This window comes from Balaenoptera acutorostrata, chromosome 11 (genome assembly GCF_949987535.1).
Source record: "Balaenoptera acutorostrata chromosome 11, mBalAcu1.1, whole genome shotgun sequence".
Classification (NCBI taxonomy): domain Eukaryota; kingdom Metazoa; phylum Chordata; class Mammalia; order Artiodactyla; family Balaenopteridae; genus Balaenoptera; species Balaenoptera acutorostrata.
In genome coordinates, this window is record NC_080074.1 from 30,944,054 (window position 1) to 31,088,232 (window position 144,179).

The window sequence follows — 144,179 nt, forward strand, 5'->3', positions numbered from 1 at the left end:
TTGTAATTACTGTTTACCTATATGTCATTGGCCTCCATAATTCTGCAACTAAGTAAGAACAGGGACAATGTCTATCTAATGTACCCATGTAGACTGAACCTTGCACATAGCAGGGGCTCAGTTCATATTTGTCAAATGAGTTAATAAATAAGTGAATGAATAAATGAGGAAATATAACTCACAAATGATCACATCATACCAAGACACAATGTCAAGTCATTCTACTAAAAACAGTCCATATTTTGTCTCATTTAATTCTCACAAAACTCCTACAAGGAAGATATTATTTTACAGATAAGGAAATTGGAGCTCAGAGAGCCTAAGGGACAGACCCAAGATGACATGGTTAGGAAATGGTGGAGTTAGGAATTCAACCTCGACCTATCAGATTCCAGAACTCTGTCTTGCTACCATCCCAGCCTCCTGCCTCTGAGCATTACACCGTCTGCCTAAGAGTGAAGAAAAATGTAAGCTTGTGGGAAGATCCTCCCTTTATAAACTGGAGATGGTGACCTCAGAGTCACATACCAGAGCAAGGGCACTACCCACCTCGAGCAGAGCAACTGTCTCTCAGCCATCACTAGTCTAACTTTAAGGAAAAAGTTAAAATGTGCTCACGTTCACACACATTTTCCATTGTGTGGCTTTGGGCTGTGTTCTTTATTTCATTCTAAACAGATCTTTTTCTCTTTTTAGTCACATTTCTGAAATAACAGAATGTTGTGTTCTGTATATCACAGCTGCACATAAAAAAGTACACCTCAAAGTTTCTTATTTAAAAAGATATGGAAATACAATATTCCAGTGAGTCTAAATATTTCTTTATTATGTCCTCAGGTTGGGAGAAACAATTTATTCATCTCTTTCTTTTCCTAGGGCTGTTAAACATGGTAACTCTGTTCATTCTTACCTTCATGGCTTTTCTGGAGTTTCAAATTGTACATGGAGTCAGCCTCAGGATTGCCAGTTCTTCATAGGATACATACAGTTAGGTTCAATTTGATTCTTTTTCAGGGGCAGAAAAGAAAGTATAGGTATTTCTCATGCACTTAGCAGAAGTGAGCTTTTATTTTCAAGGGGTTTAAAAAAAAGGAAAGAAATGATGATAGTCCTTTATTAGTGAGTATTTTTAAACCACTTGCTTTTTACTAATTATTAATGTTTCCCAGATATTTTTAACCAAGAAATATTTTTTGGACTATGAAGGCAGATACGGTATCATGATACCCAGAGTTTATCATTCTCATCAACCAGTAAATTAGTTGATGTCTACACACACACATGAAAAACCAAACAAGTGCCCTGAAGGAAGCAAAAATAATCCTCTATTCAAAGATTAGAAATTAGTTAAAAATCAAATACCCATTTGCTCTCAAGTAAATGAGTTTCACTAAAATTTTAAATTGGAAAATGTCTATTCATAGATAGAGGTCAATGCCACCAAAATGTTATTTTGTATCAGGTAGAGGTATATTTTCAAAAGTTTATTTACAGTCCAGGTGGAGGTTTGTTCCTGATTGGGGAATGAGGAAGCGGTTTCTGTATATAACAGACATAGATACTATTCTTTTTCTAATTCTTTTAATCAAAGAGCTGCATAATGAACTATATATTGACTATCAAATACATTTTTGAGATCGATTCTAAAGCAATTAGACAGTTAAATGATCATACAGAAATACTAGTATGTTACCAAAAATGTTCCTCTCATCTTCTCCTCAACAAACTATCATCACCAACCTGGTAACCAGATTATTTACTCATTATTCAATTTGTACAGTTATCAAAGAACCCCTTTTGTCATTTGTACGCTCTATCATCATTCCTCTTTCTTTTATAATCTTCTTTAAAACTCTAGCCCTCCATGAAGCATTTTATCAGAGAATATGAAAATCACTGCCCTGCACAAAATAATTATTTTTAATATAGCAAAAAATTAATGATCTTTATTTGCTCTGTCAGCTTCTTTAGACTAGTACTATATTTTTGTCTCTGTTTTGCACAGTACTTTGCCAGGCACACAGGGGAGTTGAAGAGATAATAGTTGATGGTAATTATGATGCATCCTGTGCTTGTTCACAAGGGACATTTGCTAAAGATTAAAAATAAATTCACAACTAATTGACTGCCAGCCATAAGCTATCCTGCTGGGACTTCCAAACTACCAACTGGAAAAAAATGACTGAGCATATCTTGCCAACGACCAACCCAAAGATTAAAAACAATTTTCCTACTTAACTTGCCTACAACACAACTAGTCAGATGAATGGCAACTTCAGTATTTCTGTAATTTTTCAAAGGGCCCAGTTCAGGAAATTAACCTTTAGTTTAAATATTGTCATTTGCCTCCCTAAGTTGTCCCTTTCAAACCATCAATGAACAAATATTTATTGAGCACTAACTATGTGCCTTGTGTTTGTAGACTGTGGGAATGAAACCATAAATAAGACACCCATAATTCTTTCCTTTGTGGTGTTTACCCCAGCAGGGAAGGAAAATAGTAAGAAACTTTAAATAGTGACAGAGAAAGATGAGGAAGAGAATAATAATGTATTTCAGTGTCAGAGACAGCTCTGTTTCTTATTTTCTATTTGTCACACCTCCCTTAAGTTGAAGGCAAACATCTTTATACTTCTATGCCTTGTGCATGAGAGATAATCCAGGAAACCTTAGTGGTTATCTTTCCCAATGAAACATGATCTGTAATGGTATAAGAACAATCAACTTGGGCTTCCCTGGTGGCGCAGTGGTTAAGAATCTGCCTGCCAATGCAGGGGACATGGGTTCGAGCCCTGGTCAGGGAAGATCCCACATGCCGCAGAGCAACTAAGCCCATGAGCCACAACTACTGAGCCCACCTGCCACAACTACTGAGGCCTGTGCTCCTTAGAGCCCATGCTCCACAACAAGAGAAGCCATCGCGATGAGAAGCTCACACACTGCAGTGAAGAGCAGCCCCCGCTCGCCGCAACTAGAGAAAGCCCGTGCACAGCAACAAAGACCCAACACAGCCAAAAATAAAAATAAATTAAATAAATTAAAAATGTACATTAAAAAAAAAACATTCAACTTGCTAATGAGTCATGTGGATGAGCAATAGAGAGGTATTGAGAAGGTAAGACCTTGGGTTTTTTTGAGGGCTTAAATTCTACTTCAGAACAGGAACTGACCTTGCCAGAATAGCCCTACAGCTGAGATTTTTCTCTCTCTTCTTTACCATCCATCCATCTTTTTTTTTTTCTGGACATTCTCTTTCCTTTGACCTCTTATCTGCCATCTTCTTCCCTTCTTTCACAAAGCCTGAGGCCATAGCGTGTGGTTGTGTGATGGGAGTTATTAATGTTCACCAATGTCAAATTCTTCTCTATTTTTGGTTAGTCATTTCCATGCTCCCCTGAAGATAAGTGTGGCCATGTGATAGTTCCGGCCAAAGGAATGTGAATTACACTCTGAATTAGGCTTTGTATGGCTTGTGTTTGACTCACCAGCTCTTTCTCATCTCCTACTGTGGTAACCCCTGAAGCTTGGTGATTAAATGACAGTGTCATAGACGGTGGAGTTTACTTTAGCTTTAGTCCCTATGTGACATGATAAGCAAAGCTCTCCCTGACACTGTGAATGAGAAATCACTTGAAATTTGAGGGTTGTTATCACAGCATAACTTGGATTATTCTGACAGATATAGATAGAAGAGAAAAGCGATTATAACCAGCACACATAGTCATAAGAATGTTGGCAACATAATTCACTCATTTAACAAGTATTTATTGAGTTGCTGCTATGTAAGTGCCAGAATCTATGCTGGGAATATAGAGAAAAGACAATAAAGTCACTGCCTTCAAAATGCTTGTTGTCTAATGAAAAAAAAATAGTTGACAGGTATCCAATTATGATAGAAGTTGACTAGAAAACATCTTTTTGTTTTTTTTTTTTAATCATTCAAATATGGTGAGGAAAAGTTTGGAGAAATCTTTGTCTGAAGAGTATGCAACTGGAAGTTAAGAGTGAAGCCCTCTCATGTGTTTGTAATTCATTACTGTTACTATTATTATCATCAACCTATTTATTACTATGGAACATGTGGCAAGATACTGTCTTAAAATGGAGAAAAGGTAGTATTCCCTCCTTTTAGATTACTGAAATGTGATTAATACTTAATAGTAGAGAACATCTATGTACTCTTCTGGCAAGTTCTAAGTTCTTAGGGCAAGAAGAACATCCCAGGCAGAGTACTTAGTGGAAAGGCCTCTGGCTGTGGTTTCAGTAGTTGTGTACAATTGAGCCACTTCCCTAAGCCTTGGTCTTCTCATGTCAGTCATGCCATGGGTGTCCACTGAGCATTCACTGTGTGCCAGGTATCACACTAGGCCCTAGGGAACCTAGAGCCAGGGAACAAGGCATGGTCCCTGTCCCCCTCTACAAGCCAGTGGGGCATGAACTTTAAACTTTAAGTATCATGATCATTAATTGCATAATTACAAACGTATTAAGAGCTATAAAAAGGGGATTTTATTGGATCATGTGGTTGAGGGACCTAAGTGGAGAGAGAGTCATCTGGGATAGCTGATAATTACTGAGTTTGAAAGAATCTGTAAAACCAGCATGACAATATTTACCTTGAAGGTGGTTATAGGAATTTTTTTAATGTAAAATTCCTGGAAAATAGTTGGTTCTCAACAGATGCTAGTTATTGGACAGTGTCATAGAAACCAGTGTTTACATGTTCAAAAGCAAAGTACTAACGGGGAAAAAAAGGTTGCAGCCTCTACCGCATACTAATACATATTTTATTACTATCATTGTCACTATCAATATTAAAACATTGCACTGAGCAGTTTCATAATCTTATTTTTGTGTTTCCCCTGACATCTTTCAATTCAACCACTGGGGAAGCCCCTGTCTTCCTGTCTGCCTTGTTTTGGTTTTGTTTCATGTACCTTTCCTGGCAACGGGGTCCATTTAGTTGACTGGTTACCATAGGAGCCTGCTTACTCTGAAGGGCAGTAAGTGTTCTAGGGAAATCAGCAAACTACAGGAAAGGAAAGACTGAAAATCTCTTGCCCAGATTATGAGTCAACAGGTAAATTTGATTCACTTTATTCCAGATTACTTCTAGGTGGGGTCTGGGGTGCAGATGGCAGCTGAAAGGTTTTATTGCTTCAATATAGGTGTTCTATCAAATTATTTTAATCTTTATTTGCATGGCTGTAAACGGTTTAAATAAATGTCTCTTGATTTTACCACTTTATTTTATTTGAAGACTGACATTCTTTTATTGCTTCATAAATGTACTTCTTGAAGTTTTTAGCTTAGTTCTCATTGCATGGGGAGTGAAAAGGAATTTTGAAAGTGTGTTTGATGATGATAATTGTAAATGACATACAGAATGGGACTAAAAACATAGACCTGCTTGATAGTGGGCATGTACAGGGAGAAAGATATTGAACATCTGTATCCATGAGACTTTCATAAATGCACAATCAGGGGCTAAACTTAAGCCAACATGGATTTCAACTGAAATCCATTATTTTTCATTTATAGAGATGGGAAACTAATATATACTATGTCAAGCACATATTATTTAAAACTCTCAATAACCCTTTGAAGTCATATTATTGTTATTTCCATTTTTTGAATGAAGAAATCGTAGGTCACAGAGACAGTAACTGCTTATTACAAGAATCCTAAATCCCTCAAGAACAGAAAAACAGTAATTTTATTATTTCAGTTGAGTTTATGAAGTAAATTAAAATTTAGATAGTTTTTAGCAAACTAGAAAAAGTGTGACTTTTAAAGACACAATGAAGAGGACAACAGTGTCATCCATTGTTCCATAAAAGCAAATTACATAGGGACAAGAGTATAAAAAACTGGGGCTTTTGTTCTCTCATTTGTTGCAAAGGAAGCACGGTTACATTGGCAAAAACAGCCCTGCACTTTCATTCATTGGAAAGAAATCAGAAAGTTCTCTGGAACAGGTTTGTGCTTAGTGGAAAATCATGTCCTGGTACAAAAGTAATAGCCATTGTAGATAAATAACCATTTATAGCTTTTTATCTTAGTTAAACTGTTATCTCCCAGTCTGTAAAAGATAATTTAGGTTTGCTGTAGAGCTTTTTTTAAGAAAACACTCTGCCTCTTATGAAATCCATCTCCCCAAGCTTTGCTTGGGAGTTTGCAGGCATTCTGCCAATGTCTTGGGTAGAACATCTCTGAAAAGCAGACTGTTAGCCCTGAGTAACATCTCCCTCAGTTGAATTGTATTTTCCTCGCCTAAACAGCAGGTAGGGTTTGAAAGCAAGAGGATGTCCCTGCAGAGAATTTCTGGGCTTTCCATCACTGAAATCTAAAGATATGCTTTAGGAAAAGGCAGAACTGAGGCATCCACATCAATTTAACACTTAATGGGAAAATTGCAGAACCACTGTAACAAAACAGCCGAAAAAGCACTAGATTACAAACTTTCTGCACAGTGAAATGGCCTCAAGACGGATGAGCTGAAAGCTACATATTAAAATCCTTCACTGAGATTCCTAAAATTAAAGTTTACTCCATTACTATTTTATCCTCAAGAGAAGAGTTTTAAGGGTTTACCATCTCTTGGGTTTTGCTATTACAAAGTTGAAATAAAAAATTAAATATAGGGGAACTGCATATGATAATATTTCTTTTTTATTGTGTTAAAATACACATAACATGAAACTATCAGTCATTTTTAAGTATACAGTTCAGTTGTATTATGTATATTCATATTGTTGTACAACCATTTCTACCATCCATCTCCAGAATACTTTTCATTTAGCAAAACTGAAACTCAGTACCCATTAAACAATAATTCCCCATGACCCCCTCTCCCCAGCCTCTAGCAACTGCCATTCTACTTTCTTTCTTTCTTTTTTGTTTCTCTCTCCTTTTCCCTCATGTCCCAGCCCTTGGTACCCACAATTCTAGTCTCTGTTACCATGAGTTTGTTTGTTTGTTTGTTTTTAACATATACCACTTTTAAGTGGGAACATGGAATATTTGTCTTTCTGTGTCTTGTTTATTTCACTTAGCATAATACCCTCTAGATTCATCCGTGTTGTCGCATTTGGCAGGATTTCCTTCTTTTTTAAGGCTGAATGACATTCTATTGTTTAAATACATATATAATTCTACAATACGCATATATACCTCATTATCTTTATCCATTCATCATCTATAATATTTCATACTACAAAATGCTTTTCATTTTTAGAATTTGCATTATGATATCAGCTATCACTATTCATATTAGCAATGAGTATGAATGACTGCAGATTCCCCTAGCAAAATATTTACCAGCCGTTCTCTATATACAATAGGATTCCACCCACACTAATAAATGGAGATTTCACAAATCATAAGGTGCACAGCCTAGCAGAATATGGCTGTGGAGCTCTTAAGATCAAGTACAATTATTAAACAGGCAGAACCGAAAGGCTCCGTGCATATACATAAGTGGTAAACGGCCATGATATAAACAGTCGGCCCCAGAATTCTGTTGTTTCCCTGTGTCTTGCATACTCTTTGCAGTTTGCTCTGAATCACTGTTTCAAAAAAAAAAAAAATCCCAGTGATTCATTCTCCTCTAATCTTAGTAGAAAACATTTCCACACCAAAGTGCACTTTATTTTTCCTTCCACTCTCAGGCAGCATGGAGTAAGAGACAAGGTGAGGAACCTCCTTGCTAATCCCTCCTCTGCCTCAAATTACCTCCAAGACCTTGAGTAAGTCAGTTCTCATCTAAGCCTTCCTTCCTTCATCTGTAGTGCGGGGGCTGAGCAGGAAGATTTCTAACGTCCCTTCGAACTTGAAGATTCTGTGACAATATACAACTGTTCCCAGGTGCCTGGCAAAACTCCTAGTGTCTGTCTCTGTTGTTTCCCAATGTACATTTAAATTATGGGTCCCTCGAGTAAATTTCAATAAAAAGACTCCTTAACCAGGGTTATTTGCAAGTTTTAAAAGGGGGAAGGGGAGAACCCACACAAAGAATTGTTGACAGCCCAGAAACTGCTACCAGGATTAGAATCACCACTTTTGTCTTGGCCAAAATTCCTCTTGAAGTCACACAGGCCAATCCTTTTAATAAAAGAGGCAGGTTCAGCTGGAATTGTCATACCCAGACTAACAATGGTGGAAGTTTGAAGGCACTGTTAAGTTGCTATCACATGAAATTGAAGTTTTCTATCTTTCATCTAGTATTACCAGCATCTCTTGCTAGGAGGCAAAACCAGAAACAATAAACTTTTAAGCAGGAAAAAAAAGTGTTTATTTAAACCCAAGAAGCATCTATTGCCTACCCTCAATATTCTCCAGGCTCAGGGTCACACTAAGGGATCCCCTTACTCTGGACATCATGTCCTACATCATATCAGACACATTAATATGCATTGACATCTCATCCTGAATACATCATCTTTCTTTAAAGTGCAAGAGGATGTTTATCATCTTCTTTTTGAAATTGTCTTATTTTGAGGTTTCTTTCTCTTATTTTGTCACCTATAATTTCTATTTTCAGATCTTAACATTTCACCAGCTTTTTAAATATTTCACACCTCTGGTGTCCAGTGAATTAATATCTCCATGATTCACCCCATATTCAGCATTCTTCTGAAAATACACCAGGTCATCAGAACCGGGCCACAAAGTAATGGCACAATCGTGATGCCTCCTCCAGATACCTCACAGGCCAGCTACATCTCCTGTACCTGACTTACTCTGGAGTTACCAAAGCCATCAGGCTGGGTTGCAATTTGAGGCCAGGGCCTCTAACCTCCTGGATAATCAAATTCAGGAGAAGAAACAGAAGTAAATGAAAGTTTCCCTTCAGAATATCAGTTTGAGAACCATTCAAATATGACCTTAGGACTTTATACCTTCCTAGATGTTGGTTCTTCCTGTGTCACTATAGTCTGACCTTTGCAATGGAGCTTTGCCCATACACTGTGGCTGTATTGAAATGGTGTTTGCTTCAGGTTCTAAGGATGGGAGCTTTCAGGGAAAGCAGTCTGGCACCTGGGAAGGCAGGGATTGTAAACCCGAAACTTTGGACTGTACTTGGCATTGGAAAAAAAATCAGTCTGCCAGAACAGAGATCTTCTGTACTCCGACACCTGGTATCTAATCTAGAAAACATTCTAATTGTTCTCATTTTTTTTCCATGACAAAATACAAGCTGTTGCCTCGAGAGAGGGAAAAAAATCCCAGATAATCTTGATTACAGGGTAAAGGATTCATTTAGGACAGCAGCTCTTATTCAGTGTTGCTTTAGACATCAAGAATGTATTTCACTAAAGCTCCCCTTGAGCATTTCAAAACAAAATCACCTTGAGCCTTCATGAAATGAACCAAGTCAACAGAGTCCATTGATAACTGAAAAGCAAATCGGTTCAGGAATATGCAGTTTAGAATCATATATATGAGAAATTTCTCCTTAAAGTGTCCTAGACCTCTGGTAAATGCTACACTCTTCCCAAATCTTCCCTGGCCAAGGCTTGTTAGCACCCAGAGAAGCCCTAGGTGCTTAGAGACGTTCCGAGGTAAATGGATCTTCTTTCCCTAACTGACAACCAGAAGGCATGCCTGACAGTGGAATAAAATATGTAAAATCCATACTTTCCTGAAATATCTCAAACATATGATCTCCATCCCAGAGAGGGTGGCTCTAGGAAATGATTTTGGGGGGATAGAGGATAAAATGACCTCCATAGTTATATTCATTTTCCACTGATAAATCTGCCTTCTTCCTTTATCCAGGATAGAGGGAAATGGCAGAGAAGGGATGAGGGTATTGGGAAGGGACTTTGCCAGCCCGCAAAGCTCTTCTCTTCTTTTAGGAGTACTCACTGCAAAGAAAGGTTATTTGTGAAAGAAACTAAACAAATTTCAGTTATTTCTATTTCTTCTGCCTACTCTGGGATGAAGGTCCTAGTACACATATCCATTTCTATGTTTCAGAAGTGTGCTGCCTGGACTTTTCCAGAGTTATGTATTAGACCATAGGAGAAACTAATAGAAATTTCTTCTATATTTTTCTTTCACTGTCTTACTGACCTTATTGTCAGTGTGTCAGTATGGTCAGTATGGTCTTGCTGACTTTATTGGACCTGGGACCTGTCTGACTAATGTGATTCCTAGGTGTCTCCATCCCATGTATCCCCGGTGGGCCAAGGAACAGTATCTGAGATCCTGGGAGATATGGCTTTAGGGAAACTAGCAACTCTGTTCAGGAGAGGAATGCCCAGAGATGTCCCCCAGAAGTCCCCACCTGTGGCGCAACCTATCCCTGCAGGGCCCAGACCCCGGATACTGACCCAGGGAGCCTGGGGGCCAAAGCAGTATGATAAACGCATGCGCAGTTTGCGCCCCCCAACCCAACCCTGCACCTGCACTCAGACATCCAGGAACTCCAGGCCTGTGCGGACCGGTGTCAGCTCAGTGCATCAGGCCATCTTTCTAGGGCCAGCGGTTACCCCCACTGCACTCCTGATGCAGAGTGGGGAAGGTCATTTGAGCCAGTCCCTCTTATGACCCTCTACCAGGAAGATACACAGGGCCTTTGTGGGAGTCAGGTCTCCCAAGTGTCTCTCATCAGCAGACTTCCTGGCATTGCTAAGAAATTTCTAGAATTTAGAGGTGACTTGTCCAACTTCCCTTTCTCATGGGGGTGGGTTTTTTTTCTTTTTCACTTGGAAACAAGTATCAGATAAAATAGTACTTCTCATCCCTGATTTAATAGCAAACAGATAGCAGTCTACATATCTAGTGAGTTGTTTTTTAAATCTTTCTAATTTACAGTCTTGTGTGGGTGTTGCTGATTGTGTGATATATTAACTGCGCCACCTCTTTTCTACCGATTGTAAGTTGAATTGGGCAAAATTCCTGGTAACAAAATGTTGTGGCCCAGGGTATTGCAGTTTTCAAGTGGGATGTGACAAAAAAACAGGTAAGAATATTCTCTAAGAAGAGGCCTATATTGGAAGAAAATTGAGTTAGTAGGCTTATTAGGATTTTTATTGAATTTTAAGAACTTTCTGATTTGTTTTGCTCTTAGGAAGGGCCCATCCACTGTCCTTTGAAAGCATGTTATATAGTCTGTAACCATATCCTCCATGATTAACATTTTTGAGAGAGTTTAATTTTCAAATGGACTGGGGAGCTTACCACTGGGCCTCTTTTTTAAAGAGTTAGGTGTTTCATGACCTGACTATTACAAAAATTTTAGCTATTGTTCTGGCTTCTGATTAGAACTGTGTATAGAACCCCCTCATTCTGATGAATATTTTCTCTTACTCATTAAGAAATTGAGGCTCAAAGTTATGAAATGACTAGCTACACTGCTACTTAGCAACAAGAGATAATTTCAAGAGTTCTTTCCATCACATGGTGATATTTAGATATATTTTAGTAATTTGTATTAATTTGATTAGCTCTTTGGAGGAAAGCTAAAGGTCTTTTAGTGAAGCTATTACTTTTATCCTCTAATGAGATATTTGACAACCTTGAAATTAATTGCCCATTTATTCATTCAACTGATACTATTCCACCAAGAGATTCTAAGTAGCTAAGGAGGAGGGGAGTACAGTACATAAGCTGTGGTCTCACCTTCAAGAAGGTTGTAGCGTGGCAGGGAGATAATATACCTCAGGGCTGACTTACACACTGGACATAGTAGGTGCTGTCTAGAGCCCGTGATAATTTTAGGGGTCATGAAATGTTTTAATTTCAACATCTTTTCAAATCAGAAGAAAAAATGGATACATCCAGTGTGGATTACGTTTGTCTTTATACCACATAGTCATAAAATATCATTTTTACCATTTTTTAATGGAGAAAGAGTCCAGCAAAGACAAAAGTGCCCAACACCCATGAGAGTCATAGTATGGTTCTGGAAATACTACCCCAAACACAGAAAGCTGAATGCTTCATTTGCCCCAGTTATCACCTCAGAAGCCTTCTATATCTACCTTTTGTCTCCATTTCTGTATAGCACTTTTGGGAATTTTGCTTCAGGCTAAAATGCCCTTTGCAGAGATCCAGCCCCAAAGATAGCTCTGGTGATTGACTAGTAGAGGGTGGTTTTCTGACCTCTGGAACCAAGTAGGCTTTCTGTACATGTATTCTAGAATTAAAACACCATGACCTTACATTTATGCCATTTTATGACCTTGACAAAGCCTCTAAAACAGACTAATTTAAGATTTTCCAAACTGTATGATGATCATAGATGTTCCTGGAAAATAAAGGGGTCTATTACCAAATAATTTGGGGGACTGCTATATATAACATACCCTCATCTTGTTGAGCATCAATGAGCATATTAAATGTTACCAGATTCCCAACTGTAAAGAAACCTGGTTAACTTTGTTTAATCCAGCATTTTCCAAATTTATTTTAACACAGAGCCCTTTTTCAAGAATGTTTATTAACATTTCATGGGAAACTAATGTGCCTTGGAACATAATTTGAGAAATACTGGTCTATACCAGGCATTGGCAACCCTTTTATGTAAAGGGCCATATCATAAATATTTTAGGTTTTATGGGCCAGATAGTCTCTGTCAAAAGTACTTAACTGTTCAGGAAAGTAGCTATAGACATTACATAAACAAATGGGTGGCTGTGTATTCCAACACAACTTACAAAATAAACAGAGGAATGGATTTGGCCCAAGGGCCCTAGTTTGCCAACCCGTGGTCTATACCTTCCACTAAAACCTTTCAGAATAGCTATAGCTCCACCTAGAAAAGTTCCAAAGCCATCTCAACACATGCAATAGTCAAAAACAACCAATCCACCCTAAACTTTTATTTAGAAAGTATCTTTTTTGGCCTAAAACTAAAATCAACCTAAATAAATATCTACTCTTTTCATCAAAGGTCTTAAAAGTGTTTGCCAAAAGACATGGAGGATAGTCATTAAAAAATAAACAGTGGAGGGCTTCCCTGGTGGCGCAGTGGTTGAGAATCTGCCTGCTAATGCAGGGGACACGGGTTCGAGCCCTGGCCTGGGAAGATCCCCCATGCCGCGGAGCGGCTGGGCCCGTGAGCCACAACTGCTGAGCCTGCGCGTCTGGAGCCTGTGCTCCGCAACGAGAGAGGCCCGCGCATCGCGATGAAGAGAGGCCCCCGCTTGCCACAACTGGAGAAAGCCCTCGCACAGAAACGAAGACCCAACACAGCCAAAATCAATCAATCAATCAATCAATCAATCAAACATACGCATCTGATTCAAGATCCTCATTAAAAAAAATAATAATAAATAAATAAATAAACAGTGGATATCACAGGATGCAGGACTACAAGGGATTTTTGTTTTCTTAATTGTACTTTTCTGTAACATTTTTGTAATCAGAACAAAAACAACAAAAAGATATTTTTAAATAGTTCAATATTTTTCAAAGTCCTTCTTTTGTCTTAACAATCGTGTCACCTCATATTTGATGGCACTTGATGGTTCCCAATGCCTTATGAGGTCTTTATCTCATATCCCCCTCCCAGTTCCCCTTTTAACTAAAACGGGACAAATATAGGTTCTGCTGTCAGCTTTCCTCAGTCTGTTCTCCATGTTCTCACTTTCTCTTATGATTTAAATTTTCACCTCTTTATGGCTATTTTCTAAATATATATTCCTACATCTGATCCAGGTCCCCTTATCAGAATCACCTTGGAATTTATTAAGTATGTAGATCTCTAGCTCCACCTGAAACCGAATTAATCAAAACACTCGAGGATAGAGCCTGAGTGTATTCTTAAAAGTCCACAGGAATTTAGATGGAACTCCTGTTTAAAAGGAAACAAAACAAAACAAAAACAAAAAATGCTTCTTTTGAAAGACTTAATTGTATGGTATAACATTTTTTTCTTGGCTTGTTTTTTGCACCAGATTCTTAAAGGCTTATTTAAGAATATGACTTATTTATCTTTTCATACTCTTTATAAGTAGTTACCAACTCTAATGCCCATTGACATGCAAGATGGATCCCACTTTAATCAGCAAGACAAATAAATATCCAGTAAACTTAAAAATGTATTTGCATTTGCTCATTCTGTTTTCTTACCTTCCTTATACTTTGCAATCCATTACATTTAGGTTTCTTTCTTCTGCCACACCACTGACATTGTTTTTTCAAAGGTCATCAACAGCCCTTTGGTTTTTAAATCCAAGAGACACATAAGTACTCATTTTTTGTGTTCTCTCTCTAACTTTTCACATTGATAACCATTTCCTCTTCTTGAAATGCTGCTAATTGCTATCCTCCTAAATACCCACAGATACTGCTTGTTCATACCCCAAACTGAGCCCAACCTCATGGCCACAAATGTACACTTCCTGCTTTGTCCCCTCTCTATCTGAATGATACCACCATCCACCTTGTTCCCAAGTATTTACCTTAATTCACCCTTTTGCTTATTCCATCCACTTTATACAATTAATCACCAATTACCTGCATTTCAAAACAAAAGACTCTAAAAACGCAGATTTTTCCATAATTTACTTGGCAGCAAGACCTGCTCTGACTTGATGGAGAGTTATTAACAGTCTTAATTCATCTCATTTACTGTGAATATTTGTATGCTTTACTGTGGAGATATTGATCTCTTGATCAGTGCCCAGACCTCCCTGAGTGTACTATGTAGTATATTTTATATACATCATATTACCTTTAAAGAAATATCCAAAAACTTCTTAAATCCAAAAAAAATTTTTGGTCTCAGCAAATCCCGGGGATTATGAATTTGTACTTCCCAAATAGCTCTAATCTCCTCTCATTCATCTCCATCTCCATCCCCCTTGGATAAAGCAACTATCATCTGTTGCTGGATTGCAGGAACAGTTCCCCAACTATTACCCCTGTTCTCACTCTTGCCTCCTCAAATCCGTTTTCCACCTGCAGCCAAAATAATCATTATTTTTTTAAAAAAATGCAAATCTTCTCCCTTACTAAAGCCCTTTCATGTCATGTTTTGCTTCTAGCATGAAGTCTAAATTTAGAACATGACCTGGAATTCCCCAGATGATCCGGCCCCTGTCTAAATCCTCAGCCTTATTTCTCATCATCTTCTGCCCCCAACTCAGCAACAAAAGCCTTCTAGTTCCTCCATGTCCTGCTGTCTTTCATGTTTAGTCTTGAAGTTGGACTCAGTAAATATTTGTTGAATGAATAAACAAAATCTAACTTACTAACTTTCTGTACTATTAAGAGAGACCTGATAGGTGTCTTCTCTGAGCAGATTCCCGTTATTTCTTATCATTCTCCTTTTGAGAATAATTATGATGGATGGGAGGGAGAGGTAGCAATGACTATAACTAATAGTATTAGTTAATGAAAATAATGGTATGGACAGGAGCAAACTACATGTTATGACCAAACACAAATGTTCCATTACCCTAATGACATTTCAAAAATATTTCCTGGCGTTTGAGCCATTTTCTACGAGTTGCTTCTTTAGCTAGCATTTAACATTCACGGTAGTTGTACCTCTAGTTAACATCGTTAAACATCTGCCATGCACATAACACTTTCTATACACTGTGTAAATTATTTATAATCCTTGAAATAAACATAAGGTGGGTACTGTTATCTCAGTCTTAAAGATGAGGAAACAGGCTTATAGAGTTTGATGGATTTTCCCCAAGGTCACAGATTCAACAAGTGGCAGAAATAGGATTTGAACCCAGTCCTCTTCATCTTCAAAACCTTCTTCTCTACTTGGGACTTCCCTGGCAGACCAGTGGTTAAGACTCTGCACTTCCAATGCAGGGGGCTCAGGTTTGATCTGGTCAAGATCCCACATGCCGTGGGGCATGGCCCAAAAAAAAAATCTTCTCTACTACTCCACACTGTCTTTCAGCTCAGTGAAAACTGGCCATACTGCTGGGCAAGCCTGAAGTGATGAGTCATGGGGAACAGGGAGGGAAACTAGTGAGAGAAACACGTGGGAAAGACAGAGTAAACAGGAAAGGAGAAGGAAAAAGCATAGAACTCATAAACTCCTTAATTATAAAGATATCTGACTACATTGTAAATTCTGTCAAGGAAGGGTCCAGTTATTTTACTTCTTTATCTCTCACGCTGCGTAGGACAGGGCAAGGAACGAATGGAAACTTAATGAAGACTTATGAATTGATATGAATTGACTACTTGTTAATAAGATGTTGACTAAGTATCATAACATTAATCACTCCCTACTTTTCCCCACCCTTCAGATAGAGTGTAGTTGAGGTCAGAGGGAAGGTGTGGTAGGTGCAGTGAGGCTTATCAGTAGAAGGCATTTTAATGCCTGTAAAGATCTCCTCATTAAACTCTCTGACCTAAGATAATGTTTGAAAAAGTGCTGATTGCCAATAAGCCAAAGTCCTATGTTTGACTTTCAAGGAACAAGTTGGATTTCTATCAATGAACTGTTTAGATACTGGATCTTATATTCACAAATATTTATTAAGCACTTACTATAAGCAAGGCAATGAGTAGGCACTATGCATGGAAACATCCAAACATCCAGATGTATACAACTGAAATGACTATGCCTTAAAATGTCATTTCGTTTGCCTAAAAATTCCAAAGACCTTCTACGGAGAGAAAAAAAGCCATCTTGGTTACTGCAACTATCATGTCATTCTTGACTAAACACTTCCAAGAAAGCATTGTAAAAAACTCATTTTCCTGCATAGATAATAGTGTGTCTGAATTCTGGTTCTTGGTGGGAAAACTGCTATGTACGGTCCATCTCTGGAAGGAAAAGCCTCCTGCTCCTTCAGAAAGTCTCAATGAGGGCAAAAAGCTTCTGTCTGGAGTGTGTGTGTGTGCATTTGTGTGTATTGATTTTTAAATATTGGAGAACAAGATGAGTCCCAGGAAAATTCAAAACTAAAGAAGTCATATGAAAAAATTGTGATATTTGGAGAAGTTAGAAGGGAGCTAAGGCTATGTTAATCTGGTGCCTATGATGTGCTTAAACCAGGATTTTTACAGGGCTGTGGAGCCAGAAGGAGCTCGCCATTTTCCCGGTGGTCACTGGAAATTAGAGTACTTTATACCTTAGCCAGGGAACAGAAGCAGGATCCAAAGAGAGGACATTATAAATGCTTAGAGATGGAGGATATGGTATAGGCAACTGGTCCAGTGGTTCCTAAATCCTGTTGCCATCAAAAACACCTGACCGAATGTACAGCACAGGGAACTCTACTCAATGCTCTGTGGTGACCTAAATAGGAAGGAAATCCAAGGAAGAAGGGATATATGTACATGTATGGCTGATTCATTTTGCTGTACAGCAGAAACCAACAAAACATTGTAAAGCAACTATACTGCAATAAAATATATATATATATATATATATATATATATATAAATTATATTTTAAAAACCTGAAACAATTATTTTGGGTTTTTTTGTTTGTTTTTAATTTTTTTCTATTCTTTTTCAAATTATTTTCCCATTTAGGTTATTACAGAATATTGAGCAGATTTCCCTGTGCTCTACAGTAGGTCCTTGTTGGTTATCTATTTTAAATATAGCAATGTATACATGTGGGCTTCAGTAGTTGTGGCATGCGGGCTCTAGAGTGCAGGCTCAGCAGTTGTGGTGCACGGGCCTAGTTGCTCTGCTGCATGTGGGATCTTCCCGGACCAGGGCTTGAACCCGTGTCCCCTGCATTGGCAGGCGGATTCTTAACCACTGTGCCACCAGGGAAGTCCCTATCATTTTTTTTTTTTTTAGATTCCACATATAAGTGATATCATATGATATTTGTCTCTCTCTGCCTGATTTACTTACCATGATAATCCCCAGGTCCATCCATGTTGCTGCAAATGGCATTGTTTCATTCTTTTTTATGGCTGAGTAATATTCCATTGTATATATGGGAAAAAATAAAATAATTATTTGAAAAAAATAAATAAAAAATAAATTCAAACTCATTAAATTCTTGATCATGTTAAAAAAAATAAAATACTTTCTCCTGTGGTAAAAACAAACACACACAGAAAAACAGCTGAGAAGCTTCCTAAAAATCAAAGACTTGGGTTCCAAACAAATGCCTAGATTTTCCAATGGGTAGGAAGGAGCTGGGAATCTGCTCCATCAAGCCCCCTAGGTGATTATGAAGATAAAAGATGACAGACAATGACAGATGTCAAATTGTGAGTATTTATTTTACCATAAAGTAGGGCTTTTCAGAAAGAAAGAACTCCATGACAGGTTGAAGAAGTCAACTCAGAGGAGAAGGGTATAACAGAGATTTTAGCCTCAGAAATATATTCCTATTACAGGGTCAGAAGGAACCATGTGTAGGCCCAAACCACCAGATGAGAAGTCCAGAGACCTGCATTCTTCTCTCTCCTAGGTATATGAACTCAGGGAAGTCACATGGCTACTAGCTAACTCCTTAAATAAACTAAATAGAAACACCATGTCTAAACATAGGCATAACCTACATATTTAAAGTTGTCTGAGTCTTAGTTTTCTCATCTATAAAATGGGAGCACTCATATGAATCCCCTAAAGACTAATTTTCTCATTGCAAAAGTAGAATTGAAAGAAGTTCTTTTTCCTCTTAATGAGCAAGTCTTTACGTAAAAACACCGCTTTATAGAAAATGTAATTAAAAAAGAAAAGATAAAAACAAGCAACTTTGCCTTGCTCCTGTCTTCCAGAGATGCTATGGGGAAGAAAGTGGAGGCTCTCTATTTAGAGAGAGGATTTGTGTTACATTTTCTCACCATTCTGGCTCAACTCATTGTACATTAAAGTGGGAAAAGAGTGAATGTTGTAGGTTGGATTGTGTTCCCCCAAAAGATATGTTGAAGTCCTAACTTCCAGTACCTGTGAATGTGACCTAATTTGAAAATGGGGCATTTGATTTAATCAAGTTAGGATGAGGTCAGTCGTGTGGGCCATAACCCAATATGACTGGTGTCCTTATAAGAAGAGAGAAATTTGGACACAGACATGCCCAGAGAGGAGAATGTCCTATCAAGACATTGACATGGAAGGAGAAAACCATGTGATGACAGAAGCAGAGATTGGAATGTTGCAGCTGCAAGCCTGGGAACACCAAGGATTGACAGCCACGACCAGACACTAGGAAGAAGCAAGGACTGAATTCTACCCAGACTCTCGAGCGAGCATGGCCCTGATGACACCTTGATATCAGTCTTTTAGCTATTTCTGTTGTTTTGAGCCTCGCAGCACTTTGTATTGGCACCCCTAGGAAACTAATGCAGCGAGCGAAGTGCCCTATATCCTCAACACCGCCATGTCTCTTCTCAACCTATCAGAGAAGAAAGAGAACTTCCATCCATATTGGCAGACACAATAGCAGTGATACAGTTTGGGGGGCATGTCCTGATGCTGAGAGGGATGCCCATCAACCCTTCCCTGAGTATAGTCCCAACACCTGGAGTGGTATCACAATGAGGGTAACCAGGCAAGCCAAAGATGGGCTGGCAGTGACGGCATAGCTCTCCGATCTATTAAAAGCAAAACTAATGAAACACAGTGTTAAAACCTGTAGCACCCGTTCATTTCAAATTTGGTATTAGTACCTAAAAGGCACTCAGCTTTGTATTTAAGGCCCATAAGCTTCACATACTTTATGGGACAGTTTGGTGACTAAAAGTTCATGACAAAGTAGCATTTGCTTGGGAAAACCAGGGCCTCATGAAGGAATTTGTGCCAGAACACCTTCCCGAAATATTGCCCTGTGGTGTTGTCGTGAAGATGAACTATTAAAATAGTGGGTTTGTAAACCAAAATCATTACCTCAACATAGGTATTGCTGATGGTTTCTTATCAACATAGTCTTGCATAATAAAAAGAAGGTTTTTTATTCCCATTAGTTCACTGGTGGAAATTACATAATAGGGCCAAGAAAAGCAATATATATTGTCACTGTCAGAGGTGCAAATAGAGCATATGAAGAACTATCTCCATTAACTTGCTGTCTGCCCAGAGAACCAGGCATTTCGTCTGACATCCATCCCCTACAGGTTAATTGGGGAGGCTGCTTGTTTAAAGAGCCTAGCAATTATTCTGAGGAACTGACTAGCCAAATCTATTCCAGTTGATTGTGAGTGAAAATACAGAGCTTAACTCTTCTCTGAAAACAAAAAAAGCATGTTTTGAAGGTGGGAGGAAGGAAATCTGAATTCTGCCCAACGCTTGATGCTGACATTTAATACTGTGAAGAATATTAAATTGTCTCATTCAAACTGCTTTTTTAAGCCATATATTACAAATAGGTGAGCTAGGCACTCAATACAATGCAGTTTCTGTACTAGCCAGGGAATTCAATGATTCTGAAACATTCTAGGCTCGTGGTCTATTTCACTGTCCCTGTAGAATCTCCTGATTAAGTGAGGAAGCCCAGGAATACAGGCATGAAAAGAAGATTTCATTTTTAGTTGTTGCCTTTGGCAAAAATTCTCTGCCTAGATGGAGGGAATTTATTCTAAAAAATTGGAGTTTTCTTTTCTGCCACATAAAGAAATAAAAATAGCAATTGCCTCGTAAATTATCATTCCTCAGTGTCGGGATGTCTAGTTGTGGAGCCGATTGTTAGGTGAGGGCTGTTACAAAGTCACTCTGCAGGCAAGAGTCCCCTGCCTATTTCCTAACACTAAAATGACAACTGGGAACAGATGAAGAGGCCTTTGGGCAAAAACATTTCTCCATGAACAGGTACAAGTTTCAGAGAAGGTCAGAGATGACATAGACTTTTTCATCATTATCATACACCTCCCTTCCACCAGCAAAATTCTCAGTGTCAAGAGTACTCACACGCCTCTTGTACCATTCCTAAAGGATGTCAGACTCTTATGAGCTCCACATGTGTAAATGCTGGGGCCGCTTTCTCCCTACTCCCCGAAGCCACCTTGCTGGTGAGTCTGCTGAAAGAGGCTCAGAATGGGTCAGGATTGGTGATTTGGTGTGGTCACAGCCACCCTATCTCCACATTTTGCTCTAATTGACCTAAATTGAGAGAAATTCAAGAGTTCAACACACTGGATCTTGGCATCCCCACTGTTGCCTTTTTTTTTTTTTTTTTTTTATAAAGGGTAGGGTGATGTATATGTTCACTATTTGATTGTGGCAATGGTTTCATGGGTGTATAGATATGTTAAAACTTATCCATCAAATCGTACACTTAAATCTGTGCAGTATCTTTCTTTTTTTTTTTTTTTTTAACTTTTGGTTTATTTATTTATTTATGGCTGTGTTGTGTCTTCGTTTCTGTGCAAGGGCTTTCTCCAGTTGGGGCAAGTGGGGGCCACTCTTCATCGCGGTGCACGGGTCTCCCATCATCGCGGCCTCTCTTGTTGCGGAGCACAGGCTCCAGACGCGTAGGCTCAGCAGTTGTGGCTCACGGGCCTAGCCGCTCCGCGGCATGTGGGATCCCCCCAGACCAGGGCTCGAACCCGTGTCCCCTGCACCGGCAGGCAGACTCTCAACCACTGCACCACCAGGGAAGCCCCCCATTGTTGCCTTTATTCTGATCTTAATGGTTCCCTTGCATGCTGGGCTGAATTCTAATATGGCCCCCCAGGATTTCCTTCTCTGTTCCCCAGGACTGTGAATATGATGGGATATCATGTCCATGCTTATGTTACTTTACATGGAAAAAAAACGGGGAGACTTCGCAGTGCAATTAAGTTTAGGGAAGTTACCTTGAAATAGGGAGATTGTTCCAATGGTCTTATTCCAATCACGTGGGCCCTTTCAAAGCAGAGAGTTGTATCCAGTTGGTAGCAGAAGAAGCAAGAGAGATTCAAAGGGTGAGAGGGATTTAATATGAGGGAAGTTCTCCATTGCTGAGTGGAGGGGATCACAGGCCAGGCACCTGTAAAAGGCACAGGGATATAGTGGTGAGCCCAACAGGTAAGATCTCACAGTTTATGTACTAGTGTGATCCTTCCTTACACGCTAGAGTCATTCCATAAGTTATGTTGATTTATTGCAACTTTGAAGTTATCTCAAGTCTTTGAGTCATAATAACATTACCCCCAAAATGTATGGAAATGTAATCAACATTATTCTTGCATCAAAGAACAGCAAGCACTGCCTTTTACATCTGATAGCTAAGATTTAATATTTCTTTTGCAAGAGAAAAGAACAAAAGTAGTAACTTATATGTGGCAGTGAAGTGCTCATATTATACCTCAGTGAGTTAATGAAAAAAATCCCTTCTTTTAAGAGATTTGGGTAATTAATTCACAAAGAGAAAGCAAGGCTGTGGCTGAGGCTGGGAGTACTATGGAAGTACATGAACAATGTGCTGTTTAGATCTCAGACTAGCTATGCCTCCTGATTAAACAGGAAAAAAAAAAAAATCCCTTAACCTTCCATTGGAAGCGAGCCCTGACTCTCCCTGGAGACCATTTTGTAACTCAAATGAACTCATTCAAGAGAACCACTGAATTTATCTCAGTGGCAGTTTATCATAGAGGGTGTCAAGGCTGAACAGCCTAATTGCATGAAATGTCTGTATTGGACCGATCCAAATCCATGAGTTTTGTAAGGGAGAGCCCTTCACTGAGGCCTTGGCCTGATATCATCAATATCACTGTTTACAGCTTGTGCTGCAAAGAGGTAAATAAAAAGTGAAGCTAAAAAGGAAACAGAGTCTTCATTGAGTTTCCTCCTATTTACCAGTAATCCCACTGAGTTTTTTGGATTGGCAAAACTGAGCTCTACATATTTATATTGGTAACATTTTCCAGTAGGTTGTACCAAAAGGTATCTGAGCACCTTGTGTTGTGAAATTCAGGGAAATGGAAAACATTAAAACAAATAAGCCTTGTCTCCCAGTACAGCCTCTGGAAAAGAAATTCTACCTTTCCAAGGGCATCAGCCTAAATGAGGCCTCAGTTCTTAAATTCTTTAATCAGTTGCCGTAGAAACCAGGAGAATGTGGTAAGTGCCTCCAGTTAGCAAGGTAATACAGTGATAGCTTTAATCACCTGTTACTGTCCAAATACACACTTGAGTGAAGGTGGAATTGGTATTATTCATTGTGACTGATGTCCTGCATTTTCAGATCTTTGGCACTTAAATAAAATAAAAAGCCTTATCTCCTACAAGAGGAGGAAAAAGGAAGGAATGCTGGGTACACTGGGATTAGGAGTTCTTGTTTATTAGCCACTGGTGATTTATCTCAGTTGTAAAGCACTCAGAAAAAGTGGAATATAATCCTGTTCAGCAAATTATTATTGAATTCCTACTAAGTGCAAGGCATTCGTGAAAACCAGTAACAGATTATATTTACTCTTATTTCTGGAGAGCACCAGGAAGTTTCCAAAATAAAATGATACACACCATGATCTAAATATGAAAATGGTGAGAGAAAAATGTTCTTTCATTTATTTAATTTTACCAGAGGAAGACAGATATTGAGCGTATAGGTAAACAAAGGAATCACCACATTGTAAAATTAAATCTTTGAGACCTCCAAAACATTTTATCATCCACTCAAAGTTACACATAAAACTGAAAGTAAAGATCATAGTTGTGGGTTCTGAAATCAGTCCCTAATTCCATCTGCATGGAGATTTCACTCTTAACTAGCATCTCTAAATGAAGGCTCTGTTAGTTTTCAAAATTCTCGCCTGTGTGTCCCTCTCTAGACTTAGTCCAACCCTATTTGTGCCAAGATAATGATCCACTCTTCTATCAGGGCATTTAATTCTGAGCTGTTAGAGTTGTTCACTTGTTGTTTGGGGTTTTTTTTTCCTCCCTCTCTTTTCTTATGTTCTTGCTCAAAGTCGATTCTTTATATACTATATTGCATCTTTTTTTTTTCCCTCTTTCTTCCCCCACTTTCCTTCTCCCTCTCTCCACCTCCCACCTAGATAGCCAGTGTTAAACATCTCCTTTCACCTTTCTCCATGTTCATATCTTGGACACATACAGGGGAGAGGTGAATCACTCTTTGTTTTACCAAAATGGTATTATATTGTATGCAAGAATTACATCTTCCTTTTCTTGCTTAACAGTGCATAATATCCATTTGAATTAGGTGATATAGGTCTACCTTACTCTTTTAGTAGATTTATAATACTCTATGTTTTGAATATACCACAGTTGATTTACTCATTCCTCTATTAATAGTTATTCACTTTGTTTTTCAGTATTGTGCCTCTCCAAACAGAGCTTCAATAGTCATCCTTAGAGACTAGGACTTTTACTTCTATGGCGCAGAATCACAGGAATGAAATTGCTGAGTCTAACGGTATGTGTATTTTTTACTTAAAAAGTATTGCCAGAGCGCTTTCGGAAAAGTGCATTCTACCAATCATACATGAGAATATCCTCTTCCCCAAATTCCCACCTACTGTAGGTGTAATCTTCCTTTAAAACTTTTCAAACTGATGTGTAAAATGTTGTTTCTTTTAAATTTTACTAGCATTTTCCTGACTAGTAAAAAAAAAAATTAAATATCTTTTTGTTTATTGCCCATCTGGACTTGTTCCTCTATGAACTATCCATTCAAATCCTTTGTCCATTTTCCTTGGGTGTGTTTTGTCTTATGGTTATCAATGTACAAACTCTTGTTTTATATTTCAGATAATAGCACTTTAACTGTCATCTGTGTTGCAAATATTTTTTCAACTATTGATTTTTACATATCACCACATACATTTTCTTGTTCTATTTTTTACATGTTGTGATTTAATTTATCTAGAATTTATATGATAAAAAATGAGGGTCAAATTTTATTTTCTGTCAGGTGGAGAGTCAGTTTTACCAACACCATTTATGAACTAAACTATTTCTTTTCCCATTGAATTAAAATACAATGTCTTTTTTTCCTGCCCCGATCAGTTTGTAATTTCTATGCTAGTAACTGCTTATTAGATTATGGTAGCTTTATAGAATGCTTTATCATCTCTTCTGCTTAATCCCCCCCTACTATTCTTGTTTTCTTAGCTATTCTAAATATTTATTATTTAATATGAATTTTAAATCATCTTGTCAAATTCTCCCCCCAAAATACCCTTATTGGCATTGTACTGAATTTACATATTAATTTTGGGAGCATGGGCGTTTTTACCATTTTAACTCTTCTCATCCAAAAATATGGCATATTGATCCATTTGTTCAGAGAATTTTATCTCTTTACACAACAGTTTATGGTTTTTTCTACCATATAGGTCCTATATCTTTTTTGATGAATTCATTCCTAAGTATTTCATAGATTGTCACTATAGTAAAGGTGATATTTTTAAAATTTTCATTTCTAGGTAAGTGAAATTCTGAAACTATTGCTTTTTTCATATCTGTCTTATCTCATCAATTCTGAAACACACATTTTAACATCTCTGAAAATGAGATGTATCCTATAATAATATCTTAATTATAAGTGGCAACTTTTTTCCTTCTTGGGAGTATATAAAGTAATGGGATATCTTAAAATCCATGGCATTTTAGATTTTTTGAAATATGATATACCAATCAATTTACCACATTTTCTTCTTACTTCTATTTGATATTACTGGAATTTCTTAAGTTTTCTAAATATATAATAATATCTCCAAGAAGATATAATTTTCTCTTTTTTTACAAATTTATACCAATTATTTCATTTTTTTGGTGAGGGTAAATATTGCTGTTTTGTTTTTATGTTTTGGAATGGTTAGCATGAACAATTTTAATTTCTTGCTGTTGGCTTTTTAGAGGTTTTAATTATAGGTAAGTAATTTCTTTTCCTATTTCACATAGAGTTTTTAATGGGTATGTCTGACAAATATTAACAACTGCCTTCTAATAAAATTTACCTTTATTAGTAAAAATCACATGATTTTTCTCCTTCAGCATATAAAATTACACTACTAATTTTCATGATTTTGAACCATTCTTGCATTTTTGGGATTAATTCTACTCAGTAATAGTGTATTATCGTTTGTATTTTTTTGTTACAATGCTATGTTCAGTTTGATTATATTTTCATTTGAGTTTTTTTGCTATTGTATTTATAAGATGGTTGGATTGCAATTGTTTTATCTGTACTGTCTTTAGCAGGTGTTAAGATTAAGCTGGTTTTGTGAACTGTGGGAAGATTTACATCTTTTCCTATGATCTAGAATAGTTTAAATACTTGGATGGATGATTTCTAAGGATTTGATTAAACTTAACCACAAAGGCATCTAGTCCTATTAACTTCTTTAATGGCTTCTTTTTATTCATCTTTCCAGTATTTTCTAAAGCATTTAGTATACTAAAGTTTGTCTACTTTCAGATCAATTTTAGTGATTTACTTTTGTAATAACATCAATTTCCTCTGAGTTATCAAATGTGTTACCACACATTTTCTTAGGTCTTTTAGTCTCTTCCACAGCTGTAGTTATGACTCCTTTCTCCTTTCTAATCTTTCATATTTTGCTCCTTCTCTTTTTTCTTTAATCAGGCTTACAAGAGATTTATCTGTTTTATTAATCTGTTTAAATAGCCGCGGTCCATGTTTATTTATTTAGCCTTTCTAGCTTTTTTGTTTATTTTCTATTTCATAAATTTTAGATTTTATATTTATTAATATATTCTGGTTTATTTCGTGTATATTTTAATTTCTTAGGATAACTACAAGGTACCTTCGTTTTTAATCATCGGTTAATAATGATGCCACTTAAAGCTATAAATTTCATCTGAGTATAACTTCTTCTATGTTCCATAAATTTTGAGTTCTGTGTCCCATTTTTACTGCCTTGGGGATAGTTCGTAATTTCTGTTCTTATTTTTTTTTTGATCCAAGAGTTATTAAGAAATGTTTCTTAATGTCCAAATTTATTGTATAGCTATCAGGGAACATGAATTGTAAAGTCTGCACCTTGGGTTTTAAGCTTTCTTTTTGGCCAGCCACATGATCAATTTCTGTAAATATTCCAGGGACATTTAAAAAAATTATACAGTATTTAAAGGATGTAAGATTCTGTATTGGACTATTAATAGGTCTTGTTACTTATATTACTCATTTCTTCTACATTATTGCTTTTGTTTACTTGATTTAGTTTTGAATATGTATGTTAAAACCTCCCACGCTTTTACTTGATAGTTTTTGCTTTATTTAGTAGCTATGCTGTTTGGTGCCTTCAAGTAAAAAAAAAAAAAATGCAACTGAATAAAAATATTTTTTCTGGTTTTGGAGATTTCAAAAGAGGTTCTGGTCACTGTTTGACCAACATCCAGGGCTTATATTCACCCACAGAAAATATTCTACTAAGCATTGCTAGCAAGTTCAGCCATATACACCCTTCTATTAGAGCAATATAAGAAGTTGGACAAGAATGTCCTTATCTGTCAGATTATTTTACAGTTACCTATGCTCTGGTGAATCAGTGTGTTTAATGGTTAAGACTGTGGGCTCTTAAGTCAGACTGCCTAGTTTCTAAAATCTGGTCCTGTCACATAAATTACTTAACCTTGTTCAGCTCCATTTTCATGCCTGATAAATGGGAGATAATGCAGTGCACCTCATAGCATTCTTGTAACAATCCAGTGAAGGAATCCATAGGAAACTTGGAGTCAGGCATGTAGTATACACTCAGTAAATGTATACACGCAATAAAAATTACCTGTTATATTATACTAAATTCTTAAAGCTCTCCTAAGACCATGTGTGTAAATATTCTTTGAAAAGACCATGAAATTACATACAAATGTAAATCAGCAATGGTATTATTAAAACAAACAAGAGCAATGCAAGTGCTTCCAAAATATAATTATGTTATGTTAATATAATATAATTATGTTATATATAATTATAGAGAATAAAATTATATGAAATTATATACAATAAAACAATACCAAAAATTAAGTTCAAGTCCTTCGAGGACAGGGCTGTGCTCCATCCCACAGCAATAGATCCATAGTTCAAAGAGCTGGGAACACTGTAGAATAAAGCAAAATATTTTTTTTAAATTTTCTATGATTAAGTACTGTTCTCAATAAAGTCTTGCTGAACTAAACAGAATCAAGATTCTAATTTATTATCTCATATCTCTCTCTGCTACAAAAGGATGCCTCTAAAATGTCTTATAAAAACACTTTTAAAAATATCACTGGAGTAGTATAAGTCAAGATTTATCATCCACAAGCTAAAACACACACACACACACACACAAAACAGTAAATCAAAAACCATGAAACCTGACACACTTTGGAAGACATTTAAAACCCTCTGCCTCCATTTCCTAATATAAAGAAGAGGGTTTTTTTTTTTTAAATATGAGAATGTCTCCATTTCCTTGGCGCTTTGAATCCCTATGAGTCAATAACTTTTGCAGCATTATGCAAAGTGGTCTAAAAAGAGAAAAAAGTTGGGGGGGAGTTACATCTCCTGCCTTGTATGAGTTTAAATCCTAGCTTCAGACTCCTGGCACACACTTAAAAACTTTTGTAAACCAACATGTAATGAGTACAATCTAACATAATGCAAATTGAGTACCTGAACACTGAGGGGAAGAAAATTGAAGAAGCTATTAGCATGAGAGAAAAGTCGCCACTGATCATCTGAGCTCCCTAACACGAGTAGTTTTAAGACTCTGGAATGCTTACAAATCACCAGCAGAACTTGTTAAAATGAGGATTTCAAGCTCCAGCTCCAGAGATTCTGATTCAATAGGTCTGTGAGGGGACCTAAGTATCAGAAGTTTTATTAGACTCATAATCAGAGGAAGGACATAATGTCTCTTTTTTTTTTTCCTCTGGAAAATGAAACAACATAATGTTTAACATGTAAAGATATGGCATGGTCTTACTTCACCTTGATCTCCTCACCAGACAAATGGGGAGGAGGAGGAGAGATAGTTCCTGAAGACTCTTCTAGCTCTGTGATGCATGTTTGTAAAAATCCAGGCCACGTGCATTACACAGACATTTCTTAATTGTACCAAAGATCTGCACTACCTAGATTTTCCACCTAGATTTTTACCATGGATAAGTTCTCATTTTATGGTATGGTAACCCATCATTACTAACACCATTAAAAATTGTGTCATCATCACAAATAGATTAAAAATCTACCAGCCAACCAGGAACTATTTGCAAACAATAAGACATTGAAAGTCAATATAATTAATATAGAGAAATTATTTCAGAAAAGCATTAACACTAATAAAAAAAGAAGGGAAAAGAACATAAGACAATTTGTAGTACAAGAAAAACAACTGGCTCAAAACGCCTATGGAAAAATTCAAATTCTCTAATATTTAAAGAAAAGCAAGTTAAAACAACAAGGATTTCAATTAGCAAATTTTTTTTTTAATGATAATAACTCTACTTAAGGATATTATGAAAAATGGACACTCTTATACAGTCCTGGTGTTGATTTTTGAATTTTTCTGAAAAATAGTTTGTAATACATATCTAGAACCTTTAAAAATTTAGACTGTTTTAGTAATTCTTGTCTAGGAGAAAATGCTAAGGAAATAGTAAGCAATTCAAAGTATGGCTAAAAAATGCTCATTGTAGAATGATTATAAGAACAGTAAGTTAGAAACAATCTACACATAAAAATGAGGTTATTGCATAAATTATGGTTTTTCATATTGTTGAAATAGTATATAGCCATTAAATTATGTTTGTTTTTGAAGAACATTAAATAGGAGAAAATGTTCAATATAAAATATTAAGCGGGAAGAGAAGGATTAAAATTACGTATTTGGCAAAAATCCTAAATATTTATTTTTGCATAGTCTGTGTGCAAACACAACTGGAAAAATTGCATCTAAGTCTTGAGTGTTGTTTCTGTATAGTAGGATTATGGGTAATTTCAATCTTTCTCCTTATAATTTTCTATACTTTCTGAATATCCTACAATGCATCTGTGTTCCTTTCATATTGAGAACTGAAAAAATTAATACCATAGCATATCAAAGGTTCACAGGGCAGAATCTATTCCCCAAATAAACACTTTTATTTCCAACCAATTGCAGTTGAAAAGCAATTTTTCATACGTATATATAGCTGGAACAAGGACTAAATCAAGTAAAGTTCCTATATCATTAATAGAAATGATGTAGTCAGTGTGAAGACTTCCATGTACTGTCAATACTTACATATTCAGGAAAATCTCAAGCCATAATTCTTTAAAGCTAATTCATCTCTCTTAAGAACTGAGGAAAAATTGATATATGAAAAAGTTGGAGGGCACCCAGAGAGAATGCAATGCCAGCTTGATTCACAAAGTTTTCTCCTGTGGCCCAGATTGTCCTAAACAACCCCTAGAAGAGGTCAACCAGGCCTCTCAGCCTCTCTCAGAGGTGAGGAGAATAAACACACCCATAATACTTAAAGCCTAGTTGGAAAATCAAGAATTGGATGGACTTGGAGTCTGCAAGCGGGAAAGACTATACTGGTTCCTAAACCCAACTATACATAGAATGACCTGTGGAACTTGTTAACTCTTGACCCTACCCCCAGAAATTCAGAAGTCTGAGGCTACGTTCAGGAATGTGTATTTTGAACATATATCTCAGGTGATTCTAACGAAGTCTAAGTTCCGGGACCAGAACTTGAGAGTCACTGACCTAATACCAATGAGGCAATTTAGGCCCAAAGAGGTAAAGTTCAGTTACTTAACTAGTAACAGAGCATCTGGATGTCTTGCTGTATATGACCTAAGTAATAACAGAAAGGAAGGGTTGCAAAGAGGAATGTTCTTTCCTGAACATAACCTGTAATTAGTTTGAGAGGATGCAAAGGAGGGGCAAGGGGCTATGGAGGAAGAAAACTTTCTGTTGAGTATGCTCAGTGTGGGCAGGTATCTACCTATAAATTGACCAGGGATTTGTGCAGCTCTTACAAAAGTCCTGAATGTCAGAATGTTTCTTATGATAACTTAGATAACTCAGAACCCAGCTTGGAAACTAAATAGCCATATATGGTGAGACTTTTTGGCAGTTCGTATTTTTTCATTATCTTTTTTTAAAGATCAGCTCACCAAAAATCACTAAAAGTGTATTTGCTGTGTGATGTTACAGCTATTCAAATAAAACAAACACTGACTTTCTACCTAGCTCTTTTATCCTTGGTTGGTTTTACTAGTTGACCTTCTAAAATGGGGAGTTATTAAGAGAAGAAATCACACAACAGTATTGTATGAACTTTCATATATCCAAGCAAAGGAATACTTTCTTTTTTTACTAAGCACCTACTATGTGTCAAGCACATTTAGTTAGTTGGAATAAGTCTTGTTAAGTAGTCATTATTATTCCTCATTTTATAGATTAAGAAATAACAAGAATGAAAATAAGATTAAATATTTCAATTAAGGCCACAAAACCAGAAAGTGGCCAAGTGGGAATTTGAATCCAGGACTAACTTGTAAGCTCAGGTTCTTTCTACTTTCCCATAGTGCCTCCTTCATAATGAAAAATATTTTTGTCAATAGAGAATATTTGAATAAAAAAGCCAAAACACAAATGTTACTCTATATGGTAAGTTTTTATCTGTACCTTATTAACAACTGTAATTCTTGATTCACTATATTCTTGCTCTAGAGAAGTAAAAAATATATTCTGCATCAGATTTTTACAAATTATTATTATATAATTTATGGGGAAACATTACAGATCTAAAATCACCTTCTTGGTATTTTAGTCCTTGAGTGGCAATCTAAATTGTGCGCTTGTTCTTTTTAAATAGCCACTGATTACAGGATTGAAAAGGCTTGTTATATCAGAGTGGTCTAATTTTTTGAAATTTCCCTGTGGGTCACTGTATTCTCACATATGGTAAAACCTTTCTCAGAGGGTTGTGTTGAAATTACAGTGGAAGTTGCAACAGGAGTCTGATCAGTTGTCAGTTTCTCTTTGGGTCCAAGAGCTACGTGGGAAATTTCTCTCTTGAAAATCAATCTGGTTTGGAAAAAGAACAGAAGAAAGCCAATGCCATAGTGGTTGTAACCAAAAAAATGTGAAATGAAGACAGGTTAGATACATGTTGTCTTATCACACTATTGCCTCTATCCAATTTAAAGAAGTAGCATGTTCTAATTAAAATTCAGGGGAATAACATGGGAACAATTGTATCATCAGGGAGATACATTTTTATTTATTTATTTATTTATTTATTTATTTATTTATTTATTTATTTATTTATTTTTGGCTGTGTTGAGTCTTCATTGCTGCATGCGGGCTTTCTCTAGTTGCGGCGAGCGGGGCCTATTCTTCGTTGCGGTGCGTGAGCTTCTCACTGCGGTGGCTTCTCTTGCAGTGGAGCACGGGCTCTAGGTGTGCGGGCTTCAGTAATTGTGACTTGCGGGCTCTAGAGCGCAGGCTCAGTAGTTGTGGTGCACAGGCTTAGTTGCTCTGCAGCATGTGGGATCTTCCTGCACCAGGGATCGAACCTGTGTTCCCTGAATTGGCAGGCAGATTCTTAACCACTATGCCACCAGGGAAGTCCCGGAGATACATTTTTAACACAGAAATATTATTTATAATTATTAGCTTTATTATCATTACCATATTCATTAAACATCTGAGTTCTAGAGAGGTTTTCAAAAGCATATTCCTTTGCAACATTGAGTCACGTTGTATTAACACCAGATTCCATAGACTTTGAACTTATCCCCAATAGTCTATTTTTACTGGAACTAAAGACAATAAACTGAGTATACTGTGAAATATCCATAGATATGCATCCCCTGGGCGCTCCCGAGTTTTTCTCCTTAATCCTTACTAGGTCCCTGTGAAGCAGAAGCAGGGGCACTATCTTCAGTCATCAGATTAAAAAAACAAAAAGCAAAAAACAAAAGTTGGCGAGTATGTGCACTGAAGTCACGTATTAACCCAATATAGAGGGACCTCAGTTCTTAATATACGACTACAATGAGAATTCATTCCAGATCCAATAGTTTAGAGAACAGAGTATGACGATGACGTGGGAGAAGGAGTAAATACAGATGTCCCCTACCCTTCTCCCCTCTGCCATTCCTAGTCCATATTCCCCAAAAGAGGAATGAGGGACTTCTAAAGAGCCGAAGCAGAACGAGGGAACTGTGGAGAAGGAGGTTATATTTCCTGGCTTGATGTAGTGTTAAACTAACAAAACAGGCTATGTCTTTTGCTAAATTAGCATATAACCTCCAATGACCATTCAGATGTAATGATATCTCTAAGCAGAACTTAAGTGGGCGGTTAATAGGCTTCAGTTTTCCGTCTTCAGCTATTTTCTCTATGTATTCCCATTGTTAGGAATGTATCCAGTTCTAGCCGAAGCTTAAATTCTCATGTTTATCCTAATGAACACAAATTTTATATCTCCAACACTAATTTTTCAGTCAAGCTTTAGTTTCATATTTATTTCCAGGAAATAAAATGCCAACAGGACATTTCTGCCAGAACATTCTGCTTTAACCCCAAGTGTCTAAAAATCAATTAAGGCACACTCCCACCTTAATAAGCTTTCTTTATGCGCAGCTCCATTCTCCACCCCACCCCCCATACACACACACGTTTTCCAAAGTACTCAAAAGCTTAAACCTTAGACTCATCTTCTAATCTTTTCTATACCCCACCCCTAATAGTCAGTTACCAAGTTCTGGCATCTTTTTCTTTTATGGTCTCTAGCGTTTATCCCTACCTTGTCATTTCTTCAAATCTAGGCCTTTATCTTCATACAAAATTGCAGTCTCCAACAAATTTTTAGTAATAAACTTTCTGATATACTAAACCCTACAATAAACCCTCTGATATACCAAAGCTAAGTTAATCTTTATAAAACCTCTAATATCATGCCATTTACTTGCTTAAAAATCTATACTCCATCATTGTGGCATTTCTAATCAAGTCGAAACTCCTCAGCCCAGCATTTGAGATTTTCCATTATCTGACCTCACCTTGCCTATCCAACTATATAAAACCCAATTTGAACATGATTCCTGAGTCTATACCTTCTGCTTTGTTCAGAGATCCCCTTAATGCTTCCTTCTCTCCTCAAAGCACACCAAGTATGCTCATTCTAAGCTTAGCACTTATCCATGAACTTCTACTTGGAATGCGTGACCTTTCATTACCTAAGTGCTACAACTTTCAAGACCCAATTCCAATGTCAACTTTTTAGTAAAGCTTTTCCTGATAACTTCTCTACAGAATAGTTATGTGCTTCTCTAAATGTCTACAACGTGGACCATGTGAATCTGATTATAGGCCACCATGTGTTGTTTTTTTAGCTGCCTTATTTTATAAACTTGCCTCCTCCTGGATTGCAAGCAGTTGAAGGACCTTGACAAGAAGTGGTTTTGTTTGTTTAGTTGTTTCTCTAGTAAAAGTCAGAGAACAAAACAGTTACAGGACTATACATTAGGTTTGATGTAGTCTTAATTACCATAATTTAAAATCTCTTTTTTTAAATGTTAAGGGTCTTAAGAAGTCTTTAACCTCATTTCTGAGCGTGAAATTTCATTGCCCCACATAAGGCTTAAGATCATTTGGTTAGAGAAGCACATGGAGACAGAGTCACAAATTCTCCCTCACACAGGTCAGTTTTGTTCAGTTCTCTGTTTACTTTACCCCTGTTCCTGGCTCAGTATTTAGTTAATGTGTGAGAGAGAATGCTGATGCACATTTGCAATTTTATCACCGCTTCTCTAAAAACAAAGGAAAGCGGTGCTAGGTCAGTAGCATTTTTCTCCCATTTGAAAGTGAGTACATAAACTACATGAAGACATTTAGCAGAGAGCCTAGGAAAGATTACTGAAAGAAAAAGTGCTTAATACTCATGATTGACAAAGCAGAAAGATTGGTTTGATGTATCTGATTGTCTTAGGCTGGGTTCTCAACAACAGTGCCTGAGACAAGGATTTACACACAAATGACATATTAAGGAAGGGCTCCAGCAGAAACTTACAGGGAGTAGAGCAAGCAAGTCCTGGAATGGGTAAATAGGGTGTTATTTTAGGCAAAGTCTCAACCTCAGTCTGATCCCAGAAGGAGCTCTGGAGGTAAATTATTCATTCACCAGTCAGTCCTTGGCTACACCCTGATCTAGTGGGTCATCAACTCCCAACTTCCATCCCTGTGTGCCACAAAGCCCCTCCAGTAGCCCAAGGGCAGCATCCAGCAAACACACAGGGCAAGAGGATGGCCAGAACTGGCAAACAGGCTCCAAAGGGATCTGGGTGGAGCACAGGCAGTATGTTTACTAGGGTGTTCCTAGTTCTGTACCAGAAATAATATAAATGCTTATTTCAAATGCTTGTATGTACTTAGAAAAAAAATGTTAACAGATAAAAGTCCAATTATTAACTGTGGGCTGTGAGGTTGAAGAAAGGAAACTTTCACATTTTACTTTCCACACTTCTATATTATTAGAACTTTTACAGTAAGCATTACTTCTGTAAGAGAAGAAAAAAAAAAAGCTATTAGCAAAACAAGTTTTTCTACCAAAAACTCAATGATGTATTTTGTTTGATTTAATCATGTTACTGTTGTTTTTTTTGCTAGTAACTCTAGCAAAGTAATACCATCTGAATAAAAATTTATTATCTAGACTGTTAAAATGCTTGAGTCCATTCAGTAATTAACAACTTACATTCTTACCCAGTAAAAATGATATCCATGGTACGCCCAGAAAGAAAGAAGCCTTGTTAAGGTTTAATTCTAGAAGGGGAGTTAATTGGTTTTGCAATCTGTGGGCACTAGGAGTTTGGCTTTAATTGTAAGATATGGTCCACTCATCTATTTATCATCATTTATATCAAAAAAAATTGAAGGAAAAATTTTTAAATGGCCTTTGAAAATGTATTTTAAAAGTACTTTGGAATTTTAGCTGAAAGGTAGGATCACATTTGGTTAAAGCCTTGCCTGCTTTGGTATAATTGGGTAATAGCAATTGGTCAGACCTGTGCATTAAGAAGAGTAATCTGGGGAATTCCCTGGTGGTCCAGTGGTTAGAACTCTGCACTCTCGCTGCCAAGGGCCCGGGTTCAGTACCTGGCCAGGGAACTAAGATGCCACAAGCCGCGCAGCAAGGCCAAAAACAAAAACAAAACAAAAAGAAGAAGAGTAACCTGGCAGCTATATATAGTATAAATTAGAGGAGCAAAAGAAAGGTAGCAGGAAGGTCAGTTAGAATTCTACTAGAATAATCCAGGTAAGAGGCAATGAAGGTGATAAATAATGGTAAAGGAGCAAGCATTTATCACGTGTGCCCTATATGAACTAGACTACTAGTAACCAAATAGTAAATGAGGACAATGATGATTTTAAAAATTAGAAGACATACATGAATTATTATGGAGATGAAAATTAGTAGAAACTACTTAGATAGAAGGGCTAAAGGAGAGAGTGTGGTCAAAGATAGTGACTATTTTAGCAAGACAATGTTGAGTTTGTAAAGAAATGCTGAATTTTTTTTTTTTTTTTTTTTTTTTTTTTTTTTTTAAGTTTTACTTGATTTTATTTATTTATTTATTTTTTATTTTTGGCTGTGTTGGGTCTTCGGTTCGTGCGAGGGCTTTCTCCAGTTGCGGCAAGCGGGGGCCACTCTTCATCGCGGTGCGGGGACCGCTCTTCATCGCGGTGCGCGGGCCTTTCTCTATCGCGGCCCCTCCCGTCGCGGGGCACAGGCTCCAGACGCGCAGGCTCAGCAATTGTGGCTCACGGGCCCAGCTGCTCCGTGGCATGTGGGATCTTCCCAGACCAGGGCTCGAACCCGTGTCCCCTGCATTAGCAGGCAGATTCTCAACCACTGCGCCACCAGGGAAGCCCTGCTGAATTTTAAATACAGATGGATACAGACATAAGGATATTCAACAGGCAGTGGAAATAAGTGCCTGGAATTATGGAGGAGTTGGAAGTATAAATTTGAGCCATCACTAGTGAGGTGATGGTAGAAGCTAAAAGAGTAGGTAAGGAGAGCAAGGGTAACAAACCAGAGAGAAAGAACAGGGAATGGAACCATGGGTAATGACCAGATTTGGAGGGCAGTAGGATCCTGAAAGAGACAGGGAAGAGTGGGAAAGGGAGATTAAGAACATGAAGTATCATGGAAAGCAAGAAAGGAGGCCAATCCTGGGAAGTGTCAGGAATATGAAGGCAGGATATTCTGTTGTTTTTCACTGTTAGGAAACTGAAAGTTATAAAACAACCTTATTTCCATCAATTTTCACAGCTCAACAATCAGAGCCCTAGAAGAAATCAAATTCTATATAACTGAGAATTTAAGTAACTCAAAAAGAAGTATTGTATTTTATCTGGCTAAATTTTCCCCGGAGAATATAGCTCTGTTCTTATTCCATATTTATTCAAATTACCCCTTTTATCCTCAATGACAAAATAAAAAATTCTGCAATCTTTGGACCACCCAGGGAAGGAATTAACCTGTCCTCTTGAGTCATCACTAAAGATTTCATGGGCTTAAAGTATAATCCAAAGTAAACCCACCAAATAAAGCAAGCAATCATCATTTGGGTCAGGTAACTAAGCAGACGTCGAAAACACAACTGAGGAGAGCATATACGAGAAGTTAGGGGAGGATCCAGGCAGTGTGCACCATTTAACAAGCCATGGTTAGGTATAGGAGGGAACACAGCCTCGAGAAAGTAGGAAAAGTTTCACAGGTGAGAGCACACATGCTTAGTCTAGCACCTGAATCACCTTCATGGCCTTGGGACCATGGCACTCTGGTGCTTTCACTTGCTCTACTCCTAGCCCAGGGGCTTACTTACTTCCCCACAGAGTCTTGACCTGGATTGTCCTAAATCTTTAGTAATTACAACTTTCAGGAGCCTTTAAATTTAAGTATTCAATTTATGAATTATCCTCAGACTACTAATATTTGTTCCTATTTCATGCTTTTTCAGAGCAGCTTTTACCCTGATCCAAAATTTATATTTATATTTATACACACCCACATGCACACACACACTCACACTTTAAAGATAGTGCTATAAACTATTTTCAGAAATCCGATTAAACCTTAGACCTTATATTTAAAATTTAATTTTTTTACTGTCACCATTAAATTGTTCCTTGGTATAAAATGACCCAGATTTTCAACATGAAATGTATTTGTTACCCTGGCTATTTGCAGTCTGGGAAACCATTTTCACTGCTCAGTGACTTGTATCATATAGGTAGCATTTGTATTATTTTAAGCACCTACACACATTCCTGTTATGATTACAGTGATTAAAATAAATACACTTTCTAAATGTTTGAAGAAACTTAATAACATTGTTCCAGAAACAACTGTCCATGCACTAGACTCTGTGTTTATGCCACATGGAGTGGGCTACACTATACTTGAACGTTGAATCATGCCACTCACTTGGCTGAGTTTTTGGACTCATGGACTGATCATTGCAGATGATCATCACTTCATTCGAGTCAATACATATTCCTTGGCATTCAGCATTTTCGAGGAATCAGCACGAATAGTTTCACACATGTGTTCCTTTCTTTTTTTTTTTTTTTTTTGTTTTTTTTTTTTTTGTTTTTTTAATTTTATTTATTATTTATTTATTTATTTATTTATTTATTTTTGGCTGTGCTGGGTCTTCGGTTCGTGCGAGGGCTTTCTCTAGTTGCGGCAAGTGGGGGCCACTCTTCATCGCGGTGCGGGGACCGCTCTTCATCGCGGTGCGCGGGCCTTTCACTATCGCGGCCCCTCCCGTTGCGGGGCACAGGCTCCAGACGCGCAGGCTCAGCAGCTGTGGCTCACGGGCCCAGCTGCTCCGTGGCATGTGGGATCTTCCCAGACCAGGGCTCGAACCCGTGTCTCCTGCATTAGCAGGCAGATTCTCAACCACTGCGCCACCAGGGAAGCCCTGTTCCTTTCTTTTAAGAAGAAAGTGGGAAGAAGAGTGGGATTTTCCCCTGGTATTGTCCTAAAATAAATAAAATTAATTCTGTGTAAATCTGAGAATATGTAATAGGATAATAATCATAAAATTATTCAAATTATTGACTGCTTTGGTGGGGACCATCTATTAATTTTTATAGGGCATATTGATATATCAGTGACTTATGTGTCAAACCTTTGTAATTTGGAGCCATCAAGAAAGTTCTTTGTGGAAGATAAGGTAAGGAATAGAGTGGAATATATAGTATAAGAGTCTGCTCTGTAAGTTAAAACTTTAGTTGATCAATTTCCCATAGAAAAGTGATTCAGAGTAAACAGCAAATCTCTGCTAATTTTCTTCCCTTCTTAGCTGATAGCCTCACACTCTCATCAGCACATATACCACCTTTGCATGCATGACACATTCAAGGCAGTTCAATGGAATGCTGCAAACATGAATTAAGCTCATTGTATCTGTTCATTGTTCTTTATGCTATGAGAAGGCAGAGACCATTGGTATGACCTCTGCCCTCAAGTAGCTTATAATCTTATAAAAGCAGATGACTAGCCAACTGTAACACCAAGCAGAATAAAATAAATTTTAACACAGATATAGAAACAATATGCTGCCAAAAAATAGAAATGGAGACTTTAATTCTTAACGTAAGGAATCAAAAAAGGTTGTTTAATCTTTGAGGATTACTTGCTTTCCTAATAAGAACCATAAATATTGATTTTTCTGTAAGTCTTTGCAGATGACCAGAACAACTGAGCTAATTTTATATATTTCATCTGACGTGTCATTAATCTCCATATTCATCCATTTAACAAATAAATATCAAACATCTTTATGTGCCAAGAATGTCGCTGGGAACAACATTGAATGTGAATTAGTCCTGCCCTCAAGGAGATTACACTCTGGTGGACAGAGAAAATACATGAAAAGTAATAAATCTGACAAATATTAGAAGTTTTGGAAGAGAACATATCAAGACAGAAAGGGAACAAAAAAATATAGCAGCCAATTCTTTTTCCTAGGAATTGGAGGTTAAGTTAGGTCAGAGACGAAAAGCTAATAATGAAGATAATGGAGACTTAGTTTAAGGTTGCCTTCCCTTTGGTCAGCTACCAGAACTTCCAACTAGCAGTGCAATGATATGCACAAAATCAGGGGGACACACTAGTAGAGGCTGCTTCAAATGCATTGCTTATTTCTTAAGAAGTTCTGAAGTTCACTGTGCTTGGTAAGAAGAAATTGCAGGGCCAGAGGAGCCAAAACCCCAGGTTCTTAGATGTTCAAACTTTTAGGATGCAGAAGGGACTGTATCATCACCCATGAGTCTACCCATTTATCATACAAGAAATTCTTGATGGACCACAATTATGTACGTTCTAACTGCATCATCAGGCCTACATCAGACTTGACCATGGCCTACAACAGAGACCAATAAATGGTTGATGGAACATTGCAAGTTGAATACATGTATTTATCACCATCACCACCCAAACCCATCTAGAATAACAGTAAAGAAATTTTCTTTTTTTAGTTAAAAACAAAAAAACACAAGGACAAAGAGAAGGAAGTGAAGACAGTAGTTAAGGCTTATCAGCAAAATTTTGGAAAATGGAGTGACAATAGATATGAGTTAGCTGACACTGCAGATCAAAGGAAAGTGTAAGTAGAAGTGCTTTTGCAGGAAAATAGTGATGAGTAGTTCAAACCCCAGAAACGCTCAGGAAAGGAGGAATCAATTACCACTCAGGAATCAGCAAGCTGAGAGTGAAGATGATGCATCGTACAGAACCCAAGGGAATCCAGGGAAATTTCATATTAGGAAAGATGAGATTCTCTAACCCCCTTCCTTTTATCACCTACCAGTTTGCTGGCAGCCAGGATTGTACTGCCAGGGTATCATATTTTGTCTCCAGAATATAAGACTGTAGTATTCCTCTCTGAAAAGAGAAAAAAAAAAAAACCTAAGAACACTGATTGGACAAGTCCAATCATCCTGCAGCAAAGTTCCCCATTTAACAAACACAACCCTCCCCCAAAACACACACACCAACAAACACATAGTCACAGAGCCTCTAGTCAGCTCTTTATACTACCTCACTCTAAGATAGGACTATACATTCAAGGCTCAAAACCTCTAACCTGGAACAGAGAAACCAAAATAGACAAACAGAAAAAAAAAAAAAAAAAAGGACCTGGAGGAAACAGAGATAATGCAGTGAACATGAGGAAAAACTAAAATAAATAATAGCAAATAAAACTAGCCTTAATATTCTCAGAGAGATATTCCACTCATAAATTGAAAGCAGATGGATTTTTTTAATGAAGCATGAAGAGAATTATAAACCACTCTTGGAAATTAAAAATATAATTTAAAAATATTTTAAAGTCAGTAGAGGTTTGGAAGATACTTTGAGGAAATCTAGAAAATAAATACCAAAGAGCAGGGAAGTAGGAAAATAAGGACAAGATTAGGATAGCAATCCAGAGAATCTGACATCCAAAGAGTAGGAGTTCAAGAAAACATGACTGCAGAAAACAGAGGGGGCACCGGGGGGCGCCTTCAAGATGGCAGAGGAGTAAGAAGTGGAAATCACCTTCCTCCCCACAAATACATCAAAACTACATCTACATGTGAAACAACTCCTATGGAACACCTGCTGAACGCTGGCAGAAGACCTCAGACTTCCCAAAGGATGCCCTCAGGTGACCTACACGCAGAGACGGGGCCAAATCCAAAGCTGAATCCCAGGAGCTGTGCGAGCAAAGAAGAGAAAGGGAAATCTCTCCCAGCAGCCTCAGGAGCAGCCGATTAAATCTCCACAATCAACTAGATGTACCTGCATCTGTGGAATACCTGAATAGACAACGAATCATCCCAAAATTGAGGAGGTGGACTTTGTGTGATTTTGTCTGTATAGCTTTGATTTAACCATTTGTCCTAGGGGTCTGTCTGTCTGCTTTTTTTTTTTTTTAGGATAGTTTTTAACACTTGTTATTATTGGTGGATTTGTTTTTTGGTTTGGTTGCTCTCTCCATTCTTTCTTTTTTTTATTACTTTTTAATTCTTTTTGTACTTTTAATAATTTTTTTATTTTTTAATTTTAATAACTTTATTTTATTTTATTTCTCTCTTTCTTTCTTTTTTTCTCCCTTTTCTTCTGAGCCGTGTGGCTGACAGGGTCTTGGTGCTCCGGCTGGGTGTCAGGCCTGAGCCTCTGAGGTGGGAGAGCCAACTTTAAGATATTGGTCCACCACAGAACTCCCAGCCCCACATAATATCAAATGGCAAAAGCTCTCCCAGAGATCTCCATCTCAACGCGAAGACCCAGCTCCACTCAACGACCAGCAAGCTACCGTGCTGAACACCCTAGGCCAAACAACTAGCAAGACAGGAACACAATGCCACCCATTAGCAGAGAGGCTGCCTAAAATCATAATAAGTTCACAGACACCCCAAAACACACCACCAGACGTGCTCCTGCCCACCCAAAAGACAAGATCCAGCCTCATCCACAAGAACACAGGCACCAGTCCCCTCCACCAGGAAGCCTACACAAACCACTGAACCAACCTTACCCACTGGCAGCAGACACCAAAAACAACAGGATCTATGAACCTGCAGCCTGAGAAGAGGAGACCCCAAACACAGTAACTTAAGCAAAATGAGAAGACAGAGAAACACACAGCAGATGAAGGAGCAAGGTAAAAAACCCACTAGACCAAACAAATGAAGAGGAAATAGGCAGTCTACTTCAAAAAGAATTCACAGTAATGATAGTAAACATGATCCAAAATCTTGGAAATAGAATGGAGAAAATACAAGAAATGTTTAACAAGGACCTAGAAGAACTAAAGAGCAAACAAACAATGATGAACAACACAGTAAATGAAATTTAAAATTCTATAGAAGGAATCAATAGCAGAATAACTGAGGCAGAAGAATGGATAAGTGACCTGAAAGATAAAATAGTGGAAATAACTACTGCAGAATAAAGAAAAAAGAATGAAAAGAATTGAGGACAGTCTTAGAGACATCTGGGACAACATTAAATGCACCAACATTAGAATTATACGGGTCCCAGAAAAAGAAGAGAAAAAGAAAGGGACTGAGAAAATATTTGAAGAGATTATAGTTGAAAACTTCCCTAATATGGGAAAGGAAATAGTTAATCAAGTCCAGGAAGTGCAGAGACTCACATACAGGATAGATCCAAGGAGAAACATGCCAAGGCACATATTAAGCAAACTCTCAAAAATTAAATACACAGAAAACATACTAAAAACAGCAAGGGAAAAGCAACAAATAACATACAAGGGAATCCCCATAAGGATAACAGCTGATCGTTCAGCAGAAACTCTGCAAGCCAGAAGGGAGTGGCAGGACATATTTAAAGTGATGAAAGGGAAAAACCTACAACCAAGATTACTTTACCCAGCAAGGATCTCATTCAGATTCAATGGAGAAATTAAAATCTTTATAGACAAGAGAAAGCTAAGAGAATTCAGCACCACCAAACCAGCTCTACAACAAATGCTAAAGGAACTTCTCTAGGCCGGAAACATAAGAAAAGGAAAAGACTTACAATAACAAACCCAAAACAATTAAGAAAATTGTAGTAAGAACATACATATCGATAATTACCTTAAGTATAAATGGATTAAATGCTCCAACCAAAAGACATAGACTAGCTGAATGGATACAAAAACAAGACCCATACATATGTTGTCTACAAGAGACCCACTTCAGACCTAGGGACACACACAGACTGAAAGTGAGGGGATGGAAAAAGATATTCCATGCAAATAGAAATCAAAAGAAAGCTGGAGTAGCAATTCTCATATCAGACAAAATAGACTTTAAAATAAAGACTATTACAAGAGACAAAGAAGGATACTATGTAATGATCAAGGGATCTATCCAAGAAGATATAACAATTGTAAATATTTATGCACCCAAAATAGGAGCACCTCAATACGTAAGGCAAATGCTAACAGCCATAAAAGGGGAAATCGACAGTAACACAATCATAGTAGGGGACTTTAACCACCCCACTTTCACCAATGGACAGATCATCCAAAATAAAAATAAATAAGGAAACACAAGCTTTAAATAATAACTTAAGCAAGATGGACTTAATTGATACTTATAGGACATTCCATCCAAAACAAGCAGGTTACACTTTCTTCTCAAGTGCTCATGGAACATTCTCCAGGATAGATCATATCTTTGGTCGCAATTCAAGCCTTGGTAAATTTAAGAAAATTGAAATAATTTCAAGTATCTTTTCTGACCACAACGCTATGAGACTAGATATCAATTACAGGAAAAAATGTGTAAAAAATACAAACACATGGAGTCTAAACAATACACTACTAAATAACCAAGAGATAACTGAAGATATCAAAGAGGAAATCAAAAAATACCTACAAACAAATGACAATGAAAACATGACAACCGAAAACCTATGGGATGCAGCAAAAGCAGTTCTAAGAGGGAAGTTTATAGCAATACAGTCCTACCTCAAGAAACAAGAAATATCTCAAATAAACAACCTAACCTTACACCTAAAGTAATTAGAGAAAGAAGAACAAAAAAAAAACCCAAAGTTAGCAGAAGGAAAGAAATCATAAAGATCAGATCAGAAATAAATGAAAAAGAAATGAAGGAAACAGTAGCAAAGATCAATAAAACTAAAAGCTGGTTCTTTAAGAAGATAAACAAAAGTGATAAACCATTATCCTGACTCATCAAGAAAAAAAGGGAGAAGACTCATATCAACAGAATTAGAAATGAAAAAGCAGAGGTAACAACTGACACGGCAGAAATACAAAGGATCATGAGAGATTACTACAAGCAACTCTATGCCAATAAAATGGACAACCTGGAAGAAATGGACAAATTCTTAGAAAAGCACAACCTTCCGAGACTGAACCAGGAAGAAATAGAAAATATAAACAGACCAATCACAAGCACTGAAATTGACACTGTGATTAAAAATCTTCCAACAAACAAAAGCCCAGGACCAGATGGCTTCACAGGCGAATTCTATCAAACATTTAGAGAAGAGCTAACACCTATCCTTCTCAAACTCTTCCAAAATATAGGAGAGGGAGGAACACTGCCAAACTCATTCTACGAGGCCACCGTCACCCTGATACCAAAACCAGACAAAGATGCCACACAAAAAGAAAACTACAGGCCAATATCACTGATGAACATAGATGCAAAAATCCTCAACAAAACACTAGCAAACAGAATCCAACAGCACATTGAAAGGATCATACACCATGATCAAGTGGGGTTTATCCCAGGAATGCAAGGATTCTTCAATATATGCAAATCAATCAATGTGATACACCATATTAACAAATTGAAGGAGAAAAACCATATGATCGTCTCAATAGATGCAGAAAAAGCTTTCGACAAAATTAAACACCTATTTATGATAAAAAGTCTCCAGAAAGCAGGCATAGAGGGAACTTACCTCAACAATAAAGGCCATATATGACAAACCCACAGCCAACATTGTTCTCAATGATGAAAAACTGAAACCATTTCCACTAAGATCAGGAACAAGACAAGGTTGTCCACTCTCACCACTGTTATTCAATATAGTTTTGGAAGTTTTAGCCACAGCAATCAGAGAATAAAAAGAAATAAAGGGAGTACAAATTGGAAAAGATGAAGTATAACTGTCACTGTTTGCCGATGACATGATACTCTACGTAGAGAATCCTAAAGATGCTACCAGAAAACTACTAGAGCTAATCAATGAATTTGGTAAAGTAGCAGGATACAGAATTAATGCACAGAAATCTCTTGCATTCCTATTCACTAATGATGAAAAATCTGAAAGAGAAAGTAAGGATACACTCCCATTTACCATTGCAACAAAAAGAATAAATACCTAGGAACAAACCTACCTAAGGAGACAAAAGACCCGTATGCAGAAAACTATAAGACACTGATGAAAGAAATTAAAGATGATACAAACAGATGGAGAGATATACCATGTTCTTGGATTGGAAGAATCAATATTGTGAAAATGACTCTACTACCCAAAGCAATCTACAGATTCAGTGCAATCCCTATCAAACTACCAATGTCATTTTTCACAGAACTAGAACAAAAAATTTCACAATTTGTATGGAAACACAAAAGACCCTGAATAGCCAAAACAATCTTGGGAAAGAAAAATGGAGCTGGAGGAATCAGGCTCCCTGACTTCAGACTATACTACAAAGCTACAGTAATCAAGACAGGATGGTACTGGCACAAAGACAGAAATATAGATCAATGGAACAGGATAGAAAGCCCAGAGATAAACCCACGCACATATGGTCACCTTATCTTTGATAAAGGAGGCAAGAATATACAATGAAGAAAAGACAGCTTCTTCAATAAGTTGTGCTGGGAAAACTGGACAGCTACATGGAAAAGAATGAAATTAGAACACTCCCTAACACCATAACCAAAAATAAACTCAAAATGAATTAAAGACCTACATGTAAGGCCAGACACTATAAAACTCTTAGAGGAAAACATAGGCAGAACACTCCATGACATAAATCACAGCAAGATCCTTTTTGACCCACCTCCTAGAGAAATGGAAATAAAAACAAAAATAAACAAGTGGGACCTAATGAAACCTAAAAGCTTTTGCACAGCAAAGCAAACCATAAATAAGACGAAAAGACAACCCTCAGAATGGGGGAAGATATTTGCAAACAAAGCAACCAAAGGGTTATTCTCCAAAATATACAAGCAGCTCATGCAGCTCAATATCAAAAAAAACAAACAACCCAATCCAAAAATGGGCAGAAGACCTAAATAGACATTTCTCCAAAGAAGATATACAGATTGCCAACAAACACATGAAAGGATGCTCAACATCACTAATCATTAGAGAAATGCAAATCAAAACTACAATGAGGTATCCGCTCACACAGGTCAGAATGGTCATCATCAAAAAATCTACAAACAATAAATGCTGGAGAGGGTGTGGACAAAAGGGAACCCTCTTGCACTGTTGGTGGGAATGTAAATTGATACAGCCACTATGGAGAACAGTATGGAGGTTCCTTAAAAAAGTAAAAATAGAACTACCATACGACCCAGCAATCCCACTACTGGGCATATACCCTGAGAAAACCATAATTCAAAAAGAATCATGTACCACAATGTTCACTGCAGCTCTATTTACAATAGGCAGGACATGGAAGCAACCTAAGTGTCCATCAACAAATGAATGGATAAAGAAGCTGTGACACCTATATACAATGGAATATTACTCTGCCATAAAAAGAAATGAAATGGAGGTATTTGTAATGAGGTGGATGGAGTTAGAGTCTGTCATACAGAGTGAAGTAAGTCAGAAAGAGAAAAACAAATACCGTATGCTAACATATATATGGAATCTAAAAAAAAAAAAAAAAAAACTGGTTCTGTAGAACCTAGGGGCAGGACAGGAGAAAAGACACAGACATAGAGAATGGACTTGAGGACATGGGGAGGGGGAAGGGTAAGCTGGGACTAAGTGAGAGAGTGGCATGGACTTACATATACTACCAAATGTAAAATAGATAGCTAGTGTAAGCCGCTGCATAGCACAGGGAGATCAGCTCGGTGCTTTGTGTCCACCTAGAGGGGTGGGATAAGGGAGGGTGGGAGGGAGATGCAAGAGGGAGGAGATATGAGGATGTATGTATATGTATAGCTGATTCACTTTGTTATACAGCAGATACTAACACACCACTGTAAAACAATTATACTCCAAAACAGATGTTAAAAAAAAAAAAAAAGAAAGAAAATGGAGGGGAAGAAATTAGCAGAGAAATCATAAAAGAAAATTCATCATATCTAAAGGAAATGAGTTTCTTGATTGAAAACATCCACCATTTATCTCCAGCAAAATGAATGAAAAAGACCCACACAAGGATATCTTACTGTGATATTTTGGATCACTAGGGATAAAGACCTTAAAAGCTTTCAGAGAGAGAGGAGGGGAAAAAGTCAGGTCATATACAAAGAATCAGCAATCAAAATGGCATTAGACTTCTCAACTGTATCTCTAAAAGGGAGAAGACTCTGGAGCAGTGCCTTCAATGTTTTAAGGGGGAAATGTCCAACCTGGAATCCTATAGTCAGACAAACTATTGATCAAGAGTGAGTGGTGAATGAAGCCGTGGAAAGGATGGGGACTACATTCTAGTCAGAGGGAGTGGTGAGGCATGACTCATCATCATGGCTTGTTATAGATTTAATAACTGGAGGGGGAAGGCAGAGGCATACCAGGTGAGGCCTTTAGCTGAAGAGTTGTTCATTTTCCTACTAGCCCAGGGAGTCACTAAGGACCTCAAGAAAGTGACATAATCCAATTTCTATTTGGAAAGTCTCAGCTGCCAACATTTGGGAGACTGGGTAAGAGTTGAGGAGTGTTGGTGGCAGAGAAAAAAGTATATGTAGACAAGAGTTTATGTGGGCCTGACCTAGGGCAATAGCTGTGAGCAAAGAGACAAAAGGACTGACTTCCAGGCAGTTTCAGAGTAGAATCATCGTTAGGTGTCTTATTGGATGTAGATATTCAATGAAAGTGTCTAGGATGATTCCCAGGTTTGCACCTTAGGTGAGTAGATAAATGATGATGTCTTTCCCTAGCAAGAAGGAGGGATTTAGGGAAAAGTAGAGTTCAGTTTGTAACATGCTAAGTTTACATTACCCTACACTCCACTTACACTTTGATTCTTGTGCTCCTACCTTGTTCTACATTCTACTTGGAATTCTACCTAATCCCTCCCTGTTTTACACAGGCATACCTCAGAGATATTGCAGGTTCAGTTCCAGACCATTGCAATAAAGCAAACATCACAGTAAAGCAAGTTACATGAATTTTTTGGTTTCCCAGTGCCTATAAAAGTTACTTTTAAACTATACTGTAGTCTCTTAAGTGTGCAATAGCATTATGTCTAAAAAACAATGTACATACTTTAATTTAAAAATACTTTAGTGCTGAAAAATGCTAACAATCACCTGAGCCTTCAGTGAGTCATAATCTTTTTGCTGGTGGAGGGTCTTGCCTCAGTGTTGATGGCTGCTGATCATCAGGGCAGAGGTTGTTGAAGGTTAGGGTAGCTGTGGCAACTTCTTAAAATACGATAACAAATGATGTTTGCAGAATTGAATGAGACTTCCTTACATGCACAATTTCTCTATAGTATGCAATGCTGTTTGATAACATTTTACCCACAGTAGATCATCTTTCAAAATTGGAGTCTATCCTCTCAAACCCTGCTGCTGCTTTATCAACTAAGTTTAAGCAATATTCTAAATTCTGTGTTGTCATTTCAACAATCTTCACATCATATTCACCAGGAACAGATTCCATCTCAAGAAACCATTTTCTTTGCTCATTCATAAGAAACAACTCCACATCTGTTAAAGTTTTATCATGAGGTTGCAGCAATTCAGTCACATCTTCAGGCTTCACTTCTAATTCTAGTTCTCTTGCTATGTCCACATCTGCAGTTCCTTCCTCCACTAAAGTCTTCAATCCCTCAAAGTCACCCATGAGGATTGGAATCAACAACTTCCAAACTCCTGTTAATGTTGATATTTGGCCTTTTCCTGTGAATCACAAATGTTCTTAATGGCATCTGTAATAGGTTGGTAATAGGTGAACAGAATAGGATAGATGAAAAGATAGTGAATCCTTTTAAGGTTTCCAACTTACTTTGCCCAGATCCATGGGAGGAATCACTATCTATGGAAGCCACAGCCTTATGAAATGTATTTCTTAAATAATAAGACTTGAAAGTTGAAATTACTGCTTGATCTATGAGCTGCAGAATGAATGTTGTGTTAGCAGCCATGAAAACAGTGTTAATCTCATTATGCATCTCCATGAGAGCTCTTGGGTGATGAACTGCATGATCAATGAGCAGTAATGTTTTGAAAGGAATCTTTATTTTCTGAGTACTAGGTCTCAACAGTGAGCTTAAAATATTCAGTCAACCATGTTGTAAACAGCTATGCTGTCTTCCAAGCTTTGTTGTTCCATTTATAGAATACAGGTAAAGTAGATTTAGCATAATTCTTAAGGACCTTAGGATTTTTGGAATGGTAAATGAGCATTGGCTTCAACTTAAAGTCACCAGCTGTATTAGCCCCTAACAAGAGAGTCAGTCTGTACTGTAAAGCTTTGAAGCCAGTCATTGACTTCTCCTCTCTAGCTATGAAAGTCCTAGATGGTATCTTCTATCAATAGAATGTTATTTTGTCTACATCGAAAATCTGCTGTTTAGTGTAGCCACCTTCATTAATGATCTTAGCTAGATTTTCTGGATAACTTGCTGCAGCTTCTATATCAGCACTTGCTGCTTTACCTTGCATTTTGATGTTATGGAGTTGGCTTCTTTCCTTAAACCTCGTGAAGCAGCCTCTGCTAGCTTCAAACTTTTCCTCTTCAGCTTGTTACCTCTCTCAGCCTCCACAGAACTGAAGAGAGTTAGGGCGTTGCTCTGGATTAGGCTTTGGCTTAAAGGAACGTTGTGGCTGGTTCGCTCTTCTATCCAGACCACTAAAACTTTCTCCATATCAGCAATAAGGCTGTTTTGCTTTTTTATCATTCATGTGTTCACTGGAGTAGCACTTTTAATTTCCTTCAAGAACTTTTTCTTTGCATTCACAACTTGGCTAACTCTTTGGTACGAGAGGCCTAGCTTTCAGCCTGTCTGAGCTTTTGACGTACCATCCTCACTAAGTTTAATCATTTCTAACTTTTGATTTAAAGTGAGAGATGTGCAACTCTTCTTTTCACTTGAACACTTCGAAGCCATTGTAGGGTTATTAATTGGCCTAATTTCACTATTGTTGTGTCTCAGGCGTTAGGAAGGCCTGAAGAGAGGGAGAGAGATGGGAAATGGCCTGTTTGGTGGAGCACTTGAAACACACATTTATTGATTAAGTTTGCCGTTGTATATGTGCGCAGTTCATGGTGCCCCAAAACAATTACAATAATATCAAAGATCACTGATCACAGATCACCATAACAAATATCATAATAATGAAAAAGTTTGAAATATTGCAAGAATAACCAAAATGCGATACAGAGACACAAAGTGGGCAAATGCTGTTGGAAAAATGGCACCGATAGACTTGCTAGAGGCAGGTTGCCACAAACCCATTTGTAAAAAACTCAATATCTGCAAAGTGCAATAAAGCAGAGTGCAATAGAACGAGGTATGCATGTACTAATAAAAGCTGGGATCAGCGTAAGAAAAAATCATTCACAACCCCAATTAAATTCACATTTTGCGGGACTTCCCTGGTGGCGCAGTGATTAAGAATCCGCCTGCCAATACGACATGGGTTTGAGCCCTGGCCCGGGAAGATCCCACATGCCACGGAGCAACTAAGCCCGTGCACCACAACTACTGAGCCTGCGTGCCACAACTACTAAAGCCCGCACGCCTTGAGCCCGTGCTCAAGATCTGCCTTGAGCCCGTGCTCAAGATCTGCCTGAGATCTTACACTGAGGTGAAGATACAGGAATTCAAATTTATCAATATAGTTCCAAGGATGCACTCCTAACTGCTACACATATGGCCTTTATGAATAAAGCAGCAGAAATGTAGTGGTTCATGAAGAAGGAGAGAGTGGCTAACAAATTACCTAATTTTTAGCAATGTGATTCCTCTGTTGCTGCTCCAAGGGAAAAAGTTGAGTTCCAGGGCACTAAAAGCTATTTACAGCCTTTACCGCCCACTTTACTTGGTGCTTTGAACCGCATCCAAATTGAATTCAACACTTACGGTTTTCTAATGCCATTGTGAGTTAATGGTTCTTTTAATCTACATCTTATCTCCCAGCTGTAGTCTTTGTGGCTGTTCCTAACTCTTAAAGTGTCAGATCAAGGGATATGAGACTTCAGTAAATCCTTCAGAGTTTAAGATTAATGAGAAGAGAAAAATGTCTGATGTCAGTTAAATGATAATGTCCTGTAGTTCCGTTTCAAATTTCGGGAGGCAGAAATTTGTTTCTAAAGAAAGAAAAAAAATGCTATGTCCTGTGCTCATTATGCAGATCAGAAACAGTAAGGAAACATCTGTATAGTTAGAAGATGAGTGCCCAGGGAGGACCTCTTTGAATGAGGGAATTGATAATAATATTCTCTCTACTATGAGTGTATTGCTGCTAGATCACCACTGTCAAGGACTATGTTGTGTTTGATTTTTCATACTGATAATGTGAAAAAGGAAGAAATGCTGTTGTAGGTAGAGAGAAAACAATGGAGACAAGTTTTGGAGGCCATGGTTGCCTTTGAAGAGAGCACCTCAAAAGTTCAAGAATACATGTTAAATGGGGAAGGAAAGAGGAGAGAGCATGAAGCTGGAAAGGTAAGGAGAGGCCAGATTACAAGAGGTTCATAGAGTAATCCAATGTGCTAAAGAATGTGAATATTTTCCTCTAGAGAATGGGATGCCACTAAATGATTTTATGCTGGAGTAACCAGCATAACATCAAATTAGATTTCTGGTTAAAAATGATCTTTCAGGGACTTCCCTGGTGGCGCAGTGTTTAAGAATCTGCTTGCCAATGCAGGGGACACGGGTTGGAGCCCTGGTCAGGGAAGATCCCACATGCTGTGGAGCAACTAAGCCCATGTGCCACAACTTCTGAGCCCGTGTGCCACAACTACTGAGCCCGTGCACCACAACTACTGAGCCTGTGCTCTAGAGCCCACGAGCAACAGCTTCTGAAGCCCACGCACCTAGAGCCCGTGCGCCTAGAGCCCGTGCTCCACAACAAGAGAAGCCACTGCAATAAGAAGTCCACGCACCACAACGAAGAGTAGCCCCACTCACCGCAACTAGAGAAAGCCCGCGGGCAGCAACGAAGACCCAACACAGCCAAAAATAAATAATTAACTAATTAATTTTAAAAAATGATCTTTCTGAATTCCTGTGTAGGGTGGAGAGAGGGGAAGGAAAAGAGTGAGATTGGATGCCAACAAAAGGGTAGGGTGGGGCTTCCCTGGTGGCGCAGTGGTTAAGAATCCACCTGCCAATGCAGGGGACATGGGTTCGAGCTCTGGTCTGGGAAGATCCCACACGCAGCGGGGCAACGAAGCCCGTGCGCCACAACTACTGAGCCTGTGCTCTAGAGCCCATGAGCCACAATTACTGAAGCCCCCGTGCCTAGAGCCTGTGCTCCGCAACAAGAGAAGCCACCGCAATGAGAACCCCACGCGCTGCAAAGAAGAGTAGCCCTCGCTCGCCACAACCAGAGAATGCCTGCGCGCAGCAACGAAGACCCAACGCAGCCAAAAAATAAAATAATAAAATAAATTTTAAAAAAAGGTAGGGTGCTATTTGCAAATAGCACCACAGACCAGGGAAATAAGGCTGCAGAGGGACCCAGGACTCAAGCAGCAGCAATGAACAAGAAAGATCTGGAATGTAGGAAGGACAAGTTTTAGATTACACATGTGCTTTAAGGGGTAGAGGGATATTCTAAGGGAGCATTTCTCCATTTTTAATCCATGATCCCTTTTTAATAAATAGAAAAACCTCACATTGTCTCCCCTGCAACAAAATTCTTATGTACCCTCTAGTGGAATACGTACCCCCCCCCCAGTACTTAAAAATCACTTCTCTTTGGTTTATTCCTACTGACCAGGAAATATTTTGTCAAACTTTATTTATATGGTTTGTATTACAAAACAATAGGATTGTTTCAAATCTAAATTTACATTTTATTGTAAAATAGAAATATTCAGTCTACAGAATAACCTAGAGAGACTAATCTCCCACTGTCCCCACTAGAGTCAGTGTGCTTAAATGGCTCCTGGGTTTCCAGATTTGAGCAGAAAGGTCAATTGTGGTCCTTAATATAGAGAATACAAGAAAAGAGGTTTAAGGAAGTGAATATTGAGTTTAAAGTGAATCAATATGATTTGCTAAACTAAAAACCACTGGACAGCAGGGACCATTTCTTAGCCCTGAATAACCTAAAATAGTAAGTGACTGGCCCATACCTTTAAAACATTTTTTAATAAAAAACATGTGTTGATGTGAACTAAGATGCCTGCTGGACATCAGGAAGGAGATACAGAGTAGGAAAGGTAGAGTTAGAGCTGTGGAGAGAGGTCTGAACCGAGACAGTACTTTAGGGTCATAATGGCAAAAGTAAAAGTGGTTTTTAAACTTCTGCTCGTGAACTTTTTTTTTTTTAAATAGACTTTTACTTTTTTTTTTTAAAGTATTTGTTTATTTATTTATTTATGGCTGTGTTGGGTCTTCGTTTCTGTGCGAGGGCTTTCTCTAGTTGCGGCAAGTGGGGGCCACTCTTCATCGCGGTGCGCGGGCCTCTCACTATCGCTGCCCTTCTTGTTGCGGAGCACAGGCTCCAGACGCGCAGGCTCAGTAATTGTGGCTCACGGGCCCAGCTGCTCCGCGGCATGTGGGATCTTCCCAGACCAGGGCTCGAACCCGTGTCCCCTGCATTGGCAGGCAGACTCTCAACCACTGCGCCACCAGGGAAGCCCGAACTATTTTTGAAAAACTAATGAAAGCTATCAGTTTTTCCCAGTATATATGCATACACAATATGTGCATACAATTAACCTCCTAAAGTCTTACTTGAGTCCTTTAAGAGTTTCCAGAACCCAGATCAAGAATCTCCATACCAGTCATGGTTGAGTCTTGGGTCAGGTCTCCCCACTCAGGGAGAGGGTAGGATAGCAAGGCTAAGAAAAGAACCTGGGGGAATATCAATATTTAAGAGGCAAACAGAAAATAATCTTCTAAAGAATGAGCACAACAGTCATAGAGGTAGCAAGGCATGGGCATGATGAGTGTAATTAAATCAAGGAAAGAGATTCTTTCAAAGAAGAGGAGATGGGCTCACATATTGTAGAGAGACAAAGTAAGATGGTGATAAAAAGACATCATTTGGATTAGTGGACACTTGCTGTTTGTTGCCTGGTTTTTATTCTTCTACCTTCTGGGAAGAGAATTCCAAATTTCCTCTGAGAAATCAATCCCTTGTTTCACCCATTCTCAGCCATATGAATCGTGTGGGATTGACCTCAGATCTAGTTCCAGAGGACTGCATCTTCCTGCTACCATGATGGGTTCAGAGATGGGCACATAAAGAAGGTTCGTTGAACTTTTAAGATTTTATTGGAAATCCTGGGACATGGAGGTGCCAGATGCGAACAAGAAAGCAAATGGGGGGCTTCCCTGGTGGCGCAGTGGTTGAGAGTCTGCCTGGCAATGCGGGGGACACGGTTTCGAGCCCTGGTCTGGGAGGATCCCACGTGCCGCGGAGCGGCTGGGCCCGTGAGCCACAATTGCCAAGCCTGCGCGTCTGGAGCCTGTGTTCTGCAACAAGAGAGGCTGCAATGGTGAGAGGCCTGCACACCGCGATGAAGAGTGGCCCCTGCTTGCCACGGCTGGAGAGGGCCCTCGCACAGAGGCGAGGCCCCAACACAGCCATAAATAAATAAAAATTAAAAAAAAAAAGAAAGCAAATGGCCTTGGGAGCTGCTGGTGGTCATCTCAAGACAGAAAGCCAAAAAGAAGCTGGGTCATTGGTCACCTTGATAGTCCACTAGATCAAGCCTTTCCTAAAGCTAGTCTGCCTCTGAACGTTTCAATTTCATGAGCCCATTTAAATCAGATCTGCTGACACATTCAATAAGAAGCATCCAAACTGATACATCTCTTTGCAGAAACTCAGTGCAATGACGGTGACAGAAATAAGACTGCTGTAGGCTAACAAATGACTGGGAGATATAATGCTTCAGTAACCCAAACTACACACTTTATTTCTGCAGCAGATTTATTTGTGGCCATTTAAAATACAATCCAAGTGTTTTTGGTTTTTTTGGTGTGTGCTTTTTTGTGGTTTCTTTCTTGTTTTTAATTTTTATTTTATATTGGAGTATTGTTGATTTACAATGTTGTGTTAGTTTCAGGTGTACAGCAAAGTGATTCAGTTATACGTATACACATATCTATCCTTTTTCAAATTCTTTTCCCATTTAGGTAATTACAGAATATTGAATAGAGTTCCCTGTGCTGTACAGTAGGTCCTTGTGTGTATATGTTTTTGTTTTTCTTTTTAATTCTTTTCCTCAGATGGGCTTTAGGGAACATCAAAGAACAGTGTATTCTCTTTTGACTCCTTTCTAGGACACAGGTGATAGCTCAAAATCTTAGAAGAACAATTTATGTAATTCTTCCCCTAACTTATTAAAGTACCTTGGTCAGCCAATATTGAAATTTACCCACCACTTTTCCTTCCCCCTTACATTAAGCTATGCAGGGTAGCTCTGTTGACTTCAGGTTTTCCTGCTCAAAAAAACAAATCTAGACATTCTTCTGGAAACTCCTTTTCTAAAACTCATCATCTCTTGCCTTGACCATTGAAACTCACACTAAAGTGCCTCCTTGTTTTCATTCTTGCCCACTTTCAGTCTAGTCCCTACACAGCAACCAGACCGATTTTTTTTTTTTTTTGTAAAGGAGATCATACTCAGAATTGCCCAGTTTTTCCTACTGCACTTAGATTTAAATGTTTAATAGGGCTGCTTTGAGAATAAAATTAGATTATATTTGTAAAGACCTTAGAACAGTGCCTGGAACACATAAGCACTGAATAAGTGTTAGCTTCATTATTACTAGCTGTTCTCTCTGCCTGAAAAAACCTTCTCCCCCCCACCCCCATGTTCACTTAGTAATTCAATTCAAATACCTACTCCTTTTTGCTGAGCAAAGGACTTTCTCCTCTGTGCTTCCATGGAATCTAGTTCATACCTGTGTGATGAAATGTACTGAGTTTAGTACATTTATTTACTGATCAGCATCAGTAAGCTCTGGATAATTTGTGTATCCAACACAATGTCTGTCATTTTGTGGCTGACATGTTCTACAAATAAGTGAAATTATGTTCATTTCTATTTCTTTCTCCACAGGCTTATATATCCCAAACACTGGCAGATTATTCCCTCCTCTTACAGAACCCACATTCCACTTTTTCTAACTGGGACTGTTTGTTATCATGGACTACTGACCATTAATACCTACCCTTTGTTACAGTTTCCAACAACTGACAGATGTAAAGGTGGTCTTTACCTGTCAGTAATATCAGTGTCACTTATTCTCTAGATCCCCTATCGTGCCAAAGAGGCCCTAAGGTGATGTGTCAGTTTTCTTGGACATGGGTAACTAGAAGGCAGTATGACTGAAGAAAAAGTCCCCACCAGGATTTGGGGAAATTCACTTACTGTCTCTAAACTTGGTTTCTTCACTTATAAAACCATTCTCAGAGTTGGTGTGCAATTCAAGTGGAATAAAAGAGATCATAACTCCATATTGATGTCAAAGAACTATATATTTTACATCAGCCATACTGAGCCTTGACTATCTAGCCCTGCACTGTCCAATATGGTAGCCATGGACCACAAGTGCTGTTGAGCACTTGAAATGTGGCTGGTCCAAAATGAGAAGTTGCTATATGCGTAAAGTGCACACCAGATCTCAAAGACTTAGTATGAAAAAAGGAATGCAAAATATCTCGTTAATAATTTTTATGATGAGAATATGTTGAGAATATTTTGGATATCGTAGATTAAATAAAATATATTTTTCAAATAATTTCCTGTGTTTCTTTTTACTTTTTTATGTGGCTATTAGAAAATTTTAAATTATATATTTGGCTCACATTATATTTCTATTTCTACTGATCTAGAAAAGGGCTCCCAACTTCTTATGCATCTAAAAACATGTTTCCATGGGCCTTGGTGCCAGGAACACTCTGCAAAAGGGCACTTCAGATGGCTTTTCTGACTCTCCTACAAAAGAGAGTGGAGGATTTATGCTGTAACATACTTCTGGGTACCAATGCTACATTTTCAAGAAGGCTGGTAATGAGGCAGAGGTGATACTGTGAAAGCCAACTAAGCTTGCCAGCTCACCCCAGGACTACACCCCATCGCTGAGCTCATTTGCTCACTAATCAGAAGTGTTTATACCCTTTCTTAGCTCTGGCAATTCCTATAATGTCTATGTCCTTGTAGGTTTAAAGTTATTTCTAATTTACAGTAGAAAAGTACCTTTGTGTTGCTCTATATATGCACAATTAATCACCCAAATGCTGATGTGATAGTAATGAAAGTAAAGTTTCTTTCTTATTTTACTAGAACTTTGTTAAATGTCAGCTGAAGCAAACATGTTTTCGGGTGGCTACTTTCAAAATTGCTCCAGGAGCTATCTGCACTTCATACTCACATCATACGTCCCCAGAGCATTAACTCATTTCTTAATCAAAACTAAAATGGAAAGCCAGTCACTTCTCCATTTTTCTCTTGGACATAGAAGTGAAAATAAGCTTCCTAGGAAAACCATGGAACAATGTTCCACAGGAAAGAACATCTGTGGAGGACAGAATGTAAAACCTTATGGATGAAAGGCAGGGCTTCATTCGGTGTCACTGCGATTCCACTGTAGAGGAATTATAATTTTTTTAATTAAAATGTAAGCAGAGAAGCATGACTGCAGAAGAACTGAAGGCATCTCAGTGACCAAAGAATGCATGCTCTTAATCATCGCTGTCATCATATTATTGCCTGAGTAGTTGAGGGAAAGAGGAAAATGAGTGCAGTGGGGGAGAAATGTATGTTCTGGGTGTGTTTGGGGTTTGTTTAGGGATGTATATATGAGTATCCTTACCCCTAGGCCTTTCTTTAATTCATTCACTCAACAAATATTTATTAACTATGTACCAGGGGCTTATTCTAAGCCCAGGGAATATAGCAGCAAACAAAGTCCCTATTCCCAAGGACCTTACATTCTAGCAGAAATTCCCTGGAGAGAGCTCTGTACCCTATGTGTGTGATCTAAATTTCTCTTAGTACCTTTGCTTCAGTGGCCTGAAATTCCCACCTTTATATCAACTCCACACCCATATTGGAGCCATATGAATTAGCATATCATACACATAAAACCCAGTTTTAGAATTCAGGGGAGGGGGAGGAGGGGGAAGGAGACTCAATTCTGAAATCCCCTTCTAACTGGCAAAGCCTTCAGAGTGCCATAAATAACTTCCACTGAAAGAAACCTTTGTTCTTTCTTTAAGGCTGATAAGAAAAGGTAGCCCTTGTTACCGCTGAGTAAACAGCAATCGCCTTGTTCCTCATCTTCCTCCCTCCTTTCACGTTTGCTCTGTGTGCTCTTTCTGGTGTCTGCCTCCCTGGCAGCAGGACATGAGTGAGCACAGAGCTGGAGGATGCAGAGCTGGACTGTGGCAGCGTCTCAGTGTGCGGAGGGCTTTTCTATATGAGACAAAGGTCCATTTCAGGGAGAAGTCCTGCTCCTTCCACAAACTAACTCTGTGACATTGGGCAAGTCACTGAACATTCTTAGCCCTGGTTTTCTCTTCTGTTAAAGTACAAGTATTAAAGTAGAGACTCTCTAAGCCTCCTCTCAGTCTTAAGGATTTATGCCTTTAAATAATTGATGTAACACAAATAAGTAAAGACAGAGAAATTAGAAAGTGGCGTAAAAGGTCAAGAAGGAATTTATGGACCTTAATTGATATTTATCAATAGCAATGGAAGATCAGTAACCAGGGAGAAAACCACTGTGTCCTCTAAAAAGTGACTTGAACAAGGTCATCCAGCGAACAGAGAATGTTTCCTGCAGTGTCTTGTTGCCTTATTTTTCAACAAGGCTCAATCTATTACATTTGGCAGTTTCTCAGCTGGACCTGTCATATCTATATAAATTAGTCTACAGCTGTAGCCAGCTGTTTTGTGAGAAGTAACAGAATCTCCAAGCATATTTCCTATCAACCAATATAAAGGCTGAATCTGGTATTTTCTAAAAAGAGCTTTTGCCCTGAAACTGCATACCTAAGCTAACATTGCCATCCTTAAACAGAAACGGCAAACACACTGAGGACATTTACCCTGGAAATTTTGGGGGGTGTTACTGCTGCATGACCCACATTATGATTAGTGTCCCAAAGACTGGGTAAAAATATGGCAGGAAAATTTCTTTCTACATTTTTCCTTTTCCTCCACCCCCAAATTGGAAAATATTCACATGGGGAATCCTTAGAAATGAAAAAACAGTTTTAAAAAATAGCCTAATTTTTCCAGTCCTTCACATTTCTAATAATGGTGGGCCGGGCAGGTTCCACTAATGTTTTCCAAACACTACACAGACCACATAACTGATATAAATAGAACTAGGTCTAAACAACTTATGAAAATAGCACTCAGGGCTCCTGCAGAGGCCATCTGTGAGATGATCCTTTCCTAATGAGCCTGTGACTTCAGGGAATCACAGATTCACCCATTTTGATCCAAACCCTTTTGGAGGGATTGGATAACACACTTTTTCGGGGGAGGAGGGGCAGCAGAATTAGAAGCGGGGGAAGGGATGAGGACTAGAGAATGCCCAAGAGGAAGCCTCTGTCTAAGTTCCAAAGACTAAATCATGGTCAGGAACAAGACAATTTTTGTGGGTGAATCCTTCTACCACTGAAAACACTCAATTCAATGGTCCCTTCTCCCTGGATCCTCCGTAAATACTTGACGTTAAACACATAGCATTTATTAAAACATCCAGTATTTACTTAGCCGTCAGCTCTGTTTATTAGGCATATCTGATGGAATTGGCACAGCATTTTCTTGCCAACACTGTTTATCATTTCTAGCCACTCACTGATCAGAGAATAAACCTAGGAGCCAAAGGAAGGGGAGGGAAAAGGGGGGAGGTGTTGGCAGTCTGGGGGTGAAGAGTAAGGGGAAGGAGAAGCCAGGGACGGGCTGCTTAAACTGGAGGTACTCTCCTACAGTAGATTTAAATGGCTAGGTCAATGGAGTCACTCAAAGCTAAAAGTGAAAATTTGAAACATCTTCACAACTGAATCACTGATTTAACCATTTCATATTTTTTCACCCATTTTGTTACTCTGCAAACTCTGAAAATTCATTATAAACAATCCCATATCAAGTAAATGTAACTTTATTAATTCCTCTGAGAATGCTGAGCACTTAAAATATCCTTAAACAAATGTGTTTAGTTTCAATCTTGTTAAATGTTTCTGAAAATTAGACATTTGATTCTAAATATACCAAGATGGAAACTGTCTGTGGGCGTTTCCATAAGGTTTTGGAACTATACACGCTCAGAGGCACACGGCACTCTGATTATTTGGACCTAATTTATAGTAACATATGTTTAAAAACCTAAAAATTTTTAAACTATAATAAAACCTGGAAAATAGATAAAGAATCAATATGATGTGCACATACACAGAAATAAGTTTTAATTCTCACTACCTTGAAAGGTAGTAAAGAGAGCCACAGAGTTCTATCTTAAACCCACATCCATAAATGTTAATCATTTAAAACCTGAAAAAAAAAAAAAAAGGATTCTCAGGAAAAAGGCACTACACAGAACACCTCAGCATTTTAAACTGTTTTATTTTAAATTTTTTTCAAAGTTTAAAAATCATATATACTTTTAAAAACTGTTTATGTTGTAGACTCGACATTATTCAAAATTCTTCCCATTAGAATTATTGAGGACCCAGGCTGTGCAAAAATATCAAAATAGAAACATCTTTGTAGGACTTTCTCTTAATTCTTGTTTTGTCTTCCCTTTGTGGCTCTTAATACCTTCCAACCACTGAAACACTTTCCCCATCCAAGGCTTGCAAGCTTGCCTTCCCTGTCAATGCTCTAGTCTTCCTTTCTTTCTTATCAAATCTTCCGTAACCCAGGTCTTAGCACCCCAGGAACCTCTGTTCCACTTTTTACTGTGATAGAAAATCATCTGATAAACTTAGCCATGATATCTAATAACTTTTATCCGAAATGTGCCTAATGATGAGAATCAGCTCACTGGCTAATTAAAAACATGAATTCTTAGACCTAACCTTGACCTTCTAAATCAGACTCTCTAGGAGCCAGCCCTACCAATCTGTAATTTAGTCAAGCCTGCCCAGGTGAACCGTATATCATCCTGCCAGTTTGAGCACCCCTGGATCGGTGGTTCTCAACCTGACTAAATTGTCCATTCACCTGGTGATGCTCAGGCATTGCACTGGACCAATCACATCAGAATCTGTGTGGGTGATGCTGGAGTATCAGTAGATTGTACAAGCTCCCTGGATGAATCTATTGGGCAACCAGAGATGAGAACTACGGATTCATGTTTCTCAGTATTTGGTCCAAAAACTTCTGCATCCGAATCACCTGGAGTGCCCTGTAAAAATGCAGATTCCTGGACCCCTACCTCAGATCTATTTAATCCGAATCTTTGAGGCTGGAATCCAGGCATCTGAGTATTTAACAAGCTCCCGGGTAACACTTTATTACCCAAAGTTCTGAAAAAAAAAAAAAAAAAAAAAAAAATCCTCTGCTTGCAGCAGATGTTTATAATTAGGGCGTATATCAGAAACAAAGAGAAGAGGCTTGCCTCCTCTAACCTCTGCACTAGCCATATTGCCTTAATTGATGTGAAAAGGGTCCAGACAAGCCCTGCCATGCCCTTTCAGGTGATCTCGTTATGTGGTCTCATTGAACATAATTATACTGAATTTTTAATTTAATTTTATTTATTTTTAGCTGCATTGGGTCTTCGTTGCTGCACAGGGTTTCTCTAGTTGCAGCGAGCAGGGGCTACTCTTCGTTGTGGTGCGCGGGCTTCTCATTGCAGTGGCTTCTCTTGTTGTGGAGCATAGGCTCCAGGCGCAGCCTTCAGTAGTTGCAGCACACGGGCTCTAGGGCGTGCGGGCTTCAGTAGTTGTTGCACGTGGGCACAGTATTTGTGGCTTGCGGGCTCTAGAGCGCAGGCTCAGTAGTTGTGGTACACAGGCTTAGTTGCTCTGCGGCATGTGGGATGTTCCCAGACCAGGGATCAAACCTGTGTCCCCTGCATTGGCAGGTGGAATCTTAACCACTGTGCCACCAGGGCAGTCCCATGAACACAGTTATACTGAATTTTAATAGATGAAAAAGTTCCCTAGAAAAATAAGTTTGAGAAATGCTCAATCCTAGTTCTCTTTGATTTTCATAATACACATTACCAGCATAGGACACATTCTAGGGAATCCTGCTTCAATAAAATTATTTAACTTTGATGGTTTTGTACATTGCTTTATAAAATTTATACACATTTTCTCAGTGAACCTTTGAAGCACGTTAAGAACACTGAGATATAGAGAAATTAGGTGATTACCTAAGATCTCCAGTAGTAAATGGCAGAGTGACCCAGAACACAATTCTTTTGACTCCCCCCTTGTCAGACGATTCCCTTGGTCTCATTGCCCCACAGCTATGATTCAGTTAGTACAAGAAGAACCACATAACAATGCAATGGTGAGTTCCATTGTTTCTGAATTTCTTTTGTAGTTGTTGTTTGTTATTTTTTTCTTTTGAAGTAGTTCCTTTGAACTGATTTCTCTACTACTATGAAGAGGAGGGGAGAGGATAACACCCCAGAACAGGTGTTTGTCGTAGTGGCAGCCTCCTACGACCAGATGACCCATATTATCGCCCATCTGTCACAGACTTCATTCATAGAGAAGGAGAAATAACACATTTTAGAAAAAAAAATCCTTATATGTGATATTATGTTCTGTTGCATTATTTCACAGGTACTTTAATCTGTGTGTTTAATATCTTGATAATCAGGTAATGTCATACAATAATATTAACTCCAAAACAATTTTAATGGATGCCAAATAGACAAGGACACAACTGTACATGCCATGTTCCAACTAAATGATAAAGCCCAATGAAATGGGCACCCTAATGCCCTTCACCTTTTGGCCACCTCTGTGACAGTCATGCGGGCTGGGTATAATTTCTAAATCCATTTGAAGGTGGTAGGAGAGTAATTTAAATGGTTAGTTTTAAAGGAACCAGTTAGTAGCAGGTCTGGTTACCAGCTAGCTAATCAAATGACTTTAACCAATTATTTTCAAAACATTTATAATAAATATAGTCTTTTCCAGTAGGAAAAAACCTTCCACGTATGAATTATCTCACAACAACCCTGTGAAAATTAAACAGACTCAGGGATACTCAGTGTCTAGAAGTAAGTGGTAAAGCAATATTTAATCCAAGTTCACTGAACTTCTGTCTCTACATTCTTTCATCTCTAGACACAAGATACCTGATTATTTCAATGCAGATTATTTTAGCAATTTAGTGGAGAAGAAAACATTTTTCATTTAAAAACATTTTTTATTATGTCTATCCTAATATTTTGTTTCCTGCTAAAATATTTTTGATATGTGTCTCACTGTTAATACATTTAAAAGACAGTAAGCCTGTTTTATCTCTTACTTTGGGGTTGCCGTGACTTAGTGTCAAAGAAATCTCCTGTGTTATTACATTTTGTTTTCATAAGCTGTAATGTTCTAAGTATGTTAATGCAGAGGTGTGCTCTTGAAAGTTTCCATTATTGGTATGAAAAGGAGACTGATGATCACTCATTTTATAAAGCAATGTGTCCCTTTTTTGTGAGGGGTTCTGTGAGACTGACAGGTAAAGACTGACATCAGTGTGGGGATTACCAAGGGTACAGTCAGAAACATAAAATACAGGGCACAGCATTAAGTTAGCAGGAAGAGAAAGTCAGATAAGCCAATGCTTATTCCTTGTAAAGCCCAGAGAATGGAACTCATACAGGAGCACAGATGAGGAAAAGAAAGAATCCATCAATAAGATGAAATATCTAGCATCCTGTTTATTCACCAAGTATTTATTAAGAACATACTATGTTTTTAGCAGTCAGCAGACTCTAGGTGGAGAAATAAAGCTGTGCACAAGAGAAACACAGGTCCTGACTTCATGGAAATTACTGTCTCATCCAGTGTTTCTCAGACTTCGAAAACATAAAGGTCTCCTTTTTATGGGCAAAAACAAATCCTTCCAGACACCTAGTGTTGATTTAAATTAATTATATTACAATGTTACATAAATATATATATAAATATAAAACTAAATATGAATATATTATGCATTTAGGTTATGCATTTACAAAAATATAGCAAAATCACAACATAGATGCAAGCAGAACTTCAACACCAGTAAAATTCAAATTAGCATCATTGAGTATCCTATATGTTGTTTTTTTGAAACCAGTAGTGACTCAAGTGTGTTCCAGTACCATAAAAAAGTGTACTATTTCCTACATGTGTTCTCTATATGAACACCTATAAGTCTTTGTTTAGGTGGCATAACTGAAACTATTTGATCATTACTTGGCACAGATATTGGAATTTACATGTTGGGATCACTTCTGTTCTACTATCAATAACCCATGACAATTCAATAGCCACTATTTGGTGCCAACATAATTGAAATATATATATATATATATGTATGTGTGTATGTATGATTATAATCATAACAAAGATACAAAATTTAATCTCGATGATAACTGAGAGACCCCCCTCCCCCAAGAATACACCTGTTTATCCCTTTTACAAGGAGAGATAGGATGAGAAATGTGATTAGAAGAACACTGCTCTGGTGAGGATGAGAGACTCTAAGCTATTAGGGGTATGATGGGCTTCATTCATGGGGACAGTGTTATGAGGACATAGCAGAGAGGACACTAGCCAGGCCCTGAGTGGGCAGGCACCTTTTGAAGAAGTAATACTTAAACTGAGACTCAAAGAAAGACTTTTATCTTAACCAGAAAAAGAGTAGCGGGGAAGATGAGGGCTAATTTTCAACCTGTTAACACTAGGATATCTGTGCACCACTTCAGGTCCGTCACTTACCTGGTGGGACTGGTTGTTAAATATTTTGCATTTTCCCGTCCGCTGAAAGAATCCTCATATATGGGAATAGGGACTGTAATACCAACTGCATCTCATTCTTGGGAATATTCAGAGTTACACTAGCTGGTACTTGGTACAGTGCCTGGTATGGAGTAAGCACCTTTAATGGGAATTGCAATCATGGTGGTGATGATTAGGATGATCCTTAGTGATTTAGTTAGAAGTATAATATTGATAAAACTGATGGTATAGTTGTTAACTATAAAAGCAAAGTTTAGTCTGTGTCCAGGGCCTATTTTTCCATCCTCTCCATGAATGATAAGAGGAAACTGGGGGGCTTCCCTCGTGGCACAGTGGTTAAGAATCCATCTGCCAATGCAGGGGACACATGTTCGATCCCTGGTCAGGGAAGATCCCACATGCCGTGGAGCAGCTAAGCCCGAGCGCCACAACTACTGAGCCTGAACTCTAGAGCCCACAAGCCACAGCTACTGAAGCCTGCATGCCTAGAGCCCGCGCTTCACAACAAGAGAAGCCAACACAGTGAGAAGCCCGCGCACCTCAACGAAGAGTAGCCCCCACTCGCCGCAACTAGAGAAAGCCCACGTGCAGCAACGAAGCCCCAACACAGCCAAAAATAAATTAATTAAATAAAAATTTTTTTAATTAAAAAAAAAAAGAAGAAGAAACTGGGACTCCTCTATTTCATTATGATACACATTCCAGAACACCCTTAAGCAGAATTTGGGAGAGAAAAGTAGAATACTTTTTGCCTCTCAGAAGACAAGTGATGGCCAACACATAGACAATATATTTCTTAGTCTATATAAAACAGTTGCCCCCTGTGTTACCTGTCTGTCTCAGGGAACTACTAAAGAACTCTGAGTATCAGGGCCTCTGTCCTACATATGTTTTTGCCTTTTAGCAAAACATCCACAATCCTTCACCCTCAAACAAGTCCCTTCATTGAGTGTCAAGAGACAGAGTTGAGGTCCATACACTCTGATCCCCCGGTCTCAATAGACCCCACACTCATGGCAGCCCAACCTCATTTTGGTTCTTAAAGGATGCTTCAAGGACTCTATGCCCAGGTTCTTCCCCAGACTTAAGAATCTTAGTCCAGAGGGAGAACAAGAGTTGTTCCCACATTTCTAATGTCGGTAACCAGATTGCTGGTTTCCTAACAGTTTCCTATAGACTGAAGGTTGACAGCCAATTCAACCATGAAAATAAACTCTGACTTCTAAGTTCAAGACTAGAAATAATAAGCGTACAGAGTCATAGCTAAATGGGATTTTAGATATAGGAAAATTCCAGTGACAACAAAGATGGGACTCTTTAGAATTTTAATACATAATCTATAGCCTGCTCATGTCAGAAGCTCATCCCTGTGGAGCACAGCACAAATTCTAGTAGTAAGCGGATACTCAAAGTCAGTTGTTTTACAACTACTTGATGGTACCAGTCCTTTCATTTTGCCATTGATTTCTTGGTACAAAATGACTTACTAAAAGTCACTCAGCTAGTTAGCTTCTAAACTAGGTTTACATTACAGGCCTTTTCATTCTTAATGCAGTGATCTTTCTGATGCTTATTGTTGTTCCCTGCATTCACACATGGTTTGACTACAGACAACATTTTAAAATCTCCCACCATTTGTATCAGTTTGCATCCAGGAATCTTTCTAAGCTCTGCTTCCCAAACCTGAACTCTCTGTCTCTCTATTGATATCCCTTCATGACTGGTTGCATTCTTGCTCTCTACCTGCTTTCTTTGGCCTGACACCTCACACCTCCCTTTATTACCTTTTTTATTCACCTAGTACTTTAGCATCAGTACTCTTGGCTCAATGCCCTGCACCAAAGGCCAGCATCCTTCATTGAGATCTGGCCTTTTACTCTTACTTCTAAGTAGGCACAAAAATAGTCTCATAAACTTTCTAGCCTGTTTCTTCTCCCAGAATTTAAATGCTTCATCATAGGATAAATAGAAAACTCAGGGCCCTAAAATTCAATACCAGACTGAATGGTTCTGGTCAAATTCTTGGCCCTGTACCTAATGCCTACATCCCATGGTAAACTCTGCTAATTTCCACTAGGGCTGATGCCATGTCTGTTGTCTCCTGACCTTGACTCAATTCTGACTCCTGCTACTTCCTTGGCAACCTGTCCTCTCCAGAAGGGACATGACAATCAAAGGAGACCAAAAGCAGCTGGCACCTAACCCAGGCTCTTGGCAACTGCATTTTCTACTGGCCCATCAAACTGGTAAGCAACAGAATCATCTTGGGAGGAGAGTGAGGTGGCATTCACAAATGTGAATGTGAGTAATATGAGTTGTCAGGCCTTATGCTTCTAAAACACAGATTTCTGTGATAGAATTAGATAAAGTTTTATTTCAAACTTGCATAACTCAGCATTATGCCATGCAAATCTTCGTGCTTTTAATTTCCTGCTAAATTTTATGGTCCAAAAAAATCAGCAGATGCTGAAGAAAGTTATATTTATGTAACAGAGCTTCTAATTCAATATGAAAATAATAAAACAATGAAGACCTACTCAGGCAATTCAAAAAATCTGGGCAGAATTTTGAAGTCCAAGAACATCCCCTAGGATGTACCAGCCATTACAGTGACCAGATGATACTGATGCAGCTCTCCCCCACACAGACACCTCTCCCCCAGCACCACTCATTGTCTTCATAACATTTGGCTTCACCCCTTTTCCAGTGACTTAAGTATGCATGGAGCTTTTTCCACCATGGCCCCAACTTTGATTTTTATCCACTCTAAACAATTGCATTTAAGAAAAAATTATTTCAAAAATATAGATATCCCCCAACTAGCCATCTTACAAATAAGTGCCACTGGACTCAGAGCAAACTTGGAGAGAGTATTCGTGTCTGTATGGATTTCAATACATAACAAAGCACTCCAAAATTTAGTATTTAGAATAACCTCAATCATCATTTTATCCCTAAAGACACTGTGAGTTAACTGGCTCGGCTAGGCAGTTCCTCTTCTCCACATGCTGTCAGCTGGGGCTGCACTCCTCCAGAGGCCAGACTGGGCTAGAATCCAAGGTGGCTCACTCACATGTTTCTGGAAGCTCAGCTGGGGGCTGTTGACTGAGCACCTGGGTTCTCCTCCACATGGTCTCTCCACGTTGCGTGGGCTTCTTACAGGATTCCAAGAGGTATCATTACACAACATCACTTCTACCACATTCTATTACCAAAATATATCAGGATCAACTCAATTCAAGGAGAAGGGAAAAAGACTGTCTCCTTATGATCCATCACAGTATCCAAATTCACCATATCCATGGAGCAAAAACAAACCAAAGTTTTATTGTTGGAGCACTAATTCCATTGTTGTTTATAAAGCACCTTTCCTCAGTAGACTCAATCCCAATAGAGACCAGAGGAACTGACTCACTGCTTTTGGATCTTCTTCAAGGCAGGAACAGAGTGAGAACTTCTCAAATTACTCAGGTTGGATTCTGACTTCAAGGGGGCCTAGGGCCCCTTGGGGCTATTTAAAGGATTAGGGGGCTATGTAGGTTTGAAAATCCCTGCGGTTTATAACCCTGTTTGGGATTTACCTTGAACTATATAAATGTCAAAGCAACCCAAATAATTTTCCAACAGATTCTGCCAAATGAAAGAATAGTGGGCCACTTAGGTATAATTGTTGAGGGGGAGAGGACTATACTGATTTCTCTATCAAAGGTTTAAATTTGAATATGATTTCTAGAACCACCACTCATTTGTATTGTACTTATATTCTAGTAGAATATAAGACTAGAGAGGACAAGATTGTGGATTCAGTTCCCATGAGGAAGGTCAAGCTTTGCTTTCACTATACCTCTAAACCAAACTGGCTGTGTTATAAACTTGTACCTTGATTCACCAATGGATCTGAAAGAGAGGGTGCAGATCAGTGTTACCCCTTTCTTGACCCTGAGAACACCTCAAACCACGGGGCCTTCTCTTGAATGTCACTTAACTTCTTCCTACTTCTCTTTACCCCAAACTCCTTCCCCATTAAAAATCAGGAAAAAAGTTAATCATTATTGAGCTCTTATTATTTGTCACCACTATACTAGGATTGTTTTCTTTTTTGTTAAACCAATATTGTGTCATTCAATCATTATCATACAGGGTTTTGCACACTACTGGCATTTAATAAATAGTTCTCATTTGACTTGCTGAGATAAGTTGTGAGGCTGGTGACCAACCATGGCATTAGCAATGTTTCACCGGGTGAAAAATCTCACACGTTTTTAAGGACAGCCTCCCTTGGTTCTCAAGTACAGAAGCTGGATATCCTTGCCAGGCCTAGAAATGTATTATTTTCAGCTTATATCAGCTCAGTATATGATATTAAATTTGCAAAACATGGTAATAAAACCCTGAAGAAATAGAAGACATTTTCATAATTGTACTTTAACCTATGTAAGATATTTTATCATGAAATATCTATACAAAATGCCATTTGACCATGAATTGGAGATGTTGCTTACTGCAAGCATTTTACAAGCTAATTTTGGATGAATCTACTACTTTAGCAAATTTGCAGTTCTCAAAAATAGGAATTCCATCCAGAATGGAATGGCAATTTTCCCTCAGGACGTGAATGATCATTCTCATTTTGTTGAAATGTTTCAATACGCTAAATTTAATCAGAGTGGTTTTAATTATCCCCTTCCTCTGCCCCCATTTCCAGTTCTGCCTTCACCCCTAACTCCTAGATTTCTTTAGCAGAGTTTAATATCCACACATTTTCCTTTCTTCAATTACTGCCAATTTAGTCTACCCTTGAATTTCTGAGAAGTTGAAAAAGATTTTCAAATTAAAATAAGTCATCTGTAGAAATCAAAAGGCATTTTAATGACAGGACAACTTACAGGGCCTTTGGAAAACGAGATCACAATAAAGAAATCTACTGATCGAGAAGACAGAGTGAAAATGTTCAAAGGGTCTTTATTTATCACCAACATCAAGGATATTAGTCAAGATAACATGTGAAGAGAGAAAAGGATAAAGAAAGTATCAAACTCTAGAAAGAAATGATGAAGAAACTATCAAACTATAGACAGCCTTGTTAGAGGCTACCACGAAAACAAGAAATTTGAATCTAATCCTATCTTGGAAAAAACATTAACATTATTTGCTTAATCAATATTTTCTTCATAAAGAGTTCTGTTGTTTCAATTACTTTTTTAAAATTTATTTACTTTTATTTATTTATTTTGGGCTGTGTTGAGTCTTCCTTGCTGCATGCAGGCTTTCTCTAGTTGTGGCGAGCGGGGGCTACTCTTCATTCCGGTATGCAAGCTTCTCATTGCGGTGGCTACTCTTGTTGCGGAGCACGGGCTCTAGGTGCGCGGGCTCAGTAGTTGTGGCGCACAGGCTTAGTTGCTCTGTGGCATGTGGGATCTTCCCGGACCAGGGCTCGAACCCATGTCCCCTGCATTGGCAGGTGGATTCTTAACCACTGTGCCACCAGAGAAGCCCTCAATTACTTAAGTGTTTAACACTATCCTTCTGTTTAACAGTATCTTGTCCTCTGAATTAAACCGTGTATTTCTAATTAATATGGATTTTATTTGGTAGGTTAATTTATGTATTATTCCTAGATGATTGCCATGAGCATGAAGATATTTAATGTATTTCAAATACACAGATATTTTCTAAACAAAAATATTGTACACTGTGTGTGTATATATATATATATATATATACACACACACAAACACATACATATATATATGTATATATATATATATATACATATATATATACATATATATATATCTCTCTCTCTCTCTCCTGTTGAAGAGTTTGATTGAGGTCTCTGTCTCCTTTAAGGAGCTGTCAGTTTTTAATTCAGTATTCTAAATATCCCAGAAAAAGTTATCCAGCTACCTACTATCTCTATTCTATGCCTACACAAGGTACTGAATGTCATACCCTGTAATAGTTTAGAGCCATCAAATATTGTGACTGAATCCCTGTTCAGAGTTGTCCTGCCTCCCAGAATCTGACTTCTCCTGTCATATGCTGACACTGGTACATGCACAGCCACCTGACTGTTAGTGTTCAAAGTCAGTAACTTCCCTAGTCCCTTTGAAGAATGGTGCACTTTGAACCCAGTCTATACAAACCATACATGTGAGTCTAGTAAATTTGCAATGGTGTGTTATATTACAATATCTTGGAATGGTGAAACAAGGTTCAAGGTAGTGCTTTCAGAATAAATGTTTTCAGTCCTTTAAGTTGAATCTTGTTTGTGAGAGTTCATGTTCAGAATGGAAATCCATCACCTAAGAATTACTGGGAGCCTCACAGATATCTCCACAGCGACTACAACTCACTCCTTGAGGCCTCCTAAAAATAGGTGTTCAGGTGCCAAGAGTAGCTCACGCAGGCTACTAGAGTCTGCAATGACTCTAACCATGACAAAGAATGTCGACATTTGTCCTAAATCTATTTTTAGAAACCAATTGTCAAAACAGCCCACAATGTGTGGATCTGCCAGTGAACTCTATAAACAGATGTCACTTTATTTTTCTATCTTGAAAAATATGTCAAGTACCGTGTGCTAGCTACCAAAGAGAAGATTACATAGAAGTAATAAGAAATAGGTTAGCTTACCCTTAGCTTGACGTTTAAAATGGATCAGCTTTTCAGGGCGTTTCATTTACTCCATTCTTCATATCACGATGCCTCTACTTCTTTGTGGCAAATTTCTCGTCAAGATTTAAAGGCAGCCCTAGAGAAGATTAGTGAGCTCAATCGATGAAAATGAGCCCATTACCATGTTTATTACCAATTTTTCTCCCTATTACATACAATGGAACCATGCAGACAGGCTCTTCTAACCTCTTACCTTCTGCCTTTGTAAATTTGCCATGTACGAACAATGTTTCATTTGTATAACAGGTTGCTTGGAAAAGGATGTGTGGTGTCATGAATGGCTGCCTCGTTTCTTCTCAGCAGAGTTCCGCTCTGTGTTAGCAGGCAGAGCAGTCCTCTTTTATTGCAGTCAAAATAGGCACATCACCAAAGAGTTAAAATATCTGTGGTACATGCCTTTAGGGTTAATCTCATTTTCAGTCAGCTGCCATATTCCAAGGGGAAGATGGTCTCTGAAGGCAGCTCACGGCTCCAGTAGGATATCCGCCTGCCCCATAAAGGGCTCCCAGATGAAGATCTGAAGAGGCCTTATAAACAGATCCCCAAGTCCCTAGAAAAACAAAGTGAGATCATCTATACAAGATACTAGGTTATGACAACAAAAGAGAAGATAATGCAAAAAAAGTATTCTCCCAGTGTTTTCTAGCATCTGATTAAAAATCATAAATAGAGAAAATATTTAAATGACCCCTATTTTCAATAGTTAATAGACTTGGGTTTCCATATCCTAGAAGAAACAAATTTCTTAGTTATGTTTATGTACTGGAAGAGTTAATCCAAAAGACAATGTTTTCCTGAAATTTTATATATCACCAGTAAGGCTAAGATCAAATACCCTCTTCAATTGTATTCCCTCTCTTCAATTGTATTCAGGATTGCAAAAAAAGTTTAAGCTCCAGATGAAAGGGAATAGATAAGTATTCTGCAGTATAAAAATAAAGTGCCTGTTAAGTATGATGTCGTAAGCAGTATAAAATTTCTATAAGCTGGCATATGTGTTACATGTGGTTCAAAGATGATCCTTCATTTTCTACCAATCTGGTTTTTAACCTGCTGTTCTGAGGCCATAAACTCTCAGAGGGAAGTCCTCTGTAATTTTATATGGAATTTGATGACTTAGAGGCCCATGGCAGGAATTATGGAGAGGGAGTTTTCTCAACTCCACAGCTCCTATAGAGAGACTAAAGCTCATTACCTGAATCTTGGACTAGTTCATTTTACAAAACCACAAAAGAGCATAAACTATGTTAACTCCTTCAATTTCATTCTTTGGGTGATGTATTCTATTCACCTCCTAGAAATGTGTATTAGATGCCAGTGGATAGAGGGGAAGGAGGGCTAAGTATGCCCAGAACATTGGAAGGACATATAGTGGGAAATCAGAAGTTAGATTAGCCTAATTTTTCATGGAGACAATCCTTCAAGCTTTCCCAGGAAATAAAAGGCTTCTAGTGAGAAGAAACAATAGACCTGAACAGCAGGAGTGTTTGGGACGGGAGCCAGGGAGCAAGAGTCACTAACAGAGAGTGGTAATTTGGAATGATTTGCTGTTTTATGTTGTGAAGCACCAAGACACAGCTGGTGTGTACTGGCTAACCTGAGGATTTGTAGTAACTACATTGAAATGGTAATGAAGTTTTTATTTTATGATTGCAGATGTTTGTGGATTATTGTTATTAAGCTTATTAGTGTAACAGTACAAATATGAGATTTTTATTTACTTGGTCTCTTATTTATGGGAACTTTGTTAAAGTCTTTTTAACTGAAGTCAAGAAAACAAAAGCCATGCAATAACCAAAATGTGCTGAACCATCGGGCTGGCCTTACCACGTGTGTGGGTGTGCTTAACATAGGATTCTCCTACATTGTAGATAAATCTCAGTGTTCCCATTGTTGTGCCTTGGGTCATGTTGTGAAGTAATCTGCTCATAGGTAAAACAATTAACAGTTGTATTAACCATGGTCACTATCACTGATTCTGGAGTTGAATTGCCTAGTCCTACTCTGCCATTGACAAGTGTGTAACATTAGGCACTTAACCAACCTCCTCCACTTGCCTGTTTCCTCCTCTGTAAAATTAGGTTTAAAAAAATGCTACCTCTTTCATAAAGTCACTGTGAGGATTAAGTGACATTATATGAATAGAGCACTTATCAATTAATGTTAGCTGTTACCTAAAAGATCTTTTGTTGTGGAAGAACACCTAAGCATTTTATTCAAAAGGTTTGAGACAAAAAATTCTGTTGGAAACTATTATCTTGCAGAGTTATCTGTTTGATCAAACAATTCAAAGAAGATACACATATGTATACTATGTGGATAACTAGCTTTCAAGCAATAATATAAATAATATTCAGTTGTTAGTTTATTGTTAGGCATAATATGATCTCTTTTGATGATTCTGAAACTGGTGAAGAATCTTGAAATTTCTCAAGATATTGTCATCGGTGAACATCGAACAGTATCATGGAATAGATTGACCAGCGTTTGTGATTCCAGTTATAAAAATTCCACATGATTTGCCTTCATTATAGTTCTCTTCCTAGCTAGCCGTAAAGACACTATAAATATATAGGAAGAGAAATGAGCATCTCCAAGGAATTTAATTTCTAACTTGCTGGAATAATTTCCTTAGGTTAGAAGTATCAAAATCCCTCAAAATATCCCATATGTAAAAATAGTCATTACCATTATGCATTTCAAAATTAAAATGATTACTAGTTGACCAATTAAAGAGAAGCCTTTTTCATATTGACTATTCAGCAATTCCTGCCAGTGTCGAGATGTGATCTTGATGATTTAAAGCCAATTTGGGACACTAATGAAGAATCCTGTGATTCACAGTCGAATATATATGGAGTCTAGTCAGAAATTTACAATAAAGTTGACAACTAATAAAAGTTTTCAAATGGGTATATCTTCTGTAGTTTTAAATGTAGCACGATTAAAATAGGTTCCTGGTCCAGAGGTGGTAGGGTAATACTGTAAGAGTAATAGCTTAAGATTTTGTTTAAAGGTTCCACTATAAATACTATAGTATGTAGTTTATAAAATTGTATGATCACCTTAATGTGTTGATAACCTACTTCCTTAAACCAAGGTGGGTCCTAATGATGTTGGAAGCAATAAGAAAGCACTGTGTAAATTATTAAGCACTATTTGGGGGATGCGGGAATGTCAGGGAATTGGGAAGCAAACTGAGTTCTAATGTTTGTTCTAATGTTCTAATGTTCTCAAGCACATTAATTCTTCTGAGGGACAGCTTCCGTTAGGCACTTTCATAGTATCTTAAACCAGCACACACCAATACCATAGGCTGTCATCAAGAAGATTTTTATACAAAAACAAGGTCTTCAGAAATTACATTTTATATCTCATTATTATAACTTAATTGCTTACGATGTATATACTTCTAAATTCAAAAACAATTCACTTAAATAAGTTCTGTTCTCTATGGACATTTTTCCAAAGTGAAACTTGTAACTATAAGTATAATGTAAGCCTGGAGCTGCATAGAGAAAGACTTCATGAGAACAAAGCCAACTCCGAGGAGAACTGAGCCAAGAGATGGAAAGAGACAGACCCTGGTGACATTTGAGGCCTCCAGATTCACCCATGCCTGTGATTCAATGTTGGCTCTGTGAGCCAGCAAGTACCCTGTATGGCTTATGCCTATTGAAGCTGGATATCTGTAACTTAAAAACCAAGAGAATCCTGACTAATATAGTGGTCAAAAGTTTTGGGGAAATGCTTCAAACTATATCTCTTTCTTGCACATTCCCAATGTACACGAATTTATTAAAAGATCTCAGAAAACCTGCTGTAAAGAAACTTGTCTGTCTTTGTTAACCCACTGTTTCCCAGACTTTATTGATGGTATAACCTCTTTTTACCCAACACCTATGAACATCTGTTCCACTGAGCACATTTTGGGAGATGATGTTCTTTAAGGGCAAGGAAGAAAGAGTTGTCAAAATTGTATAGGGACCACTACGTTTGACCTCAGCGGTACTCCAGAGATGCACTGAAAAGGATGCTGTTAAGTGAAGTAGCCTCTTATTAGATGAGCAAGTCTAAGTGGGTAGCACCAGGGTATGGACCGTCAAGACCTCCATCATCTCTTTAAATGGCAGATTATGAGGTGCTCACTATAACTGCTGGTTCTTCCTCTGCCATGCACCAATATTTTCGTTGTTTTTCCTGACTTCATTCGCCTCCACAAGGATCTCCACTACCTGTAAAATGAAGTCATGCCAGGCCATTTGGAGCTTCTTTATTTAAAGCGGCAATGAACCTCATTTTCCAGGCTCCCGTCACATTTCCCAACCCTGCACTTGCAAGCTTCAGCTTCTGAAATGAGTCTCAGCTCTCTTAACTTCTGCCAGGTAATGACCATCTTTTCCACAACCCCATTCAAGTCTGAAGACCTGAGAACCAGAAGAGCTGATGATGTAAGATCCAGTCTAAGTAAAGGAGAAAACCAATGTCTCAGCTTGAAAGCAGAAAGAGAATTCTCCCATACCCTGCCTCTTGTTCTACTCAGGCCTCCGAGGGATTGGATGAGGCCCACCCACATTGAGGAGCACAATCTGCTTTGCTCAGTCTATCGATTCAAATGTTAATCTCATCCAGAAACAGCCTCACAGACATACCTAGAATAACGTTTAACCAAATATCTGAGCACCCCGTGTCCCAGTCAAGTTGACACATACAATTAACCACACGACAAAATCACATATCCTTCTGCTTCGCTGAGTCCCGGGGATTTGTCCCAGAAGCATGGGCTCTGTGAAAGTTCATAGTCCCCCCTTGTCATCATGGCCTATGATATCACCTCTCTTAGTTCAGCAGTTCCCAGCCTTGGTTGACATCAAAAACCTATAGTATTATAAAAACATGGATTTGGGGGCTCCCATTACAACATTCTGAATCAGAATCTGAATTTTAGACCCATCTTACATCAGAATATGAGCCCAGGCCCATTTCCAAGGAATTTTAATACTCAACCTCACTAGGAAACAATGCTTTAACTATGTTATAAAGTACAGAGTCCCTGGATGCAGTGAGCCCAAAAGCCAGAGCAGGGATGTAATCAGTTTCCAATGATTTAAGTCCCTCTCTCTCATTCCACCTGACTTTTGCCCTCCTCCAGAACTTCCCCTTTGCCAGTTTAGGGGGAAACCAGGAAGATAGAGCCATTTGTTGAGTTACTAGTTCATAGCAGGAATTGGACTATATGTACTTTACATATATTATTTCATTTTAATCCTCTAGCCAACCTTGTGACCAAAAAAAAGAGGTCTATTTTATAGACGAAAAAACTTTGAGGAGTTAAGTAATTTTCCCAAGAGATTAGCTAAAAGAGCTGGGATTTAAACTGCAATCCATTTGATTCCAAACACCATGGTTTTCCCACCACATCACACTTCATGGTTAGTTTAGGAATTTCAGATGCCCCCTGATTGGAATGGATTAAAGATTCAGGAAGGACATGCATCTTGTTCTTGGTGATTGGTCAATAATAGGTTAATAGGTTCAACTAGTTGACTAAACATGGAGAGAAGCAGGAGATAAGGCAGTTTTCCACTCCATTAGGAAGACCCATAGCCCTCGTTCGACAGAAATATTCAAAAACATGATCATACTCACAGGGGCATCAGACATTTTTATGAAATTTGCAATGTCCCTGTCCCACATCCCTATTCAACATCATAGGCATTAAATAAATGACTCTTGAATTTAAAAATGATATATAATTTACTTAGTACTTGTATTTTTTCAAGGAAGAGAGCCTTCAATAATTTCTTGTTTGTTTGTGTACATCCTGAGAGTAAGAATAAGAATACTAGACATTTGCATAATCTAAATTTGAGAACTCTTCAGTAATTCCCCATTCAGTTTATTTTATCTTTAGATAAAAGGTGAATCAATGTTAAGTGTTTTAATCAGCTGTTCAGAAAGGCATCATATGGCTCCCTTTCTGAGTGACGTAGAAAATAAGTATTTGGCTGGCACTAATAGTCCTGAAGATTCTTCTTATTTAAGGGCCTTACACAGTTCATTCTTTGGGTTTTCAATAAATGCTTACTGCCTGATTGATTTTGAGGAGTAGAAAGATTCTCTTACTAGTGAGAAATTTTAGAATGTTGTCACAGAACCTGTGTTCTGATTGTATTCCCTTTCCTTTTTTTCTGAAAAACCTCCTTATATTTGCTAGTACCAGCAATGTAAGCAACACAGAAGTTCAGATTTGGAAAGATAAGAGTACTTAAGATGCACATGAAAAAAAGTATTACCAAACTGCATGCAGTATGAATGTATGATACAGAGTCAAAATTATTGTAACAGTACTAGTCAAAAATTCACTACATCCCCTAGAACCTGGAGAATCTAGAGGATATACCTACTAATTAATAAATGTATTCTTATGGCAACAGTCATCTGAATGATTTTACTAATCTTGCAATCTATGGGTTGTAGTGAAATGTCAGACAATGATTAGCACTTCCTTAGGCTCAGTAAAAAATCTGATATGAAGTATCTGTAAGGACACAAGTCTTAGTCAAAAGTGGCAGTTATTAATGGACTTTGTTAGTCTCTAGGTGGTTAACACGCAAACATCTTGGCAAATGTTGCAGTAGATCTCTATTTCTATTTTTTTTTATATTGGAGTATAGTTGCTTTACAATGTTGTGCTAGTTTCTGCTGTACAACGAAGAGAATCAGCTATATGTATACATATATCCCCTCCCTCTTGGACCTCCCTCCCACTACTCCCCCCGCCATCCCACCCCTAAGCAAGGATTCAGCATTGTTGATTCTTGGCTTCATCTCTTCTAATCCCAGAACGAACTTAGATTCCTTCTTCCTCCTCTCTCTCCTCTTTTCCCCCTTCCTTCCCTCAGTCCTTCCCTTTCTCTCTCCTCTCCGTTCCCTTCTCCTCCCCCCTCCATCTCTCACACCCTTCCTTCTCTGCTTTCCACAGGAATTTCTTGAGTCTCTACAATAGGCCAGATCCATGTTTAATCTTAAAGATACAGTGATGAACACTATAGTGTCCCTAAATTTAAGATGCTTACAGAACGTCTTAAACACAACATAAAAAGAGATGGAATTCAGAGTGTACGTCACTGATTACCTAGGCAGATTAAAGCAGGTTATAAAATATTATCAGAGTAGAAAAAATTCAGCAAGTTTCAGTGGTAGCAAAAAAAGTAAAGAAATTTATTCTGAAGTTGAAATTATATATGTTCAAATAAATTTGAAGCTGTTGAAAATTTACTGAAATTGCTCAATTTCTAAGGCTTGACTACTTTATGATGGGAGAAAATCATAAAGCAGTATTCATAATATCCAAATTCCTGATATACATTATATTTGATGATCAGAAATACTTTATTATTTAAAGTATAGCAAGGAATTTTACTACTGCTTTGAATATGTAACCATATTTGAGTAACATTCCTTTCATTTATTTCTTAAACCTAAAATGCACACTAAATTTTTTTTCTGAATCTATAACTATGTTTTTATTATATATAAGAAACTTTTTTCCCATGGTTAATTCATTTAACAAATATTTATTGAATACCTCCTATCTGCCAGGCACTGTGTCTGCAATAAGAAAAACAAAAAACAAAAAACAAAACAACAAAAAAAAAAACAGGCAGACATGGTCTCAGCCCTCATAAAACTTGTATACTGGTAAACAGTCTCAAATTGTGTAATGTAAATTATTGGCAAAGTAGAGTTTCCTTCAGAAAAATACACTTTATAACAAACTTGGCTAAAATGCAGATATCCCAGTAAATAGGGCATGACTGCCTCTGATGTTTTAGAACCACAGTTCTGAAACCACAAAGCACAAGCTTAAAGTGAAATGGACTCAGTTCAAATTCAGCTTTGTATCTTCTTGAATCTCTGACTCCATCTTTAGAATCAGAATAATAACCCCAACTTCACAGACCTATTGTGAAAATTACATGGGATGTCATGCAGGGAGGACCTGACACCCAAAAAGTTGTAGCTCTCGATACTGCTACTACATCTGTTTGTGTCTTATTTTGTAACTAAACTAGAAGATTGAATTGAAGTCAAATAAAACCTCAATGTTTGCAAAATGGTATGTCCTGGTACATTTGTGTATTTATGATTGACTGAGGGATATCTGGATATTTTTAAATTTAAATACCCTTGTTTGTAAAGTCTTTCTAAGTTATAAGAACCACTATTCTTTAATACATTTAGTATAGTCTGAGGATAAAGCATTATTTTCAAACGTAAGAAATTCCGGACCCTAAATGGAAGGGTGCTGGATTAGGAAATACTTGAACCTATGACTTTTGGCGCGTGTGTGTGTGTGTGTGTGTGTAAGGGTGTGTTTGTTTGAGAACATTTCAGTGCCTCTGTGCCAGGATCATTATCATGAATTAATGGATTAGTAACAAAAATGTTGATATAGCAAGAGTCACGCTGAAAATGAATTTCTGGGAACATATTCTGATATCCGTAATTGATTTTAGAACAAATAGGAAGTGTTCCACACGTCTATTGATGATGGTAAAATCCCTAATTCGACTTTTCCCATTCATTAAAAAAATCATAATCAATTACAAATTGTGAGTTCCCATATTCCAGTTGAGATTCTGTACCTCTAAATGATACAAGTTAACAACTTGCTTCTCCCCTTCCCAAATCATTTGAATTACATCACCAAATATTTGAAGAGGATGTTTAGAAGATGTTTTTTACTTCTGATAGGGGTAAAAGGATCACTTAAAATTAGAATAAAGAGTGTCTCATTTACTTGGAAAGAATTATAGTCTTAAAGCATTTAAAATGAAAATTATTTGGAATTCATCTAAAAAAGGCAGGTAGGTGGTAATATTTTCATTATTGTTTGCATTACAAAATTTACTGCTTTATGTGTATATGCTCACATCTTCTTTTCTTTTTATTCCAATAAAATGTGTGTTAAATATAACAGAATTAACCAATTATAAAATTGATCAAAAGAAAATTTCTAAAATGAATCCTAACATATTCTTCCTATGAAAAAAACACATAGTGACAAATTTTTAAAATCACATGTAAGAACCTACTTTCAAAGAATAGGATTTCTTTTTCCATTTCATTTCCTAGTCAGAGCAGCCACGTCATTATTTATTCATTTTTGCAAGACACGCATGTCACAGATGTCCGTAGACCTTTTTATCCTTAAACAGCTTTATCAAAAGATTTATTACGGGCTTCCCTGGTGGCGCAGTGGTTGAGAATCTGCCTGCCAATGCAGGGGACACGGGTTTGAGCCCCGGCCTGGGAAGATCCCACATGCTGCGGAGCGACTGGGCCCGTGAGCCACAACTACTGAGCCTGCGCGTCTGGAGCCCGTGCTCCGCAACAAGAGAGGCCACGATAGTGAGAGGCCCGCGCACCGCAATGAAGAGTGGCCCCCGCTCACCGCAACTAGAGAAAGCCCTTGCACAGAAACGAAGACCCAACACAGCCAAAAATAAATAAATAAATTTAACATTAAGATACTCTTTGACAGAGAGGACACCAACAAAACTAAAGACAGGGCTTGCTTTCCTTTAAAAAAAAAAAAAAAAGATGTATTACTTGTAAATCTGTATCATATAAGAAATCTTTTCCTTTCTTGACCTGGTCTTTTCCCACCCTCACTTCCTTCATAAAGAAAGTTTTAAGGAGAAAGGATCACAGGAAATAGCTGTGGGGAGGATCTTAAAAAAATAAAAAAGCAGTTCATCTGGCCGCTGATGGTTGCTTATTTAGCATATAAGTGACCAGACTCTATCCAGCTTATCTATCTCTTTACCACTATCTAACACTTAAAATAATTTTAAGGAAGCACCTTATAGGTGAGAGGTGTGCTTTGTCTCTGAGGAGCTCATCATGTTTGACAGGGGTTTTTTGTTTTAATAAATAATTTTTAAAATATTCCTGCAAAGAAAGCATAAGTGAGTTTTCTGTTTTTAAAGGCTGGGGGTGTGGGGTGGTGGAAAGAACATGAAGAGGCCAGGTCAAGGAACAGGCTTACAGATTCAGCCCTGGAACTAGAATGCTGGGGTGCATATGTGCATGTATTTGAATGTCCATTTCTGTCTTTACGTCTCTCTGTTTCAGGATTTCACTGTTCTGTGCCTCTCTACCTGGTTTCCCACTCTCAATCACTTCATCAAGCAATCCTTGACAAAGTTAATGTTCCCTTCTCTTGCCCCATATTTCTGAATTGGTCATTACCAATTTACCTTGTATGAGCCATAGGTTTCCCACTTGTCCTGAATCTTGGATTCTGCTTCACTAAAATATGGCAGATTTGGGTGAATACATTTGGTCTGATGGTTCAAAATGCCCTGACGTGCATGGCAGCTTGACAGTAACTTCGAGAGGGTAGTGAGAGGAGAGACATCTGATGAACACAGAGATGTCATAGATGTGTGTAGTGGCTTTCATATAGAGGCTCTGACAAGGAACATCTAACTTCTACCATGACCAAGGCAAAGGGCAAAGGGATGGTACTGCCCCCTCATCCCCTACATAGTCAGCAAACCCCTATTGAGCACCATTGACCAGATACTGTGCTGAACCATATACTGAATGCAAAAGCAAAGGAGGCCATGTTCTACCTTTTTGAATTTTGAAATGCTGTCCAACAGAAGAGTTAGGCATGCAGACATACCCAATTATAAAGGGAAATGAGTTATAGTAGGCTATAAGCTTTTTAAAAGGTTGTGAGAGTATGGAGAATAGAGTAATCCCATCCATTCATATATGTGATTTATTCCCCCTCCCCCCTTTCAGGCTGCCTTAAGGTATAGTCTAATCTGATGTCATCCGTATAAAATTTTAGTTAATGCAGGGCAGCAAGGAAAGTCATAAAATATAATTTTCTCTGGATCATTCTTACACCCTCAATACTGCCCTCCCATTTGAAGGACCCCTTGCCCAGTTGCCTGATGGATAATGTTTTCCAAACCTGGAAATTCTGACTAGAACTCTAGTACTTGTGGGTAGACTAGGCCAGAAATGTCATAGGTACACCCTTCTCAACAAACACCCTGACAAGTTTCTTTTTTTGGGGGGGGAGGGGGGCTCTGAATATCAGTGACAGAGATAAAGCACTAGCTCTGGGGGTGGTCTGTGGGTTGGTAGTTCCCATCTACAAGTAATCATTTAATTGAAAAGGTAGTTTTGATTTATTAGAGAGAAAAGTGACTGGCAAAGTTTACCAGGAATATATTAGCATAAAATGACAATTCTCAATTTGTAAGTGAACATGTGAAAAGTGACACATGATTAATCCTGACTTGGTCAGTAATACTTGAGTAATCAAAAGTTGGGAGACATTCTGAAATACCCACTGGTGGATGGTAGGCAATTTAAACGTGTCCCAATGTTCTTGGAGTATTTTCACTCAGACTTGTGCATGTGTCAAACTCTGGGGCAACATGCCAAAGTCAGAATGGATTGATACCAATAAAGCACTGGGAACTAAGATAGGGTTTTGTATAGAGCATAGATACCAATCTGGTATTGTACACCTAGTAAGAGATGAATTTCAACCAAAGGAAAGAGAATTTTATCAGCTCTTCAAAATTGTGGTACCAAGGTTGATGCTGGATAACTTTCATTTCATTCGTTTTCCAAAGAAGCTTTCCTTCCTTCAGATGCAAGTTTTTGAATCTTTTGGCTGAGTTTCTAATTCTGAACGTACACGAAATATTCAAAAACATATTATCTACACAAGGACCAAAAAAAAGACTAGGAGAATTTTTTCTAGTAAAAAGTTTAATAGTAGTTAATTTGAAGGAAGGTAGATTGGTGCAGCCACTATGGAAAACAGTATGAAGTTTTCTCAAAAACCTAACAATAGAACTACCATATGAGCTAGCAGTTCCACTCCTGGGTATACATACATCTGGAAAAAAAAAAAAACACTAATTCAAAAATATAAATGGACCCCAGTGTTCATAGCAGTATTATTTACAATTGCCAATTTACGAAAGCAACCTCAGTGTCCATCAACCGATGAATGGATGAAGGAGATGTGGTATATATATTCAGTGGAATCCTACTCAGCTATAAAATAAAGAATGAAATTTTGCCATTTGCAACAACATAGATGGACTTGGAGGGTATTATGCTGAGTGAAATAAGTCAAACAAAGAAAGACAAATACTGTATGATATCGCCTAATGTGGAATCTAAAAAAATACAACCAACTAGTGAATATAGCAAAAAAGAAGCAGACTCACAGATATAGAGAACTAGTGATTACCAGTGGGGAGAGGGAAGGAGGGAGGGGCAAGATAAGGCTAGGAGATTAAGAGCTACAAACCACTATGTATAAAATAATGTTACAAGTATACATTATACAACACATGGAATATAGACAATAGTCTATAATAACTATAGAGTATAACCTTTAAAAATTGTGAATCACTATGTTCTACACCCAAAACTTATGTAATATTGTACATCAACAGTACCTCAATTTAAAAAAAATAGCTGATTTGATATCACAAGATGCAATAAATTGCCTTGACCTTAAGTTTTCAAGCACTAAGTAGATTTTCCCCTGATCAATATAGAAATTAATTATTATTCCATAAATCCCTCTTGAATTCCAAACAGTGTTTATTTTGGCAATACTGAGAGAGCACTCCTTGTTGACATTAAAATCATCCTAAAAATCGCAATAATGTGATATCCTTACCCTATTTTACCCATGGCTGAAAACTACATCCTTACTTACAGCATATCTCTTCTTTAGAGTCATTCGTTCAAATCAGCTTCAAGAAAACATATTCACAATATGAGTAAAGCAAATACACACACCCCCACACACACGCACTTGGTTTATTGAACTTAAGTTGATCCTGACAAAAAAAGTAATTTTCATACCTTTGAGTATTTCACTGATAAATACCTGCACACTAATCAAACCCTCGGTAAAATCCATTTGCTGCATTATAAATGCATCTATGAAGGACTTTATATATTCATTGATCTAGTTGTGTTTTTTTTTTTTTGTTAATTTGTCTAATGACCAGAATCTCATATTCCCAATCATTGAATAGTCTATGCTTTCTCAATGGTTATCAATCTATATAAGAAGGGAAAAACTGAGCATAGTGGTGGTGTATTAGGGTTCTCCAGAGAAACAGAACCAACAGGAGAGATCGATAGATAGATAGATAGATAGATAGATAGATAGATAGATAGATAGACAGACAGACAGATGTATACATACACATATAAGTTGCCTCATGCAGTTGTGGAGCCTAAGAAACCCCACAATCTGCCATCTGCAAGCTAGAGACCCAGAAAAACCTGTGGTGTAATTTGGTCTAAGTTCAAAGGTCCAAGAACCAGGAGTGCAGATGTGTGAGGGCAGGAGAAAATTGATGTCCCAGCTCAAGCAGAGAACAGATCCTCCCTTCCTGCACCTTTTTGTTCTATTCAAGCCTTCAATAGATTGGCTGATACCAACCCACATTGGTGAGAGCAATCTTCTTTATTCAGCCTACCAATTCAAATGCTAATCTCTTCCGAAAACACCCTCACAGGTACACCAGTAGTAATGTTTTACCAGCTATCTGGGCATTCCTTAGCCTAGTCAAGTGGACACATAAAATTACCCATTACAGCTGGTGTTATCAGCTTCATTAGCAACATCACTTCTGACACTCAGAGACTTTTATGTGGCTGGCACTATGCTAAGCATTTTATTTGCATGATCTCAGTCCTCTCAACAATCCTATGTGACAAGTGCTACATAATAATTATCTCCATTCTTTAGATTAGGAAGTTGAGGCCTAGAGAAATACAGTAACTTGTTCAAGATCACAGGGTAAGAGGCAGAACAGGTGTTAAACACACAGGTCTGTCTGACATCTAAATACCACACCCAAACCCCCTCATCCTCTAACTGCCCATGTCCAACTTGAAAACAGGTGCTTGGTTATTTTACAGCATCCTATACCTGTAAAACGTATGTGAAAGTCAAGTGATATTGATGTTATTGGTTAAGTAAACAACATAATTTGTGGACTTTCTCCAGTTGGGAGCTTTCTTTTATTTACTTATTATTTATACCCTATTTTGTCATACAGATAAAACTAAGATTTAATACCAAAAAAAAATCTTCATAAAAAGCAGTTGCGGGGCTTCCCTGGTGGCACAGTGGTTAAGAATCCACCTGCCAATGCAGGGGACACGGGTTCAAGCCCTGGTCCGGGAAGATCCCACATGCCGCGGAGCGACTAAGCCCATGCGCCGCAGCTACTGAGCCTGCGCTCTAGAGCCCACGAGCCACAACTACTGAGCCCGCGTGCCTATAGCCCGTGCTCCGCAACAAGAGAAGCCTCCGCAGTGAGAAGCCCGCGCACCGCAACGAAGAGTAGCCCCCGCTCGCCGCAACTAGAAAAAAGCCCACACACAGCAACAAAGACCCAGCACGGCCAAAAATAAATAAATAAAATTAATAAATTTATTTTAAAAGAAAAAGTTAAAACAAAAAAAGCAGTTGCTCAGGAAACCAATCTGGCAAAAACAGAGTATGTTTAAAGCAGAGTTACACTGGTTTTCATGCGTTCACGTCACTCTACACCTTCTTTCTTCCCAGCGCCTAATGGGAAAGCATTAAGTTGACCTAAACTCCAAGTTTCCTGGGGTTTGGCAGGCTGTCTGGTCTTGAGGGCTGCTATGACCACACAAGCAGTCCAAAGAGCTGCTTCGGGACTAGGCCCCTCAGGGTGTGGCCTTTGAGACTGGTGTGGGTGGCAGCAGTTAGCAGACCACAGGGCCAGGTTCCTGTAACGGTTCTCCCAGAATCCGGGGGGCCAAAGGGATTCTCTCCCACCCCTTCCACATACCCCAATTAATCCAGAAAAGTTGATTGGATGGAGGGAGGTTTCCACTCCAACTAGAAGAACAAGTTGAGGAGGCAACATTCCACCACAGTGTGGGGATGTACCAGGCTTCCAAGCAGCCGTGTGCTGAGTCCCAGGAGCGCTTGGGTACGAAGCAGGCCTGTCAGTGTACGTGTCAGCGTTCATCCCGCCGGTGTGACTCAGCTGGGAATTCACTCTGCTGCGGGGGCGGGCCTGTCCTTTTCATTCCTCTGAGGATTTCCTGGGAGTTGAAGGGTCATGAGGAGCTGCCAGAATAAGCATGTGCAGATGGCAGTGAAGGTTTCATGTCAGCAAAGGAGGAGCACTTTTGTGTTTTTCAGGAGTGGCAAGTCAAAATGCAGCCCTTAGCACCAGAGGCTCACTAGGGAAGTCAAAAAGAAAAGCACGTGGGCATTCACATTAGGCAGAAAAGGATCCACGGAGCTGTTAGAAAACCCAAGGGAGATAGAAGCTAAAGAAGTTTTCCTACTTACACACTAATGATGTTTATCTGCAGAGACTGCTTCTGGTACTTTATATACTATTTAGGGGCCCTTAAAATTTAATTCATTATAAAAATATTTTAAATTCAAAGTTTCAGAATAGTAACTCAAACATGTCAGAAATTTCTCTTTTTACTTACACTGTGTTTTGCCTCTACTACAAGGTGAGCAGCTCAGATACAGTAACCTGCCCACAATTATTGACTCCTACCTCCAGCCTTGCTTCTGAATATTCAAACACACAGCTGTGGGAGTGAAGTGAGAGGCAGGAGACCTGACAGTGAAAAAACTCCCTCTGTTTTACATAAACTCAGGCACTTTGGGGGTTGGGAGATGTGTTTTCCAGAGTGTTAGACACACTTCTTCAGTCCTAATTGAGGGGGTTGTTATCAGCATCTTGTAATTGCAAATGCCGAATTTAAACATCAATTTAAATTAAACAGGAATGAACAAAGAAAAATACAAACACTCTATAGAAAAGCTTCAATTTCCTAGATTATCTGCATTGATTTTTTTTTTTTTTTTTTTTGGCCATGCCGCACTGCTTGCGGGATCTTAGTTCCCGACCAGGAATCGACCCCGGGTCCCGGCAGTGAGAGCGCCGAGTCCTAACCACTGGACGGCCAGGGAATTCCCTGCATTGATTTACATGGGTAGTTATCTAGGTCCGTATCTGGATACTGCATTTTCAACATGCAGTAAAGGAATAAATATGAACATTAGAATCATAAAGATCAAAGTCAGACTTCCCTGGTGGCACAGTGGTTAAGAATCCTCCTGCCAATGCAGGGGACACGGGTTCAAGCCCTGGTCCAGGAAGATCCCACATGCCACAGAGCAACTAAGCCTGCAGTCTAGAGCCTGCGAGCCACAACTACTGAAGCCAGCACACCTAGAGCCGGTGCTCCGCAACAAGAGAAGCCACCGCAATAAGAAGCCCGGGTACCGCAACAAAGAGTAGCCCCCGCTCGCTGCAACTAGAGAAAGCCTGCACACAGCAATGAAGACCCAATGCAGCCAAAAATAAATAAATAAATATTTTTAAAATAAAAATAAAATAAAAATCAAAGTCAAATCTAGACCCTACGACATTAAAGCACTTCAAATGACATTGGATGAATCACTTATGTACTCAAAGCCATGGGTCCTCATCTAAAAAATGAGGAAGAATAATATCTACGTAATACAGGTAATAGAGAATGTAAGTTCCCACCAGTTTGTACACTTCGTGAGAGCAAATAATCTGAGGTTTACGGGGTTCCCCCCCCCCATTGCTATAACCTTCAATACCTAAGACATTGCCCAGCACTCAAATATTGGTTGAATAAATGAATGAATATTATACACAAAAAAGATTCCATATGTGAAATGTCTATCCCCTATTTAATTAATAAATGTTTGTTCCTTCATTAACCTCCACCTGACTCCATCTTCATTCCTACCATACTATTTCAAATGTTTAAGGCTGAATTATTTTGACTCAATTCATATAGTAGATTTATGTTCAGATATTCTTAGACATTTACACTAAGAATTATCTTTGAGCATTTCTTTTCTATTATTCCCTCTATTAAATTAATTAGCAGGACTATTAATTCAACCTCCAGAATATATCTCAGATCCATCCACTTCTGTCCACTTCCGCTGTCCCTATCTAATCTAGGCCACGATCCCCAAATGGATTCTTGCAATAACCTCTTAACTGGTGTTTCCCATTTTGCTATGCCCTTACAATCCATAGCTGGATCTCCAGTCTCATCATGTACCATTTTCTTCTCTCTTACCCATGCTGCAACCATCCAGACTTCATTTCTGTTCCTCACATATCAAGCTCTTTCTGGTCTCAAACCTTCGTACTTGTTATTCACTCTGCCTAGGAATGTTGTTACTCTGGCTCTTGTGTGTGAGCTTCCTGCACATTCACCTGTTCAAACACACCTCTTCAGAGAGGCTTTCCGTGTTTACCAGGTTTTCCCTACCATGTTTCTTCATATTTCTTATTTATTTGCTCACTGATTTAACCTAGGCTAAAATTGGCACCACCATTTACTGGCTGTGAGAACTTAGGCAACATACTTAACCACTCTTAGCCTTGGTATCTTCACCTATAAGATAAGGGTAATAATAATACCAATTTCACAGAGTTGTGAAGAATAAATGAGATATTATGTGAGAAAAGCTCTGAACGTTACCTAGAACATGCACTTGCTCGCTTAATGTTAGTTATTTCTATAATTTTTATTATTATGTTCACCTGCAAAACTACAGGTTCCTTGAGGTCAGGGACTGCATCTGTTTTTTTTCATCACTGCCTTGCTAGTTCCTAGAAATGTGCTGGCACTAAGTCATCAGTAAATGTTTGCTAAATGAATAAATGCTACCTAAACAGGCCACATACATTTCAGCTAAAGAGCTTCTTGTAAATACACATGCATGTTTAAATATGCATAAGTTAATTTGCTGCAACAACTACATAATGTAAAAAAGAAGAGAGAAATTGCTATTTGACAACTTCTCACCAGGTCTACCAACACTACCCTAGCCAAGCCACTGGGATTATTCTAGTAACCTCATAATTGGTCTCCTTTCTTCTACTCTCACCTCCCTACAATCTATTCTCCTCACAGAAGTCAAAGTGATCCTATTAACACACACATCAGATTATGTCACTCTTGTGCATAAAATCCTCCAATAGTTTCCCATCGCACTTGCAATAAAGTCTAAACTCCTTGCCATAGCTGAAGGCTTACGTGAACTGGCTGCTGCCTGATTCTTCAAATTCATCTTCTACCACTCTGTTCCCTGGTACCACTAAATGTCTGACTTTTTCCCCACCAGCCTCACTCATGCCGTTCCAGTCAGGAAAGTAGAATTTTTAAATTTAGAAATTAATATAAAATAGAATAATCAGAAAGAACAGACATAGCAAAAAACACAGTAAGGGACATAGAGGTAAGAAAGCAAACAAAATGAATGAAACTAAAGAACTGAAAAGTAGTAGAGAGAAAACAGGAGAAAAAGAACTTCCAAAGGAGATCCAACATTTGCATAGAGGGCATACCCAACCAGAAAAATAAAAATTTTTAACAAAACAAATATTTAAAGTTACAATTTAAGAAAATTTTCTTTAAATGTGGATTTGGATCTCTGTATTACAAAAGCACACTGTGCCATGACAGAAAAAATTGACCCACAATGGTCAATAACTAGTCTTGTAGTAATAAAATTATTGAATGCTTGAAATGAGAGAATCAGACATCCAGGCAAAAATATCAAGTTATTTATAAAGAAAGGAAATTATATTGGAATCAGATTTCTTCATATGAATTACCAGTGTTAGAAACAATGGAGCAATGCCTGCAAAATACTCCACAAAGAAAGGGTGAATCAAAAATTTTGTATCCTGCCAAACTGACCCTCAAGAATAAAAATTACAGATGTTTTAAATATGCACAAATTCATGGAATATTGTTCTCATGGACACTTCTCAGGGAAACTACTAGAGGAAAAGCTTCAGTCAACCAAGACATAACTGGAGAACTACAGCGAAAGGACTTGTAGTGACCATTGAATGTATTTAACTCTACAATTGAGACTAACACAAACCACAGTTTATGGTGAAGGAACATAGTGCAAATTGTATATGCCTAACCATAGAATAAGAACTCAAATTTTTTTAAATGGGAGGGAAAAGGGAAAGAATGGAGTAGAATAGTAAGTAATTCCATCTGCAGTAGCCAAGAGTCAAATTCTATAATTTAAAACTGATTTATAAGCGTATATAACTCTATAAAATAGAACATTAAAAAAGATAATTGACTACAATTGGAGAGTGAAAGAGAGAGAGAAATGAGGAAATAATAGTAAACGAACTACTTTTATCATCATGAAAGGAAACTAATAGATTCTGTTTGAAGAAGATTATAACCAGTGACATTACATAAAGATATAATTACGATAATATTAAAATAAAAATAAAATAAAATAAAATAAAATAAAAACCTCCTTAAATCTCAGCAAAATTTCACACTGAAAACAATCAGCAGACAAAGAAAACAAACCATGTAGTAATAGACTTTTTAAAAAAGTTATAAAAGAAAAACATGATATAAAATAATAACAAAACTAAGACCCAACACTTCTGTCAAATCAATAAATGTAAATTGTCTTGATTCATGTATATAAAAGAAAATTTTTACAGATTAAATCACAAAGTAAAACCCTACTCCATGCCAAATACAAGGCAAAACCTAAGATCATCTTAAAATAGAAGAGAAATCAAAGGCCTACCAAACAAAAATAAATAATATAAAGAAGTCATAATCTTCATATCAAGCAAGGTGGAAGTCAGAACAAGCGGATTTAAATAAAACAAAGAAGAGAACTTAATAATGCCAAAGGGTTCAATTCCCAGTGAAGATATTACAATTAAGTCTATCTATGCAAAAAATAGCAGCATTCATTGAGCAGAAATTACAGGAGACATAAAGAGAAATAAACACAAACATGCTAATCTTGGGAGACTCCAACTCATCTCTCCAGTGCATGATTAATCAGGTAGGAAAAAATAAGTAAGGATACAATGACCTAAATATCATAATTGATATAATGCAAATGATTAATATATTATAAACACCATAACTTGAAAATAGAGAATACACTTCTTTTCCCAAAAATGACCAATAGAAAACTTTACAAAATCTAAAAAAATAGAACCATAGAAATAACATTCTTTGATCACACTACCTAGAGACTATTAATCACACTATTAATAATGGTGCAAATATTCTAAATAATATATTAGCAAAAAGAATCCAGGAGCTCATTTAAAAAAACAAAAACAAAACAAAACAAAAAACCATTGTTACCAACTGAGATCGTAATGGTCCACTACTAGAAACTCTGTTAATGCAGTTCATCATATTGACAAATCTAAAGAAAAAAAGTATAGGATCTCTCCACAGATGCTGAAAAAGTGTTGGACAAAATTCATCCGCCTTTCCTGATACAACAAACAAACAAAACAACCAAGAAAACATTGAAATAGAAATAGGAGGCTATCTTGTCACAATAAAATGTATCTAATTCAAAACAAAGCCATCATAATGCTTCTGACTTTTATGGAAATGTCTTCATTGTGTTGGCTAGTATCCACTAACACTACAACTATGTAACATTGTGCTGGAGTTATTAGTCAATACCATTACACAATAGAAAAAGATTATAAATATAAAAATTGGAAGAGATGAGTAAAAATACCACTAATTATAGATAACATGGTAGTGTAATTCGAAGATTCAAGAGGTTTTTTTAAAAACTACTACAAACAATAAGAGAATTCAGTAATAATGAAGTACAAAATCAGTGTGCAAAACTCAGTTGTTTTTATATATTCAAACAACCAGTTAGAAGATTCAATAGGAGAAAAGAGTTCATATATAACAGCAGCAGAAAAGATAAAATACATAAACTTAATGTCAAGAAAAATGTGAGACCTGTTAAAAATAAAATTTAAAATAATACTGATGGCCACAAAATAGCCTTTCTACAAATGGAAAGTCCATGTTATTGGGTAGGAAGGCTCAACATCATATATGTGTCAATTCTCTCTAAATTAATTTGTAAATTTAACATGATCTCAGTGAAAGACCAACAGTTCTAAGCTATATCACCAGATGCTAAATTTAGTAAGAAAAATAAACATAGAAGGGGACCAGCCCTAAAAGACATTAAAACAATTTTAAAAGCTTAAATAATTAAGAGTAGCATAGTGGTCCATTAGCAAAATAGAAATTCCAGAAGTAAGTGTATCAGGTACATACAGGAATTGAGTGTATAAAAAAGATGCCATCTCAAGTCATTAGGAAGAAAAGGGACTGGTCAATAAATACTTTAGGGATAAGTAAAGTAATATCCATATCTTACTTCATATGCCAAAATAAATTCCAAAGGTACCAAAGATTTAAATTTTTTAAAATATGACCATAAAACAGTAAGAAGGAAAGCTGGAACAATTACTTTATAAATTTGGAGTTAGGAAGGTCTGTCTAAACTTTTATGACTCAAAATCCCCAAGTCATAAATTATTTTATTGGTATATTTGGACATAGGAGAATTTTTTTTTTAATTGCAGAAAGAAAGTCATGAACAAAGTTTTAAAAAAGACAAACTGTGAGAAATATTTAAAACTCACCACACAGGGCTAGATTCTCTAATATATTGATATAAATTGATAAGACCATTACCATTTTCAAATACAGAAAAAGGAAATGAAATTTGCTCTTAAATAAATGACGAGATAATCAACCTCCCTTATAAAAAAAAGAAATATAAACAGAAACCGCACAGGATATCATTTTCTACCTCTCAGTCGGCAAAAATCCAAAGTTAGCTAACACATTCAGTTGATAGGACTCTGAGGGAAAAATAACACTTTCTCATGCATTGCTGATGGGATATAAGTTGGCCATGTGCTAATATCTATACATCTTACAAATGTATATACCCTTCACCCTAGCAATTCCACTGCTAGGAAAACCCAGATATCCACTAGTGATGTGTGGAATGCTGCCTGTACATTAGTACAAGATTAGTCATTGCAACAAAAAAATTTGAAAATATACTAATGTCCATCAGTATGTAACCAGCTAAATAATTAGTAGTATGTCCATATAATGGAATTACAGGTAGTTGTTAAAAACTGAAAGCAGAAACTCTCCCTGTACTGATATCAAGTGGTATACAAGGTATATTAAGTGAAAATAGTGTGATTAAGCAAAAGTAGAATAGTGTTTGTTAAGTGAAAAGAGAATAGAGTGTGTAGTATGTCATCTTTTGGGTAAAAAGGAGAAAAATAATGTAGCTATATTTTCTTGTATATGCATAAAGGAATTCTAAGTGAATACTCCAAGATTAATAATAGCTGTTATCCAGAGGGTTGGACCTGGGGGCAAACTAAAAAATGAAAGACATGGATCTAAAAGACGCTTTTCACTGCATAACTTCTTACGTTTTTTTTGAATGACAAGAATGCCTTATCTATTCAAAATTAAATTTAAAAGATTTAAATAAAAAAAGAAAGAACAATTTGTTATGAAGGTAATACTGTCTTGTGTTTTTCTTAATTTTTAAAAATTAATTCTAATTTTATTTCTTAATTTTTAAATTTAATTCATTTTTTTATTTTTTGCATTATTTATCATATCTAATAAAATTTTGAAGGCATTCGTTGAGTCTTCATCTCACTGTACACTATTTACTTTTTAATAAAAGTTTAGTATTTCCATAATCCTAAATATTTCCAGCAGGAAAGGACATAGAAGAGCCAGGCTATAAAATTGATAACTTTTCAACTGCAAATGGTTTCATCCCCAGTAGTTTGCCGAGTGTGTAGTTTCCTTGTCATTTTTTCTGGTTGGCAGAATTCTTATGATCAAAGTATCTTGGGCTTCCCTGGTGGCGCAGTGGTTGAGAATCTGCCTGCCAATGCAGGGGACATGGGTTCGAGCCCTGGTCTGGGAGGATCCCACATGCCGCGGAGCAACTGGGCCCGCGAGCCACAATTACTGAGCCTGCGCGTCTGGAGCCTGTGCTCCTCAACAAGAGAGGCTGCAATAGTGAGAGGTCCGCGCACCGCGATGAAGAGTGGCCCCTGCTTGCCGCAACTGGAGAGAGCCCTCGCACAGAAACGAAGACCCAACACAGCCATAAATAAATAAATAAATAATTAAAAAAAAAAAGTATCTTTAATAATACATAAAAGCTCACTTAGAACACATCTACTGACAATAAACTTCAAAGGCAGTGAAATCCATAGCTGTACAAAGATTCCCGTGTTGTGACATGCCACCAATTTTTAATTAATCAGTGTATATATCTAGTGTATTAAATGTAAGAAATGACATTTGTCACTCACCCCAAATTTGTTCAGGGAATTTCTATTGGAAATAGTAAGAGGTGGTCAATTCCTACTGCCCCATCCAAGCATGCACAGCCATCCTGGCTCCAGACAAGCCACTGTTGCCACCTTCTCCTCTCATGAGGCCTGCAAGCCAACGGAGAAACTTCGCTTCCCACGTCTTATAGCTCAACCAAAGATTGACACCAGCCCTATCCCCTTCTGATTAAAATAAGAAAATATGGTCAAATCACAACATAGTGATTTGATATTTCTATATGTTTCAAAATGATCACCAGGATAAATCTAGTTTCCATCTGTACCATACAAAGATAGTGTTGTAGGTCAATTATACTTCAAAAACAAATAAATTCGTAGAAAAAGAGATCAGATTTGTAGTTACCAGAGGCAGGGGGTGGAACGAGAAGGAAGTGGATAAAGGCAGTCAAAAGGTACAAACTTCCAGTTATAAGATAAATAAGTACTAGGATGTAATGCATAGCATGATAAATGTAATTAGCACTGCTGTACTTCATATACGAAAGTTGTTAAGAGAGTAAATCCTAAGCGTTCTCATCGCAAGGAAAAAGATTTTCTATTTCTTTAATTTTGATGATAGATGTGATATATGTGATAATGGATGTTCACTAAACTTATTGTGATTATCATTTCATGATTTATGTCAGTCAAATCATACGCTGTACACCTTAAACTTATGCAGTGCTCTATGTCAGTTATATCTCAAAACTGGAGGAAAAAAATAAAAAATAAAAAAATAAAATAACCCAAAGAAGACATTCCTATTTTTATCATCATTATATCTGTATCTTAAATTAACTTCAAAACCAATATTCAAATAGATAAAAAAATAATAATTCTATGGCAAAGATGAGGAGGGCTGTGAATATTTAGCCATAAACATTCAAATTTTTATAACTATTGCAATATAAATATTTTGTTTAGCCAAATAATGCCTGTCATTGTTTCAAAAACCACCTGCAAAACCTAGCTTTGAGAATAGCATCCAGGGACTAAGTAATCCGTGGCCATGGTGGGCACCATTTGCAAAGGGATTAGTAACATACACAGTCACTTTCAATTCAGCTTAAATTTCAGTCTGAATTTGAGCAGCATCATGCTGACACAACACATTCATAACTAGAGAGGAGTTTCCTGTTCTTTTTATGAAGCTCTGTAACCTTGGTTTCTGGGACTCCTTGTTTTGGAAAAAAAAAAAAAATCACTTCCTGATAATTTCTCTGTTGAAGAAAAAAACTAATTAAAAGAATAATTGGGAAATGAACATGTTTTACATAAAGATATGCAAGTGATCTTTTTTTATTTTTAATTCAACTTAAAATCTGACTACACATTATTTTTCTCTATAAGTATGCACAAGGGAAAAAATAAATAAAACACTTCTGCTTGCTGGGTGCTTCTAATAGGTGTTCAGTATCACAAAGACCACAGAAACCACATGATTGTGACAATTACTATGGCAACTAACAAAATTTTCAAATTGAAATACCCACAGTCCAGGCTGCCCACACAGAGCTCTTAGATTTGACACCCATTTCCACTTCAATGTATGTGTGCAAATTTGGAAGCCCCTGTCATCTTGTAACCACAGTGAAAAAAACTGCCTACGTTAACCCTGCTACTTGATTTTCAGTTGACTGTTCCATACGTCAGGGAGTATCTCTTGCAGCACTCCATTAAAAAATGAAGACCAAAAAGTTGGTTGCCCATCTAGAAAACTGCACATAAAGCCTGAAGCATACACGGTACTAAATTAGCAATATCATCCATATGTTTTCTCCTCTGTGTACTCAGTGCCATGAAAATAAGTTCATTAAAAATAGCTTCCATCACATAGTGTATCTTTTTCTTCTCCTGACTCAGATCATCATTTTAATCTGTCTGATTTAATTATCTAAAACCAAGTCCCTCACGTCAGAGAGGGCCTTTCCTCAAATAAATATCACACAGGAAAGCTGATGTGTAATAAAATTGTAAATGGTTTGGTCAGAATGTTCTGTTTTGTTTTTAGAGACAACAGAATTTCAGGAATCTTTTGGCTCATTATCATGTGCTGATGAGGAAAGTCTCAATATGGACATCAAAGCCATTTGGAAAAGGCTGAAAAGACAAGGAAAGTGTAAATAATCCTCTGTCCTGGCAACACACCCTTCTAATTGGAAAAAAAAAAAAAAAAAAAAGTCATTGGACAGAATTCTGCTATGTTCAGCAAATGTCACTATGTGATTTTCTCTTCCTGCTTCTACTTCAGAAGAAACAAGAAACAGGAAATTTTAGGACAAGAAAGACAGAGGAAATGATGTGCATCTTAGCAGGACAGGCACACAAGAAAGGCAAATAGAGATCTCTTCTGCTAGGACATATGAAATTGGGATATACGAATTCACTATTGAGATAGAAATTTTCCTATCAGCAGCAAAAAGATCGTCATCATCATCATCATCATAATTAGCAACCCAACACTCCCTGAGTTCTTATACATACCAGGCATTGTTAAAAGCGTTTTACATGAATAGGCTCATTTCAGCCTCGCTTTCAGTGTACCACTGCTGTTTCCAACTGCTAAGCAAGTCATAAGGTGTAGAGTGGAACCAGTATTTAAACCCAGGCAATCTGTTTTCAGGTTTTAAACCCTGAAGAGAGAATAGGTGTCTGGAAAAGTCTATAATATTTCCCCTTGGAGTCTGTTGCCTTTCAAAGTCTGCACACAAAAACAAAAACAAAAACCATAATGTACAATAGTGATGTTTGAAGGGACCAGTGTTTAATGAGAAGATATACCTATAGTTGGAAAATGTCACCTGGGTATGGTTCCAACTAGGGGATCAGAAGAGCTAGGCTCCCACAACCAGCCTATGGCAGCAAACCTTAGTGTCCAGAGCAGCATTTTAAAAGGTGAATAAGTCTGAAGTTAGTAAAATGGAAGCAAATGGAAACAAAAATACAATCACCTCTTGATTATTTGTGATTTATGGCTGGGAAATACAGGTCATTCAAACAGCTACTTTAGCCGGTAAGTTCAACCTTCTGCCCATGAAAACCTTGTGCATTCAGTTTTTATTACTGCTGTAACAAATTACCACAAATATAGTAGCATAAAACAACACAAATTAAATGTCTTATAGTTTAGTAGGTCAGCAATCTAGTATGGGTCTTACTGGACTACAAACCAGGTATCTGCAGGCTGCATTTCTTTCTGGAGATTTTAAGGGAGAATCTGTTTCATACTCATTTGGGTTATCTGCAGAATTTAGTTCTTTGTGATGGGAGAAGGACTGAAGTCTTATCTTCTTACTTCCTGTAAACTGAGGCCCATTCCCAGCTTCTAGAAGCTGCCACATTCCTTGGCTCATGGCCCCCTCGCTCACCTTCAAAGCCAGCAATGGCAAGTTGAGTTCTTCAAATCTCTCCTCCTTCCTCTTCTGTCTCATCTCTCTGACCCAACCAGGAAAGTTTCTTTCCTTTTTAGGACTCACGTGGTTATATTGTGCCCATGCAATTAACCCAGGATAATCTCCTGACTTCAGGGTCCATACCTTTGATTATACCTGCAAAGCTCCTTTGCCATGTAAGGTAAAATATATACAGTCCTACCCAGTTCCACAGCTCACATCTCCAGGTCCATAGATAAAGCCAGGAACATCCTTGGAGGACATTATTCTGCAACCTCATTTATGAATAGGAAGCACAGTTAGAAGGTTTTGTTTGTTCCTCTTTTTCTCTTTAACAGCTTTATTGAGGTGTAATTGATGTACATTGAACTGCACATGTTTAAAATGTACAATTTTATGAGTTTTGACATTTGTATACAGTATACACCCATAAATCTGTCACCACAATCAATATAATGAATATACCCATTATTCCTAAAGGTTTCCTTGTGACCCTTTTTAACCCATCCCTCCCTCCTTCATCTCATTCCCAGGCAACCATTGATCTGCTTTCTGTTATAGTTGAGTGTGTATTTTCTAGAATTTTATATAAATGGAATTATACAGTATGTACTTTGGGGGGGGGGTCTGCCTTTTTTCAGTCAATAATACTACATGACCTAGCCATTCCACGCCTATGTACTACTTTTTTATTTATTTATTTTTGGCTGCGTTGGGTCTTTGTTGCTGTATGCAGGCTTTCTCTAGTTGCGGCGAGCGGGGGCTGCTCTTCATTGCGGTGCGCGTGCTTCTCTTGCGGTGGCTTCTCTTGTTTCAGTGGCTTCTCTTGTTGCGGAGCACGGGCTCCAGGCGCGCCGGCTTCAGTAGTTGTGGCTTGCGGGCTCTAGAGCACAGGCTCAGTAGTTGTGGTGCACAGGCTTAGTTGCTCTGCAACATGTGGGATCTTCCCAGACTAGGGATCAAACCTGTGTCCCCTGCATTGGCAGGCGGATTCTTAACCACTGTGCCACCAGGGAAGTCCCTCCTGGATACTACTTTTATTGTTTCTGCCTGGGACAATGTGTTAAGAAGAGAAAAGAGACTAAGAACAACCTGAGCTTTTCCGACCTCCAATCCAGCTCAGATACAAACCCCGGGCTAACCTAGACATATGAAATCTTCGACACTCAGACAATATTCTGTTCTATCCATTAGTTTTTGCTGTGAAGAAACTACCCCTGACACTAAGTGGCTTAAACAGTATCACTTCTCTGTGAATCAGTGATTTAAGCTGGTATTTGCTGGGTCATTCTGCTAGGACTGGCTAGGCTCACTCTGGGGCTAAAGTCAGTGCTAAGGGCTGATTCAATGTCTCGCTCAATGTCTGGTGGCTGGTGCTGGCTGTCAGTTGATGCTGGCTGCCAGTGGGGTGATGAAGATGACTGGCCACAGGTCTCCAGCAAACTACTCCAGATTTATATTTACCTGGGGCAGCCACAGGATTCCCAAGAGCAGCAAGAGAGGCAAGCCCCAGTGCTCAAGGACTTTTCAGGCTTCTGTGTACATCACATTTGCTAATGTTTTATTGGTCATAGCAAGTCACATGACTAAGCTCAGATTAAAGGGTGAAGAAACAGACTCCACCTCCTGATGAGAGCAACTACAAAGAAACACTGCAAAAGGACATGCATTCAGGTAGGGGAAGATTTTGAAACCATGTTTCTGCAGTCTAGCTCATCTACTTCTCTTCCTCCTTCATTAACTACACTCCCTCACTACCCATTCATGCCTCAAGCCATGCCTCAAGTTCAATTTCCTTACCCATCACTCAGCAGAATCTACTCTCTCATAAGTTACCAATGAACTTCTTGTTTCTTGCTAAATCCAGGGAACCCATTTCCCTCATCATCTCATTTGGCATCTTGGCATCATTTGATACAATCTTCTCCCTTGGCTTTGATAACACCATTCTTTTCCTTATAGGCCTCTTAGCTATTTCTTCACAGTCTCCTTTATGGAAAAAGCGTGTAGCATGGTGCCTAGCATAAAATAAGCATTTTAAATGGTTTGTTGAATGAATTATTGAATGAGTGAATGAATGCAAGAACAAATAAAAAAGGATTATGTTCCCCTACCCACCAATTAAATGTTAGAGTTTGCCAGTCTTTGGTTACTACCTGTACACTGGTGATTTCCAATTTTATGTCTCCAGAGCCTAAATCTCTTTCCTTACTTCAGGCATGTATATGCAACCTCTGACTGGACTTTCTCCCCACTGACACTCCAAACTCAACCTGTCCGAGTCTGATCTCATTAGTCTCACTGCCAGACCTATTTTTCTTCCAGATTCTTCCACAATCTACCTAGTCACCCAAGTCAAAAATCTGAATGTTATCCTTGGCTCCATCCTATCGGTCGCTTAAGTCCTGTTACATCTTCCTTTTGAAATCAGCCCCCTTATTTCCAACCACGTTGTTTCTACCACTTTTGTTTGGGTCCTCATTAGTCCTTATCTAGATGCCTACAACTCAGTGTCTGCAAAATCACTCTGAAGACAAAAATCATCTGAAGACAGGAAGCATATGCTTTTATGCTTGTTAAAAACATAGATTACCAGACATGCCCCAAATCTTCTGCGTCATAATCTCCCAGAAAGGAGCCTGGAAATATGTATGTTTAAAAAGCACCCCAGATGATTCTTGCTATCAGGAAACATGGGAAAATATTTTTTTGCCTCCCAAACACCAGAGTTGCCACCCACCCTATAATCTACTCTCCACAGCATTGCCAGTGACCTATTTAAAACACGAATCTAATCTTATCACTCCTTTGCTTAAAATATTTTCATGGTTCTTCATGGTGTCTAGGATAATAGCCATATTCTTTAACAGACCCTTCATATTTCTCTGGCCTTATCTTTCAATCCTTTTCAGTATGGACTCTACGCTCTGTTCTTAACTCTTTCCTAAATGCAGCATGCATACCTTTTCAGGCCACTGCACCAGCTCTACCTACTACTTAGGACACTCAACCCCTTTATTCATCACACACATATAATACTTCAGTGAGACAGGCACTGTTCTGAGTGCTTTAGAAGTATTAACTCACATATTCATCCTTACAACCCTGGGATGGGTAAGTAGATGGTGGATACTATTGTTATCCCCACTCATGGAGAAAAGGGAGAGACATTTGCCTGGAGTCATGCATAGTTTCTGGCAAAACCACGACTTGATCCCAGACAGCCTAGCTGTAGAATCTATGCATTTAGCACCCATGCTCTAGTGCCTTGCCTTCATCTGGTTAAACTCGTTTTTATTTAAAGCACATCTCATGCATTAATACTTCCTGGAAGGCTTCTTCAATCCCCCGGTCTGAATTAGCATTCTGGGCTTATTTTTTGTCACAGCACTCATAACACTGTACCATTAAAGTCTCTTTTCTTGTCTTACAAACCAGACTGTAAGTTCCTTAACAGAAGGAAACACATTTTTTGTATCCCCAAAACCTAGCACAATGCCCAGCATGAAGTACTAAGTATCCGTTGAATTTTTTAAAAAGGAATAAGTGAATGAGTGAGTAAACTTATAAGGGAGCTGCAGGGAACATCAACAACAGACAATCTGAACATTGTGCCCCTGAATCGTCAAGTCATCTGTACACAATTTCATAAGGCTTTTCAATTTTGGCATATGAGATGGCCTACCTTGTATGAAAAATAAACTTTGGAGTCTTCTTACAAATTCTACAAATGTTCATGGGAATTCAAATTAAACGCATGATTGGACATTTATTTGTTTAATCTACTCAGTAGATTTCTTTTATTTCTCTGTGTCAAGCATGAAAGTTAAAATTATTTCTAGACCTTTCATCTTAGCTCAGCTTTCCCCTTAATTTCTTCACTCCAAAATGTTGAACAAAACAGGTCCCTTTTTGTGGTTGGAAAGTTTGGCTTTACATAGAACCTTTCAACACACACTGTCAGCACCTGATTATGGGTCATTTTTTAGCCTCTGACTTTCACTTCCTTCCTTAAATAGGTCTTTCAGATGAATCATCTTCAGCCACTCTGTGATTATGCAGGGAACAGTTACTCAGTATATAAATGAACAGAATGCACTCAGCTCCTTCCTACCTTGTATCCTTCTGTGCTCTGATTTTGGGGGTTTCATTTTCCATTAAGTAAAAATTTGAGTGACAACCGTGTGCTGGATTTTGTGTAAGCCCTCAGTTCATTAACACTTCCTGCAAGTATGAGAGGAAGCAAATAGCTGGGGAAAGCTCACATCTACCAGTTTTCAGCCTTTTAGCATTTCTGGTTTGGAGAGGAATTTAGTGGAAAAGGACTTGGATGAGACTTTTTATAATACTTGTGCAATTATTTTTCTATATCTCATGTCATTATTAAAATAATTGTGTGTGTGTACAATACATCATACATATAAATGTAAGTAATCTGTCCACCACCACAGTAGTAGAGCCTTCTAACTACTCAAAAATTTATCTCTCAGCCCATAACCCATGAATACTTTATCAAATTCATTCCTATAATATGCATGCTGATAGTCATAACTATTGGATCAATTTTGGAAAATAATATATTTTGGTAAATAATCTATTTAATGATAGTTTATGGGTTGTATCGCATGTACACATGTCCATGAATATTAATATGAAAGAATCCACTTTTTTTCCATATGAAACCAAGAAAAATCAAAGTACCAAGACCTACAATACTGGAAAATACTAGAATGAATTAAGGAAAGAGGAAGTTTACAATAGGAATTCTTGTCTTTTATCTTCCATATGAATGACATCCTACATATGTATGATCCTGACCTACATTTCTACAGTTGAAGGCTGTTTCCTGAGTGAATCACAGCTGCAATGAAATGTGCAGCAACAGAGGTATGAAAATACACAGGCAACAGCACTCTGACAGAGCAATTCTATAGGCAAGAGATTAAAGGACTAATGTGCAGGACCTCAGATATGGTAGGTTTTAGGAAAGATTTTGAACCTCTATAAGAGTGCAAAAACTACTTATTTAAGAGTCTTTCCAGGCTGCTAATGAAGATTCTGGCTTTGTGCTGCTTCCCCCTCTCGTTTATCTTCTGAGAAGAGAAGAGATGTCAAAAGAAAGTAATGCTTTGGGCATTAGTAATGGAGAATCGTCAGAGAGTGAACGGAGAGCAGTGCCTGCGAGGTGGTAGGAAATGAGGAAGATGTAACAGAGTCAATTAGGATAAAGAGCCAGAGAGGGTGGGAAGAGAAAAATAAAAACAGCCCAAACTGGGGGCAGAGGAAATGGCTCAGAAAAGAAGCTAGGAGTGCAAATAGCTATGGGGTGTGACAGCAACTTGTGGGAAAGAGAAAAGAGGAAATTTTCCGAGAGCTATTTGTACCCTTCCTAGTATTTGCGAAACACAAGTGCAATATTTGAGATGTTCTGAAATCACTTTTGGTAGCTGAGTTCCTTTGCATACAGTACTGCCCTGGAACAGAACTACATGGTTCATGGCTTTATAAACATTACATGTCTTGCAGTGAAATGTTATGAAAACCACCTTCACTGTCATCTGGCCAGCAGGATTTGTTGCCTCTGGATGAACTGATAAAACCCCTTTAGATTGACTCATTCTGTACTTGGACCACATTGCCTCTTCTCCTCTCCCCATCTTCGTTTACTGTTTTTTGTGTCCTTGTTGAAATACAAATAACATACTAGACTTTAACATCCTTGATGCCAGGAACTGTGTCTTTTCTTATTTTTGTATTTCGAGTTATATCTGGCAGAACACCCAGGACGTGATTAGATATTCAGTTAGTTAACTAATCAATTAATTAATTCTAGGATACATATAAAGTTTTGCAAAATAAAATGAGTAAAAATGCACGAAGAGAAAGCCAAGTAGCTTTGGTTTTGTTGGTGGTATTTTAATTATTATCACTTTCTTATTGATCTTTTCAATATTCTGATTCAGCAATATATTGGAATCTAAGAACTATCAGATACATTAGTCACTGGTGATTTAATTTCTACAACTTTGCTTACCGACCTTACCAAAATGTTCTAATTGCAGCAATATATTTGGAACTCAATTGTTATTACCACATTTTAACACTTCAGAAAATATCACTAATTTAAGAGACTATTATTCTGCTAGAAAGTAGTTATATAAGTAGCATTAATAACACTTGCATTTTCTACCATTCTTGTCTAAAAATTAGCTACAAAATTGGCCAGTTTTAATTCTCTAAAGTTTATGAAGGTATGCACGAGATCATAGCTATAGCTCCCACACGAATTGTTTTGATTGTCTGGAAGTCTTTGTTGTTTCATTAGCTATTATCCTTCTGCATGAAGTCCTAACATAATGAAATGCATCAAACCATCTCTGGATCCAGAATAGCAGTGTGCCGTGAGTAGTATATAAGACTAAGATTTAATGGCTAGGTGAGAGCACCCATCGAGAATCCGGATTGAACTGTAGGAAGTTAAAAAGGAATAAAAACATTTGTTCTCTGACAACAAGGAACTTATATACAACATACACAAAATAAGTTGCTGTGATGTGAAATGAGAAGCATTAAAACATATACATACACACACTTTTCTGTCATGCGTTCATAAACTTACATTTTCAGTTATGTTGTTGCTGTCTCAGTGTACACACATTGCCAGATAGATGTGTTTTTGACCAGGTAAAGTAGAAGAGTCCAGTTGAGAAAACAGGCCTGGAAGAGGCAGCGCTTACCAGCTGTGTGCCCTATGTAGGTCTTAGAGCTTCACTGAGCCTCCGGTTCTTCATATGTGATGAGGAGTGAACACCTACCTCCGGAGTGGGGTCTAAAGAGGAAATGAGGTCACCGTGGAAGTGCCTAGCATAGAACACCCCACAACCAACTGTTCTCTCTCCACATTGCATTTTACTTTGACTTCTGACTGCTAACTCACGGCAAAGCCTGCACCTTCTTGGCAGTTCTGCTTCTTAGACACCAAGATTAAACAAACAAACAAAAGGCGCCCTTCTGATGACTACAAAAAAATAAAACTATTTACACAAGTCACAAAGAAGTAGCATTAAATATGTTACTGATGAGAGTTGTTCAGATGTATATATAAATGCTTGGCTACTTAAAAGATAGAAAAGGCAATTAATATAAAGGAGAGGAGGTTTCTGGGAAGACTGTAGAACAAGAAGCTGTCCCTTGAAAGAGTATTATAAGTAAGGTCTGATTAAAGAAATTTTTATCGTGTTTATTCTTTTATGATATAATGCACGCTTTAAAAAAAACTTGGAAAGCATATAAATTTTTTTTAAAAATCATAAAATCAGCCATAAACTCATACCAGATATAAACTCTGGTAACATTTGTTTTCCTTCCAATGTTTTTCTTCATATGTGATCTATATTTTTTACCTATTTTAAATTATATAACTTATGTGTCTTTGCATCTCATTTTTTTTCTTAGATTGTATAATAAGCATTTTCCATGCTATTAAACATTTTCTGAAATCATGCTTTTTAATGATTTTTAACGGCTGCCTGTTATACGTAAGATACATGCGCAATAACTCTGAATCTCACCACTTACCAATTACTCCTTTATATTGCTCCCAGGTTTTCACTTTTAGCAGAACTTTAGATGATGAGAATGATGCATTTTAGTTAAAAGTAACATTTTGATCAACATGACATAAACCTTACAGACTGGATAATGAAGAGAAAGAGATGAAGGGGAACAGCTCAGAATAGAAAGCCAACATGGAATTATGCTATCTCTATATACTATCAGATAATATAACAATTGTACTTCTAAGTAAGTTAAAAACATCTTAAGGAAGTCAGAGAGCATTTACTTACACCAAGGAATGGACAGGAATTAAATAGTGAAAAAAGGTTATGTTCTTTCCAAAACACTGATGAATGTGAGACCTGAACTAGCTTTTGCGGTCACAATTGGTCTCTGGAAAGTGTTCTGTATCATAAGAAGATGCCATATTTAATAAATATCAAATGGTAGAATGACATCTGGCTAATAAGACAGATAAGGAGCTCATCTCATACACAGGTTGAGCTCAAGTGAACTCTGGCATAACCATCAAAGAGTGCAAGGAGGGTGGGCAGAGAGGGCAAGGACAGAAGGGAAGATTTCTTCCATTCAAAACCACGCAATTCCATCTCATCAAGTCTTTCCTGATGATCTCCTTCTCCAGTGCCTCCCCTCATCACAAGCTCTCACACTGTAGGCACATGCCATCAGTTCATGGACTCAACTGAGTTCTAACAGTGTAAGGACACATAGAACAAATTCAATGTTCATGATGGTCATCCTTTGTTCCTCTTTTGTACAGCACTGAATAGTCTCTTCTGAGGTTCCATAGACCCTCCTCCTTTGTTACACTGAAACTTGAGCAACCGTAGATTGTGAAATGAAGGATTATAAACCAGGGCCAGGAGAACTACAGAAGAAAATGAACTAAGGTAGAAGTTGGAACCAGATTATAAGAACACGTTGAACAGATAGCCTGGAGACAGAGATACATAAAAAACCAAAAGATAGAAGGAACTGGAGAGGTGAAGTCAGACAAAGAATCAGAAACCAGAGAGATCAGGTCAGGAGAAGGCACCAGTGCAGCAAGAAGTCAACACTTGGGAGGACCAGAGGTCACTGCTTCAGAGACAGAGTGTCTTAAACTGAAATTAGACCAGCCTCAAATGGAAGGACATTGTTTACTCCTCCTGAAAAATCAAGATCCACAGATTGGCATCCTGGACATAGAACCAAGAGATTAAGATGAATGCATTGGGTTTGGTAAACTAGCACCTCATTCAACTCCCTGAGGCCCAGTAACTTATCTGGCTTTGGGACTGGGTCTTTCTCTTTTATCTGCCTTACCTCCTATTCTCCAGTTTCACAGCAGGCCAGACCCCCTTTTGATTAATAGCTTTGGCTTAAGCTGTATTCTTCATTGGATCCTTTGGCTTCTGGTAGAAACTACCATGTGCAAGGCCACCTCCTCACTCGTGCAAGAGACATCCTTTCTGTCCTATATGTCCCCAACTCATTTCAGACAAACACAGATGCCCCTTTCCATTCCTTCCCAGGGTTGAGAGTGGCAGGATGTGTTTGAGCTGCTCAAAACCCTATTTTCTTTGGAGTTGAGGAAGAAGGGGATACAAGAAACAATATGAAGAGAACAGTACGCCCAGGGACATCCAAAAGCACTAAAAGCTCCTGTAATGGAGCAGGACCCTCTGGGCCATTCCCAGGACAGACCCCGTGTCCTCTGCCTGCCTCTTGTCTGTAGAAAAACTTTAGCCAAAGAATAAGTTTAATCAGAGCAGTGAGAAAACGCAGAAATGAAGGAAAATAGTCAAGCAAGAAAAAATAATACTAGTTTAGCCATTAAACAAAGTCAAGGACTTTTAGTTTCTCCTCAAGGGCTATAGATAATATTCTGAGTCATATCTTTTGAGCTGTTTTACAGATACTGAAACCTCCACCAGGTAGAAGAAGTTAACTACATGATGACCAGACTATAGCCATGACATAAGCTGCTCCATCTTGCACAATTCCAAGAACTGGCCTCAAAGAAACGGGAACAAACCAACCCTAGAACTAAAGATTAACTGCACTTAAAACAATCAAGATGACGCTTATCAGACCACCACATGACCAATTTCAAGATGACTGTAGGAGCTGACTGTGCTGTTCTGCACGTAGCCCCCTCGTCCCACCTGTACACCCCTGAAACTCTCCTTTAGAATCTTTTACCTCCTGATCGGCAGTTGGGAGTTGGCTCTTGGACATGAGTCCACCTTCTCCCCAGACTGCTGGCCTCCTGAATAAAGCAACCTTTCCTTTCCTACCAACACTTGTCTCTAGAGTATTGGCTTTCAAGCAATGAGCAGCTGAACCTGAATTCAGTAACACTCCCTCTAAGAGACGCCCCTCGCCCTGGACAGGACTGCACAGGCCCGCGTGCACCCACGGGGCCACACGCAGTGCATGAGCTTTGCCTCAGCCTCTCCTCTCTCCATAATCCTTCTCAGGAACTCTGAACCTGATCTGCTCATTCTTTCACCAACCTTTTAGTTAAAACGAAAAGTCCTCTTGAGCACTTTCTATTTTTCAGACATAGTTGAAGCCTTCCTCCTCATACCATTTATCTTACTTAAAAATTTCTCATTTTGTGGCTTCACAAAACATATTTACATGTGAAAGGCAGCCTCAAGGGGATTCTGGTACATTTGTAAAACTCTTGAAGTATTTACATTTTACAATGAATAATAATGTAGCTTATATTATTGATTCCTAACTAGCCACCAGAGATTCTGCTAAGCGCTTTATATTATAAATTATATATTATGTACTATATAATTGTTTATCCCAATATTTTCAACATACCATGATTGCTTTCAATACACCTCTTATTTCCATTTAACAGAAGAGAAAATTGAAGATCACAAATAGTACGTGATGGATTCAGGACTGAAGACCAAACCCATATGACCACAACATTCATCCTCTGGTCAGTATTCTACATGGTTTCTTGCTCTGAATAACTCTGGCATTGCTGTCTTTGGCATTTATTTGGCAAGGAGGATGGCACTTTCTAATATCCTACAATGAAGATATAGCTACTGCACAATCTTGGTCACAGAATCATTTAGCTGCCCTGAAAATGGTTGTATGTGAGGCTTGCTAGACTCTAAATTTCCATACTGATCACCTTTTGAAGTGGGAGTGGAAAGAAAAAACTGCAAAATCATCCTTGGCCTGCCATCCTGGGACGTAAAATGGCATTTCTGAATAGTCTTTCAATTTCTTTCAAAGCCCCTGTAGTAGGAATGAAAGGTGTCGCTTCCATCAGAAAACTCCTTTCACTTCACTGCCCTTCTCAAGATCAGCTTTCTTGTCACTTACAGCTGAAATTGAAGCCAAGCCCTTGGGCTGGACCTCAGGACTCCACAAACTCCTCCCACAGCCTTCATTGCCTTTCTAATTCAGAGTTCTCACTGCTCCTGGGGCGCCTGGCCTGCCGTCCCTCATGCTTGGCTTGTCTCCTGCCTCTGCCCCGCGGTACCTCCCTGTAAGGGCCATTTCACCCCTCTTCCTGTCCACTCCTATCAGACCTTCACTCAGCAACCTCTTCAGTCATACTCACTTCATCGGTGCCCTACTTTGTAAACGGTCTGAAGCCCATTTTATATTCATGGGCTGTGTGTCTCTCTAGCCATAAAGTAAGGTCTTTGGGGGTAAAGATTCTAATTTTCGTAGAATAGAGGAGTTAACTGAATGGATACTGGCTTAAGGAAATAAGATTATTTGGTGCCTGGCACAAGTAAGCATCCATGTATTATAACTCGCATACTAATAGTAATAATTCTTGTTTTTGGTGCTTTGGTTCATAGAAATATATATACATATTTAAAAGGTATTAAGGTATCCTGACAACTCTGGTACCTCGGGCACAGCTCAAGACAGGAAGCCAGAGAAGGCTGGTTCACTTTATAGCAGTGATTCTCAGCTAGCGACAAATATCTGGAGACCTTTTTGGTTATCACGACTTGGGGGTCAGGGATGTTACTGGCATCTAGTAGATAGAGGCTAAGAAGGCTACCAAACATCCTACATCGCGCAGGAGGCCCCCCACTGCAAGGAAATACCCATCTCAAAATGCCAGTAGCACTGAGGTTGAGAAACCCTGGTTCAGAAAGTAAGTTATTCTGCAGTCAGGTTGTCAGCATTGCCTGGGTTTGTTTGTTTGTTTGTTGTTTTGGCAGTTCATTGTCCAATGCAGAGAATATAGATTTTATTTTTAAGATTGAGAATACCACCATTTGCATATCAGTCATTTTAGCTAAATACACTGTGACACAGCTTGTTTCACCTTTATGTTCAAAGTTACCATCTCAACTTTTTAAAATTACTTTTATTAACTTTTCCACTTTTGTATGCAATATAAATCAGTTTCCAAATTCTTAAATAAAATCTTTGGATTGGAAGAGGCCTTAGGAATTATCTGACCCAAACTTTTCATTTTACACGTGAAGAAACTGAGACCCAAAGTGGTCTGGGGACTTTTTAATGACAGAAGCAGGACTGGGTCCTCAATCTCCTAACCCGTACTCCAGTGCTCTTTGCAGTGTCACACAATGCAACCACTATGTAAATGAGAAGGAGTAAATTCTTCTTTGGGAGATTATTTCTTTCTAAGGACAGACCTAGTGACTGTGCTAACTAGTTTCACTGAATCATAAGGTAGAAAATAATTGCTACAGTAATACATGATGAAACACTTGTCCTCTGAAGAAGCAAGATCAGACACTAAAATTCTGTTTTGGAAATGGAAATTCTAAAGCCATCTGGCATTTTTCACTTTTAAGCTCATTTAGGTAATACTTTTCAGTATATTATCATGGTTCTTCAAATAATTTTGTGTTAAGACTTTATCTTTGTTAGATATTGGTTAACATTTTCTTGGTAAATAAATTATTATAGTAAACACTTAGATGAGAAAATCTTAATAAAAACCTTTCAAGAACAATCTTAAGTATTTTTGTTCTATGCGGTAACTTTGGTTTTCACTTCATTGCCAAAGAAATGACTGGAATGGAGAGGTTAATTAACTTATTTATAATCATGCAGTATATTAATGGTAAAGAAAGGATTCCAGTACTCAGCTTTTTGTTTTGTTTGGGTTTGGTTTTTTGGTTTTGTTGGTTTTGTTTTGCAAAACAAATGCTTTTAAATTATGCATTAGATGGAATTCCCAGTTTGTTGTTCAGCCTATATCCATCCTAGGGGTGTGAGCTTCTGAACTCTCAAGCAATGTGAAAGAAATGAGTAATAAAAACTGATATCACCATTTCTTAATGTTTACTACTGAGCTAGGTTTATTTAAATATTTATGATATGAAGATTAGAGATCAATTTGCACCTTTACCCTCCACCATTCAAATTTGAATTTGTGTCATTTGTCCCAAAGGAGGCTCAGTGGAAATGCATGGAGAGATCAGTTTGAATCAAACAAACACTTCAACTCAAGGAACAATTTAAAACAAGGCCCCACTAATCAAGGAAAGGGTCACTAGTTCCTATTGTGATTAGAAATGAGGAACAGAAAGGAGCTTGAGCAGGCTGGAACTTCTTGCAGTGACTCGTTTGAGATTTATAGCAAAAGGAGGAAGTTACCTCCCAGAAGTTGTGTTTGAAGTAAAAAGAACTGTGTTACTGGCATACGAATACCAAACAGGCTGCAGCACTATTAGAGGTAGGAATGATGTGCAGATTAAATGCCACTAAATGTAGTGACAACTTTGAGTGACAGATGAAGAATAAAAATGAACAATTTTTCTGATAACATGTCAGGAAACAAATGCCTCTTTCTTTCAGAAGAAAAAGATATATATGGTTGCGAATTCAAGCAACCTCCCATCTACTGAACTTTTTCTCCCTTACAAAACTATAATTTTGGCCCCAAACGGAGCAATCCCTTGGTAGAAATTGTTACTTCTTCACTTCATTGAAGGTTTACAACTGTTTATTCTGACTGTTTCTGTCCAGGTTTAACAATGTGTTTTATTTATTTTTGCTGTGTTGGATCTTCGTTTCTGTGCGAGGGCTTTCTCTAGTTGCGGCAAGTGGGGGCCACTCTCCATTGCGGTGCGCGGGCCTCTCACTATTGCGGCCTCTCTTGTTGCGGAGCACAGGCTCCAGACGCGCAGGCTCAGTAGTTGTGGCTCACGGGCCCAGCTGCTCCGCGGCATGTGGGATCTTCCAGGACCAGGGCTCGAACCCGTGTCCCCTGCATTGGCAGGCGGATTCTTAACCACTGCGCCACCAGGGAAGCCCCAACAATGTGTTTTATACTAACATTGTCCTGTCTACTGCATAATAAGAGATCCAAGAATAGGTTAGGCATTTTGTCTTCTGTAGGCCAAAGGCCATCATAAGTTCAGATGTACTACTCAGAGCAAATTCGCATGGTTTTTGTACTAAAAATATGTCATGTTTTAGGAGTCATCTCTTTATAAAATAATAAGAGAATAAATTTTTGTATTAAGTCAACTTTGTCAAAAATAACTCAAGAAGATATGGAAAAAATTTTTAGAAATTATACAGTACATATCTGCGTCAGACAATCAATAACATCTTGCCTTTGCCAACAAAATGAACTTGAATATTATTTAAACTACCCCAAGAAATTTCTGGTGTGGATCAAAAAGCAGAAAAGAAAATAATGGGCCTCTGCCTCAGGCTACTATGTATGCAGTTTCCCTGGATGATGGAAATCCCATGGTGACAGCCTTTCATGACGGCGATAGATGTTTCCAAAAATACGGTTCTATAAAAGTCCCTCTGAACTTAAGAAAGAAAATATTAATTAGGTAGTATGATGTAATGTGTCACTTTTAATTATCCTATCCTATGAGAAAACTTGAATCTAATATCAGACCAATATTTGGTTTCAGCTAAGGAGAATGGTTGCTGCTTGTTTATCACAAGGATCTGTGAATCCAAAATAATGAAAGAAAGCTAAAGCATATTATGGAGTTATCAGTCCATTATAGGAATTCTTTAGCTATACAGAGGACAGTTTTGATAAATGGCTCTCAAGGGACCTTTTTAATTTCCATAAATAATTGATTATGGCCATGTTAACATGTGCTGTTGTTTGAGGGTATTCTCACTTCTGCCCAGAAATTTCAAGATATGAGTTGAAATGTTACTTTCATATGCTATTAAAGTGCATTATTTCTGCATTGAGGTTTCATATTATGCATCACGGCAGTTGTTTCACTTAGTGAAATGATCAGAAATTCACTTTGCCCAAATCTCAGTTTTGATCTTTGCATAATGTCAAAACTTCTCTTCGGGGAAAAAAAAAAAAAAAAAAAAAAGCAATTGATGGTTTTTCTTTTATGTTTAGTATTCAAGTTAAGAGTGTACAATTTGCAAGGAAGACTCTGGCCAAGAACTCACCTCCCCATCATCAGAACTTCCCCTTAACTTCTCATTTCCTCAGCTACAGTGATTTCTCTTTGATATCTCAGTGATTTCCCAGCTCCCACCAATTCTGTATGCTTAGCATTTGGAAGGACCAATTAACTGACATGACTCCATAGTTTTGTCTTTTCCAGAATGTCGTATAGCTGGAATTATACAGTGTGTAGCCTTTACAGACTGGGTTCTTTCACTAAGCAATATGCTTTTAAGGTTCCTCCGAGTCTTCTGTATATTGATAGCTTGTTTCTTTTTAGTACCTATTAATATTCCGTGCTATGGATGTGCCACAATTTATTTATGTATTCACCCTTTGAAGGACATCTTAGTTTCTTCTAACTTTTGGCAATTCTGAGTAAAGGTGCTAGGAACATTTGTGTGAGGGTTTTTGTGTGGACATGTTTTCAGCTCGTTTGAGTAAATACTTCAGAGCACGATTGCTGGATTATATGGTAAGAGTATGCTGAGTTTTGTAAAAAGCCATCAAAATGTCTTTAAAAAGTGGCTGAATAGTTTTGCATTCCCACCAGCAATAAATGAGAGTTCCTGTTGCTTCACTTCCTCACCAGCATTTGGTGTTAGTGTTCGCAGATGTTCTTTATCAAATTGAGAAAGTTACCCTCTGTTCCTAGCTTGCTAACATTTTGTGTAATAAATGGATGTTGCATTTTGTCAAATGCCTTTTCTACATCAATTGATATGATCATACGATTTTTCTTCTTTATCCTGTTGACATGATGGATTACATTATTTGATGTTTGAATGTTGAACCATCCTTGCATACTTGAAGTAAATCCCACTTTGCTACAATGTAAAAAAAAATTAATTGACATGACAGTTCACCATGTGACTGACCTTTGGGGTTCGCTCACAGAACCTAGACTATGATGTCATCAATTCTAACATTAACCATGGATGGAATTTACTGAGCCTTTACCTCATGCTGGTCACCATGATAAGCACTCCATATCCATCATTTAATTTAATTCTCATCACAAGTACTATGAGTTATTGCTATTCCCTTTGACATATGAAGAAACTGAAGTTTAGAAGTTTCAGTGAACATGCAGGTAGAAGGTGCAGAGCCCAGATACAAATCCAGGTCTGCTCACTTTTAAACGAGAAAGAATGAACCACTCCCTCTTTTCCCCAAGGTAGAATCTAAGAAGAACAAGAGACAGTGGTTCAGCATTGAGTTGAATCTTTGCTAAACTCGGGGTCTCTAAGGTTCTATTTGTGTGACTGATGAAGAGAGGCCTTAAGGGAAAATGAGCCAGCAAGAGGTCCCTTCTTCTATTCTCAGAAAACCCAAAGGGAGAAGAGGATGAGAAATGAATTAAAGAGACCAGACTTTACCAAATGTTGAGAATTACTGATTCTGTGGAGGGAGAAACAATTTGAAATTTTAAAAATGTATTTAATTAACACTAATATAGCACAAACTGTCAAACACTGTTCTACGTACTTCATAAATATTAGCTCATTCAGTCCTTATAGTTACCTATGAAATGGGTACAATTATTATCCTCATTTCAAAGATGAGGAAACTAAAATATAAAAATGTTAACTTACTTGCCCAGAAATCTGCTGTCAGTAAGGGGCAAAATTAAGATTTAAACCTCGGCAGTTTGGCCTAAGACGAGTACTTAAGCACCATAATATACTGCCCCTGATAGTTAGGAAAATATTTTGTTCCTTTTTATGGGCTTAGATCAGTGTTTCTCAACCTCGAGTTCAAGATCCCCTGGGTCCCTCAAATGTTTTTAAAGAGGCTTTCGGGTTCTCTTCAAGAGCTTTTTAATTTTATGTTTAATTCTCAGTTCAAATGAGGCTTAAGCTATAACTGACATAGTTTTCCTGTTCTTTGGAAAAGCTGCTTGTTAAGAGGGGCTTCATGTTAGCAGGGACCTCAAATTCAGGGTCTGCCAGCCAGAAATGAGGGAGCACAAGGAATTGAGGTAGGCGACAGGGTCTGATCTACTACCCACACACCGGGTTGTCTTCAGATGTGGTCCTGTCATGAAAACATCTCAGGACTCCCAACTGCTTTGCTCTCTGATAGCCCATTGGCCTTTGTGTGTACCTCTCTTATCGTCCTTCACTCCTGATGACCACTATTACCATTCTCTTTATATTAACCAACCAACTTCTATGTTGGAACTGCCTTGAAAGTTCTATGTAGACTTGCTGGTTGCCCTCATTATCTACTTTCCCCTTCTTTTATGATAGAACCTTCCGTTTTAACTAGTTGCATTGCCAGGAAGCTAAAAGACTACATCTCCCAGTCTCCCGTGCATAGATGAATGTCCCATATGACTAAGTTCCGGCCAAATGAGAGTTAAGCAGAAATGTTGACTGAGACTTATAGAAAGTGTCCTTAAAAATGAGGATACTGTGGAGCATGTTGGTAATGCGTTTGGGGGCGGCAGGCGATATGTGCTAAATCTCTGTACCTTCCACTCAGTTTTGCTGTGAACCTAAACCTGCTCTTTAAAAAAAAGCCTAATAATCTTTTTTTTCTAATGAGGGCTGTGCCTGTCCCTTCCTCCTTCCTCCTTCCTACTGCTGTAAGACACAGATGGGATGGCTAAATTCCTAAACCCATCACGGACCATGATGTGGCCTTGGGAACAGAAACCACATGCAGCAGAAAAGCAAGGGGAAAGAAGTGAAGTTCTTCACCAGCCCCGACTGCCTCACTCCAGACTCCTTTATTAACGGGAAGGAAATATACTGCTCTCTCATTTAACCTGAGGTTATTTTGGATTTTCCTGTGATATGCAGCCGGACTTGATCTTCAGTGGTGTAGAAGTACAGAGATGATGTTTTATTCACCCTTCATTGAAATATGCAGCACAGTCTCAATAGGGCAGGTTCAACTGAAAAATATACTTATTGAACTGAATCTCAAAAACCACTGAAAGGGCCCAGAATTCTCCATTAAGATATACACCAAAGTTCCTCCTGGCCTTCTTGTCTACATCTAGTTAAACTCATTCCAAATAAATTTCATAATTGTTTCTTTTCAGTCTTTCTTGATTATAGGTTGCATAATTGGAAAATATTTAATTAAAATGCTTTATGAATATTCCATATGCTTAAATATATTTTATTAGCTTTAGAATAGAAGGTGTGACCAAAGTATAGTTTTCTGCCTTTTATTGAAAACACAAAATTTTAGCTTTATTATTAGGGATTAAAACAGCTTTGGAAAGAAAAACTAAACTGAAAACAAGTCAGCATTTACAATACACGTTCTGTTAAGACAATCCATTCTGAGTTTCAAACTAGCAAGTTACAAGGAAGCTTTTAGAAGATAACGTATTTGTAAATTGGTGAGTAGGGCTACATATAGACATGTAAACTCCAAAAATCAGTACTATAGTTTCTGGATTTGGGAACTATGAAACCTTAGGATATTCTTTAATCATAACTTATTAATTGTTTGACTTTTATCCATTTTAATTAGTGAGATTTCATCCTGTTAAAACAATGACCATAGTTTTAGCATTTGGTTTTTTTGCTCTTTTTTTATATTGAGGTATAGTTGATTTACAATATTATATAAGTTTCAGGTGTCCAACATAGTGATTCACAGTTTTTAAAGGTTATACTCCATTTATTGTTATTATAAAATACTGGCTATATTCCCTGTGCTGTACAATATCTCCTTGTAGCTTATTTTTATATGTAGTAGTTTGTACCTCTTAATCCCCTGCCCCTGTCCTTCCCCTCCCCACTGGTAACCACTAGTTTTGTTCTCTATATCTGTGAATCTGTGTACTATATTGTACAGGTAAAAGAAAAACTATTATTAAGTCTTTTTATATAATGTTTAAATATATGTTATGGAATATAGCTGACCCCTGAACAACACAGGGGTTAGGGGCACCAACCAGAGCAGTGGAAAATCCGCATACTGCTACCTCTGCCTCAAAAACAGAGGAACTGATAAATGACTCACCCAAGGGCAGGAAGCTGAAACAGTTTGGATAGAGTCAGAACTCAAACCCCAGTTCTTTTGATTCCACATATTATGATCTCTAATCAAACACAAACTTTTCCTCACACTTAGTTAATTTAAAGATCTATAAAATAAAAATCCAAATACTGCATTTATTGAAAAACATCTGCATCTAAGTGGACCTGCACAGTTCAAACTTGTGTTGTTCAAGGGTCAGCTGTACTGATGAAACTTCAACATTCAAATAGAAAATGTTCATTAGTTCATTGATATTTCTTTTGCATCTCTTACAGAATCATCTAGAAACATCTCTTTTCAAGTTTTAATCAGTATTATCTAATCTAAGCTTTAATCAATAATTATCATTAAGAATAACAGTAGTCAATATTTGTTGAATATTTACTATGTGCTAGGCACCGTTTTAAGGGCTTCACATAGTCCACAAATAGAATACTGAAACTCAAAAATGATAGCAATATGCCCCAGTCTTACCAATAAAAGGTAGAACTATGACTCAAATCCAACTCGGTCTGACTCCGACTTCAGGGTCTTTCCACCAGTGAACACACTTTGCTGCCTTCTATTAATAACAAGGGGACTATAATTTCATTATTTTTGTCATTACATTTTTCTTCAAGTAGGGATTAACCAAATTAATGCCAAAAGATTTGCCAGCCAGTTTGCTAGAATCAAGAGAAACTGTAGGTCTTTCTAGTCTGCCTGACTTGACTTTTTTTACATAAATGAGAAAACAAATTACTTCATTGTGTAAAGACTGTATCAGCACTATTATTATTTATCTTTGAGCTTCCTGAGAGCCAAGGCAACAAAGCAAATAAGATGGGCTGCATAATTCTTATATCAGGACTTTGAGAAAAATGTTTTTTTTTGGCATCAAACTCTAAAATCAATATATTATATTGGATTTATGAGGAAACATAATCAATAATGTCTTAAATAGCACTTTCACAACAAAAAAAAAGAAGTGATATTATGTGCCTGACTTCTGGGTCATGCCTCTGTGAAAGCCAATAATGCAATAGTAAAGCATAATTCAGCAATAGTAATTTTTGCAAATTACCACAGTCAATATCTACAGATGTTCCATAGGAATCAAATTTTCATTTAGCTACCAGTTACACTATATGTATAAGAGGTAAAAATATCACGTCAACGCTGTCAAGCCATAAAATAATGTAGTCATCCGGAAGTATTCCATGATGCCTACTGTCCAAATTGGCTCAGCATTTCTTTGACTTGTATGATACTGCACAGACTTACACAGATCCTCCCTTTGAGGTCACAAACCTTTTCAGCTACTTACTCATCTAAACAAAGCATTCCTTTGTTGCCCTACAACATCGTCCCTTCATATAGCTGGCACCCCTGAGCATACGGGTACAAAATCATTATGGCTACATGTCCACTGGTTCTTGCCAGCTCCCAGCTCCTCCCTAGGCAGTAACCTCAGACAGGCAAAGCCACCTGAGTTGACCTATTGTGTTGAAAGTGCTTCACCTCCCCCACATTCAGCAGAGAGCACACGGAAACCATCCTCATGGATGTTTGTGCTAAAAGCTGTCTTTGCCTGAGCATTTGCTTTGTGAATGAGGTCATTTTAACAAACACAGTGAAAGTGATATGATGAAGAGATGTGGTTCTTTTCCTGATTAAGACATCATGTAAAACGTAGAATTAGCAATGGTCCCTCCAGAGAGAGGAAACTTAAGTAGACATTTTAAATTCGTAGTTAACATTATACATTCAAAGATAATCAGCAGCTGCAGCCTTACCTTGGATATATTGAGGCACAAAAGGAAAGGAGAGCATAGAAAATTGCTTACCTAGTTCACAAAGGTACTGAGAAGCTTAATGCTTCTAAAGCACTTGAACTGAAGACACAAAGCATTATCTTCTTACCACGACATTGTAACAGACGTCCATATGGTCCCATCTTCCACTAATTGGACTTAGATGTTGCATGCATTTGATGATTGTGATAATGGGTGATGTGATTATAAGATCCCCTCCACAGGGCATTTTGTCCACAAATAAAATTGTCTTTATCCTATAGGAGAAAATGTTTCTCAGCCTGAAATAATTTGATTTTGTCACCGTGGGTCACAAACTGTGCCTTAGGCTTGTGGTGTGCAAAAATGCCTTTTAGTCAAGTGCCTGTCCTAAGAGGTTTCTTTAAAGAAAGAGAATGGAAGCCTCCATTTGTACCACGTGACATGATCTTATCTGCTGTCTAGACTGTGTTACCAGTTCAGATCCTTTACTGTTGGGTGAATTGAGTTTAAAGGTAGATAAAACAAAGCTATAGTTACCCTATGTAAACGGATCTGGAAAAAAAAAAAATTAACAGGCAGTTTACCTACCATGACATCGTACACAGTACTTGTGTTCATTTACTTAGTTCTTGAAATCTTACATAATTCATACTCAGCATGAATGTGTGACTATTGTAATTACACTTGTAATTAAATTGGAGTTTATTTGAGAACAGAGGATCAAAAGTTCACGAAGCTTGTTATCTAATTCTCAGATTGTAAAGTAAATAGGTCAAGTTTTCGGTGTTGCATTTTTTTTTTAACCTGTCAATAAGAGAAAAAAAATTGCAATGCCTTGTGACTTTGAAATTTTCCTATTAAATTTTTTTATTAAAATCTGAAAATTTAAGTTAAAAATTTGCATTGCTTACAAACTAGTTTCCCTTTAAGAACTATAAACCATTCAAGTTTTTCATTTCTACCTGATATTATTGTGAAAGTATTTCTGTTTAAACATTGAGTATTTGGCAATAATCGTCTTCTCCAGTGCCACAGCCATTCTGATAAGAGTTTAAGAGATGAATTAAGGTCTCCCTTTCAGTAAAGCAGGTATTGATGCAGCCATATGTATCTTAATGAATAACTGATGTAAAACTTCCTTGACTCCTTTTTGCAGCCACTTTTGAAAAGTGGAAGACAGGCCCTCAGAAAAGGTGATCCATTATCTTTGTACTGTAAGCCAAAGACATATACAGAAACTCACATAGCTCTCCCTTCACCCATCGAAAAAGAGACAAAAAAACACCAAGAAGATTGATATCTATAGCCTGTTCCATTTTCCTCAGAAGGAAAAATACACAGTAGCTCAAAATGAGAAAAAGGTAAATTCCTATTACTTCCAACAACACACTACACTACAAAAGGACAGTGGACTATCTTTTTTTGGAAAAATATCTGCATAAATCCAATAAGATTTTTCTAAAAATTGGGCAAATTTGGAAAACTCAATCTAACACAGTAATTTAAAGAGATAAAACCTTGACATATATGTAACTATTTGAGGACAGGTTCTTAGATTTTTCCAGTAACAGAATTGTACCTTTGCCTAAAAGTTTTTGACCTCAATTAGCTAAGTATTTGGAAAGGAATCCCAGTACTGAATGGGAAAGGAAAGATTTAAAATGTAGAGAGAAAAAGGCTCATTTCATTCAAAAACCCTTGACCTGTGTATGGTTTCATGTGGGATCTGGGTACTGGTATTGGTCATCATTTATCTCTCACTGCTTTTCAAAACATAAACTGTAATGTCATTCTTATAAAATTTCCATATAGCTATGGAGGTCTCCATCCTATTTTGCCTCTCAGCTAACTCAGCTTTATTATTTACCATAGGTGGGTCCATAACTCATGAAACATATCATTCTTTATAATTTTTTCTTATTTTTATCTTTATCTCCTACACTTAACTTTATTAAAAATTCATTCATCTAACATTGTATTTACAAAGATACCCATAGACCTGGCTAACCAACTGATGCTATTGTGTTGCTGAAAAAGGGAGGTTTTAGAATTTATTTAGATTTCAAACATGGAGATGAAGGTTGTTTCCCTTCTGGAAGGATCAATCAGTGCAGTCTTTATGTGCCATGTTTAATGAAAGTGAAAGCCCCAGTCATTTGAAAATGAATAAACTGAGCTTGGAATCTTAGACCAATTACTTACCAATGAAAACAGACCACTATGATCTGGAAATTTAGGAAACTGATTCAAAACTGACTATTTGATGTTAATTTTAATTTTCTACAGTAATCCACCATTCATAATTTATTTTTAAATTTTTAATCATATATTGTGTCCTATAGGAATGTTGCACCACTTGCACAGAAAGTAAACAAAGCTATAGTTTTGTCAAATTAATTAATATTAGCACTACCAATAAAGAACCATGGTGCAAAAGGAGATAAACTTCAGTATCTACTGGTATGCTTCTGTTACATTCACCATCAATTATTTCAGTCTTCATTCATTAGTTATATGAGACACAAACATGTGTTCTTCAAGGACTTGGTCTCATTATAATTAAATAAGTATGGCTTTGTAGGGATCTACTCAGCATATTATGTAACTCACATACAGGACAGCTTATAATAACTCAACTCTTTATTATAATTTGACTATATTGTTAAATTGTAATCTCATTAATAGAGAAATAACAATGGAATAAAGATCTCTCGGTGTAAGATAGAACATTTTTGAAACAAAGAGAAATAAAAGAATCCTGGGAGAAAGTTTGGAATAAAAGAGCATCAAACATGTTATCATTTTTCATATGACTTAATAGCCTGATTATAAATTTAGCTGGACACTAACACAGCTTTATATCCGATGGCAGGTAATTTTTACTCAGCTCTTAGATGATAAGCTGGAATCATTAGTCTTTTTTTCTTCACTCTATATTAAATACATGCCAGACGTAGGTTAATGAGTTTTTAATTTGTCTAAGTGGCAAACAACCTTAGGATTTGCTCCAGTTACTATTTAATATTAGAATCATTACATTGTAAGTGTTATCCAGTTAATAGAAAAGACAACACATAATTTTTAATGTGTGTGTGAGGAGGGGTGACATTTAAGGAAATAAGACTTGTACAGATACTTCTCAAGTCACTTTGAAATCTACAGTCTACCCACAACTTGTATTTAGAACCCTGCCATGGTCAAAATCACAATGGTCCAGGCAGCATCATTAGACGTAACATCTTCCTGCACCAAAGGGAATGAAACCTTATCTAAAAGGCTGGGTTGTAAATGATATCAGCCGCCCTAACTTAGGAATCAGCTCCACTGAATTGTCTTCTCTGTCAAGTATGACATACACTGGAGAGTGAAATCAATTGGTAGTTTACAGGAGAAAGATGTAACCTTCAGATCGCATAACCAAAAACCTTTCTCAGAAATTCTCTTCTGGAAGGCAAAATCCCCTTTTATAGTCTCAGCAACAAATGATTAGCTGGAAGATTAAGAGGTTAATAGGTTTTTCCTAGAAGACCAATTAAAATGGTGGTTATTTTTCCTTTTTTATCCAATAAGCCAAAAGATAAAATAGGTCATTTAAAAATTATAAACATTTTAGACTCTTTTTCACAGAAAAAATAATTACAATCATTCTCAATCTATTTTAAACATTTTTAAGATTTAATACTCATGGAAATATAAATATATATATATATATATGATAATTCACGTAAAATTGCCTATGTAACCATGTTTAAAAGACACTGCATCCTGTCCCGAAGGAGAAAATGAGAACAATATCCAAAATTTTAGCAGAGTTTGCAACCCCCTGCATGTTTTGGCTTTTGTCTTTGCAATTTCATTTCATGCTTTACTCCTCCTCACCCTATAGAATCCAGCCACACTGATCTCTCAGCTCTGCAACCATATCTAACCCTCCCTTAGCTGTTCCCTCTTCCTGGAATGCTCATCTTTCCTCTCCTTGAATGGCTGCTTGCTTATCTCTCAGGACTCGGCTTAAATGTCATCTCCCCAGTCAGGACTTTCCCAGTAATTTATCACAAGTAGAAACCCTCTTTGTTAGTTCCTATTTGAGCATCTTGTTTGTGTCTTTCTTAACACATACCATAATTTGTCATTTGCCTATTTATTTGACCTCCATGGGAAAGGAATCAAAATGTCTAGTTCTATACCGTATTATGGCCTTTGGTAAATTCTCAGTAAACATTGGTTCAGTAAGTTAATTGATGCCCAAAAAGAGGTCATAAAGGAAGATGTCTTTATGTTGACATGTCATTTTTTTTTTAAACTCTAATGCTAAGTCCTTGCAACGCAATTCACTCTATAAAATTACTTTAAAATGTTTTAGGGACTGCCTATCACCGATAAAATTAAGTTCAAGATCCTTAGCCTGACACACAAGGCCTCTAGAACTGGCCTCTGGAGCCCTGCCCAGTGCTACTTGCCTCCGTCGCCTGTTTCCTTTTTCATGTTCTAACGATGGCAAGCTGTGCCGAACCCCATGCCTGGGACCGAGTAGGCACTTCACAAATATTTGATAAATCAACTGCTAGCAGTTTCCTGCACACACCTGCCTGTTCTGGTGGTGTCAACTGAGACTGGAGAGCTACTCAGAGACTAGATCTAGAAAGATCTCTGTATGACATGTTAGGACTTAAAGCCTTTAAAGCGATGGGAAGCTATGGAAGGGCTCTGAGCAGGGGGATGACATAAGGAAGGACTGCTCAGAGAAAAGTATCATGTGCATTCTTCCGGCATTGGCATAACTTAACATGTCTTTATGTGATCAGCTCTAAGAGTGACTTAACAGCCCAGCACGAGGGTCAGGGGCGGAGTCTGGAAAATATTTCTGGTCAGTAGTTTCCACTTGAGTTGCATCTTGTACACTTTCAGTTCTGTCTTTTATGGAACACATAAGTTTTGAGTAACCTCCAAAGCCACCCAAGTAAAAATAAATCAAGCAGGATTGTGTTTACACTTTACTTCCCTGCATGTCCTTAGGCAGGAAGAAAGCTGGCTTGGGAGTCTATATCTTTCCAAGTCACTTATCTTGGATATGTCTGAAGCACCATTGAACTTTCGATGATTTTCATTAAGGTATATTTTCCAAAGTAAAATAAACATAGGAACAAACAAACAAAAACCTCCCTGTTTCAGTACAGGTAGTTCTGAACTTTATATTATCTGTTGAAGTGTCATATACTGATATAATATTTGCTAATGTTCAGTTGATAATGGCTACACATATTTGAATAAGAAATGCAAGGACAAATTTTATTATCATCATCAAAGAACTTCTCATAAAAAGTTTTCTCAGCATCTTTTGATAACTTTTGGTAATAAATATGCACTAAATTAATCATGAATTGTTTATTCCCTCTGTGGTAAGGATTATTACCTGGTGTTTGAGCTCCTTTTTTAATAGCTTAGGTATTAAAACTTCTCTGTGGCTGAGTGTCGGCTAGAATCAGTTTTACTCATTTGTCAAAATAATCTGAAGCTAATTAGACAGCATAAACCCAACGTGTACAAAGAAGAAGGTACATTGTTCTTTAGAGATATCAGGCAGCTACGCAGTGACTAGGCATTACCTATCTGATTTTTCAAAAATAAATCCCTATAACTTTCATCAAATCTGAATTAAAAATCAGTGCTTTCCAAAACTTCATGAAATAATCTGCAGGTGCTGACATGCTGATAGCTACTGAGCTGAGAAGAACAAAGTTAACATGTTAAAACTGGTTGCATTCTGGAATATTCTAACATCTGGGCGTCAAGTTGGATGCATATGGGTAAACCTCAGCCTCTCACGCTCAGAAGAGGATGAGCATGAAAAAGAAATAGAGGCAATCAGAAGTTTGCAGGAGCAGGCCAGGCACCATCTGGGCTATGTAGGAGGACTGCTGGGGAAAAAGGAACATGATGGCATATGCTATAAAAGTACAGATTGTAAAGAAGGGTAGCACCCTGATTTTGCAGACAAGTAACTACATTTATGTTGCAAAAGAGCCCTCTAAGATTCGGGAGGAAGAAAACACTCTGCTTTCAGGTTAGCTGCTTTGCAGTGTTCTCTAACACTGAAGGGGTGGCGATAGGGGTGGGAACGTGCATTTATTATAGCCCAATAGGTATAAATAAATAAGTGTTCACAGGTATAAATCTCTTAACGATTGAGTAAGAATCTTAGGGGAGGACCCATGTCTAAAATGTCTCCTGCCTTCCCCACAGAAATGCAATGCTGGGCACGTGAGAGTGGCAGAAGCACTGTATTTGAAACTCAGAACATCTGGGTTTAATTACCATCTGTGTTTTGGTGAGAAAGTCAACCTCTCAGCCTAACTCCTCATCTGCAAAAGAAAAATAAATAAATAAATAAGGGAGGGGGTGGTTAACGCCAGTCCTGCTTGGGTTTTTTTAGGATTTTTGTCAGAGTTAGTAGATGAATGTATGTGAAGATGTTACATAAAGTGTAAAAAGCTCCACTGCTGGAAGGCAGTGATATTATACCTGGAGCAGAAGAGCAACAAACACTTGTTGACAGACTGGTTTCGAGATTAGGATTTATTCATGACTCATGTATGGAAGGATTCCTTTCCATTTGCTTCAGGGCTTCTCAGCCTCAGCACTGTTGACATTTGGAACCAGATGATTCCTTGCTGAAAGGTGGAGGGTGAGGGGCGGGGCCTGCCTGTGCACTGTAGAATGTTTAGAAACCAGACATCCCTCTAGTCTACCCACGGATGCCAGTAGCAGCCTCCCCATGCCACCCCCAGGAGGTGAGATGACCAAAAACGTCCACAGACATTGCCAAATGTCCCCAGGTGGGGATGGGGTTTAGGGGGGGCAAAATTGTCCCCCAGTTGAGAACCACTGATTTAACTTCGAGACAAAATCCCACTATATTCCGAAAAAGCCATAGCGTTTTGTATCCCTGAAGCACAAATGATAACCAGCAGTAATTATCTGTGATTACTCTGTAGAAGGCACTCTGCTAAACTATTTGCCTACATTAATTTCTTTAGTCCTACAACAGTGAGGAGGTTCAAGTGTTTTACAGATGAAGAAATTGAGGCTAAAAGGGTTGAAGCGACTTGCCCAGGTTCAAAGTCAGAATAAAGCAGAGCTGGTGTCTGGATCCTGCTCTGTAGGATTCCAGAGTCTTCACTCTTAACCATCCCTGCTTGTACATACTCACGGAGATAAGATGATCAAAACAGCCCCACTCTCTGTTGAACATAAGACAACACATGCCGAGGTGAACCTGACTTTGACAGAAGGATAAAAGCACACAGCCATCTAAGAGCTGTAGCTGCTTGGTAAATATTTATATGAACCATGAAACTAGGCAAGGCATTAAAAAACAGGCATGTCTGAAGAAAGGCAGCAAGTCCTAACGTATTGATGCATAATCATCGTTTAATTCCATAGGAACCGTTTTTTGTGGGGAAATTATATTTTCTTTGTAAATATTTATATTTTCTTATTTAAGTGATATGGAAAGAGATGAAGCTTCCAAAGTAGGAAGCAACGTAGGTAAGGGTAGGTCAATTAAAGTACATATTACTTGGTGTATATGAATGCTGAAAGCCTTCCTGTGGGATCAAGAAGCTCAGGGCAAATGCTGTTGTTCGTTAAGCATCTATGTGGGTATGTTTCGCCAGGTGCTTAACAAAAGTTAATGCCCGATGACTTAATATCTAGGATCTAGGCTCTTTCAAAATACAGAAGCTGTTGATATTCCCAATTCCTGGACCCAAAAATGCAGACAAGGTTAGGTGGAGCAATATGTATCAAGTCACAGAAGCCAAGAGAGGGCAAAAGAAAACTTTAATTACAGAAGGATGTATAACTCAGATCATTCTACATGTACTGTCAATCATTAATGCCCGCTGAAAGAGTGGCTTGAGTAGCAAAGGTATTTAGTTTCTTAAGAGAGCCATCCCTCGTGGATGATTCCTTCTCAACTGACCAAGGACAAGATTGTAACTGCTAATTTACTACAATGAAACCTGATTGCATTTCCTTCTGACTTCTATTCTGCTCCCCCAAACCAACCAAAATGCCTGACTTTACAAGTTAATACACATATTTATTTCCTCAAATAATAATCTTGAACCTTATAAATGTGAGGAGCATTTCTTTCTACCAATAACAAGAACACATCAGTGTTACTGCAGGGGGCAGAAGATCTGGTCCTTCCCCGATCAGAGATTCAGTTTGAGCATATGCATGCAGGGTATGGTTACAGTTTTTTTCTCAGCTTCCACAGCCAGTATCACGTGTGGTACACACTGCCACCCTTGCACTTGGAGAGACAGTCCTGGGGGAAGCACCTGGCTCTGTGCTTGCTCCCAGAAGGTGTTCTCTTTGTGTTGGTTTCATTGTGCCCCTTGCATAATGGTTCAGATGAACTGTCCGATGATGCAGGTGCCTGAATTCTGAAGGAAACAACTGCATAATTCAGGATTCTTTCTGTTACAAAGGATAGAAACCCAACTCAAATTTGTTTAGGCAAAACTGGGAAGTTATTATCTTTCCTAAATGAAAAACTTTAGGCATGAACCCTCCCAAACTATCTGCACAGCACTTTTAAGTTACAAAGAATCTTCACATTTATTAGATTGTTAGATGGATAAGAGATAGATAGATACATACATACATACATAAAGAGGTAGGCAGGACAGGTCTTATCTTCATTTTCTAGATGCCATTAAATGATGTACTCAAGGTCTCTCAGCTAGTAAATTGCACAGCTGATTACTAGTTGACCCCAGGTGCCATGAATCCTAAACACTGCATTTCCCAGTGTAGCATGTCTTGAAAGTCTTAGACAACATCCTTACCCTCAAGATATCCAATTATAGTGAAAAAAAAAAAAAAGAAAGAAAGAAACTGATGCCCTTGAAAGCATTTTTGTGTGAAGATTTGATTTGTGCTTTATTAGAACTATTTCATTTTCTTTTCCTAAGAGGAATTCTATAGGACTATTTTGTGGAACTTCTACTAACAGCATGTGCAAAGTAGAAGTGGACACTTTATTTTGTCACAATCATACTAAATGGACAAATGGACCAAGGACCATATCATTATCATCAGTATATCACCGTCATGTTGCTATTGCCAGCAGCAATCACAAGCACCTTGAGAGTAACTCCTAGCTGGGGCCTGTGTGCATCTGGAGTGTCTCAAAAGCCAGCACTGCATTCATTCATCATCATGTCCCTGACACCAAGCGTAATTTTGGTTGAATTAATGGAGAGCAAGTCCTAATGAGACATAAAATCTGAAGAATGAGTAGAGGAAAAACAGAACTCTGGAGACTTTATGAGGGCTGTGACTGTAGATATTATTCTTTTTGAGAGTGTTATGAAAAGTAATCATTTCTTGAAGTCCCCATTTGTTATAAATGAAGATTACTAATTGATGAAGGACACATATAAGTTACCCTATTGTTGTGGAGCTGTATAAAGTTTCAATGGAATTAAAATGGAAAAGGACCATTCCTCCACCTGCACTCTGAATCCCATCCCTCCTCCCACATCGGGGGCTTTTTGCCATCAAACACCCCCTCTTCACTTGTATGTTTACTCAACATAAAATTACAGTCATCAGTCCCAATATTAAAACAATCCTGGCTCCTCCCTGTATCCGCCTGTAACTACTGCTCTCTTTCCTTCCTTTCAGAACCTAAAGTCTATACTCGTTGTCTCCAATTCTTCATTCCTCATTCATTTTTCATACTGTGACTCGGTTTTCATGCCCTCTATTCTGCTAAACCTGTTCCTGCCAGTTTCCAGTACCATATACTAATTTCAATTTCAAAAGTATTCTTTTTATTCCTTATCTTACTTGACCTCTCTCTGGCATTTGACATTATAAACTCCTTCCTTAAAACTCTCTCCTTGGAAGGCCACATTCCCTGGATTACCCCATTTACTCATTCTCACTTAGAACAACTCCCTCTTAAATGCTACTATTCCCCAAGGTTCCATTGTCAACAAGCTTTTCTATCTACACATTCTTTTAAGAAATCTTATCTACTCCTGTGCCTTCATTGATTATCAATGATTTAATGTCTCCCAAATCTTTGTCTCCATCAATAAATCCACAAACGCTTCAGCAGTCCTGCAATTTCAACATGTCCCAAATCAATTGCATTGTATTAAATCCCACCAAGGTTCACATCATTGACTCCCTGTTGCCACGAATGCCAGTATTATCTGTTCCATTGCCGAAGTTGGAAACTTTTTAGTCATTCCAGACAGTTCTGCCAAATCCTTTCAATTCTGCTTTCTAAATGTTTCTTCTATTTGGCCCATTTTTTCCCATGCTCACTGCAACTCTCAAAATATTTCTCCTGGTTGTTATGAAAAATCTCCTTATTTGGTCCACCTGTGTATGATCCCCCTACTCACCTGCCCCCATTTCCCCATCACCACTTAATTCATCTCTAAAACAGCTGTCAAAGGCCATTCTAAAAACCAAATCTGATCATGTCATTTTTGTGCCTAAAATGCTTCAATGGCTCCCCATTGCCTCCAGGATGAAATTTTAACTCTATAACATGTCTGCCATACAAGGCCCTTCATTATCTGGCATCTCACAGACACATTAGTTAATCTCTGTATTTACAACCCTAGTACAAAATAGGCCTTTGACAGGCACCTATTGAATGAATGAATGAATGAATGAATTCTGGGAAGGATGTCCTTAGATTTTAAAAAATGTTATGTGGCTTTTGTTTATCTTCAACAAATAATAATTTTTATACAAAGATAAATTCACATAGCTTCTTTGTTTTGAAGCTTACCATGTATCATCCAAAAAATAGGATCTTAAATTTTGCTTCTTTTTTTAGGAACTACATCTTCTAGAGAAAACATCTAATAAGATAGTTTAGAATACCCCCCAAATATATGAAGAACTCCCGAACTTGTAAATGGGCTATGTTCCAAACATTCTTTTATAACTTGGTTCTGTGAAACTTGGAATGCATTTTCTCATAGAAACAATGTTTTATATATTTTATTAAATTTAGACTTAAATTATTTTAGAATGATTTAAAGTAATATATAATAAAATGCACATGTCATAAGCTATTAGAGTAATGAAAGAAGGTCTATAGCAATATATTTGGCCTATGGAAAGTAATTATATCATAAATCTCATAAACCTGCACTAACCCAAAACCAAGTAGAAATAACCATGGGAATCTTGTCAGCCAATACAATATGAAAGGAAGAAAATAATGAGGATTTTTTTTCTTTTTTACTTTCTTAACCTCTTTTTTACATCTTAATGTCTAATAAAATGATATATACTAATTCATCAGGAGACATTTTCTTTGTACTAAATTCTCAGAAGAAATTTTTTACATGGACTCTTATACAAGGAATGTTTAATAGACTATTAGGCAAAGATGGTTTAATAGAAAACGCAGAAATATTATACATAGAGCTACCATCGATGAAACTGAGAGCATATTTCATTATATTCCTATGAAAGCATTTCTATAAGTAATTCAAATAATATATACCCGTCTCTCTGATACTCTAACTTGATATGGAATCAAATCTGGTCACAGCCAGCATGTATCACTTAGAATGTGTGTACATGGACTGTCTCATTTAATCTTCACAAAAACTTTATGTGGTTAGTACAGTTATTACCATTCCCATTTTACAGATGAGAAAACTGAGGCAAAGAAGTGAAAAACTTGCCCAGTTCACACAGCTACATTGGTAACACTCCTCTTACATTTTTTCTCTCTCAAATATTAATGATCTCATTCAGAATTTTAAAAGCAGTTGAATAACAAAATTTTTGAGTTTGAGCTTTCTATTGACTTTAAAATGAGTTGGGCCACTGCTACCTTTCCAGTGTTATCCTACTCTATTATTCTTCTTGCTCACTGAATTTTCATAAAGAAATAAAATGCCTCTAACCAACCAAACTTGTTCCCCACATTAGGGTTCTACACTTGAAAAAACCCTCTACGTAGAAAGTATTTTTTCTATTATCTCTACCTAGAGAATGTTTCCCAAAAACCTTTATGTGACTGATGTTTTCATATAATTCAGGTCTCAGCAGAAGAGTCAAACAAGTTCCTCCTTGGCCACCCAATCTAGAGAAGCCTACTTAGATACTCTCTCATGCATCACTAGATTTTATTTTCAATCTGTTTATTGTTATTTCATTTATTCTCTTCTCCCAGCCTCTAGAATTGTGCTAATAGAAATACAATGTGAATCATAAATGCAAGCCACACTTGTAATTTTTTTTTGGATTTTTGAATTTTATTTTATTTTATTTTTGTACAGCAGGTTCTTATTAGTTCACACTTGTAATTTTAAACTGTCTAGTTGCCTCACTAAAAAAATGTAAAAATAAATTTTTATTTTAAAAATTAATTTTAGTAATATGTTTTATTTAACTCAATATATCTCAAATATTACCCTTTCAATAGAAACCAATTAAAAAATTTAATGAGATATTTCACATTCCTTTTTTCATGCTAAGTATTCAAAATCCAGGGTTTATTTTACACTGGCAACACACTGAAATTCAAATGAGCCACGTTTCAGGTACCCAGTAGCCACATTCAAATGTTCAATAGCTTCATGTGGCTGTTGGCTACCATCTTGGACAGTACAACTTAAAATGTAAACTCTAGGGCTTCCCTGGTGGCGCAGTGGTTAAGAATCCACCTGCCATTGCAGGGGACACGGGTTCAAGCCCTGGTCTGGGAAGATCCCACATGCCGTGGAGGAGCTAAGGCTATGCACCACAACTACTGAGCCTGCATTCTAGAGCCCGCGAACCACAACTACTGAGCCTACATGCCACAACTACTGAAGCCCGTGTGCCTAGAGTCTGTGCTCCGCAACGAGAAGCCACCCCAGTGAGAAGCCTGTGCACCACAATAAAGAGTAGCCCCCACTCGCCGCAACTAGAGAAAGCCCGCGTGCAGCAACGAAGACGCAAGGCAGTCAAAAATAAATAGATAAATTAAAAAAAAAAAAAGATTTTAAAAGAAAAAAATGTAAACTCTCGTTCACTGCTATATCTCTAGAACCTAGATTAGCATAATAATGCCTGGCTCTTTGGGTGCTCATAAATGAATGGAATGAATGAGTGAATGTTGAATGTGTGGACTATAAGTGTTCCATGTCTTAGATTGAAAGAAGACCCATATTCTGTTAGTGCCAAATTTGCACATGACAAAGATGACATTTTCTTACATAATTTTAGGTGAATGCTGACACCTTGATTCAGCCAGTGAAATTGATTTCAGATATCTGGCTTCCAGAACTGTACAAGAGTAAATGTGTGTCGTTTTTAAGTAACTGAGTTGTGGTAATATGTTACAGCAGCCTTAGGAAACTAATACACTTACTGATTTATCAAGCCACCTCCATATTAGATATAATTCTCTGGTAACTTGCAAAAATAGTCACAATATCCACTCCTCTCTGTACCCCTATCCCTTTGCCATGTGAATTAGCAGATGCTCTCTTTAAGAGGTATAGTTGGTTTCTCTACACTATCTGTTGCTTTGGCCAGTAGAATGCTGCAGAAGCAACATTCTGTCAGCTCCTAGTCTAGGTCTCAGGAGAGCTTGCATGCTTTCTTCCTCTCACCTGGAACTCTCTGTATTTCCATGTGAATAAGCCTGGTCTAGCCTACTGGATGCAAGAGACAGTGGACCCAGGTGTCCTCCATTGTCCAACCTGACAGTGAACCATCAGCTGGACCTGTGAGTTAAGTCATCTTAGGCCAGCCAACTCTCAATTGACCTGCCAGCAGCTGACTGCAGACAAATGAGCAATTGCCACAGAGATCAAAATAACTGCCTAGCTGAGCCTAGCCCAGACTGCTAGCCTATAGAATTATGAGCTCAATAAATCATTGTTGTTTAAAGCTACTAACTGTTGGGGTAGTTTGTTATGCAGCAATAAATAACTGATATTCTCCCATAAAGCAAATTCCTTCTACACGTGCTCAACTCTCCCATACAAATTCAGAGAAGGAGTCTGCCAAAAGAAGAACTGTTTGTAGTCTCACTTGGGGACAGTGCCAATTATTCCATTTCCTACTGGAACTCTATAGAGCTAAAATTTTCTACAGAAGCAGCATTTCATCATGTTGAATATCTCCATGAATACTTGGCTAAGGCCAACTGATCATCATATATCACAGTATAGATAATACAGAACTAGAATTTCAAGGTAGGTATAAGTACATGGCTGATCTAAACATTAAATACCTTGTTTCCAGCCAAATACAATTTTGAGTGACATTAAATCCTTTTTGCCCAGTAAAGATGAATTAGTTACAAATATACTGTAAGAACTGATAACTGTAATATGATAACTATAAGAACTGACCTGTTGAATATTTAATTAGTCTGGTCAATCTGAATCCTGAAGAATAACTGTTGAAAAAACTTGATTCAATTTTGTCACAGTTGATATCAAATTGCACTTTCTGACAGTGATTAGCTACTAATTTCAGTTAGTTCTTATTCTTAGTCCTAAATAAGAATAAAACTATGCCACCAGAATACAGGAGGATACTGGTCTTCCTGTCTGCTAAGACAGGAACTCAGTTTATCAGGGTGATATTCAGATAAATGACTAAGAGATGCCAGGATGTGACCTATATACCAATGTTTAAAATTGTAATTCAAGAATATATTTCAAAAATTGGCACTTGATTAGCAGTCCAGGCTGCAGATGATCCCAACAGCTTGCAAAAATATCTATGAAGGCAAAGGAAAGACAAAAATTGATGACAACAAAAACTAAAACTGACAATCATCCTACCACCAGAAACAGAGAAAATTCCATTAACTGCAGGAACTAGGGAGGTGAATTGTAAATTATAATAGCAGTCACTTTAAATAGAGAAAATTGACAACATGAAAGAATTAGAAAGAGCTTTCATTTATCCTTCACTGTATATCATGCAGATCAAAGATGCAAGATCAGTACTAGCCAGAACACCAAGCAAGGGAGCCCTTCCAGGACAAAAATAACCTTTGGAGGGAGAGAGCATACTATTCCCCAGTTGGGCCCTCATTACTACCTTCCTTTCTTTGGAAAATGAGACTCCCAAAACACAAGCAAGTGTGGAGTGTGTGTGTGTGTGTGTGTGTGTGTGTGTGTGTGTGTGTGTGTGTGTGTGTGTAGGACGAGGAGGAAGAGGTGGTGGTGACAATAGATATACTGCACGCTTGGAATCATAGATTCAACAAGTAAGGTACTATGAGCAAAAATGAAAATAAGGACAATCTGTTAGTTAACCATGGGGACTCTAGTTTTACTTTTACTCCCTTGGTTCAAAGTATCAGCAGATATTTTGAGTGGCATAGAATCCATCTCAATCCAGCCAACCTGAAGCATTTAAATAATCTAGGACTTGTGAACATTAATCTGCTCCCCCACTGGAAGTGGCTTATTACAAATTTGGCACAAGGGAAATTCTTACCACAATAAAAGAAAAAGAAAACATCTCAATGTTTTCAGTAAGATAACAGAAGATAAGAAACATTTGAATTAGGAATAGAATTCAAAAAGGGTGACATAATAAAACATGTAAAAACACAATTGGAATCAGGTAATATTTAAATATTAGATATTAGAAATGAAAAAGCTGAATTAAAATAGAAGGCTGTAGTTAAACTTAATCATTAACAAAACTGAGACAAAAAAATATTGGATTAGTGACTAAGGTCAAAATTTAGAAGTCTTCTCCAAAAATGAAAACAAATATTTACAGAAGTGAAGACAATAAAGTCCAGAGAATAGAGATTTAATAAATAGATAAATTAGTATTATTGAAGAACCCTGAACCAAAATAGCAAAATTAAAATTGAAAATATAATAGAAGAAAACTTTACTGACTGAAATGAAGACCTAAGTCTTCAAATTAAAGGATTTGCTTTGTTCTATAAAAATAATGAAAAGAGAGCCATAAAAAAACACATTGTAGCAAATTTTTATTAAAAAGATGAATAAATCCCTATAAGTATTCATGTAGAAAAAAATCAGTTTTATGTGGAATAAAAGAATTCTGGCTTCAGAGTTCTCTGCAATATTAAGTATCTTAAGACAACAGTGTAGTATTTCTAAAGTTTTAAGAACCAAAGCTTGTATCAGCCAAGGACTGAGGTAATACTGAGGAAAATAAGAAAATAGAGAAGCCACATTAAAGAAACAGAGGGTGAGGGATAGCAATGAGCATCAAAACCAATTAAAAATGGAATTATTGAAATAATCATTATTATCACCATTGCATAAAAGTAAAAGCAAATATCAAAAATAATTATTAATAGAAACTGTACTGGCATCCAATTATCCATGTGTTTATCCTAAAAATATTGGACAAGTTACAAATATATATCCAAAGATCTAGTATTATTGTTTATAAAACCAAAATACATAAGTCAACCTAAATATTTATCAAGAAAGATGTAGTTAAAAAAATTATAATATATTCATGTATTAAATACCTTAAAAGAATATATAGATCTATATTTATTGAAGTATAAATATGTACATAAAATATTATACATATATGATTTCATACCTTCATTTAAAAATATATATGTGTATGTGAGTACATAGGAAAATATCTTAACATATGTACCCCTAAGTGTTAACAGTATTAATGCAAAATGTTCTTTGTTTGCTTAGTCATTCTCTGCTTTATCAGAACTTTGTATAATAAATAACAAAGCTACATAGACAAAATTTGTGAGAGAATCCAGAAAATCTCGCTCAGGATTTCTTTGACTTTATTTACTACGTCATGTATTTTATAAAATCTACTTTTTCTAAACTATCACCATTTAGATTAAGTTTTAAAGCTCCCTTATTTAAAAATAAAAAAAGATTAGACCAAGAAATAACCCATGATTTAAAAAATAGACACTTAATAAATAAGGAAAAGATCATATCCAAACTTATAAAATGCTTCTCAAGATGACACATAGAGGCAAATACATTACTGTAATTTATTATTTAGTAAAAGAATTTAAAAATCATTAAATTCAAGATATTAGAACATAGAAATAAGAAAAAATAAATCAATGATAAATTCAACATTCTTTGAAAAATAATATAGACTAATTTCTCATGAATATAATAAAAGAGGTACACAAATGGACAAAATTAGAATGCAAAGGAGATATTATCATAATCATAGAGAATTTTCAAACTATAGTATACAGTGTACAACTCTGTACTAGCTGTTTGTAAAATCTTGACAAAGTGAATTATTTTCTTGAAAAATATCAATCCCAAGATCAACCCAAGTTCATGCAGAAATCTCAGCTAGAAGGAAAAGAAAGAAAATGCTTGAGGAACAATTGATTTTTCCATTGAGTTTTGCTTTTTTTTTTTTAAGATAAAGCTATCCCCATGCTGTATAAGCTGTTTCAAATCACAGAAAACTCTAGACCCACTTCATTTTATGATGCTAGCATAACTTTCATAGTACAACTGTCAGTTTGTGAGCAATTATTGTGAGTCATCAATAAATACGTGTGCCCCCATAATTACTGTTATCTCATACTCTGGTTTCTTAAGACCCAAAATTTATATTCATTAATATTCATTAACAGCTGTATCAAACCTGAGGTCATCATTGATATTTACTATATTCCTTTTTTAAGAAATAGATAAATGATGTATTTGTTCTAAAACTGGATTTTGGTGATGGTTTCAAAGCTGTAAACACTTACTAAAACTCATTGAATGCTACACTTAAAATGAATGAGTTTTAAGGTATGTAAATTACATCTCAATACATAGTCTGCCTAAGAGAATCAAACTAAATAAACAAACTGCTTTTTGTTTTTAATAAAAATATTCAAGTGTCTATGTGTGTTAGTCTGCTTGGACTGCCATAACCAAATACCACGGACTGGTGGCTTACAAAACAGAACTTTATTTTCTCACATCATATCTTTTGAGAGTTATGATGGACGATCCCAGTAAGCCATGAGGCAGCCAGGACTCCTGACTATTATTTCACAGTACTTGCTTAGCAGAGAATACTCTACCCCAAATTACTATAAGTAGGGTATTACTTCTTTCTACAAAAAATTACTCATCACAAGACCCTCTTGCCGTCTCTGCTTTCTCAATCCCCCAGATCTTATCATGCAAATTATGAGTAGATATATATTTAGCAATAGTTCTATTACAGAAAGAAAAATAAAGGGAAATGGCCACTAACTTTAGATAAGTTTTCTCTCTCAAAACTGAAGATAATTAAAGAATTATTTATTAAATAATAGTATTGACCCTGTCAGTATGTACCAAAGGTCTTAAAATTCATTGACTTTATAATTCTACTTTTCAGAATTTCTTCTAAGTACATCATCAGAAATTTGGCCATAAATGTATGTAAAGTTGTCCATTTTGGCATTATATGTAACAAAAAATATATCAGCAACCTAAATAAGGAAATGGTTAAGTAAATTGTGATATATTCCTACCAGTAAGTATTATATACCCATTAAATTTAATAATTGCCTGGAAATTTTATGTGAAATGAGAATGTTTTCACAAAACAGTGTAAAAAAAGTTATGTATGGAAGTTGTTGGTTAACCAGTTCATGATTCTGAGAATTAGTAAAGGAAAATGCATTTTTCCCATTTTCCTGCATTTGCTATACAAGATGTATTTTTCAATAGCTAAATAATGATGAAGTAAAGTTCTTCATAGAAGAATTCTAGCTAACAAATGCAAAAGGAACATTAGAAAAAGAAAATCCCCATTTTGCAACAGAAAGAAAGAAAAAAGAAAGAAAGAAAGAGAAGGGAGGAAGTGAGGGAGAGAAGGAAGGAAGTGAGGGAGGGAAGGAAGGAAGAAAAGAAAAGAGAAGAAAAGAAAAAGAAAAAGAGAGAAAAAAAGCAAAGAAAAGAAAGAGAAAAAGAGATCATAATGAATGGATGTTGAAACCCTTCAGGGAACTTTAAAAATGGGTGGGTCAGGCTAACACCACAACAAGACAACAGATCAAGCCCAGCATCATTAACAGTGGGACAGTCAGACATGCGCCTCATGAAATATACAATAATGTTCCTGCCAAAAAATAAATAATAACAATGAACAAAATTGGACCTAAATCCAGTCAAGAATCTAGATCCAACTACCAATTATAAGAAAATATGGGGAAAAAGAAACATGCTAAATGACATCACGAGGAACCAATCAGTCAAATTCAGATGGTGAAATAGTCAACAAAACAAATAACAGGTTTTCCTTCAAACAAATGGCATTTTTTAAAAGAGAGGAGGGGGAAATTATTATGGAATAAAAAGACAAATGACATAACTAATTGCAATGTATGGACTTTGCGTGGATCCTGATTAACAAACTTCATCATAAAAGTAATCTTTGAAATAATTAGGAATATTTCAATATGGATTAATACTAGACGGTAATAAAGAATTGCTGTTTTAATTTTAATAAGGCTTATAATAGCATTGTGATGTGTTGAAAACAAAAGGAAACCTTTTATATTTTAAAAGTGTATACCAGCATATTTATGGTAAAACTATATGTTGTTTGAGATTTGTTTGAAAATACTGTAGCAAAAACAAATGTGGAATAGTCTCAGAGTGAGGAATAAGTGAAACGTGACTGGCAAAATGCTAAAAATTATGGAAGATAAACAATAGGTACATAGAGATTCATTATACTCTTCTATCTACTTTTATGTATGTTTGAAATTTTCTATAATTAAAAGTTTTTTAATGCACATTAATACATGAAACAAGACTGAGTAAAATAAGCCTAAAACTATTAATGGTGATTAACAATAGATGATATCTCTGAACTGTGGAATTAGTGATAAATTTTGCTTTGTTCTTTATACTTTTCTTCAATTTAATTTTCTACAAATATCACAAGTTACTTCAATAAGCACAAGAAGTAGGCACTTAAAAAAATAAATGCTGGCCTCTTGATTAAAAATGTTGGTTAAGTCCCTCCTCCTCACCCAGGTGTCCCTTTGTCTGGCATTTGATGATATTACATTATGAGGAGTTATATTTTTCTTCTTAGATTCATTCAGCATCTTTGAAGTAATGCCCCAGAGGAAAACCATCTTCCGAGTTCAGATGTTTCGTAGATGAGAGTTTAACAAAAGTATTACTAATTCTAGCATAGAAATGTCCTGTGATGCCTATGTGAACTAACAAGTACCTAAAGTACAAATATCTAGAGAGACTGAGAAAATCGGAACAGTCATCTAAAAACTATGAATGCCCATATTAAATAGAGAAGAGGGCAAATAAGCACATTGTGGCATAGGCTAGTCTTTACTAGTTAGCCGAATTAAAATTAAGAGGAATAATTTATTATAGGATGATCAGGCATCTCTTTTTTTAAAAAATCCTCCTGAGATTAACTAAAATCTGTGAAACTGGTCTGTCTTTACATCTGTGTTATTATGTTTCTCCATTTGTTAAAAGGGCCAAAATCCTTAAGTGTGAAGGAATCAATTATTTACAGTCCAGGTCTATTGTAAATAGAGGATGTTAAAACCAATGGTCAAAGAACTTCCAATTAAATATGGCAAGTTATATGCATGTATTTACTTCTTTCCCACTCCCCAAACATTTCTAAAAATAAGAGTGAAGGGATTAAAAGGGCATAAACCCATAAAAACAGAGAGGGCAGGATCGCAACAATAAAATTTTAATAACTGAAACAATGGACAAGTAGTTATTGATTAGGAGGCCAGAAAAATCTAGCAATACATATTGTAGGACCCCAGAAGGACTCAGAAACTGTGTCCTGGTCTCTCTGAGAGGGTATAGGTGGGGCTGAAAAAAGAATTGATTGAAAATCTATATAAAAACCTTATTTTCTCCCCAACTCCAAGCATCCACAAAACCACCCCACTCTGAGTCCAAAAGAGGACTAGAGTTTTACTCTCTCGAGAGCATAATCAGAAGACCTCTAGTTTTAGGGGGGACACCAGGCACCTCTGAGGACTGGGATATCACACTGAATACAAGGAATTAAGTAAAAGTCTATTAACCAAATGTGAAATTAGAGTTTGACACCCAGCTAAATTATCACTCAAATGAAAGTATAGAGCAAGGAAATGTGTTTATCTCAGAAAGTTATTAGAGAAAGTGTTCCACCAAAATGGGGCAATAAACCAAGAACACTGAAAATGTAAGATCCAGGAAACTAAGGATCCAACATAGATGAGAGCTATAGATGCCACAGCTGTGCAGCAGGCCTGTTCTAGACTGGAGCACACGGTATGTGGGCTCAAGAACGGATGCCTCAGGGGAGAAGGATGGGAAATAAAACAGACAAAGAAATTTAAAAGTAATCTGATATGTTTTAATATCTTGAGGAAAATTTGTATTCCCAGTACTTCTGGCAGAGAATTTTTAGGTAAATTAGTGAAGAGGTGCATAGAAAACTAAGCAAAAAGAAAAGTAAGATAATTATTACCTCAGGGGGGAAATTTTTTTTAATGTATGAGAAAGGAAATGTGAGCCTTATATACATTGTTCAGCTGTAAATAATGTTGACATAGTCATAATAATATAGACACAAAAGCCTTTATTAAAACTTCAATATCTGTATCAGAAAATGATGAGAAAGGAAGTGTGTGAAGGTATTTATTAGTGAGGGAAGAATGGAGAAGAGATAAATTTTCATCTTTCATAGAAGGAAGTCAAAAATAATACAAGTGCAAAATCTCAAGAAATAACAACATAGGCATGCTATTAGAAATAAGTAAATAGAAGAAATTGCTAAAATATCTATGAGGAGTAAGAATCTGGGGTGCAGAAAGGTAGACACAGGTAACAGCTGTTTTTGTATTATAAACCTAGTTTAAAAAAAATGGCTTTTTAAACCATATATATGTGTATAGCACTGATAAAAAATAAATAAAATTTTAAAATAACATAAAACCCATGAGCAAATTTAGCAGGTCAATCTTGTAACCTAGTTCATTTTCTTGCCACCTTCTAGCATAGGGTTTTTTTTTTTTTTTTTTTAAAGGATTTTCTTATTTATTTATTTATTTATTTATTTTTGGCTGTGTTGGGTCTTCGGTTCGCGCGAGGGCTCTCTCCAGCTGCGGCAAGCGGGGGCCACTCTTCATCGCGGTGCGGGGACCGCTCTTCATCGCGGTGCGCGGGCCTTTCTCTACCGCGGCCCCTCCCGTCGCGGGGCACAGGCTCCAGACGCGCAGGCTCAGTAGTTGTGGCTCACGGGCCTAGGTGCTCCGCGGCATGTGGGATCCTCCCAGACCAGGGCCCGAACCCGTGTCCCCTGCATTAGCAGGCAGACCCTCAACCACTGCGCCACCAGGGAAGCCCTAGCATAGGGTTTTTAATTAGTATGAAGTATGTTTCTGGAAATCAGGGGAAATATTGCCGTTTGTATTTTTAACGTTTAGTAATTAATTAGATTTTAGTGAAGATGCAGAACCACTCCAGCTTATCTAGTCAGAAACATAATACAGAGAAATGGGTACACACAAAGTTCAAGGAGCAAGATCTAGTCTTAGCTTCCAGAAATGATTCCCAGGTACAACAATGAACCTATGTGGGAACTGCTGTTTCTCCATCAGAAATTTAGAAAGTAGGAAAGATGCAATTGCTCATTGCAGGAACACACCATCCTAGCCACAATCCACAACAGCAAAATGGATGTTCTATGTCCTACTTCTCAACTTCCAAGAAGTTAGGAACAGCCGTACTTACTGCAGAAAACAAAATGCTTCATAACCAAACACTTCACAGCCAAACTCGCCCAAAGCAACAACAGAAGCACAGCCACCTCATTTCTGACTTCCAAAATGTCACACATGGACATCTGGGGAAATCCCAAATATAAGGGAAACTGGGAAATGTAGGCTTTGACTTTACAGCCTCTTTTTTTCAATAATGCATGACCCAAAGGTTGGAATGGAGTTGGGTGAGCCAAAGAACAGTAATTTTACAAGGAATATATAATGCTATAGCTGCTAATTCACTAACAGGCCCCAGATGGGATCAGCCACCCACTCAGGTCTGAACTAAAGCTAGGACAGTTGTTAATTCCATTAGGAGAACTCCTAAAACTGATCCTCTCAGAAGGCCTAGCATTTAATGAGAAGTCAGTGATTAGTAATAGCTAATAAAACTATACATTTATATATGACTATATATCATATTGTGACTTTTTCTGGAGATTGAATGACATGATAATTAAGTATTCATGGACAAAACAGTATCAGACAATCTGGACAGGAAAAATCCATTGATGAGATTATGGAGACAGGGCAGAAAGGCAAATTAAGTGGAAATTTTAACCCTGTATACCATTCAAATGATAGATTCAGGCCAACTCACAATGGCTTTTAAGGACACATGCAATGGAATTCAAGAGATCTTCTTTAACTGGATCTTAGCATACTTGAGGCTCTTTCTTATGCAAAATGGGAACTTAGTTTGTAAAAAAGTGAAGGAAGGGTCCTGGTTAGGGGAAGTTTAAGAGTTTAAATCCTGGCCATCAGGGAAGCATATGAGGTCACTCCATGTTCAAAAAAAAAGATTCAAAAAATTTTTTATATCCTAAAGCCCATGGTAGTGATCATCCCAATCCTAGACAACTCCTTACTTTCCATGATAAAGGGAGGGGTTAGGAAGGCTGATGTACCAGACACTAGGAGAATCCTGCTGAGATTTTTACTTTAAAAGGTGACTATAGTGTTTGGAGTAGGTTGCCAATTGGCCAAAGGAGACTATACAGATACACAACAAATATATATACCACATACATAAAAACACATTTTTAAGGCTAGGTTAAAATTCCAATATAATTAGCCAAAGATTCCAAATGTTATTAGAAGTGAAGTGACATGCACATTCTATCAATTTCATCAATAAGAGATTGAATTATCCCAGAAATAAGAACAGCATGTTGGTCCTTAGCCGGTTTGCCCTCAGATTCACCCATCACCCTTCCCCTCTTCAGCCCTTCTTCTGCTCTGCTCTGTGTGCAGAGGGGCTAACCCACAGGCTGTTTTTCCCAGACTCCTTTGTCAACGGCTCTTCTGCTGGGTGTAGTCAATGAGATATCCAATGAGAAGTGCTGATCAGAGGATGGTAAAGGAAGAGAAAAGGGAGGTTATTTCTCCCTCTCTGCCTTGGGGATCATTTCTGGCAGCAGATGTATCTCCTCTTTGACCCCAGCTACCACTAAAAAAGCCCATCCTGGTTCCAGCTTCCTTTAGGTAACCCCAACCACTAGGCTCTATAATATCACCTCCTCCCTCAGTTTCTCCAGCAATTGCTAATCTC